Source organism: Pipistrellus hanaki (genome assembly GCF_964339955.1).
Source record: "Pipistrellus hanaki genome assembly, chromosome: 2".
In the NCBI taxonomy this organism is placed as follows: domain Eukaryota; kingdom Metazoa; phylum Chordata; class Mammalia; order Chiroptera; family Vespertilionidae; genus Pipistrellus; species Pipistrellus hanaki.
This window is the reverse complement of record NC_140504.1, coordinates 171,480,764-171,622,764: the sequence shown is the minus strand read 5'-3', so window position 1 is coordinate 171,622,764 and position 142,001 is coordinate 171,480,764. Positions and strand designations below refer to the sequence as shown.

Below are 142,001 nucleotides of genomic sequence, written 5' to 3'. Positions count from 1 at the left end.
GTTTGACATGCTTGTGCTAGATGAACACCCCCCCAAAAATAAACAAACAAACAAACAAACAAACAAAAACTAACACACACACAGCCCCAGTCTAGACTCCCCAACACTTCGGTAGGGCTGGGAAATTTCCCTATGACCCAGGTCTGACCAGATTAGAGTGTTACAAGGCAGGAGACCTGGGGGCAGCTCATCCCCATGTCCTCGGGGCCTGCAGTGATCCAGACACCGTGTCAAAGTCAGTAAATAAACTGATCCTCAACCCACGGTTCTTCATAAGAAATGGGAGCTTTAATCCAGGTTTAGAAATAAGCCGAGGCCTGCCCAGCAGCTGCCCCCCCAATAAGGAAGTGGCCGCTTGGCTGGACTCCCAAAAGGGGCCTGCAGGGCCAAGTCAAGGAACTCTGACCCTGGACAGGCCAGAGGAGGAAAAGGGAAGAGCTTCCCCAGATCTGTCAGTGGTACCTCTTCCCGCTCTGCCATCCCTCCCTCCCCAGTCCCATGGTGACAATGCGACCTGTGTAACAAGCCCCCAGCCTGGACAGCGGCTCTTTGACCCAGGTCTGATGCTCTCCAGGAACGATCTGAAAGCATCCTATGCTGCTCTGGGGGGAGAACAGCTCTCCAAGGACTACTTTGGCTTCGTGAGGGCAGGGACTCCTCTCTGGGCCACAGCCCCGCAGCCTCCCAGACTCTGCTGCTCTGGGTGTTACTGGGGGAGAAGCGAGGCTTTTAGGGTCCCACAGCCTCAGTAAGGAACTGCGTCTCTTTGAGTCTCCGTTTCTTCATTGGCAAAACAGGACTAGTGATACCTATCTTTCAAGACGATTGTATCTTAAGGGAAAGTGCTTCTCTAAAAGTGGCAGGCACACAGCGAGTGCCTGAATTCCTTCCTCTGAAGGGTTCTCAAGGCCTCAAGAGCCTCCCTTGTCTCCCGAGGGTGGCCGGGCTCTATGAAGAGGTTCTGTGGCATGTTGCACATGCGCGTTAGCCTAGCTCATGCACATTCATCTAGCTCCATGGTTGGCAAACTGCAGCTCGTGAGCCACATGCGGCTCTTTGGCCCCTTGAGTGTGACTCTTCCACAAAATACCATGGCCTGGGTGAGTCTATTTTGAAAAAGTGGCGTTAGAAGAAGTTTAAGTTTAAAATATTTGGCTCTCAAAAGAAATTTCAATTGTTGTACTGTTGATATTTGGCTCTGTTGACGAATGAGTTTGCCGACCACTGGGCTAGCTCATGCCCATTCGTCTAGCAGTGACTCTGTGGTGCAGAGTTTCTTGACTTGGTCCAGTAGGCACCCTGATTCTGACATGTCTTAGGGGTTGAGCCAAGAACAAAAGGGAGGAGAAATAAAACTCTCCTTACTGTCTAATGAAAGCCTGTGGAAACGTAGATTTTATAACAGAGTCAGTTCACTTCCTTCCTGTACAGCTTCCGAGGGGGAAAAAAAAAACTTTTGTCCATTTGCTCATTCATTTATGCATTACCCTACAAATATCTCCATGGCCCCAACCACCTACCAGATGTGGCAAGAGACACACAAACAGGCCCTCAGGGACCTGCCTCTAAAGGGCCCCCCATCCCACCAATAATTGTAATTCAGGATCCAAAAGTAAGAAGGGGCATGGGCAAGGCAAGGTGTTGGAGAGGGAGTCATCTTTTCCTGCAGGGTTTGTTGGAAAAGGCTCCATAAAGAAGGCAGCGCCAACGTGAGCCAGTCGTAGAGCAGAGCAGGAAAAGGCTCTCATCGCCAAAGAAATAGAAGCATAATGTATCCAAGAATAAGCTCAAGAGGGTATTGCGAACTGATCTATTAATCAAATGAAATCCCAACAAATTTTTCATAAAATAATTATAAAACACACCTTGAAAAAGAAACGGGGATGAATAGCCTAGAAAAACTCTGTGTTGGTGAAGGCATAAGCCCGTAGCCCAATGGACTTGAACAGAGCACCCAACTGGATGGGAGCGTGGCTATGGCGAAGGCTGCCAAGGCCTTTTTCTGGAGGACTCTGGAGGGCTGAGCTGTCTGGCCAGGAGCCACTGTGACCTCGGGATCGGGAGGCAGAGCCGACAGGGCTGCAGGACCGACATTAGCTGGGGTGTAGTTTCTGTGGCTTCTGAAAACCCCCACCCCAGTGGGAAAGACTAAGAAAGGTCCCATTCAGCTTCTCTTGGCATTTCCAAGGAAAAGGATGGGGTTTGGATTGGCTGGGCTGGGGACATCTCCTAAAATAGCCTCATGCATATTCAACTGCTCCCTGAAATAGCCGGATGGCTATTTTAAGCAGCTTCTACTCTGATGCCCACACATAATGGCATCTACCTTGAGCGTGTAAACCAGCAAGAGGCAAAGAAAGGGGACGGGAGGACAATGTGAGGAAGCCTTTGATGGATTCCTGCCACTCCTCCCCCACCCCTTGGTGTGCTTTCCTCTCAGGGACTCTCTTGCATGAAATTGAAAGTCCTGGTTACTATGACAACTCACTGGAGGAGTTTTCCCATCCAGTGACCTCACCTACCCGGATCTCGGGAAGCACAGCTGCACCAGGGCAGCCAGAACTTGATGCAGGATAACCAGTCTATAACGTAAGTCGGCTAGGCTGCACCCAGGGGCGTCCCTTGGGGCCCATTTCCTCCTGGTTTACACCCAATTCTAACAGGTTCCCAGCAGATTAGAAGTGGGGGCTGTGGGAAGGCTGTGAGCGGTGGGACCCTAACAGTCGGGGATTGAGGTTACAACAGACAATCCAGCTGTCAGGATAAAGAGAGAGCAGCTCTACAAAGGGAACTTTTATCAACAAATAAGAACTAAAACATCCGTATGTATCCTGCCATGCTGTCTGCTGGGGAAATAAAGATAAATAGACACAGGTCAGAAAATGACATGTAAATGAACAACCATGAGGGTATTTATCTAAGCTCTAGCTTTATTCCCCCCAAAAAAAGAGTAAAAAAAAAAAAAGAAGAAGAAGTTGGGCCCTAGCCGGTTTGGCTCAATGGATAGAACATTAGCTTGCAGACTGAAGGGTCTCAGATTCTATTCTGACCAAGGGCACATGATGCCCAGGTTGTGGGCTCAATCCCAGTAGGGGGTGTGCAGGAGGCAACTGATCAATGATTCTCATCACTGGTGTTTCTATCTCTCTCTCTCTCCCTCTCCCTTCCTCTCTGAAATCAATAAAAATATATTTTAAAAGAAGAAGTTGGAAAGGGAATGTAGTGTGTGCCACGTTGAGGCAAGGATGCAGGAATCACAGAGGAAGGAAATAGGTCTGTCTGAGGAGGTGGGGAGGTGGTACTGGTGGTGGCCTCTGTTGCAGGTGGCAGACGTGGCACATGCATAGGAACGGAGGTGGGAAACAGCAGGTCCCTTTGGGAAACTGCCGGGGTTGGGGGAGAGAGGGTGGAGCTGGAGCGCGATGTCCAGGAGGAGGCAGAATGAAGAGAGAAGAGGCTGAGAGGCCTCAGAGCCACGTCTCTAGGGCCTCAGAGGCTCCTCGATCAGGAGACCTCTCTGGGGCTATTTTGAGGTTTGCTTGTTGTTGTTGTTTGTTTTGTTTGTTTGTTTTTATTGCAAAGGCAGGAGTTTATTGAAGAACAAGTACAGTCTCCCACAGGGAGAGGGGAAAGAGTCCCTTATTTTGAGTTTTGGTAGAGATCCCTACCCACCCATCACACCTAAAGGTCTCCCTGTGTTAGAATATAGGACAGTTATTGGGGAAAACTGAGATTAGTCAAAAGCTTCACAGTGAGAGGGTGATTCTAAGAATGAGTTGAAAATGCATCCCAGCTTCTTAGTAGATATATCAGAAAAATAAAGTGACAAGGAGACTGGAAGCCTGAAGGACTGACAGGAGCCCTGGGCTTCCGCTGGCTCAGCTAGATGTCGTGAAAAACGGTTACTTGTATGTGCCTGAGTTTACATTCACACCGCTGCTCAGCAGTCACCCAGAGAAGGCTCTGCTTTGTTTAGCTCAGGGCACCCTGAGAAAGGCAGGAGAGTGCGTGAGACCTTTTATTTTATTTTTTAAATATATTTTTATTGATTTCAGAGAGGAAGGGAGAGGGAGAGAGATAGAAACATCAATGATGAGAGAGAATCATTGATTGGCTGCCTCCTGCATGCCCCCTACGGGGGATCAAGCCCACAACCTGAGTATGTGCCCTTGGCTGGAATCAAACCTGTGACCCTTCAGTCCACAGGCCGATGCTCTAACCACTGAGCCAAACCAGCTAGGGCCATGATACCTTTTAGAAAGATGGTCACTCAGAGAAATTGGACTAGATGAAGCTTAGGGGGCTGAGCTCCACCTCTCTGCAAGACATGTGTCAAACAAGACCTAACCACACCTTCCTCCTTAGTCTTAACGGCTTCTTTCAAGGCGTCATCAAGAATCCTAGTGCCTGGCCCAGCTGGTGTGGTTCAATGGTTGAACATCGACCTATGAACCAGAAGGTTACTGTTCGATTGCAGGTCAGGGCATATGCCTGGGTTGTGGGCTTGATCCACAGTGTAGGGCATGCAAGAGGCAGCCAATCAATGATTCTCTCTCATTATTGAGGTTTCTCTCTCTCCCTCTCTGAAATAAATAAAAATCTATTTTTTTAAAAAAAGAATCCTGGTGCCCAGAGGAGGCTGCATCTGTCTGTCCTGCTCACCCCTGCCATTCCTCCATCTTCATGCGACTTCATTATTCTTCGTATATTTCTTCATTCATTCATTGATTGATTCATTCATTCAGTTGGAGCTACAGATGGGGAAATCATTAGCATAGATGACCTTTCTTCACTGAGTTTTCAGGGATCTGTGAAGCCCCTGAAGTTACAAGAGAGGGAGTATATATCCTGTGTTCCTTTTCTGAAGAGATAGCACATAGCTTCCAGCAGATTCTCAAAGGGGCAGGTGACCCAAAAAAAGGTTAAGAAGTGCTGATAAGGATGGGAATTGTTTTATTTTAGAGCAGATGATTTCACCTTTTGGTAGACACGCAGAGTGAGGGAATGCAGAAGGAAATTCCCAGTTCTGCATGGAGCTGCCTCAGGTGATGCAGTAGCACCGGGGACTGTGTTAGTGTCGCCAGCATCACTGTGCAACTTGCACGTGCATATGTGTGTATATGTGTGTACATGTGTGTGCACTGAAGCTGAGCCAGGACCAGAGGTCTTCTGACCATCAAGAGAGGGCAATATCTCCACCCTAAGACTCTTGTGTTTCTCTCTCTTCCCAACCAGGCTCCACAAGGCGCCCTTCCAGCCTGCACTTGGCAGAAAGAGAGGAGCCCCCACCCGGCTGGGAGAGACTGAGAGAGCTGGAAGGAATATTAGCCAGGAGAAAGCATGTGAGCTGCAGTTGTAGAGGTCTGGGTACTGAATAAGCTTGGAAGGGAAGGGGCAGCTGAAGTTTACTGATCAGTTATGAAAGCCAGGTTGTGTCAGCCCATGTCCGGAAAGCTGCCAGGGGATCCTGTCTCTGAGTAAAAGCCAGAGGTCTTATAAGTGCCTCCACCGCCCTCATGATGTGGCCACAGATGACTTCTGACACCCCATATCCTCTATCTCTTTGGCCTCAGGGCCTTTGAACGTGCTGTTTCTTCTGCTGGCAAAAACATACATAGTTCACTTCCACTTCCTTCAGGTCTCTACTTGAATGTCCCCTTCTTGGTGACACCTTCTCTGGTCCCTATTTAAAATGGCTAAACATCCTCCTCCACCCTCCCCATTCCCTGCCTTGCTTCTCTTAATAGCACTCACCACCATCTAATACGCCATTGTCTGTGCATTGTTCCCACTGCCTGGAACAGGGCCTGGCCAATGGCAGATGCTAAGTTCGTTGCTGTGGAATGAATAGATTCTGACCATGCTCTGAGCTAGTCGTTTTAACATGCTATCATCTCACGCTGATCCTGTAGTAACTCTGCAGGGCGAGTGTTACTCTCCCTTTTCACAGATGAAAACCAGAGCCTCATAGCAGCTGGAACCACTTCCTGTGTTCTTGGGGCTCAGAAACTCCTGCTCTCTGTTCCCCACCCCCACTCCGGGAAGGCTTTGACGCTGCCTTCCCAGGGCTCCTTGGGCCAGATGAGAGGCTGGGTTTACACATGATCCAGTCAGCAGTTAGAAGTCACAGCAAACTCCCACGATCCAGCTGTGTCTAGGTCAGACGGCGTCTGCAGTGCCCTGGAAGTGGCCTGTCACATGCACTCATCAGAAACCATGTACAGGAGAAAAGAAGACAACTTTATGGGGCTTCTGATGGATTCCTACTCCTGATCACCACCCCATATTGTATCTTGAACGTCAGTTCACTTTTCTGGAAGAGATTATACCAATGAGGACTTTGCTCTTTGAAAAGATGGCCCAGAACCCAGAAGTGAGTAAAGAGTGCATCAAGGTAGCCATGTCAGGCAACTTCCATGTACGTGAGCCAGTTCACTCGGTTGTAGTAGGCTCCTCGGTGCCTATGTCCTTCACTGTTACGCACAATTCTGACACAAGCCCTGTGACAGGAGTGGGGCGGAAAGGCTATGAGATGGATGTGGGCTGCATAGACAAAGAACCAGACCTCAGATCCACCCAGGTGCCCTTGCTGGTTGTTGAGAATTACAGATGATGACACAGAATGTGTCTGTACAGAACTCACCGTCCAGCAAGAGATACTTAACTGTTCAATGGAAAACAGTTCAGTTCCAGTGTCTTAATTCAAACCCTCACCTTGTTCCAATAAGGGATCCAGGTAGAAATTGGAAATATGATAGAGTCGTATGCTGTAGTGAGGGGCTAACTCATGGTTATAAGGGAGGGGATGGTCTCTTCTCCCTGAGAGTCGGGGGCTCTCGAGGAGGCACTGCAGGAGCTGGGCGTGGGGAGGCAGCCTGGCTAGCTCTGGGACTCCACAGGAGGCCCATGACTGCCCATCCGTGGTGCTTGCTGTGAGCCAGTCCGGCCCCTTAAGGAACTTCTAGTCAATATGGAGCAAAGACTAACGTGTCTGCAGCCCCCCTCCTTGTCCCAAAGGCTGTGCTCAGCCATTGGAAAGCCCCTGCTAAAGGGGCCGGTGGCATTTCCTGTGGTGGCTGAGGCAGCCGCTCCTACAGGCCTGGATCTCCTGGATCCCCGGCTGCAGGCTGCACCTGGCCTTCAGGCAGCGCCGAGCAGCCCAGGGCTCCACCTCGCACATCATCTCAGTGGTTCCGCCGAGCAGAAGGCCGACGGGGCCAGTGTCGAGTGTATGGATAAGACCACAGCAGCTCAGAGACTCCAAGTCTCACTCCCAGGAAGTGGTAGAGCCAGGATAGGAATCGGGGAGAAGGGACAGAGACCCTGCCACAAAGCGTGCAGCTGGCAGGGCAAGCACCAGCACAGGCCCACCCCAGGTGCTGCTGGAGAACACGTGGAATCAGATCGAAGCAGGTTCACATCCTCTCTCCACCAGTTGTGAGCTGTGTGCCCTCACCTCCCCGAGTTTCAGGTGTCTCACCAGTTTAACGAGAATATCATGTCTTCTTCGCAGGCTTATGGTGAGAATTAAAGGAGATAATGCATGTATGTCTACCTAGCAAAGTCCTCAAAGACCAGAGCCAGAGTGTATGGCTTAGTTTGTGGCTGGCTTTACAGGTATTATGTCATCTAATCCTCCAACCAACCCAGAAAGTAGGTAGTATCCCCTCCTTTTACAGTAATCTACAAGGAAACCGAGTTAACCAGGGCACCCCTGGCCGGCAGATGATGGAACTGAGCACTGGCTGCCAAGCCGCAGTCACTAACTATGAGGCTGTAATTACACCTCATCTCATTTCACTTATAAACCTTTGGCCCCCATAGGCCCGGCCACTTGCCAAGGCTCTGGAGGTGACCCCCTGACCCCCGCAGGGGGGAAGCACCATGGGATTGTGCAGCAGAGAGTCCCTGGAGACCCCGGGGAGGCCAAGTGAGCTCGACCCTGGAGGAAACAGTCCACAGCTGTGGCCTTGGAAAGGAAGGGCTGCAAGGTCACGGGCACCAGACAGAGCCTCGGGCTGAGGTGGGTGGTGGCTTTGAACTAACCAAGTGGTGACCTGGAATCCAGCGGGCTGGGCTTTCCTTTCCCACTTCCTTCCTTTGCCGACTGTCTCTCTGAGTCACCTCCAGGAAGTCGGGGCGGTGAGGTGGAGAGTGAGGAGCGCTGGGTCCTCCCTCGTTCTTGCTCTGCCTCGCTGTGTGACCCTCAGGCAACCACTTCCCCTCGCCAGGCCAGTTTCCGCATCTGCCACACCAGAGCCTGACTAGATTGCCAGAGTCCGGCCACGGGGTCTTTCAGAGGTCAGTGCCTCCTGGGAGAGAGGCTGGAACACAGGGCTGGTCCGCTGGTAACCAGTGAGACCTTGCATGGTCGTTGGGCTCCAGAGAAGCAGCCCTGTGCTCCCACACTATCTGCTGGGCTATTCTGTGGGCCCCATCAGGTAGGGGGGGAGTCATGGGGGGAGGAGAGGCCAGACCCTCTAAGTGCTGGAATGGAGATGGCCACAGGCAGCTGCCTCCTCCTGCCTCCCTGTCCTAAGCCTCTTCTGACCCTGCTCCATCCTCTGCGGCCTCCTGTGGTTGAATTTTTACTAAGTCGTGGACCCTGAAGGGGGTCTGAGTAGATGCTCCAGGCTTCTCGGTGCAGATACAATCTCCTGGGAAAATGCTGAAACAACATGTACCTTCTCTCTCAGCTCCCAGCAGGGTCCATGGAATCACCCTTTCATTCATTCAGACCCAAAAAGAGCTGCTTTGGCCATACAAGGTTCCAGTTCTGTTTATAAGACTTATCCCAGGAATGCCACATTCTGAAGTCCACGTAAACTCATTTCTGCAAGATCAATTCTTAGCGTATTGCAGCTCCAGCTCCAAGATGCAAAGATGCCTGTGGCTAAGAGGAGTGCCTGTGAGTTGAGAAGAGCCTGTTCCAGGGTGTGGGGGATTATGGATAGATGACAGAGTGGGGTTATGGCGTCATCCGTGCTTCCTGCCACTCTGGAGGTGGTGGGAACACAAAGGAGGGGATTAGAAGCCTTTGGGCCCCACATAAAAGGTTCTTTGCCTACGAGCTGGAGTCCAGCTGGGTCAGTGTGGCTCTCGAGCCCCTCCTGATGTGGCCTCGCTCCCTGGGCCAACCTCAGAGCGCAGGTTCCCCTGTGCTTGGGGCTCCAATTTCACCACTTGGCTTGCACAGTTCCCCATCTTGTTGTATCGTTTCGTGTTTCTGTATCTCTGCACATTTCTCTTTAACTGCACCACCACTTCCTCTCCTCGCCCTTCTCCAACTCGGTCCTCCTCAGAAACTCTCATCAAGACCCAGTTTGGATATCACTTCTCCCAAGAGGTCTTTCCTGACACTTCCTATCTCCCTTGGTGGCACCTCTGTAGATGTTTTAGCTACTTTCTTCACCCCACTTCACAGCTCTTTAGGCCCATGTCTGCCCAGCTCCTTAAGCACCAGGACTGTGTCTTAATGGCATTTGTGTCCCAGGCTGGTGGGTTCATCTCTGAGGAATGAGTACCCCAGAACCTGTTGCCAAGATCCAGAGACAGTGTGATGCCAGGGAGAGGCCTGGGAGCTGGTGGTTAGGGGGGCGGGGGAGCACTTGGCTCTGCCACCAACAGGCGGTGCATCCTTCAGGGCGACCTTGGGATTCCACTCCGGAAAGTGGACAGATTCCTCAGGTCCGTCTAGAGCTGACATTCTGGGACGTCCATGAGGCTGCTTTTGCAGAGTGCCCAAGTCTGGCATTCTGTGGGATCCCTTCTTTCACTCACTGACCTCCCACTCAGTGTCTGGCCAATTTAGATGCTGGGGGCACGGGAAGGTATCAGACTGGGTCCCTTCCCTAGAGGAGTCATAGTCTAGTTAGCACACCCACAGCAGCACAGTGAGCACACAGTGCTGTGGCAGCCAGGAGAGGCCAGCCTTAAGGCGGCCCATGGTGGTGGCCAGAGAGGACTTCCTGGTAGGGCTGAGCCTGGAAGACCTGGGGCCACATACTTTACAGTGAGTGCAAGGTGTGTGAGCCCCTGGGTATGGCCAATGGCATGGACAGAGATGGGGCCTCGCTGCTGCAGTATGCTGGAGTATGTTCTGGGTGCCTGTGTGTGTGTGTGTGTGTGTGTGTGTGTGTGTGTGTGTATGAGAGAGACCGCAGAGGGGCTTGAGTGGTAGGAGGGCCTGGGCTGGCCCTTGGGAAAGGCTTTCCAATGAAAGGCCTGGCCAGTGGGGGCTGGGCTCCCTGGATTATGTAATAGCTGGGGAAATGTCCTCTGGGGGAGCATTTGAGGGAGGCCGGATGTGTCTAAGCAGGGCTCCACCATTCCCAGAGGTGAGCTGAGAGTGGATTGGCAAATGGACCGGATCCACAGATAGAAAGAACATGAATGCTGGGCAGGCAGCCCATGTTAGGAGGAGCGGACACATCAGTCGCAAGGTTGTGGCAATTAGATGTGCACGCAGGCAGACACCGGTCTCTCTCCTGCCTCCTCCCTCCTTCAGGTAGCACCAGGCAGCTGGAGCACCTGCCCATCCAGTTAGGATAGTCCCTGGGGACGGCTGGATGGGTGGAGACAGGCCAGCTCTGCACAGAGCTGGCCCAGGGGACGTTCTGGGTGGACTGTGCCCATGAAAGAATGCGGTACAAAGATGTGTTGTCTCCTGTGGCTCATAACCTGACCCCAAGGTCAGGGGCAGGAGGCCTGAAACCTTGTGAGCGCAGGCCAAGCACTTTCATATCGCTTGCCGGGGAGAGAGCACATCACATTTTCGTTCAACTGTTTTATCGCTCCTGAGCCCCCATGGAACAGCTCTCGAAGCCCATTGATAAAACACACAGATCAGTCTCAGCCTGGGGATGAGAGGGCTTTAGAGTAAGAAGGACTTGGAGTTCCATTTTTCTCATCTGTAAAGTAGGGGTTCTGTTAGTACCACCTCCTAGGATTGTTGTTGTGAGGATTAAATACCTGTGAAATGTTTAGCCTGGAGCTTGGCACATAGTAAACGTTCAATAATTGGTAGCTGTGATTATCTGCATAGAAGGCAAGCTTCCACAAGGGGTGTCCTTTTTGACTTACACTCCATACACCCTTGGAAAAGATTTGGGGTGTCCTCCAGTGGGTAAGTAAGTGGCAAGAGAATTGGGTGGCACAAAGCAGTTTCTGGGCAGAAGGGTGGGTGGTGCTGAGGTAGAAAAGATGACCCTTCCCCCCAGGCTAGGACTGAGACAGCCCTGTGGTCAGTTTAGGAAGGAGCAGGGTAGAACATGGCCTTGGGTCTATAGGCAGAGTCAGACCAAACTGTACTCTGGGGTGAGGCATGGAACCTGTAAATTACATGCCTGGGGGTAGCCTCATGCCCCAAATCCCTCCCACTGTTTGGGCACTCTGAGTGACACCCTCTGGGGCGGAAATTTGGGGAAAGAGAATGAGAGTGTATGGCCAAAGCCACAGGGACTCCTTTGTCAACACTGAGGGGAACTGGCAAGGGCCAGGGGCATGGGTCTCAGCAGCTCAGCCTGAGAGGATGGCCTGCTCCCCTCAGAGAAATGCCATTATCCCAGCTGTGGCTGCGTTCCCTTGTGTGTGCTCTGAGTGTAACAGCTAGTGTCTCTTGGAAGGGGACACAGCAGTCCTGGTCCGTCTCCCTTCATAGCAGGTTTGAGGCATGGTGGCCATGACCATGAAGCCCAGGGCCCCGCCCACAGAGGAAATGGCTGTGAAGTCAGGCAGATACCAGACTCAGCAAAATGAGCTGGGCCTGAAGTTCTGACGAGGGCATCAGGGCTGGCCTCAGGTCAGACCCACAGAGAAATGCCCTGCCCTAAAGGGAACTAGAACAAGACCATGGCAGGTGAGGAGAGGCAAGCCCAGGGCACCCACAAGACATGTGGCTTATGGTGAGAAAATTAATTCAAGCCCTCGATGGAACTGGGTTTCCCACATCCTCCCAGGCCTGGGCAGGATGAGCTCAGTGATGGGTGGGGCTGCCCCTTCAGCTGCTGAGCCCTGGGGCTGAGTGGAGTTGGGGAGGAGGGGTGGCACTCCTGGTTTGCACAGTGGCAGTAGAGCCAGAGCTGGACATCGCTACCAGCCCCCTTCCCAAATGCATGCAGCTTGGCTCTGGGCCACTCAGAGAGGGTGGGAGAGTGCAGCAGCTCCCAGTGCAGGCAGAGGCAAAAGAGAGTCCCAGCACCAGCTGGGGAGATAAGCTCTGTCCCTTCAACCTTCAACAGCAGCCATGGCACTGTGGAGTGAGTCTGGGGCTTGCGTCCCAACCAGTGAGTCCAAGTCCAGGCTCTGCTTCACTTTGCTCTGTGAGCTCGGCCTTTGGCAGCTTTAACTCGCCCATAAAATTGGATGAGATTCCAGAAGGTCACCTTGTGGTAACTCTAGAACCCACCAGAATTAGATGTATGTCAAAGGAGTTAAGGAGTGGCTTTAGGAAAATGAAAAAAAAAAGGAGAAATATTCACCCAACCTCAAGGTGTCTCCACAGCAAGTGTCTTTAACCTTCTAAATGCCCAGTCATGATGCGCTCCGCTACCCAGGATCCTTGCGGACTACCCCAGTAGAGCATCCTCTCCGTGGGCCATGGCTACCATACTGCAAGCACCTAACTCCATGCCTGGAAACATCACCCCCCCCCATTTTTGTTGCTTACCTGTCTTTATTGCCAGACCCTGATCCCAGGAACCTATCCCTGCCTGAAGATCTGGCCATGGCAGTGCAGAGTATGGAGCAGACCCTAGGATGAGCTGGCTCAGAGCATGCCTGCTGCCTCTCTTCTGTCACCTTCTCTTTGAGGTTAGGCTGGAGGGTTGTCCTGCTCTGAGCAGAGCCTTGGCAAGTCTAGGCTCCTGGCCTCAAGGGGTGGGGCAATAGTCACAGTCACCATAACCAGGAGGCCTGGGCCCCATGGGGTGGGGGTGGGGGATGGGAGACAGTGGTCTTGATCAGTCTGCACAGCCCTGTTGTGGCTCCGAGGAAGAGGCGAGTGGGTGGAGAGGCGCAGAGCAGGAGGCCACCCTGGGAAGAGGAAACGGACGAAGCCACATCTCTAGGCCCACAGGAATTCCAAGCCCTGGCCTAGAGCAGCTCAGCTAATTACAATTTCCCCCAAGTCGGTGGGAATGAGGCTCCTAGGAGAGCACAGCCTCAGCCAGGACTGCCTAAGGAGGGCAAGGTTGAGCTGAGGAGTGGGGCGTGCCTGGTAGCCATCTGCCTTGTATGTTGTCACAATCAGGCCCCATGGGGGGCCAGTGGCCTGGCCTCCCTCTGGACGGGAAGGTCCCAGTCCCAGCGGCCCAGGAGTGCAGCAGACACAGAGGCCTGCCGGGAACAGGCTGTGGGGATGACAGGGAGTAAACAACAGAGGAGAATGGCCCTGTAAACCACACTCAATGGAAATCTTCCCCACAGCCACATCGTAAAGAGCAGCCAAAATATTGATCCTGAGCAGCAGTCTGCAGAATTGCTCTTTGGAAGATGACACAGACTGTCCAATTTCCCAGACAGCACGGCACAGAGGGGCACACCCTGCCCTCACCCCAGTAAAGCCAGCGATCCATTAGATGGGGGTTGGGAGTCAAGTTCAGCCTTTGTGGAGTCCTGGCCCCTCCTTTCAACATTGTCCAGAGGAGACTAGAAGCAGCTTAGACTCATCTGGAGACTGGAAACAGGTTTGTTGCCTTCATGACCCATCAGCATTCAGCCAGAGCTGCCATCCCTGGGGACACATCTGACTGCCCAGCCTGTGGGGAAGTTGACCCATCAGCCAAACTGCAGAGTGGGCATCCAGTGGCCGATATCGGGTGTTAACTGGACATTGAACTCTAGCCGGGAAGTTCTCACACATTCCTCTTCGTTTTACCTGGGGCCAACACTAATCCTTAGAAACATGATGCAGAGAATTATTCTAGAAAGGACTTCTAGATTTGATAGGCTCAGCTAATGTTTATTAAGGCCCTCTTCGCCAGGAACACTGCCAAGCTCTTCTGTTGGTGTTGTCTCATCATTCCTCATGCCAGCCTTTGAGGTAGGCATCACTCCCTCATTTTATAGAGGAAGATAAGCCCAGAGAAGTTTAGAAACCAACTCAACATCACACAGCTAGTGTGTGGCAGAGCCAACATGAGAGCCCTGGTGTTTAACACCTTCTTCTAGTGTTCCTTATCTTCCATCACACCATTGCATTTCCCTGTTGTTGTGTGTGCTGGTCATGAGGATTAAGATAGTAGGACACATGTGGCACATGGTAGAATGGTATGGGGCTCTCCATGCACACTCATGTTCATTGCTACTGTCCTTCATTATTTAGAGCTTTGGGTTGACTTTGGACCTGAGGGTATTAGGCAGCATTCTTTCAAATATGATTCAAATATAATTTCATATTGGATCCTATCTGGCTTAGGAAAAGAGAGAGTGGGGAAGGGGAAGACAGAGATTGAGTTTTGTCTTGTGGTCTTATTTCACTGGGATGGATGAGTGAGTGAACATCAGGCATGGCTAGATCCAGAAAGTGACACAATGTCAACAGGTCATCAGACTTTTATTTGCCTCACGCTTCTCATCGTTACTCTTCTTTGTTTTGACCTCAGTTTCATATGTTGCCTTTGGGCTTCCCTTTCCACAGCAGGACAGATGCATTGGCCATAGGGAATGGAGAAGAGCCATAGGCCCCTGGTGGCTCCTGGCCTTCACCATCCCAGCTAGTGACTCCGGATAGCAAAGCCTTTTCCTCCCCGTTGTTATTGTGAGAAGTATCTCAGGGAGATACTCTGATGGAGCCCTGCTTGGGTCACATGACTACACCTGGCCCAGTGGACTGTAGTATTTGACCAAATGGGTAGCCTGCCCACTGCCATGGACGGGGTGGTGGGACTCAGCCAGGATCACAGTTGAGGGAAGACAGCTGCCTGAGTCACTCTTACCAGAAGAAAGGGAAGAGAGAATACTGGACAGACAAAAGCAATGCTGCCCATTACCCTAGGATTGGAAGAATGAGGTGAGTCAGTGATGTGGTATAAAAATGTAAGCCATTCCATCTTGGCACATCCGTTCAATCTTATAGATTAGGAAACTGAGGCTCAGACGCATTATGCGACCTTGTCATGCCCTCACGATGAAATTCTGAGACTCCCAAGGCTGAAGTCTGAGTCCCCTATTTCCTCCACCTCACCCACTCAGGGAGGAAAGTGAGGTCCCAGAGACCTTTTCTGACACCTTCAGTCTCACTCTGAGCCTCTCAGAGAGGGAAAACCAGTGGACCAGCAGCCAAGGTGGCAAGTTCTGGGGATTCAGTGGCGAGCAAAGCTTACATAGCACCCTGGTCATGGAGCCGGTGTTTCAGTGAGAGAGCTAGTCACCAGACCAGAATTTACACTCAATGAAAGAAGTTATCAGTGTTGAGCCTTGAGCTCTAAATACAAAGTATATGATGCTGAGAAAGTATACAGGTACACCCAGAGTATACGGAGAGTATATAGAGGTCCCACCGGGGGTCAGGGAGAGCTTTTTTGAGGAGGTGAGGTGCAAGGTGAAATTCAAGTTTGGAGGGAAGTTAAGTGGGTAAGGAAGAGCATTCAGGGCAAAGGACGCTACTCATACCAGAATTGCCAGAATTCTGTGTGCTTGGAAGTTGGGTACAGAGAATGGAACCATTTGTAGGGAGGAAAAGAGGCCGTTGTGCTTTTCCAATGAGTGTGGGTTAAAGATGAGCCATTTTCTTTCATCTGGGAGTGTCTGTTGGGAATCTCCAAGGCAGTAATCAGTGTTGTCACCATGTATTTGACCATGAGAAAGGCTGTTGAAAAGTGACTTGGTCTGATCCCTATATGAGGACACTATCTGGAGGCCTGGAATAAGACTGGACACAGGACACTCTGTTAATGGGCCATTACCAGAAGTCCATCAGTGATCGGATCTGCTTTCAGGTGAAGTCCTGGGTACAGACAGGAGAAAGCTCCAGAGCTGGTTTCACCCTCTGTCCCTACCCCCGTGCCTTTTTACCTTTTCTCCCTGGTTCCTGCCTGGAGAATTCCATGTCCTTGGAATATCTCACGCTCAAAATCAGCACCCTGAGAGCTCTGGACAGGGGCTGAGCATGCACGCCATGGAACAGGGCAGTGTCTCCAGGATAAAGACACCAGTGTGAAAGCCTTCACTTGTGTCCTCAAAACAATGGCACTAGTGAGGGACAGGAAAGAGAGAAGGGGAGGGAATGCCTGCTTCCCCTCCACCCATTGATTTAATTTAATGATCACTTAACAAATGTCAGACGTTGGACTAGACATAGGGAACCTGGCTGTGCAGGAAAGCCTCAGGGCTAGCCCTCCTGGTGCTGGGCTGGGTGTATTTCTGTGTGGCATTAACTCTCCTGAAGACTTGCTTCTGACTGACTGTGACCACCTTTGGGGAGGGTTGGCTCCAGCCAGCGGGTTTAGGAGAAGTACACTGGCCTGGTGTGGAGGGTCCCGGGTTAGAAAAGCAGCTGCGGGCTCTTGAGAAAGTGACTGAGGCTCTCTGCACCTGTGCTGCCTTCTCGATAGCAGGAAGGCAAGTCCACCTTCCGCATAGGCTGGGCTGAGTGTTCAGGGAGGTACCTCATTTCTGGCACCTAAAAGACACCTTCCCACCAGGACTTCGCATTTTTTTGGTCTAAGTTTTCCCACGCTGAGCATCATATACCCTCTCCCCCGGCTCAGCGATAGGTGCAATTTAGACTCCCAACCAAATCTGACATTTTTTTTTTGTATTTAGGGAGCCCTCAGAAACAGCCTGCCAGATAAGCCTTCAGCTTTGAGGAGCTAACAGTTGCTTTTTAATGCTCACAGTTAAACTGCACAAAGGCTCGTTTTCAGTGTGCTTCCAGCAGGGAGGGAGAGTAGGAGTGGCCCTGGGTGTGTTGACAAGGAAATCCAGGCTGTGGTCTGGTTCCTGGCCTGCTAGCTGAGCAGGGCTCCCAGCCCATGTGTGCCTCAGTTTCCCCCTCCTGTGAAGGTGAAGGTGGTAACCCTTTCCTCCCAGGTTGCTAGGAGCATTGAGTGAGGTACAGAAGCAATTATACATGGACGTTCCTGCACCTGAAAACATCTGGCCTCCCCTTGAAGCTACTCAACCTCGTCTCTGAAGACACAGACACTCTTAGGAAATGAGCATTCCCACCGACTTCTCCCACCTGCGACCACACATCTGGCCTCTGGGAGCCCCCAGCTGTTTGGCTCCAACTGTCCTGTGGTTAGAGCAGCTGGCTGGCTGTTCTGGGAAGTCTCTTTCTCAGGCTGGGTCCCCAGGGAGGGAGCTGAGCCCCATTTGGTGGGGAGAAGTCAGGGGGTGGAGTAGGGTGGGAGGGCCAGCCCTGGAGATGTCGGGTGAATGCTGTGTTTTCAAATAACTCCATGCTCACAAAGATTAAACTGTGGTCTGGCCATACATATTCCGTGTGTGTGTGTGTGTGTTCCCGGTACACTTCCTTTTAATTTTTATAACCATACGTAACGTCAGGGACATTTAATCCATATGGTTCTGATTCCTTAACACTGAAATCATCCAAATGTTGTTTTGGAGGATCTATTTGCAAATCTCTTTACATAAGCTTTTAACTCCTTCTTTCTCAAGAGCATCAAGGTAGGGTCTCCGGGAGAGGCCTCCTCATCTTCCAGTGTCTCCCCACCCGACTGGCCAGGGCTCTTGACCCCCTGTGCTCTGGGCAGGAGCTGCCCAGGCCCCGAACTCAGGTTGGGGGACTGGTGGGAGAGGAAGAGAGGCATACTGGGGTCCATACCCCAGCTTCGCCCCATCCTGACTGTGTGACCAGCCTCTAGTTCACCTTATCCAACCCTTTTCTCTCCCCTGTTAAAAGATATCAAGTGTCTTCCAGGGTTGTTAGAGGAATTAAACAAGGAGATGAAGCCTGTAGCCCAGAGAACAGCTTGCCTGCTGAGAATGGAGCCTTCCTATGAGCCAGAGGGCAGTGCTGAGAGATGGGAAGTGACAAAACACAAGGTCATTCTTGGGGAATCTGGAGACAGAGGCACCAGGTGGAAAATCCAAGTGCAGGGAAGCAAAGGGGACTCTGCCCATGGGATGCTGGATTGAGGCAAGGACAGAGCAGGGACCACAGTGGCCAGGGGGTTGGAGGTGAAGGCCTGCTGTCAGGAGATGCATGGTCCCACTCCCTGGTGAAACTCTGTGTGTGGTGTCCACCCCATGTGTGCAGGGGAGGTGGGGGAGGCCCAATAGGACCAGACAGGGCATGGAGGGGGGTACAGGAAGGCAGCCCTCCCGATTCCAGGGGCTGCTTGCACATCAGAAGCCACCCCGCACAGCCCAGCCTAACTCCTCAAGTCAGAACCCAGTGACACACTCTCTCTCCCTCCCTCCTTCTCTCTCTCTCTCTCTCTCTCTCTCTCTCTCTCTCACCCCATCTCTCTTAATTCCCACACCTCCTCCCTCTCTTCTCAGGCCATTCTCAAACAGTTAATGTTCCTTGAAGCTTTTGTTCTTCACCGGTTTCCCCCTTTCCCCTGTCAGGGTGATCTTTTCTTGCCTTCTCCATTAACAAACACCTTCCCACTCTTCAAAGTCCAACCCAGAAGTCACCTCCTCCGAGAATCTGAGAAGCCTTTCTGGGGAGATTTGTCAACAATGGGCCTTCCTGTGTGCTTCCTCGTCTTGGTCTTACTGGGCTGTACTGATCTGGGATGACTTCTTCAGGATTGCTGGGAGCCCGGGTGTGGGGGTGGAAAGAGGCAGACTTCCCATTGAGGCAGACCACCGCGCACCCCCCCTCCCCCCTCCCCCCCTTCTCCCCCCACTTTCTGGAAAGGCAGAATGAAATTTAAGGATGGCCCCGAGGGACTCCACGGCTGTAAATGTGAGATGGGAGGGTGGGGGGATTGGGGGGGGGGAGGCACAGGTGTCCTGTGTGGCACAGCTCCGGGGCCTCCCCATGACAGGCGCTCTCCTGGCCAGCTCTGATCCGGACATCACTGGCGTCTGTGCCCAGAGAACAGGATTTGTTTCCCTGGCGATTCCAGACGGAGCGAATCCCAGACAGAGCTGCATCTCTGGGACGGAAGAGCAGATGCTCAATCTAAAATTAGTCTGCTGACTGTGACTTCATCCAGGCTGCGGGAACTGATCTGCTTCTTGCATCTGTCACTGTGTAGTGGAGGAGCCCTGCCTCCCTGCGAGGCTGCATGGCAATAGCCAGCCAGCGGGTCCAGCACCCCACCGTCCACCTGCTGTGCTGCCAGCTCTCTGCCTGGTCCACTCCTCACAAATGCTCTGAGAGCCTCGTCCACCACCCCCCCTCAGGAGTGGGATCTACCTGACTTGGGCATTGAAGGCTTCCCTGGGTGGTTAAATGACCTATCCAGCACTGTCCCCACCTGTGAGGGTTCAAGGTCTGGGGTACAATTCTAGATTCAGGATTCAAGAAGATGGCCCATAGAATGGCGCAGGTAGGAGCTAGAGGGTGCCTGGCCGAGCTGAGGAGAATGGTAGTCAAGGAAAATATTTCCCCACCTCTTTTTTTGTCTGCTGCTCCCTCCTCCATTCAGGCTTTTCCTAACTCTCCCACTGCCTGCTTCAGTGACATTCTGCTCTTTGGGAAGAGTGGTACCCATTGGAGGCCTCCTGTGGGGGCCAAGGTTCCAGCCATGGCCTTCATTTATTTCTCCTAAAACTACATTTCTCACCATAGCCTAGCAGGCCCCACGTAATAGAGCTGACACACTCTCATCTGTGGGCCTTTGCATTGGCTCTTCTCTGAATGTCAAGATCTTTCTCAAACACCTTCTTTACTCAGTTCTTCACCTGCTTCAAGTCATTGCTCAAGTGCCACCTTCTCAATGAGGCTGGCTCCAGCTACCTTATTTAAATTCATAACCCACCTCCCACCCCCGCATCCCTTATCTTACTCTCTTCTGCCTTGTACTTTCTAGCATATATTCAATATATGTCCTTCTAACATGTTATATAATTCACTTATTTGTTGTTTCTCATTTATTATCTGTCTCTTCCCTCCAGAATGCAAGCTCCCACAAGGGCAGGGCAGTTTGCCCATTTTGTTCACTGGTGTCCTTACTCTAAGTCCCCAGAATGGGGCCTGCACTGGAGCAGGTGCTCACTGACGGTTTGTTAGAGAATGTCTGTGTGCAGGGGAGGCAGAGGCACCTTGACCCAGGGAAGCACCCTTTCTTGGCCTTTCCAGAAGACGGTGCCTGCTGTTGGGGCCACGTCTAGGTCCTCTTTGAGCCTCCATGTGTCCATCTGGTAACTGGGGCCAATGGTCCCTGTCCTGCCTCTCATAGAGCCTTGGAGCTAACATGAGGGCACATGTGTGATTGTGCACCAAGCCGTAAAGGGCTACCCAAATAGGTGTGAGGTATTGTTTGTTCAGGCAGCATCACTGAGCACCTACTGGGTGCTAGGCTCCATGCTGAGTGCTAGAGGTCCGTCGGCAAAGAGCCTCTCCCCAGCTGAGTGGGGCTGACGCTAGATGTGAGGAGGTAGGAAATTCCCACTGATTTTGTAGAGTTGTTGGACAAATGGGATTCTAAATAAGGAATATGGGCTCCTCCTGAGACCTGGGGAATTCATACCTTAGCCCTCTGTATTAGTCAGGATTCCCCAGAAAAACAGAACCAAAAGGATGGATAGATAGATAGATAGATATGGATGATAGATAGAAGGATCTATATGTATATATGTATGTGTGTGTGTGTGTGTGTGTGTGTGTGTGTGCATGCATATGTACAGAAAAGAGAAAGAGAGAGGGAGACTCATTTTCTTATCACAAGGAAATAGCTCACGTGACCCTGGAGGCTGAGAAGCCCCTAGATCTACAGCTGGCAGGCTCAGGCCCAGGGGAGTCGGAGGTGCAGTTCTGCTCTAAGTCCAGCTGCTGCGACCAGGAGCGCTGATGGTCCAAGTTCCAGGCTGAAAGCCAGCTTGAGATTCGGAAGGAGCTGATGTTTCTGTCTGAGAGCAAAGGCTGGAAACAACCCGGTGCCCCAGCCTAGCAGTGGGCTGAGCTCCTCTTGCTCTGCCTGGTTGTTGGCTCAGGTCCTCAGGAGCTGGGGAGGCCACCACAGTAGGGAGGGCATTCTGCTCTACGAGGTCTACTGATTTGAACACTGATCTGGTCCAGAAGCACCCTCTCAGACACACTCAGAATAGTGTCTGACGAAATACCCAGGCACCCTGTGACCCAGTCAATATGACACATAAAATTAGTCATCAGACCATCCTCCCCACCGAACTGCTATTGATCCTCAAAGCCCAGACCCAGCCACCAAATCCATGTGCCCGCATTTCCCACTCCAGGTCCCTGGCTCTTCCAGTCCGCTACCCTTAGGGACATTGCCTCTGCTCCCCGGCTCCTCTGACCCAGCCCTTTCTAAGTGGTACCCACTAGTTGCCCCAGGTAGCTCGCTGGGATTTTCATCCAATCAGAGTCAGGGGGAACTGAGGGGTGAGAGAAGGAGGTCAGCAGGAAGACTGGCGGGGGGTGGTGGACAGCCCTCTGAGGGCTGGTTTTCAGGGTGACTGTGTTAAGGGAGGGACCCTGAGCAGGGTGGAGCCAGACCATTTCTAGATTTTCTTGTTAGATTGAGGCTCTAAAGGATAGCCTTCAAACCAGGCCCCACTCTTTCCCATATCCATCCCCTTTTCGGTATCTTCTGCACCATTCATTTCTTTTATTCGCCGTTATCATAGTTATTTCCCAAGTGTGTAGGGCCTCCCCGGAACCAGACTGTCAGGTGCACAGGCCTCAAGATGCCTCATTGGTCTAGCTTCCAGACTCCTTCCCTTGCCCATCCCTGGCCTCTTGCCACAGGGATGGTAGCAATTACTGTTGGATAAAAGTCACACAAGGGGGAAAGGTTTAAAGGTCATCCCAGAATCTCCCTCTCCTTCTTGCTGCTCCCCAAACTCCCTTTTTATCATACCTATAACTGTTTCCCTTGTCTTAATGTTTATGGGCTATGATTGAATTCTCATTCCTCGCTTCCCGCACTCTGAGTTATTGTCAAGGACCACGTCTTATGCATCAGAGTCACCCACAAGAGCTTGAGTGGAGTTGGGGGACTTTCTTGATTGAGCATCTACTGCATGCCAGCTTTTGTTCGTGATACTTAAATGCATTTTCTCCTTTAATTTTATTAACTCTCACTTAATCTTCACAATCCTTTGCTGAGATGTGTTATCCTCCCCATTTTACAGCTGTAAAAACTGAGGCTCAGAGAAGTTAGGCAGCTAATAAGAGTCAGAGCCAGGACTTACACCCACACTGTGTCAGTACAAGCCTTGGAAGTTGACGCTGTCTGCCGCACCTCCCATTGGCAAGCACAAAGCCATGTGCAGAGTAAATATTTGTTGCTATTGATGATCTTGCAAGCCGGTCCCTTGGCTTGGAGGAAACCTGTTCTCACAGCTGCCAGGGCTTGATTAAGCTTCTGATTTTCTAGAACCAAGGGCCCCACCCTCCCCGCCTGGGGCCCACTGGACTCTGTGGGAGTCCCCAGAAACTCTGGCAAAAAGCCAGAATGAGGCAGACGCAGGGCTCAGACTGAGCCAAAGCCTCAGACTGAAGTGTAGGAATAGAGGATGCTTTTGCCATTTGGGGGAAACTAGTCACCGGGCTTGAGGCTGACTGGCGTCTTTTTTTAAAAAAATTATTTTTATTGATTATGGTATCACATAATTGTCCTCATCCCCCCAATCCCATCCCAAACCCCTCCCTACATATGCCCTCCCCCCCTCCCCCCCCCCACTCCCTGTTGTCCATGGCCACTGGCCAGGCCCATATGCATGCACACAAGTCCTTTGGTTGATCTCTTCCCCTTTACCCCCACCCTCCCCTACCTTCCCTCTGAAGTTTGAAAGTCTGTTCGCTGCTTCTCTTTCTCTAGGTCTGTTTTTGTTCATCAGTCTATGTTGTTCATCATTTCCTCTAGATGTGTGAGATCATGTGACCTAAGAAATACCCTTGTAAGAACCTAAACTGAGATAAGCCATAATGGTTATGCTGAGAGGCAAATGAATCAATCTGTAGTAACTTCCTTTCTGGGCCAACAGTTCTTTTGAGTCCCAATTTCAATGTCAAATAGTTCCTTATGTGTATATGTCAACCATGCTATTTCAGATCTGGTTGGTGGACAAACGGTGGTGATGCAGGCCCGACCTTCTCTGGTTTGGTCCTGGGCATCCTTCAGCAACACGCAGCTGCTGTCTGCTGGTATGGCGAGGTGTCATCAGCATCTTCCATCTCTGAATTGTTTCTCTTCTGTCTTCATGGCTGGAGCTGACTGGCCTCTTGTAGTTGTTTACTGCACAGAATGGCCCGAGAGGCAGAAGCCTCCTTACCATGCTCTGAATACCTGTGATGTCCCAGCACTGAGGATGGCCTGGTTGTGTGCAGAGCTACAGGATCTAAAGGGGCAACAGATATATGACTAAAATGACTACACACATTTGGGACACAAGCCAGGACAGTCTGCACCAGGGGCTGGAGGTCCATGAAGAAGGAAGGAAACCAGGGAGGCCTTCCTAAGGGAAGTGGCCTCGGAGCTGACATGGTAAGCTGAATGGAAGCCGGCCAAGCAGACAGGAGTTAAGGGAACAGTACAGGGAACTGCATGTGCAAAAATGCACGTGACAGGCTCAGAAACAGTGAGGTATTCTGTATGGTGGGAACATAGGGTGGGTAGGGCTGGTGCAGAAAGAGGGAGGCTCTGTGACAAGACTCTAATGGACAGGGCAGTTTAGTTGGGCAAGGAGTAAATTGAATTTGTCTTGGAGAGTTCTACCTTTTTAGACTAGATTAGAGGGGAAGGTGAACATGGGGACCAAGGAGAAAGCTTGTAACTGGCTTCAGTCTTGGGATGATGGGTGCTGCCATTAATAAAGACAAACAGTATGGGAAGAGCGGGATTCTGGGTCATAATAGGGAGCAACGTAACAATAGTTGTTGAGTACCTGCTATCAATAGATGCTGGACACTCTATCAAGGGCTCTATGGCAGTATCTTGTCAAATCCTCACAGAAGCCCTTTGAGATAAAGAAGTCAAGGTCAGTGACATCATGGAGTATACCCAAGGTCACACAGTGAGTGTGAGGCTGGGGTCTGAGCCCAGGTCCATGGGGCTCCTAGACACATACTGTTACCCACAGCATCAGGCTGAAATGAGTTAAAGGTTAAGTGAGGAAGTCAGGAAGCTGGGGAACACAGTCCTCAACCCGGGGAGAGAGGTTGGGGCTGAGTTTACTAGGACTTCCACCCAGAGGTGAGCTCCATTCACTGCAAGAATCCCAGGTCTCTGTCCCAGAAGCGAAATGGCTGCCTCTGTGAGAAGTGAGGACTCAAGGTGCATGTGTGCAACAGATGTATTGCGAGAGTACCCACCATACACACACACACACACACACGTACACACGTACACATATACACATGCACAACTGCATACACACAAATAGTAAAATGGCACAATGCATCTGAGTCCAGGAAATCATAGCCACGAGAGCCTGGGAGACAGGGTGGAGGTGGGCTGCTGGTGAGTAAGCACAAGATTTAAACAAGTAGTCTGGAGGGCCTACAGGGTGGGTTGTTCAGCCCCCTCCTGAAAGCTCTCCCAAGAACGCTGTGGCAGTCCCCAGTTCCTTCGGAATGCCAGTACGTTCCAAAACTAGATCTGTAATTTGGTTGTTAGGAGCTAGGAACAAATTTTTAGAATGATAACCTCTTAGATGATCAGATGCCAGCTCTGCCCTCTGCTCTAATCTTTATTAGGCTGTGCCATCTCCACTGTGGGATGTTGGCTTTAGAGCAAAACCAAGTCCTGTGTGTGTGTGTGTGTGTGTGTGTGTGTGTGTGTAGCACTTCCATGGAAACAAGCATTTAGCAATTACCCAATTAGCCTGGGACACCTGGGCCACAGTCTCCCTGAACTGGAGTGGCAGAAGTAGAATGGATCTTATCTCCCACCTGTGTACGTGCCCTGCGCCCTGCCCCGTGCCTGGTTAAGAGCAGTGTAGCAGTCAGCTAGTTGCCCTGGGATGGTCTATTTATCTACCAGTCTCTATCCATGGATGGAGTTCCCAAAGCACAGGTTTGTGTTTTGCATGTTCCCAGAATAGGGAAGGGGCCTGACTCATGAATGAGGAATGAAGGAATGTAGGAAGGCCCCCAGGGCTAAGTTCTGGGAATTTCTCAAGACCTGGCCCAGTTATATGCAGAGGATGGGCGGATAGGAAGAAACTGGCACCTGGCACCACCTGCTTTCTAACCTGGGGCCCATCCAGCTACTGGGTGGAAAAGGTGTCCTGAGCCCAGGGTGGGGGGGATGGCTCATGAAGCAGAGTCCGGCTCATACTGTTTGTCTTGAAGTAGAGCTGACTGCTTCCATGCTGCGTCTCTGAGCTCTGAGACTTTCTGGCATAATGTATGTGCTTGATAAATTTCACTTTATTTCATCCCTTCCACCTGGCTATGCCAGCTCTGGACTGTGTGTTTGGAAGTTGGAATAGGGATGTGCCAGGCTGCCAGGATGGGAATGCACATGACTTTGCTCAAAGAATAGGGAGACAATCCCAAGCCACAGAAAGCTGGGATAAAGGAATAATAGTCCAAGGAAAGGGCGTCAGCAGGGCAGCCACCCAGGGCGTGCGCCTTGACCCAGGTTCTTGCACTTTCACTAAATCCTGTCTATTGGAAATGCCACTGTCCAGCCCAACCCCTAGCCGGGCTTTGGGAACCTCAGCCCCAGCTCTGCGTTGGACCATTCTGTCCCTCCTGGGATTAGTATGTCTTCCTGCCCCGCAGGATCATTCATTCACTTACCAACATTTCTGAGCAGATCAGTCCTGGCAGAGAGAAGAACCAAGAAAGTTCCTTGAAACGCCCAATCTGAGGGATGGGAGGTCTCTCCCAGCTGATTGCAGTTTGGGCTAATAGATCCATCTCTAGAGGCAGGAACCACCTTCTGGCAACACCAGAAGGTGACTAAATCCACTGGGAAGTTCCATGACCACCTCGCAAAGCCCGGGGAGGAAACTCATCCTGAGCTGTCATCTGAACCTTTGTACAAATGACAAAAAGTCACCCCTCGGGGCATAGGAATTGTGACTCACCCACTTTCTCCTGCCCAGAGCTGCTCCCAGCCAGGCACAGTAAGTGGAGCAGTAGGGGGCAGGGCAGGAGTGGAATGAGGGGCAAGAACCTGTCCCAAGTTTCACTCTGTCCCACAAATCAAGGGAAGGGCCTGTATAAAGGGCAGGCCTCATTTGGGGTATGAAGGACAGCAGTAGAGAGGGCATTTTAAACCAAGGGAAAGTCTGTGCAGAGATCCCCACGAAGTAAAAGCTGGCGCAAGCTGTGTTGGGGGTCAAAGGGACTGGGTAGAAGGCACAGAGGGCTGAGCAGCAAGAGATGTAGCTCTCAGGGGGACCTTGCATGCCAGATGAGGGAGTGTGGCCCTTCTCCTCGGGGCTTTGTCAGAAAGAGGGTGACCCAATTGGATCTGAGATTGGCCTCCGGGAGCTGATGGGAGATGGGGGAGAGTGGGGTGGTGGTGACCAACAGAACTGGAGGATTGGCAACTGGTCAGAATGAGCACCTGGGCACATGAACCTGCAGCTCCCATCCAGCCACTCCTCCCTTATTCCTTGCAATCTCTGGAGCTCTGGCTTCCTCCCCCAGCACCTGAGAGTGCGGTGCCCCTTTGGAACGTGAGATTCCTTCCATCAAAGCTGTGAGGGCGTAGTTTGCTTTCACCTGGTTTTGGAAGGAGTGGGAGGCTCTGCTGGAAGCTGTTGTATGGGGAAGGCCCAGAAATCTCCAGGGTACCAGCCCTGTGCCCTGGGCCCTGGGGCCTCTGCTCAGAGGGAACCCAATTCCTGAGCCATGTAGGGCCATGAATTTGAATCCATCACTTTGGAGCCAGAGGAAACCTGGGGTCTCCAAGGAGCCTTCTTGGAAGCCCTGGTCAGCATAGGGGTCAGTCACCCTGTGGGTCTGGGCACTCAGGTTGCCTAAGTCTAGGCCTGCCTTTGGCCCTAGGCCCCATAATCTCCAGAGGCTGTTCCAGGCAGGCAGAGGCCGGGCCTGGATTCAGGGTCAGCCCTGGTTCTGCAGAGCTGACCTCAGACCAATCACCTGACATGCCTGAGCATCAGTGTCAAACTCACAACCCACGGGCTGCATGCCTTGCTTATATGGCCTGTGCTAGCTTTTGAGTTTGACACGCTTGATGTGCAGAATCTTTAAAATACAGCTCCTTGTGGGGTCTGGAGGCCTTGGAGGGCCATTCCTTTCTCTGAAGAGGCAGGCGATGGGGGGCCTGAGTGGGGGCTGGGCAAAGCATGTGACTCTGGTCCCAAGACCTGGGATCCAGCTGCTTCTGGTAAGGGCCATTTGGGAAGCTCCAGGCTGCCCCCCACCCCCACCCCGCCCCCAGGCTGGAACTTAGGGAGGCCCTGGCCAGGCCGCCCCGCCCAGGCAGGGCTCATGAAGGCGAATTCCCGCCTTGGGAGGTGCGGGCTTCCTGGAGGAGCAGAATTGGCACCCCAGAGCCAGGCGGGGAGCGCGCACTTTGGGGATGAGGATGGATGCCCGCCGGGCAGGGTGTGACCCAAGCGGGTACCCCAGAGGCAGGGCCCCCGGCGGCAGCAGCCACCAGGGCTTCCCTGACTGGCCTCCCCGAGGGCCGGGGAGGAAATGACAGCGCGGGAGCCAGGGCGGGCGCGCAGGGCGGGGCGGCGCTCGGAGTGACAGGGCCTGTCAAGGCGGAGGCCGCCGCGCAGAACCTCCCAGCTCCCCGGCCAGAGCGGGGATTCCCCAGACGCGGACCCTTCCCGGCTGCCGCCCGCCGCGCCCCGGCCCCTCGTGACCTCCCAGCGCGGCGCGAGGCGGGAGGGCAGAGGCCGAGCCAGAGGAGAAGCTCCGGGGGCGCGCGGGCGCGGGGACCCCGGGCCGGGCGACAGGAAACTCTGGGGTGTGAATGGAAAGAAGTGGGTGGTCCGGCCCCTGCGACTTCCCCTGACATCACTGCCCAAATAAGGAGCTTCCCAGCGGCTGCGGGGCGGCCCGGAGCCGCACGGCCACCGGCGCCAGCCCGCCAGCCCGCCCCGCGCCCACCCCGCGCCGCGTGGGCCGCCCGCGAGCGCTCGGGGCACCGCCGGGCGGAGCCGAGCCGGGCGGAGCCAAGCGGGGAGCGGGCGCAGGCGAGACGCGCAGAGGCTGGGCGCACAGCCCAGCGCAGCCCAGCGGAGCCCGGCGCAGCCCAGCCCGGAGCGCGGAGCCCGACCGCCCGCAGGTAAGCGGGGAGCCTGACAGCCCGGGAGCCGGGCACCGCCGAGCGGGTGGGCGGGCAGCCCCGGCCGGGGTGGCAGCGAAGGGATCGGCGGGAGCCAGGCGGGAGGGAACTGGCTGGCTAGGGGCGCGGGTGCGGGCACGGAGGTTCGCACCCCTGGGACCTCCGGGACTCCTCCGTGGCCTGGGGTTGCCTGGTGCACGCACTCTCCGCCTGCGTTTCCCCAGCGCTACTCGTGTCGCTGTCCTGGGTTGACACGAGCGTTCTTGGTGGTTCACACTTGTCTTGCACGCTCACGCCTGGCACAGCTCCACTCGCCATGGGTGTGCATGGCCTCTGATGCCTCTGCAGCAGACCCTCCCCAGCACGCCACTCAGGCCCCGCACTCTCAGAAGCGGTGGGGGAAGCACACGGTGGGTCGGAACTGCTGAATGGCTTTGGCAGCCCTGACCATGCTTCCCCCTGGAGGCAGTGGCAGTTTCAGACTGTCAGGGCCAGCAACCTCAGGCTCCTTGGGCTTCTTGGGAGGGAGTTACACTAGCATTGCTCTGGATCCACATCCCTCCTCTCCCACAGAATGGCACCTGGCACTGGGAGGGGGAGGGGGGGCGGCTGTACCTGGCTGCTGGCTGGCATGGCTGGGAGGGTGTGGTGACTGGCAGAGAGCTACTCCCAGCCTTACAGCCTGGGTGTTTCCAGAGTGGCTGTTACTCCATGGGCATTTCTCTGGGCACCCTCCCCTTCTCCTACCCAGTGCAGGGGGCCTCGCTCCCCGGGGTGGGGGGGGGGGGACTGGAGAGTGAGTGCAGGTGTTGTCAGCCTGGGCATCTTTCAGGGGCTCTCTGCACAGCGGCTAGGATTGCTTGTATCTATAAAACACTTGGTGTCTTCACTGATGATTTAATCAAGGCCACGGGAAACTGATAAAACCAAGTTATGCGCTCATCACTTAGTGGCTCTGGGCAGATCCCTTCATTTCTTCAGGCTGCGTTTTGTCATCTGAATGTGGGGATGAGGCTCTTCCAAGGAACGTTGTCAGGGAGACTTGCGATCCTATAAGTGAAACTGTTTTTGTAAACACAAAGCCCTGAGCACATGCCAGTTCCTGTGGTTGAGGAGCTTCTGGGCTGGTATTTTCCATGGCTCTGCTCTGTGACTTTGGGAGGCTGAACACCATTTCTGTCCAGTCATCTGCAAGAGAGGGGCCTTAGTGCGTCCTGTGTGCCCGCGAGCAGGGTCCCCGAAGTGAGTTCTGTGGAACATTCGTTCTGAGAGCTGTGCCTCGCGTTAAGGTCTCCCTACGTCTGGCAAATTCTGCAAGCTCACTATTGCGATCGATGTTGGCAAAGTAAAGGCTCTGAGAAGTACTGCAATCAAAGGACACGTTGGACTCTGTCAAACCCAACATTTCCCTGGTTAACTCTGCGCCCTTGTCAAGTTACACACACTTGCTCTCCCAGGAAACAGTGCTCCAGGGGCTACCAAGGATAGGGTGTTGTAGGGTTGCGATCAAACTTTGAGAGCTGTGTTGTAATTGCCTTCTTTAATGAAGAGCAAACAGAAGCCCCGAGAAGTGGAGTAGCCCACGTGACCCAAGGCCACCCAGTCGTTAGTAGTAAAACAGGGACCAGCACCCAGTCATCCACGGCTCTCACCACAGCCAGTTGCATCCAAAGGTTGAGAATTCTCTTCTAGGAACCAACCAGTGTTGCTGCTTTATGTGGACACTCTGCAGAATGAAGTTGATGAACGTAAGAATTTAGATGATTTCGTATTGAATGAATGAAATAAGCATTTAGTGAATGCGTGAATTAATTGAATGAATTAAACGCCACTTGTTGTGGGGACTTCAGCTTGTCAAGTTCAACCAGATGTAGAATCTGTAGTGAAAAGTAATAGTACTAGAGTCATCACAGACACATACATGCACAGGTGGACTCCTATATGCTCACGCATCCACCTCTTCACAGAAACCCCTCTCTCCCTACTCTCTCACACATGCCCACACAGTCGATCCTGTGTACTCATTCACACACATGCTCCTACATATGCACTCACACTCGCTCACCTGCTCCTATACACATCCACATCTCTCCTGTTCACGCCCTCTCACACACACATCTCTCCTGTCATGCTCTAGGCTGCAGCCAGGAGGCACTCCTAGCAAAGGGCATGTTCCCTTATCCCCAGGTCCACAGGGCTTGTGCCTGGCATCAACTCCAGAGATGAGTAGTGAGCATGTGAGAAACCCTTGCATTTCCTCAGGGTTTCCCCATTTCTCCCATTACATGCCATACTTACCCCCTGTCTTTTTCGGTCAGCTATTGTTTGGTCACACATGATGCTACAGCTCTGGCTTCTACTGTTTGTTTGAATCAACCATCGGAGCTCTGTCAGGGCAAGGCCTTGGTCTCATTTGCTTGTTTGGAATCCCCAGTGCCTAACAGAGTGCCTGGTACAGAGGAGGTTCAATAAGCATTGAGTGAGTGAGTGAGTGAGTGAGTGACTGCTGGTGTCTAGGATGGCTGTGACCCTGAAGATGTTTGCGGCGTATCTACTGGGTCCTGGGCTCCTTTCTGGGAATTCTAGAAATGAAAGCTATTTAATCCTCTGTTCGTGGAGCTTGCATTCCAATGGGAAGAGAGGGCATGAATCACAATGGACAAGATAATGCTAGTGTCACACGCTCTGAAGAAACTCAAGCAAGGCAGTGTGGACGTTAGAGAGGAATATGGGAGCTAAGCATGGGGCCTAGGGACTCCTCTCTGAGGAGATGGTATTTATCCTGAAGTCCAAATAACGGAAAAGTGCTAAAATTTGGCGAAAGATTATTCCAGCAAAAGAACAACAGGTACGAAAGGCCCTGGGCTGAGGGCACATGGAGAGGCAGACTTGCAGTTCACTGCTGATTCCCTTGCCAGTGCCCTTTGGGTGATGGGGGGAAGGCCCACACAATTGCTGATGTCTGATCTGGGACCTAATTATCTTTGCGGTTCAATCACTAAAGCCAAACTCAGTGCCTCTGGGCTTGGGGGGTGGGGCTGCCGTTGCTATCTCAGAAGGCTGCCCTCCCCATCTTGTCTCCCTCCTCCCCCCCCCCCTGCTGCCCCCTCTAAACAAGGAAAGGGTTGGACTCCTCAGGCCCCTCCCGATTCCACCACCCAGAATTGGATGCTCTGATTGCAGGCGTTTGCAACAATTCAGGTGGTCCATCTGGAGGGGTCGTGAATTAGTTGTGCTGCTTCCATTATTAATAACCATGATGTCATGCATCTGTGCAGTTCCTGGTCGGCTGCAGAGCACTTTCTCCTATTATCCAGTTCACTCTGTGGACTCATCTGCCAAGTGGGGGAGGGGGAGGGAAGAGGGGGATGGTGGAGGTGGAGAGAGCTCAGACACTGCCACACGTGGCTGCAGGCTCACCCGGGCTGCCTCTCCCGAATTCCTACTTCCTCTGCCGCAAAGCAGGGTTCCAGAGACCCGACCCCTGGGGCTGTGAGGTGAAGACCTGCACATCAGGGGCCTGGCATGTCCAGGCACTTAGTGGCTATTGGTTCACATTGACAGGTGAGAAACTCAGAGCTAGGAAGAGCATGGCTTTTACTTTTCTCTTTTCTTTTCTTTCTTTTCTTTCCTCTCCTCTCCTCTCCTCTCCTCTCCTCTCTTCTCCTCTCCTCTCCTCTCCTCTCCTTTTCTTTTCCTTTTTTTGTTTTGGTCCACTTTTGAATCTTCAGTGTTCCCAGCCCTGGGCTTGTGGGTACATAGTAGGCCTTGAATAACTATTTTGTTGAATTGACTTGCCTTAAGGTTGCAGTTAGTAAAGGGCAGATCTAAGACTCAAACCCAAGACATTGTGCTCCCAAGTCTTTTTCATAAACAGCGCACTATTTGGGAATAATTGTCATGGTTAATAAAGACAGAGCTTCAGACCTCATTTGTAGATAAACAGAGTTATTGTTGCTTTGTTGGGAATCCCAGAATTATAAGGTCTTGGGTTCTGATGCATGGTATTCTTTACAAACCAATGAATGAATTTCTTAAGAAACATTTTGGAACCTTCTAGAAGAGGGTGTAGATGTGAGAAAATGGCCTCCTGAGATTTGAAAGCAGTGATTCTTAACCAAGGGGTGTCCTTTCCTGTCACCTGAGGGCTTTTAATGGAAGAGTTATATTGTAAGTTCCACCCCAACTGTCTGATTCAGAGCCTCCGGGGATGGCATCTGGGCGTGTGGAAACACACCTGGTGCTAGAAGGTCAGCTGGAGAGGAGAAGCCAGCCAGCTGGATGCCCAGGAATTCTGGCAGCCCTCCATCTGCCTCCAGTTTCCATGCAGCCTTAGCTGTGCTACCCGCCTTGCCCCAGGCTCACACCAGCCACATGGTAGAAACACAAGTTATGGAGCCCCACAGACCTGAGTTTGCACCTCCTGCCTGGGACCCCATTTCTTTACCTCTCCTCAGCCTCAACTTTCTTGCCTGGACTACAGGATGGCTCTATGGATTACAGGTGGCTGTATCTATGTCAGATAGCTTATGAAATATCTGTGCCTCGAACATAGCAGGTGAACAGTAAACAACAGGTTCCGTTGTTATTGTGAAAAATGAATGATAGTAAAAACTACCGCAGCATTTCTGAGTTGGCTACTACACATAAAAGTGAACCAGTTTCCTCTAAACGCCAGACTTTTAAGAAGAGGAAACACTCTTGTTGTAAATGCTCATCCTTGGGCCAGAGAATAACAGCTCTGCCATTTTCCCACATCTCTTCATTACATTGCTCTGGCTCTCCTGGAGGGCAGAGGGCCGAATAGAGACCAGAGCCAACACCACTTTCCAAACCTCAGACAGACACGGGGGCTCTGAGAGGGGAGTGTGAGGTGTGGAGGCCAGGTTTGTGTTCACCTACATCAGCCTGGCCTCCCATTCTGAAGGCCAATGTACAGTATAGGACAGTTACAGGGGAAACAGCCGGCTTGTGGGAGTCACAGGAGGCTGCACGTCTAACCTACTCTGTCATTCATTCATTATTCACCAGCAGTGGATTAAGTCCCTCCCTGGGCTCAGCTCTGGGTCAAGCTCAGAGTCTAGCAGATCCAGCCACTCGGGAGCTACACGGTCATGGACAAGCTGCACTTCCTCTCCAGATCTCAGTTTTCTCACCTCTAGCGTGGATCGTTGTGGCTACTTCCCCAGATGAATATTTTGTGGTTTTAAGGACCCACTCATCTCTGGGTGCTGCCTAGGGGTGAGGGTTTCTCTGCCAGAGGGGTCAGGCAGAGAACAGGGGCCTTGGAGCCCAAAGGAGCTCCACTCGGCTGCTGACTCTGCCACAGACTTGCTGTGTGATTTGCTGCATCTCTTAACTTCTCTGTTTCCTTTTCCTCACTTCGATAATGTGGTTATGACACCTCCATTGCAGGGCCCTGTGAGTGTGAGGTGAGATGATAGAGAAGACCTGGCTCTCAACGAATGTGACCCCCATTTCCTTTCTGCCGGCCTCGTGGCCCTTCTGTCCTGTGTGCTGCTGCTTTTGGAGCAAAGTTTCTCAAGCACCTGGAATGGGCCAGGAGGGCAGACAGCCAGATTGGCGCTCAAAGGAGTAAGCACAGGCCCTGGCTGAAGGTGGGCCTGGGGAAGTGGCTCCAGCCCAAGAGCAGTCAGGACCAGGGTGCAGGGCCAGGAGCCCCAGGTTCTGTCCTGGGCCTGCCACCAGGTCACTGTGTGCATTTGCCAGTTCCCTCCCTCTCTGAATCTGTGTCCTCACTGAGGCCAGTGTGCAGGGTCCCTGGCTTTCTTCCTGCCCTGAGAAGCCTACAGGCCTTTGATGTGCAAGTGCTGAGTGGCCCCGATGGGGGAGAGGGCCAACTGGGCATGGAGATTTCTCCAGCTTCTCCCAGCCCAGGAATTGACTGTGGGGAGAGGCCAGCAGACAGACGGGACAAGGCAGAGACTGTAGTTTCTAATTGGCAGAGCCGCTCATTGGAGAAGAGGCAGGTGAAGGGATACTAATGGCAGGAAATTAAATTAAAAGAAGGGCACTTCTCCTGTGTTTCATTTTTCTTCAAGAAGACCAGAAGGCCCTTGCAGTTTGGCTCAGTGGATAGAGCGTCAGCCTGCAGACTGAAAGGTCCCAGGTTTGATTCCGGACAAGGACACGTACCTGGTTGCAGGCTCTCCTTCCTGGCCTGGGCCCTGTCAGGGTGTGTGCAGGAGGAAATCAATCGATGTGTTTCTCTCACATCGATGTTTCTCTCTGTCTTTCCCTCTTCCTTCCACTCTCCCTAAAAACCAATAGAAAAATATCCTCGGTGAGGATTTTAAAAAAGAAGACCAGATAGTTCAAAGCCACGTGTTTCTCAAATGGCTCCCCTCTTGTTTGAATGTAACAGTACATTTGGCTATGAAGGGTTTGTTTTTAGGTCATTGGAATGGAGGCAAGAGGTTGTGGAGTAAAACTCAGGGTCCAGTCATTCGTTTCCCGGATATCTGTGGAACACTCACCAAATGTCAGGCACTGTTCCTGGCAAAGGGATACAGCAGTGACCTAAACAGACAGCAGTCAGTCCTCTCCTGGAGCTTGTACGCTAGTGGGGGGGAGGGGCCGGGGAGCAGAGGACATGCTGTGAACAAGGGAGCGGGTGAGTGTGTGACATGTTAGATGAGGCAAGTGCCATGGGAGAGGCTGAAGCTGGGTAAGAAGTTGGAGGATTCTGGGAGGGGTTCAGGAGACTCTGTGGTAGGATGGTTGGAGAAAGTGAGGAAGTGACCGTTTGAGCAGAGACGTGAAGGAAGTATAGAACTGAGACTAATTAAAGCAGACATTTCTTCCTCTGTGGGGTCCATGGAGGTCTATGGGAAGGTCTCCTTTGAAACTGAAATGGACAGCTCACCAGACAGCTCAGACCCTGGTTTAGATACAGAAAAAGAGCCTAATTCATGATCGCCGTTACCACTACATGAATAACAATGAGAGCAAGCTCCAGAGGGCTCTCAGTGGATTTGGTTTTAAGCCTTCAAAATGCCTGTCCGTGCAGACTGTCTTATTTAGCCCTCTAACAAGGTAGACGGTGTCATCTCCATGTCACAAGTGTGGAATTTGAGAATCTGGTACATGGAATGGCAGCCCAGAACCGCATCCCAAGGGAGGAGCAGAGGAGACACTCAAACCCGGACTCTGCTGCCATCAGCTGCCGGGTTTCTCCTCACCGGGTAGCCAGGCACTCTGCATGCCATGTTGCAGCAGCCAAGGAAAAGATTTACTTACTGAGAACAAAAATAAATCCATAGACTATGGAGATATGATGTTGAAATGCAATATGGGATTCTGGATTAGATCTTGGATAAGAAAAAAAGTATCAGTGGGAAATCCAGTGAAATGCTAATAAAGTCTGTAGTTTAGTTAATGGGACATACCAGCTTCCATTTCTTAGTTTTGACAAACGTCTCTTAGTGATGTAAGATGTTAACACTAAAGGAAGCTGGGTGAAGGGTATCTGAGAACTCTTACTTATCTTTGCAACTTTCCTGTCAATATAAGATTATTTCAAAGTGAAAGGTTTATTTTAAAATAAATGAATGAATCCACATACACTCCGACTAGCTGGCCTCCTCAGGGTTACTTGGGAAAGCCATAAAGGGTCATTAAGTGATTGAATCCCTGCTGCTCCTAGCCATCCCAAGCTGGCGCCTGTGTGAGAAGGAACAAAATTAGCCCCAAAGTGAGTTTCCATAGAACCTATACTTTTGCTATTCCATGTGATGGAAGCTCACCAACTCATTTCTCTTGGTGCCCTGGCAGACAGATGTTTGGAATTAAGCTTTATCGGTAGAGCCACATCATGTGGCGTATGACTTGTAGTGACTAATGTCTGTGAAGGAATGGTACGAGGTGGTGAGAATAGAATAAGAGAACTGGGAAGGCATTAACAGTAATCTGGTTTTCTTTTATGGTAAGAAATATTGAGAACCAGGAAGGGGTATTTCCTGGAATGAAGGAAATAGGCCAAGGTCAAGGGATCCCTCCATGCAGTGATTCCCATTCACAAAACAAGGGAGCTAGCTTAGGTAAGCCTCCGGGGGCCCTCTGCTGGAAACCCCTGGGCCCAGAGCAAGAGATTGGCCCAGGTTCACCAGGAAGGAAGCTGCTGAGAGACACAGCTGAGTCTGTGTAGGTGATCTGGCCTCTAATGGTTTTCAAGGACTTAGCATATGGGCATTGGGTGTCCCCTTGAAATATGGGAGAGACAAAGATGCTCAGGTGGGCAAGAAACCACTATCATGGTCTATTAGAAACCTTTAATATTTTAGTGTAGGATAGCCACTCCAAGTTGGGCTCTTTATTTTTAGCAGGTTCTGTTCTTGCTAGTATTTCTCAGGGTGTGTTCCATAGAACACAAGTGCACAGGATGTAAAAATGTGTTATTATAGAGAGAAAATAGAAGTGCTACCACCAAGTAAATGTGAGAAAAGTTTAAAAGGCCCTAATACTGTAGGACTTCTGGATCTTTAATATATGAAAATGCATTGGAAGACTCCAAAAAGTGTGTGTGTGTGTGTGTGTGTGTGTGTGTGTGTAGATATGGATCATGTGTGCCACTTCTGATCTTGATTAGAGAATATATACACATATATAAATGAAAGAATATATACACGCTAACAATATATATGATTCACATATATGGGCATGATGTATATAAAAAGAATAGCTGGAGTGGAATTCTATAGAAAATCATTTTGGGAAACACTAAAGCTACCTGAGGTCAAAGCTGAAACAAACAAAATGAATGCTAAATTGTGACTCTAAAATTTATTTCTGCATGTCCATTTCAGCATGTCAGTTTCTCACATATTTCCTATTGTGTTCACTTAATTTCTTTTTTCTCAGAAGAGAAATGTCAAATGGCATGCAAATGATCCGTCCCCCACCCCCTACGCTGTGCTCATGGGAGACAGGAGTATTAGCAAGCTCATGTGACAACTCAGTGGTGGGTCTCCAACCCAGAAACCCACATGTGACATAGGTGTTTTCAGAGCTAAAAAAGAACCTCATTGAAAAATACCACTTAAGGCCAACGTTCTGCTTTGTCAAGTGTGGCTTCACATGAGGTCTCTCTCAGCATTTCCATCTGCACAGGTGTGCTCGTCACCCTGAAAGGTGAGCGTCTTTCCTGGTCTGGGTGCATGGTCAGGGCACATGCTCAGTTAGGTGAGAACACACTTGGATGACAATTTCTAAATAGGCTGGCCTTCGCCCCACTCCATGGTCCTGGCCTGTCCCCACCCCGCATTGTCCCTGGGGAGAGTCCTGTAAATCACCTGCCTGCCCTTGGAACCCCTTCACAGACTGGGTCACCTCAACCTCCATCAAACCCTGCTCCTCAATCCTGGAGGCATGTCCCCAAGCATGTGGCTGTCCCATCTAAGGTGCTGGGTCCATTCCGTTTTACGATTGCCACAGTCAGAGACTGAGCTTTGGTTCCCATATCTGGCACATGAGAACAATGTGTTCATGAAGACTCCACAAATAAAGAGGAAGAAACAGGAAGAGGGGAAACTTAAGAGGGATTTTCTTTCTCTTTGGGTTAGCTGGGGGGTGGGGGGGAGAAGGCAGGAAGCTTCACAAACATCTAGTTTGAGGATGACATGGTTGGCTCAGTTAGGCCCTCAGATTCTGGCCTGTCATCTGACCTATGTGACCTCAGGCAAGCTATTTGAAGTCTTCAAGTCTCCCTTTCCTCAGCCGTGAACATGGGCTGATGTCACCCTCTCAGGGTTTTGATTCAGTGCCATGAAGCGTGTGGGGAGCCTACCACTGTGCCTGGTGCTTCGTATTAGTTATTATTATGAGATAATAAAGCCTAACACAACAGCCAGGTTTTGGTTTTTGTTTTTAAGTGTGCAAAATATGTAAACAGGTAGTTCACAGAAGTGGAAAGGCCCGTAATCCTATGACCAATGCTCTTGCTACTAAGAAGCAAAGGATTATAAGTTAAAATGCTTATAGATGGCAAGAACGTAAAAAGATAGAGAAGATCTGGTGCTGGCGAGGGCCCAGAGGCCCAGTTGGTATCAATGGAAATTACAAATGCGCATGCCTCCTTTGAGCCAGCAATCCCCCAGCTCTGGAAAAACACAGGTACACAAAACTAAGTACGTAAAAGGGTGTTCCCTTGCAGCATTGTTTGCAGCAGAGAGAAATTAGAAATGACCTCAATGTCCAACCGTGGCAGGGCTTAAATAGCGCGCAGTGCCTGTCTGCCATGGAGTACTGCGCAGCCATTTAAAAAGAAAGAAGTGAATCAGCAGGGCCTGGCCTGGGAGGGCCTTTGTAACTTATTCTCAACTGGAAAAGGGTCTGTGTGTGATATGTTTTATACAGTCCCGGTTTTATGCAGAGCAAGACACAATGACATATGTGTGTGCACATGCAGATATGTTTCCGTGATCATGGCAACCGTGTGGGAACATGCAGGGAACTGTTAGCGTCGGCTTCCTCTGGGCGAGAAGGGGGTTTGTCCGCTTTTCACTTTACATACCTCCGTATTAAAAAAAAAAAATGTATTTTTTAAACAAAGGAAACAAAAAAGAATGCCCCAGACAATGAAAAGTAAAGACTTAGCTCTACAGTGCTGGGTTATTGGGAAGATTAAATGAGATAATGTTTGACAAACACCTAACCCAGTGCCTGGTGCCTAGTAAGCGCCCAAGAAATGCTTTCATCCTCTTCTTCCTCCCTCCTTAGACTCTGCCGCCCCCCGTCCCCACTCCCTTCCATGTCCACCTCAGTGTTCCTCCCCACCCCCACTCCCCAACTTCAGTCAACATGCCTTGGTGCTTACAGCCCTGCCAGCACACCAACTGCTTGCCCGGTGTGGAGAAGCCCCCCTGCCTCCTTTCCCTGCACTTCACTGGGTCCTTTCTTCTTGGTGCCCCTTTGTTTATTTTATTTTTTAATACATTTTTATTGATTTCAGAGAGGAAGGGAGAGGGAGAGAGAGAGATAGAAACATCAATGTTGAATCATTCATAGGCTGCCTCCTGCACGCCCCCTACTGGGGATGAAGCCTGCAACCTGGGCATGTGCCCTGACTAGGAATTGAACCAAGACCTCCTGGTTCATAGGTTGTCACTCAACCACTGAGCCACACCAGCCGGATGGTGCCCCTTTATATGCCTGCTGTCTTTCGCTGGTTGCTGTCAGCCGTGCCTCCTGTCTCCCCAAGGAGCCTCTCGCCACCTCTCAGTGTGGGGCCCGCTTTTTCACCAGCACATTCCCAGGGTGAACCGCATCCTTTGGGTCGGGTCTGCTCGCTGATTTGTTTCTCTTCCGCTTCAGCTCAGGAACACACTTTCCCACCCTCGGGCATGTGGGCTCTCCGGGCACCCCCTCCCCCCACCCGCCTCCACCTGGCCCTCATGAATTCCATCATGTCTGCTTAAAATCATTTTACTTCCAATTTGCTAATTTAATTCTAGTCTTACAGAATTTTGGCAACCCTGCCAAATGGGGTGCCAGATGCAGATTTAATGAGCATATTTTCAGCTCTTTCTTTCCTGTCTGCATGAAGACGCTGAAGAGAACAGGATCTGGAACTCGTTTCTAGGGAGCCCCCTGAACATCCCTCCCTACGTTTGATCCTGAGTCACTGGGCACGACCTCCCGCGGGTCTCTAAGTGACTAGCGGGAAGAGCTCAGGCTCTGCTCCTCGGGGGAGGGAGCTGTGATTGCATCACCCTCCCAGTCCTAGAAGCCCCAACCCAATTCCCATCACTTGGACTTCACAGGAAATGTATTTGGAGAAAATTACTTATTTCCTCTGGCCCGTGTCTTCCCGAGCCACGTGCAACTCAACAGATGTTCAGGGATTCGTCTGTTTAACAAACACACATTTAGCACTTTCTAGAGTGATTTCTTAAAGTGTGGTCCATTGACTGCCTGCCACGGAATTATGGTGAGGGGTGGGACCTCTGGGAGAATGCGGATTCTTGGGCCCTGCCCCTCGGCGGGACAGGGCGGAGCCTGGGATTCCACCGCTCCGGGAACGCGTGTGCCTGCAGAATTTCTATGGGTTCCCTCATGTCAGGTGCATGCCAACTCCTTCCGGAGACATTTTTATCTCAAAGAGTAAGACTCAGAGTCAGTCAGGTGGGTGGCTCGAGGCTCGGAGTGGGAGTGGTGAATCAAAGCCGGGACTTTGCTGGAGGCTTTTGATTTTAAGTGAAGGGCTCTTTCCATCTCTGCCGCAGCAGCTCAGGGTGAGCACTGCTCTCCGTGATCACCGCCCACCCTCGTGGCTGGCTCGCAGATGTCTGCTCCACGCACCCACACAGGCCCACTCTGCGGGCGAGGGAGCGGAGACTGGTGCTTGCCCTGCCAGGCTGGCCCAGAGGCCTCTCTGAGGAAGCAGCAGCAGCCAGGACCCACACCACACTGATTCCAAACCCTGTGCCAGGCAGCGCAGAGGGCGGAGTGGAGAATAAATGGAAGTTCCCTCGAGCAGCAGGGGAACAAGCGGAGTTCTCTGGCTCCAGCCCCTGCGGGTGAGGCACATCTGCATTTGAGCCTTGGGTTGTTATCGGTCTAGTGATTCCCAAACTTTTTAAATGGCAGAGTATCCCCCAACCCTCACTTTTCAGCCCAAATAAAATCTTCCACTGAATTGTGACATGTACAAAGAGACAAAAATGGAGACACCTTGCCCTAACTGATTTGGCTCAGTGGATAGAGATCCACCTGCAGACCAATAGGTCCCAGGTTCAATTCTGGTCAAGGGCATGTACCTGGGTTGCAGGCTCTGCCCTGGCATGGGTCCTGGTTGGGGTTCATGAAGAAAGCAACCAATCAATGTGCTTCTCTCACATCGATGTTTCTCTCTGTCTTTCCTTCTCTCTTCTACTCTCCCTAGAAATCAATGGAAAAATATCCTCGGGTGAGGATTTAAAAAAAATAAAAAAGAAGTGGAGACATCTAGCATGTCTCAGTACTTTCTAGGAGACACTTTGGAAACATGTCATTTAGCAAAGATCATCCTTCCATGTACCCCCTTCCTCTCCGGCCCCCCAACATGACACAGTGGCTATAGCCTCAGCTTTGGAGTCTGGCATATGGGGTGCAGTCTGGGTTCGACCACTTTCTGGCTGTGTGACCTTGAGCAAGATGTTTGCCTTCTCCGAGTCCCAGTTTTTGCTCTGTAAATGGGGATGGTTACGGTGAGGTGAGGGTTAAATAAACTAATGCATGTGAAATATTCAGCACGGTGCCCAGCGAGTGGAAGGTGCGGTACCTCTTGTTGTCCTTTGACAGGATAGGATATAACACGTGAGAAACTGTGGCCGAGATTTCCCAGGCCCTAAAGACGCCATGCCATCCGAGTGCGTGGTATGGACTGTGAGGCCCAGACATTTGCTGGTCTATACCTTTCAGCAAACGTTTGAGCCCCTACACGGGGCAAGATCTAGTTCTGTGAGGAAAACTCCCTGGTGGGCGGGGGGGCTTTGGGAAGGGGCAGGGTTTGGACCGAGCTTCCCTGCTGGGACTCCCAGGGCAGGAGCACAGAACAGGCTGGGAGGGCTCCAGCGGGGAAAAGGCAGGGCGGGGAGCAGCTGGGCTCCGGAGAGTGGGCCCTGGCCGCCTCCCTCTGTGGGCTCAGCTGACACAGGGCAGGGCCAGTCACATCCCGGAGGCCTGAGGAGGGGATGAGTGAGGACATTACGGCTTCCGGCCTAAGGGGGTGCCCTGTGGATCCCAGTGCTTGGTGGCAAGAGGTCAAAGAAGAAAGGATTAGGACACTGGAAGAGCCTGCAGCTCACGGTGGTGAGCCTAAGGGGAGAGGAGACTCCCAGCTCACTACCACGGAGGGTGGGAAGCAAGGGTGCCCAGCCCAGCCTGGCAGTCAGACCCCTGGGGGCAAACCCATGCAAATGTGCTCTCCCACCCGGAGCCAAGCTGCATCAGCGACCCCTGGAAGGCCGCCTGAGCCTCCCATACCCACAGCGCGTGGTGACGGGGATTGTGTGTGCGAGAGCAAGTGGGGCACCGAGGAAGCGACGTTTTCCATCTCAGCGGGGTTATTTCTGGCTCTGCTCCTGCAGTCACTGTGGAAACTGCACGTGCCCAGTGCAGTGTGGAAACATGACGAGTTTTCCAAGGGAGGGGTACAGTAAGCGGGCAGCCAGGAAGCTGCCAGCAGGGGGTGAGTGTGTCTGCCTGCCTCTCTCCCCACCTGCACCCACACCACCCACAACCCCGTCTCCTCTCTCTCTGCCTTTGTCCTGAAGCTGTCTGAGGGGGAGATGTGTTCCTTGCTGCATGGTAGACAGAACAGTGGCCTCCGAAAGGTGTCCCCACGTTTTCTCCCTAGAACCTGAGAACACATTACTGTGCCTGGCCAAGGAATCGAGGTGGCAGGTGGAATTATGGCTGCTCAGCAGCTGACTTTAGCATAGAGAGACCACCCTGGGTTACCATAGCCCAGCACTGGCACAAGGGCCGCTGGACGTGGAAGGGGACTTGGTGTCAGTGGCGCAGCGTGAGGATGGCTCCCGCCTGGCTGGCTTTGAAGGTGGAGGAGGGGGCCATGCACCAAGGGATGCGGGCAGCCGCTGGAAGCCGGGGAAGGCGAGGAAACAGGCTCTGCCTAGAGCTTCCAGAAGAAGCGGGGCCCGCCGCCACCTTGAGACCCATTTCAGACTTAGCGCATTTGTGTTGTTCTGAGCCACTAAGCTGGATGGGAATGTGTGAGGCAGCAGCAGGCAGTACGCTAATGGGGAGAGGTCCTCGGAGAGCAGAGTTGCAGGCGTGTCCTTATTTTCCTGAGATCTGATGGCTGCTGGTGCCTCACCCTGGGCACAGTCCCCCCTCCCCCCCCCCCCCCCACACACACACCCTGGCCAGCTCCCTGGCTGCAGGGAAAGGTGGCCTCCCCTCGGTGAGCACCCCGCTCTGCAGAGCCCTGAGCAGGGTCTCCTTGCAGATGCCATCTTCTCAGCCTGGAATGCTGCCCCCATCTCCCTCCATAAGCCCTTTGGAGCTTCCGGTCCCCTGCCCATCCGCCCTAAGTAAGAGCTTTTCCCCCTGAGACACTGTGCCCCTCCTGAGGCATTGGTGGCTCTGGGGACCCTGCATTGTCTGAGTTTTAACCACCAGCATGCTACTACCCCTCCCCTGCCCATCCACCCAGCAGCCCCCTGAGAAGAAGAATAGGACCACACAGCAGGCATTGCCAGAATCTCCATGAGGAATGAGTGGCTTCTGCCGGTTGGAACTAGTTGTGCCCCAGGCATGTTGGGAGCTGAAAGGCCTGGACTTGAGCACGGGGCCCAGGGTGGCACCCTGGCTGTGGCACCTGGTCACTCTGACCTTGGGCAGGTCACTTGGCTCCTCCCTCACATACAGGCCGGAGATAAAGAGGTTGATGTGAAAGCCCACTGAGCACACTGCTGTCCAGGCTGAGCGTCACTCTCAGTGTCACTCTTCTCTCCAGAGGCGCAGTTAGGAGTAACAACACTTCTCCTCCTGTGACTGTCACCCCCCTGCCGGGGAGTCCTTCTCCCCTTGCCTCACTGCCTCTGCCCATGGGCCTAGACCTGGGCGAAACCTAGAGGAAACGTGGACAGCCAGGCTCAGGACATGGGAGAGGTGAAGGAGGTGCCCAGGCTGCAAAATGTAAAGAGGTCCTCCCCCTCAGCATCATGCAGACGTGGTGCAGGAAATCTAACCCCGCGCTCCTCTGTACAGATAAGGAAACTGGGGCCTAGAGTGTGGTGGTGCCTTGACTCAGGGAGCTAGGGGTGAGCTGGGACCAGAACCCAGCTCTCTCACCTTCAGCCCTGGGGCTGGCCCACTTCCCTCCCAACTAAATGCACGAGTGAGTGGCTGAATGAGTTTATTTCTCCAAAACATGTTTATGATGCTATGTTAGTGGCTGGGCTACAGCTTGGTTACAAGACAGAAGGGCCTGGTCCTCTGCTGAGAATTCATAGAGAGAGAGACTAAGGGATGAGGTACTAGTTCTTTAACTGTATTGGCGACAGATGCTATGCAGGGCATGGTCAGAAGTCGTGGGCTGCGGATGGTGGTTCAGGTTGTACACTGCACCGGTGCCTGTGGAGGTCCTATTGCGGGGCCTCCGGTTAAGAGTTACATACAGTAGAACCTGGAAGACAGGACCGGTCCTCAAAGTAACAACACAAGACCACGGGTAAATAGCTGGGGAGAGCCAGGGTGGAGAGGCCCAGAACTGCAGCCATAGCTCCTCTCCTAGTGCTCTGGGACCTCCCTCTCTCCCTCCAGATCAGACATAGTCAGTCCTTATTGGGAGTCTCAGAGGAGGGGCCCTGAGGTCCGAATGGCCTGGGAGACCAGGAGGAGTGAGGCATGGCTCTGTCTCAGGAGGCAGAGCTTCTGTTGTTCCAGACAAGGAGGCCTGGGCGGCAGAGGGGCTGGAGCCTTCAGAAATAAGGAAGCTTGTCTGCCTGCACAGAGCCCAGCTCGCGGCATTGCCTCTCTCTGGAATGTTGGGCCTGGGAGGAACCTGGCTTCTAGGAACCAGGCATCTCCCTCCCACCAGCGCACCGTGTGGTTCTGTGCCTCCTACCTGTCTGGGTGCTTCCCTGTGCGAGAAGAAAGCACGTGGAAGGGCTCCGGGAGATGTGGTGCTGTTGTTTGACGAGCGTGTCCTGCCTGCCGGGTGAGGCCAGCTCCTGGGAGCTGGGGTGTGACCTCAGAGGGCCAGCGCCACTCTCCCACACACCAGCTGCGGACTTGAACAAGCTACTCACCTCCCTGAGTCTCACTTTGTCAAAAATGAAATGAGCCTAGCCAGTTTGGCTCAGTGGATAGAGCGTCAGCCTATGGATTGAAGGGACCCAGGTTCGATTCTGGTCAGGGGCATCTTGGTTGCAGGCACATCCCAAGGAGGAGTGTGCAGGAAGCAGCTGATCGATGTTTCTCTCTCATCGATGTTTCTAACTCTCTATCCCTCTTCCTTCCTTTCTGTAAAAAATCAATAATATATATATATATATATATATATATATATATATATATATATATATATATATTTAAAATGAGAATGAGAAAGGCCCAGTGTTAAAATCGACAGAAAGAAATGGGTGTGTAAGGGTGTTTTGAGTTCTTGGCTAATAGGATGTAGAAATTGCCACCAAATAAAGGCATTCCTTCAAGGATTGAAAGAGCATCTAATAAATTTCCAGAGCTAGAGAAATTAAATTTAATTAAATTTAATTTGTCAGCTCCTTCAGAGCTGGCTTTCTGAAGGAGCTGACAAAGACACATGGTTCTCTGTGTTTACTTTTCTTTAACTGGGAAGAATTATTCTGGCTGGTAAGTAAATCAACTCCTCAGCAGGGAGTTTGAACAGAAGGAGTCCCTAGAGATGGGCATATTCTGGTCTTCGGTTTGACAGAAAGGGGAACTGAGGCCTGTAAGGGAACATGATTTATTCTCAGTCACATGGCCAGAGCTGGGTCAGACCCCATGTCCTGCCCACCTCCTGCCATCCCACATCCTGCCTGCCCCATAGTTCTGGGAGGTTAGCTATTTAAAGGACAGTAGGCAGAGACAGCCTGGTAAGGAAGCAGGAGTGTGGCCCCGGCGAGGGTAAAAAGATAGGAAGGTGGACACAGTGTGGGCCAGGAGTGGGCAGAGTGCCCAGGAGGATGGCAACGGCATGAAATGCCCTCCTCTTGGATATGCCCCAAATCCTTGGCCGATCTCCTGATTCCCGGGCCACTCAGCATCAGGCTGTTCAGGGTCCTGGGACTGCAGCTCAGAGAGAGAAACACAGTTCCCCTGGGAAAACCCTTTGGTCTGGGCGGACTGGGGACCTGCCAGTTTGGCACATTCACCTGTTGCTTGTCCTGGAAAGTGAGTTCCTGAGTGTGGTGATGTCAGGGACCACACCCTGGCAGGCAGGCCCGTGGTGGTATGCTTATTCACTGTTGTTCATCACTCATTCCACATGCCAGGCGCTGTGCTAATAGGCACTGGAGGTACACAGACAGTACATGTTGTTCTTGCCCTGAAGCGCTCCGATCTGCAGGGAGGATGGACACGAGGAGGCTCCTGTCACAGTGCAGTGTGGTCGGTGTTCCAGCAAGGCTCTGGGTGGAGGGTCTGGGAGGAAGGAGTGTGATCCAGGTCCCTGAGTGACGGAGGAGCTGAGCGGGGAGGGGGGGGGGCGCGGAAAGGTGGGGCAGGAGAGATGGGTGGGACTTTGCGGGGCAGAAGGGAAGGAGGAACTTCCTGAGAATGGGGACAGGGTGAACAAGAATTTGGGGCCTGGGAGGAAGGCCACATGTTCAGAATCATCAGGCAGTGGAAGGGCAAGGGTGAGGGAGAGTGTCAGGAGCTGGGTGAGGCTGGAAGGTCACGTGGTCACATGGGCAGAGACTAAGGAGTCTGGGTTTCTGATGGCGGTCAGCGAGCATGGGAATTGGCGAAGGGCAGCACGCTAAGTGCTGCAGAAACACCACTCTGTGCAGCATGGAGAGAGGACCCCAAGACATGGAGGGGAGAGGGACTTAGTCTTGAGAGACACTGACAGAGCCAATTCACTGAGAACTTGGTGCCAAAAGGAACGTGGGGCTGAGGAGAAGGGAGGTCAGCGATGGCTTTGGACTTCTCAGGGTTCCTGGGATGACTTTCAGGGCCCTGTGCTGAGATGCAGAGTCTGCCCCTCTGCTGTGGGCTGCTCATCTGGGATTCAGCCGTGGATGGGACTGTGAGCCCATCGGCTGACACCCCGGCCTGCTGGTTCCACAAGAAGAACCAATCAGAGGGTATGGACGCTGCTGGGCTGTTGATTCATCTTCACCGACACGCCTACAGATATTTTCCCCTGTCACCCAGGGCTAGTGAATCGAGAGAACTCAGTGTTTACTCACTTATTGTCGCCAACTATGTTCGAGGCCCTGTGAGTGATGCAGAGATGAATCACACACATCCGTGTCCTGTCCTCAAAGATCGTGTGGTTTGCCTGTGATGCCAACAAGCACCCGCGTGTGTGATATTCCACACACGGGGGAAGAGCAGGTAGATGCCACAATAAAGAGACCAAATGCTGTAAAGTAAAGGAGAGATCATTTCTGGCCCGAGAACATAGGGCCCGGAGGGCTTTGTGGAGGAGGTGGCCGGTGAGCTGGCTCATGTGGCGGATGTGGTTGGGTTTGGCCACAGGGACGTGGAGACAAGTTTTCCAGGCAGCGCGGGCCGCAGGCGGCACCAAAACACTGAGCAGGAGCGTCCGACACACGCGGGCTTTGTAGGGGAGCACTGCCATCGGAAGCAGCCTGGCATATTGGTGAAGGACTTCCCAAGTGTGAGAGGACTTTCCAGGAGGAACCACTGAAGGATCTGGGACAGGGAGGGCCATGGTGGGAGCTGAGTACCAGGACAGGTTATCTGGCCTTATGGAGAGAGTGAGCACAGACTCTGTATGTACTGGTCCAGAGAAGGGATTGACCACGGAGGTCTTGGCAAAGGTGATAGAAAGAGAGGATTCCATCCATGTTGATCAACACTTACGGAGGCTTTAGGCCAGGCCCTGTTCCAAGCACCTTGTATGATTGAACTGATGGAGCGCCTCCCCCTCCACCCAGGCCGATGCTACTGTAATTCTCACTTTACAAATCAGTTCACCGAGGCCCAGAGATATTAGGGGAGCCACCTGCCCCTGGTTACACAGCTAAGAAGTGGAACAGTCAAAATTCGAACCCGGGAGCCCCTGCTCTTAAATCCCATTTAAAACAGGTGGCTCCTAACGGGACTGGGCGGATGAAAGGTGGCCCTGGCCGGCTGGGCCACTCCTCCCACCTGTGGGACAACCCAGAAGGTAGGACTGCCCGCCTGAGGCTGGCCAAGGTGCTCCTCACCCCTGCACGCCGTGAGGGGCCCCACAGGGCCCGTTTTGGTTCACTGGTTCCAAACAGCCTATGTATAGGTGGTGATAATGTAAATAACTGATGCAATGGAAACTTCCTATGGAAAAAGGTACCCGCTCGACAGCCACAAAGTCCAAAAAAAGGAACAGCAGAGCAGGCCCGGAGGGCTCGGCAGCGAGGAGTTTCCTCTGGCACAGCCCCTTCTGTCTCCCTGAGGCTGAGCTGGCTGGGGGAGGGGCGGCACTGGCCACAAGTGGGGCAGGCGGGAATCCAGACCAGAAGCCGCCCCTGGGCCACCAGCCTCCCCTGTGAGCTAAGGAAGCAGCCACGTTGGGGCCGAAAGCAAGTCTCCCTCCAAACACACACCCGGTTTCACAGTATCCTCAGAAGGACGGATCCCTGTGTCCATCCCCAAGGTGGGCCGTGGTGGAGGTTCGGCAGTCCTGGGGTACCCGGGTCTCGACCCACTTTCATTGGTGTCCTCCCTGTGAATCAGTTGTGACAGTCTTGTTATGGGTCTGGAATCTTCTTATTCTAGAAGACAAAATCATTGTACATAGAAGTAAAGCTAAAAGGTCCGAAGTAGCCAAAAGAGGGAGAAATCATTGTTTTTGGAAAGTTGACTCTATTATTAATTCTTGCACTGACCCGGGGTATGTATTGGACCACTGCAAGAATTAAATAACAGAGTCAACTTTTGTTTCCATTTCAGGGATGAGAAACGGAGACTTGAAGGGTTAAAGGACTTAGCTGAGCCGAAACCGGTTTGGCTCAGTGGTAGAGCGTCGGTCTGCAGACTGACGCTCGGTCCCAGGTTCGATTCCGGTCAAGGGCATGTACATTGGTTGCGGGCAGATGTGCAAGAGGCAGCTGGTCGATGTTTCTCTCTCATCGACGTTTCTAACTCTCTCTCCCTCTCCCTTCCTCTCTGTAAAAAATCAATAAAATGTATTTTTAAAAATAAATAAAGGACTTAGCTGAGGCCACACAGCAGCAGAAACTAGTAGTTTTGTCTAACGCCAAGGCCTGCGCTGTCCTGCTCGGCAACGCTGTCCGTATCTGTCCTCTAAGCCTGCATGGCCTCAGCTGTCACATGGTGAGGGGTCTGCTCACCTGCCCGTCCCAGCAGTGTGACCATGAGATGACAGGGCCAGCCCTGGCGAATGGTAGGCAGCAGCAAATGTTGATTTCCTTCCTTAGGCCTGCCTCTCCCTACAAACTGGGGAGATGTTATGAGCCCTCCCGGGGGGAAGTAGCACAGGTTTGGGGTTTCTAGGGAGAAAGGGCCATAACCAGGGATTTTCTGACCCATTTTTCCTTCTAGATCTGTAGCTCCCTGAGGCGGGAGCCAGGTCTACTTTGCCTTTGCACCCAGGGGTCTGGCCTGGGGCAGGGAGTGTCTTGTCCAAGGAGGCAGCTGGGCCTCAGGTGTGTTGCCAGAAAGACTTCCGGTGAGAGAGGGCCGCCGTGAGGCGTGGCCTGGTATAGCAGGAAACGACTCCTTCAGCCCTGTCTGAGCCCCAGCAGTTCTCAGCACCCCGACCTCTCACACAGTCCGTGGGGTTTGGTCTGCACCTCCTCTTCCTGCTGCTCTTCATTCTCTAGACTCCTGGGCTGGTGCCCTCCTCCCGCCGTTCAGTGCCTCTCTCGCCTTCCCTGCAGGGCCTGAAAACCAGGACTATGTTTTCTGCCCAATCCCAGTACAGAGTGGATGGGCTGGATATTTCTGCCTCTCACTAAATGGAACCCATTACCCTGCACTTGAAGTTCCTCTTTCTCAATTCTCAATACAAATGGAAATGCGTCACCAGCCTCTGTTTTTAAAACTCTGCTTTTCCTGGAAAACGTTTCCCGGGTATTCGCAGAGCATGTCCTGTCCACAGCGAGGCTCTGAGCTCCGTTGCCTTCTTCTCGCTCTGCTCACTTGCCTCGTTAAGACACCCTACTGCATGGGAGGGAGCGGATGCTAGTCTGGAGGACACTGCCAGGAACCAGGAAAGATCCAGAGGCAGCTTCCAGGCTGCCTGGCCTCTGTGCAGCATTCTCAGCCCTAAGTGCAGGGGTTTGATGAGAACACAAGCTCCCCAAGAAAGTGAGGCTCTGAGCCTGACCCCTGGGGAAGGAGGCAGGAAAACCCGCAGGGCCAACCCCAAAACAGGAGACAGACAGAGGAGAGACAGACGGAGGGAGCGTGACTTGGAAGGTCTCCCATCCTAACTGAAGAAGGCGTGGGCATGTACTGAGTGCCTCCGGTATGCTGGGTCCATGCAGGCTCTCTCACACACTTCGTCTCCTCCAGTCCACACGACAGACCCAGGGAGGGGTGGAATGCTTCACTTTCTACGCATGAGGAGGGAGAGGCTCAGAGAGGTGAAATAATGGAGCTGAGGCCACACAGCTATGAGTGGGTGAAACCGGCATCTGAACCCAAGTCCTCTGATGTCAGGGCTGACTCTGTGCTGTCCATGCTGCTTCCCTGGTGCAGGGTCCAGGAGGGATGCCAGTGATCCTCTGCACGACCCCTCCCACTGCTGGGTAGCCCAGCGTGACCCACGGAGATTACTCCATGTGATTCTGCCATATGTGTTTAGTGTCTCGGGTTGTTGTTTTTGTTTGTTTGTGTGTGTTTTTATTGATCCATAGGCCACAATAGCAGGAATAAAAATTAAAATAGAAAGACTCACCCCACAATTTCCTCCCCTAAGCAGATCGGATTCAGCTTCTCCGTGTGCTGGTCCATCTGCAGATGTCCCATTCACAGCCGAGGGGCAGGCTGCTGTCAGGAGAGCAGCCAGGGCCCCGGAGCCGGCCTCACCCACCTTCTCTCCATCAGGGTGTGAGGCCCACCGGCCTCCTTGGCAGCCCTGGGAAAGGCTGTGCTGTGACCCGGGGGAGGCGAGCCCCTGAGGGCATCTGGGTTTTTCTTTAAGCCTTCATCAGCTGAACTTCCCCTGCAGTGATGACAACCTAGTGCCTGGCAGGATGTGGGGCCCTGACCGGAGGCCAGCAGAGGACATGCTGGGATGCTTTGGTTTCATGGGGAGCTGGAGGGGGGAGTTGGGGGGGGGGAGGAGGAGGGCGGGAAGGGACGGGCCTCCCTGCTGTGGTTTTGGGTGGGGCTGGCAGAGGAGCTGGCCCTGGTGCTTCCTGCTCTGGGGGGGCCACCTTGGAGATGGGCCCCTCTAGCCCTAGTTCAGCTGTTTTCAAAACATAAGACATTTTTATATTGTTTTTTTATATAATAAAAGTGATGCATGCATATTGTAAAAGAGGCAATAGCAAACAGCACTATAGAAACGTGTAAGAAGAAAATGCAGGCTCCAAACCCCACCCACTCCGCAGCCCTGCCCCTGGGCGAGCTGACAGCTTGGTGTTTATCCTCCGGGTCCTTGGTAGCACTCACAGCTGCACAGAGATGTGTGTGCCTGTGGTGTTGCTTTCCCCTTTCTTCACACCATCCCATTGAGAGAAGCTGTGTGCAACCGCGAAACGTGCCTGCTCTGGAGTCAGACCCACGTTCTCCACCTGTCAGGTCTCTTAGCAGAATCTGGTGTGGGAAATGGGGCTGCCTTCACCCAGCAGGCTTTGAGGGGCCAGGGAGCTCACCCATGAGAAGCATTGAACCCCGTTTTCAACACATAAAGTCATAATGAACCTCTATTATTGATGGTCTATATTTATTCTTAATTCAGAAAAGTTACTATTCCATTTCTGTCCCATTTGGTGGATTTATCATAACTTACTTTTTAAACCTAATTCTTGCTGATGACTATCATGTTGTTTCCCTGTTCACTGTTTACAGTGACTGCAGTGGTCGTGTGTACTAGTATGTGCGCATCTGTGTGTAGGTTTGTCTAAAATGATGTGTGCGGGCACTTGTAAAGCTGCTGGGTCCACATAAATTTTGGCTACTCCTCTGGAACACTGGATGGTAGCAGTCATTTTTCCTCCTTGTCAACCAAATGAAGGAAGGGTGATATTGATTTTCAACATATGTCATTTCATTATTAATGAGGCCAAGCATCTTTGCATATTTATTATATATTTTCATTTCTTAAATACTGATCTGTTCATTTTCTTTCTTCATTTCATTAGCTGTGTGTCTTATTGTTTTATGGGTGCTTATTATATACTAGAGGCCCAGAGCACAGATTTGTGCACAGGCGGGGTCCCTTGGCCTGGATGGGGATCGGGGCTGATTAGGGCCGGCTGGTGGGGGACAAAGGAGGGGGCGAGGAGGACGGACCGTGGGAGGTTGGCCAGCTGTGGGGAGGGACTGCGGGAGGTTGGCTGTGAGAGTGCACTAACCATCAGTGGGCAGCTCCTGCGTTGGGCATCTGCCCCCTGGTGGTCAGTGTGCGTCATAGCTACCGACTGGTCATCAGGTTGTAAAAGTCGCTTAGGCTTTTATATATATAGATTATGGTTATTGACCCTATTTTATATATGTTGCAAATATCTTTATATGGTTTGTCATTTGTTTTGGAACTGTTGACGGGACCTTTTGATATATGTAGCGCTGAACATCTTAATGTAGTGAAATGTATTAGCCTTTTTCTGTAAGAACAGTGAGGTCCAGTTCAGGCTTTGAAAGTTACTTTCCAACATTAAATCTTAATAATATTCTAATAGTTCTGGCATTTTTGTGGATTTGCTTCTATGTCTTATTTATATCTTTAACCCAAATAAATTTCTGTTTGAATGTGGTGCTGTACTATATTTAAAATAGGGTCCTCCACCCTCTCACTGTGTATCCCATTTTGTCAAACCTGCTTGTTTGTCTGCTGCTCATCTCCCCTTGCTAGACCCTCCGCTCCACCAAGGCCCTTGGACCTTTTCTGTTCTGTTTACTGCTGTGCCCAGAACAATGTCTTATACATAGTAGGTACTTAACAAATATTTGTTGAATGAATAGACAGAGACTGGTCACAGCTCTCCTATTGAAATAATCCATTCTTTCTTTGGTAATTTGGAATTTCTTCTTTGGCAGCCCTTTTGTGTCTTCTATCATTATGGGTCTATTTAGGTTTTTTCCCTCTTCTTCAGTTTTTACGATTTACAATTTTCTAGAAAATCATCACATTTCAAATTCTTTGATATCGGGTATGTATCAAATTCTCTTAAATTAAAAAAAAATGTTCATAGGCATGTTTCCATTACCTTTGTTAATGGTTATTTGTGATTTTGCACTCTGCTGCTAATCAGATTAGCCAGAGGTTTGTTCATTGTGTTGGTCACAGAGAACTAGTTTGCAGCTTAATATTTCTATTAGTGCAGCTGCCAGACTTTCCTCATTATCGTGTGTTTTTGTTTTCAACTTTATTCATTTCTTCCTTCTAGGTCATTTTTGTTTAATTTATTCGTTTTCAACTTCTCGGTTTAGATGCTTAATTCACTGAGTTTCCACCGTATTTTATCATAAAAGCATTTAAGGTGTTGTTTTTTTTCCCCCTCCTTTAAATGAAGCTTTGGTTGTATTCCACAGATTTTTAAAAGTAGGGTTCTTACTGTTGGGCATTTACACATAATCTACAATCTCAGTCTTGCTGTCCTATTTGATGCAAGGGTTACTTGGAAAAACATTTTTAAGTTGTCATGGACACAGGTTACTTTTTAAAAAATTTTTACTACTTGGTCGTTCCTAATTCTACTGCACTGAGAACTGAGACTGTGGTGTATGTATAGGAATTTGAGATTTTCTTGGCATCCAGTACAAGGACGTTTGAGAAAAGGGTGTTTTCTCTGTTCTTGAGTGCATATGAAGTTAGGCTTCCTAATTACCTTAAATTCCTCCACAGTTCTCACTGGAGGTTACTTGTCCCATCAAATCTTGAGTAATATGGTCGGCCTGCACTGTTGTTTTGCCATCTTCTTGTTTTGAGAGGGTATTTTTTTCATATGTTTTTATGGGTCTGTTGTCCAGGGTGAAAGTAAAGGTTCATGATATTTGTATCTTCCTGGAAAAAATAGACCTAGCAATGTCAAATGCCCCCTTTTATTTTATCTGACATTTTTGCATTTTGGCTGGTATTGACTTTCCTGCCTTCTTATTGTCACCATTTTGCCAATTCTGCACTTTGCCATGTCTTTGCTTTGAATCTTCTTGTGTCAATTTGCTTTAACTGCGTCACTTCCAAACAGCATGTGGCTGGGGGTGTAGAGTGATTTAATTTATTCACATTCTTGGGTTTATTCATGTATGTGGACTTTCTTTATCTTATTTCATGTCTTCTTCTTCTTTTTTTAATGATACTCTCTTCATTCCTGTCTAGTTTTCCCTTTCCTAACTCTTGCTGAATTACTTGAATTTTCTTTGTTTCTCCCCTTCCTCCCGCACACACAGTAGTTGAAAAGGCCTGTAACTTACTTTTCTTCTAGAAATGGTTACTCTTAAATGAAAAATAAAAGCCCATGCATTTCTATTACTGTTAAGAATTAAATGGTGTCTATTTCCCAACAAGATGAGACCACTATCAACATTTGTTTAGATCTGACTGTACATGTTTCTGCTTTTATTGTTCATCATTGCTTCCTGTGTATCCTGTCTTGCCTTTTCTTGAATGACTTATTCTGATACAGCTTTTATTTGGTTGGAGTAATTCCTTGAGTAATCTTGTTCAGATAAGTGGGTGGCATACTATTTTTAGTTCTTCTCTCTTTGGCTTTGAGACTTGGCTGAGTAACGGATCTCGGGGTTTAACTCTTTCCTCAGAGCTCTGTAGTCTTTGCTCTGTTGCCCTCTAGCAGTAGGTGATACGATGTCAAGTCCAATGTCAATTTGATTCTCAAAGTTTCTGTAGAGACTGTCAGAGATGAAGCTAAGTTCATTGCTCTCCATGGAGCCGGAGCCTTATGTCTGGAGGAACAGGGTGAGGTGGGGATTTGCTGATTGGAAGTCCCTAAAATGGGGTACGTGGAAGCATTAGAAAAAAGGAGGAGGAATTTTTGAGGCAAAGCAAAGGAATTCAATCAATTCACGCTTTTAAAAAATCCTCACTGGAGGATATGTTTATTGATTCTTGGAGAGAGAGGAGGGAAAAGAGAGAGACATCAATGTGAGAAACACTGATTGGTTGCCTCCTGTACAAACCCTGAACGGGGATTAAACTCATAACCTCGGTAGGTGCCCTGACTTGTAATCGAACCCACAACCTCTGGTGTGCAGGACCATGCTCCAACCAGCTGAGCCACGTAGCTGAGGCAGGGCACAAACTACTGATTGAAGAGCTGATGGGTCTTCAGAAGGTTTCTGTAACCTACAATCAAGCCCTTTGCTGGGGCTAGTCTCCTGGAAGAGGAAAGGCATGCTAATGAAGGCAGTGTGAGGTCAGGTGATGACTGTTCTCCCTCCCCACCCCACTTTAGTTTCTTTGGAAACTTGAAGGATTCACTCATTATCCTTGGATTTCAGGGGTTCCATCAGCCTGCCCTGCCCTGGCTCCTGCTGCCTCTGAGGGAGCCTCCTGGGTACTTGCAGCTGGGCCTTGCCCTGCCCTTGTTGGGCGAGGCTGGCTCAGCTCTGATTAGATTTTCTGTCACTGCCACCCGTCTGCTTTTCCTCAGGCTTGCTGACCAGCTGGCGTTACGATGGGTCTGTTCTTATTCTACATTTCTGTCTATTTCAGCAGGGTTTGGAGGAAAAGTAAACAAACGGGCTCAGTTTCCCGGGTGGAGCCTCGGATGTGTGTAACTGTTCAGGGTGGTGGGGATACAGGCATGTCTACAACCTCTCCCACCGGCCATGGGAGGCCAGGCGTGGCATTCAGGTGATCGTGGCCTCCCTGGTGGATGGGAGAGCGGTAGCTCCCTCCCTCCACCTCATCCCATCTTCTCCGTGAGCCACGCCCCTGGTCTGTCTGCATTACCTCACTGACCAAAACAATTCAGTGACCTCACTGCAGTATAAGATCAAGTCCAGGCTATCTCATATATCAAGTTCTTCCCTGGCCCAACTCGCCCCTTGTGAGCTATCACTGCCCCTTACCTCCTGCCGGTGGACAGCAGGCAGTTCTTACACATTTGGCCAGTTTGGGGGTCTCCTGTCTCTTTACACGGCTCCCTTCGGTTGAAATAGCCTCTTCTCTTTCTGTCACATGCTCAGGCGCCATCTTAATGGACTACTCTTTTCTTTCTGTCTTTGCCATGGGGTAGCTTAGAGCCAGGGACACTGGCATGCACCTCGTGACCCCTGACCCCTAATGTGATCCCCTTGAAAGCAGAATCTTTGCTGTCTTGTCTTCTCAGCAGCTGTCGCCAGGCCTGACCCAAATAAGCTGTTACATGAATAACCGAATTAGTTTCTAGAGAGAAGTGCTCTACCCTGAATGTGTTTGAGGCCTCATACCAGGTTCTAGGGGTGGGGGGTGAGTCAGACTGACCCCACCAAGCTGTGTGCATCCACACGGGGTGCCAGACTCCTGGGGCCACTGTCCTTGATCTCGAAATGCACAGCAGCTGTGTTCTGGGTGCTCCGGGGAGGCGGGACCTGTGTCCAGTTTGGGGGAGCTGAGTGTGTCTTGAGGGAGGAAGGGCAGGATCTGACTGACTGGGTGGTTATAGACATGGCCGTGGGGGGAGGGAGTAGCATTTTATCAAAGCCTCGAAGGTGGGGAATTGTGGACGGACTGCTTATAGAGTGGCATGTTCTGAGAAGTCGGTGTTTCTCTCCCAGGAGGGATCGAGCATAGACATTTTTAGTAAGAATTGAGACTGAGTGGAGAGTGTGAGGTCGGATCTGGGGAGGGTGGGAGACCAGGGAGTGTGAAGAGCTTGGACAGCAGGATGAGGCGGTGACAGGAGCCGCTGAGCAAGTGCAGCCACACTCCATGGTGGCCCGCTGCTGCTATGGCGTGTGGGTGGGACGCGGCTGGCTGGGTGTGAGAGCAGCAAGTGTGGGGCGGGCGGCAAAGAACTTTGATTACCCATCCGTCCATAGCGATCTGGCGGCTGTGCCAGTGAGAAGTGTGGTGCCCTGGAGAAGGAAGGTGGCAATGCCGTGGCCTGGATGCAGGCTACTCCGGAAATAGATTGCCGGCCCACTCTGGGGCAGTGATAGTATCCATAGCAATTACACGGGCCAGTCCACAGGCCAGGCTTGGTCCTTGCCTTCTACAGCAAGCATGTCAAACTCGAGGCTGGGGGGCCGCATGACTCTTTTATTTGGCCCATGTTAGCCTCTGAGTTTGTCATGCTTGCTCTATAGGGGCTGAATCATTTAAACCTTGGAGGTACTTGCCATTCTTAGCCCCTCTTTTTCAGACACAGCAAAGCTATGCCATATCCCAGAACCGCAGAGGTAATGGATAGAAGGGCTAGGGCTTGAACCCATGTATTCTGGCCCCATAAGCCACATTGTCATCGTCACAACACTCTGCCTCCAGCAGGCAAACCAGAGTGCAGTCCCGCGTGAGCAATGTGGATGTGACACACCACCCCATACTCCACTGAGACAACCCAGGTTTCTCTCCAATTTCTTATTCAGTCTGACAACAACCTGGCAAGTTGATTACTGAAAACTGGTGCTCACTCATTCATCCATTCATCCAGTAACTGTCCAGCTCCTGCCCTGAACCTGCCTACTCTACCGGTGAAGAGGTGTGGCTCAGGGAGGTCAAGAGGAGCTGGCCGCCAGGCTACACCATCTTCCCTGGGGAACCGGGGGTCTAGCCCTGCACCAAGACAAGCAGCTTGGGACCAGGTAGAGATTGCTCTGTATCTAAAGACGTTGACCAAGCAAACTCCTTGACCCTGTGTTTCAACCGCCCCTGCAGGATTCGAAACACAAACCGGGCAGCCTCGAACTAGTTCATGGAGGAGCCACAAGAAACACTGTCCAGGCAAGCTCTCCCGTGGAGAGGGAAGGGCAGAGCGTGAGCGAGGGAGGCACAGGAGTGGACATGAATGCTGGTTTTCAACGAGAACGGCGTTTCAGTTTTGGTCATCGAAAGTGGTGCCTGCAGCACAGGTAAGAAACGGGCGGGTGCTGAAAACACCCGCTGGGGAGCCATTGGGTTTTTCTTGCATAAGCTTGCTAGGGTTCATCCGCTTTGAAATGTATTATTTTTGTTGTTGCTATTGCCTTCCTTCAGCCTCTATGATAGCCAGATGTTCTGGGGACTTCCTTGGCCAGGAGTAGAGACCTTGAGTGCAGGCACTCTTGCACTGCCTCATGCTGTGTCCTCCCAAGTGTAGTCCTGGGTCCCCAATTCCTCAGTTTCCATTCTGTCCCTGGCAACACTCCTCTCCTGGGGGAGCACAGCTTCCCCACCCGCCAGCCCCATTGTGTCCTGCTCTCCAGAGTTCCACCGCCTCTTTGCCTCTCCCCATCCCCATCCATGTCACCCACTCCCTGGTCAGAGGAGCCCAGTGGGTGCTGAAGACTGAGTACCCTCTCTTCAGGGCTCACCCCTTTGTTAAGAGTTGAAAGGATGTCAGGTCCAGGGCCGTGGCTGCATGTTAGAATCACCTGGAGAATTCCTTAAAGTTCCAGTAGCTGGGCCCCAGCTCCAAAGATACTGACTGAGCTGGCCTCAGAAGCACCCCAGCATTGGGATGTGTGTGTGAGTGTGATTTCCTTTTTGTTCTTCAGGTGTGTTATGGGTTCAGGTTAGAAGTTCCGGTTAGGTGTGCGCTGCAGAAGCTCACTGGGTTGGAAATATGTCTTGGATGTTTTGTCTGGCTGTGGGTGCATCAGAATTGCCAAAGATAGAGGAGTGTGTGTGTGTGTGTGTGTGTGTGTGTGTGTGTGTGTTGGGGGAGCGGGGAGAGGGGGAAGAATGCCTGGTTAAAAAAAAAAGTTGACTCCTGATCCACCAATGCTCTTTGAATCAGACTGTCTGAGGGGTGAGGGTACAGAGACCTGTGTTTTGATCCTGATACAGCCAAGATCTGGCCTCTGGGCCTCCTACGGGGTCTCTGGAATGCTAGTCCTGTGGGCATGGCTCTGAGCCGCAGGGGTTGCTTCCCAGCCCAGAACGTGGTCAATATCCCCTTCCCTCCAAGCGAAAGTTTTCTCGTGGAGAGGAGAGCAGGCTTAGGCAACGCTCAGAGATGGCATCACTGTAGCCTGAACTGCGGGTGCCAGGCCCAGGCCTCTGCCCACTGGATGAGGCCATGAGCAAGGTTCCCAGTGGAGGGGAAGGATCATCCCCTGGACTCAGAGGAAGGCCCGGGCATTGAGCCTCATTTTGAGAGGGCTGTATGACGTGGTGCTTAATAATTAAGGCTCTGGGTCTCCCCAAGCTCCAGTCCCAGCCCCAGCCGCTGCTCAGTCCCTCTGCCTCATCTTTCTCGCTTATAAAATAGGCAAGTTGTGGTGCCTACCTCACAGGGCTGCTGTGAAATACAGGTGAGAACAATGCAGGCATACAGCACGGGCTCCCCAGACATGAGCGGTCCCTCTGACTCACAGGCCACTGGGCTGCCACCCCATCCTGCCAGGAGCAGTGCTGTGAGGTGTCTGTCAGACTCTGGCCTTGGATCCCAGTGCCTGAGTTCCTGAGAGTCGGGGTGAAAGAAGGCCTGGCACAGCATGTGGGCCCTGACACTCTACATTTTACAGACAAGACTAGGTCCTGCAGAAAACCCAGCGCGGCTGGTCCCATTGCCCCTTTCGTGGGAATAAGGAAAAGCACGAGGAGGTGCAGTAACTTATAGATAGTCACACCGCTAACAAGGAACAGAGCCTCCAGTTACAAAAGACCCAGCGCTTCTTCTCCACCAAGATGTTTCCTGAGGGGCCGAACCAGCTTCAAGGATGCCCCCCACCCCCACAGGAATGTCTACATGTCATAGGCATCAGTAGAGCTGGAATGAATGGGTCCTGCTTCCTCGGCATCCTGGGATGACTTCTCCTGGGGTCCCAATTTAGCATTTATTTCCTCTGCACATATCACAGTTAGATCATGGGTCTCCCCTATGGGCAGTCTCAGGGCAGAGCTGGGCTTATCAGCTAGGGGTGCAGTGGGTACCTGAGAAACCGCTGAGTGACCAGGCAGAGCATGGGGCAGCTGTCCTGGGCAGTGCCAAGGAGGGATCCTCCCCAGACCTGGCATGTGCCCTCCCCACGTCACTCCCAAACTGTCCTTTTGTCCCCACACGGCTCTGCCAGCTGCAGGGAAGAGTCTGTGGAGGATGGGACTGGCTCAGAGGGAAGTGAGCTGTCAGTTCCAGCAAGAAGTCTGGTCCCCACCCCTTCCTGTGCTCTCCCGAGGGAATGAAAGCATCTGTGATTAATGGGATGCTGACTCAGTGCTTCTGGAGTGCCCGGCACGCATGGCCCACTGCTGGCCCAGCTTCCCTGGCCACCAGGAAGGGGCTGGAATCCACGGTGTCTGAGTGAGTGGAAGGCTCAGGCCGGGCAGGTGTGCCAGGCAGGTGTGCCAGGCAGGAGCCTGCCGCGTGCCAGCCTTCCGTGGCCTCGTGGACCCCCCTGTGCTGAGAGGCCCTTTGACACCATCTGAAATGTGGCTTCAGAGCCCCTCCTCTAGTAAGGACCTCGTTTCGGAATGAATGTGATTTCCGAAAAAGTGACTAGAGGGCGAACCTAATTTGAAAACGGACATGAAAGCATTTTCTCAGCAGCAAAGCTCCGTGCTAGTCGTTTGCAAACTTTTATAGTCTTAGGAGCCATTTTTTACACGTCCAATCCTGCATGGAATGCCAATGACACAAAACGGGCTAAAGTGGTCGTTTATTAATACACGTTTATTTATAAAGTAGAAATTTTAGCACCTGTTTATTACCACAATCCATCAATAGAACAATGACTCCGATGCATGAACGCATTGGAAGCGTGGGTCCAGATGGGGGTGGGCAAACTACAGCCCGATCATGGTAAATTAAATGTTATTGGAGCACAGCCATGCCACTCATTCACATATTGGCTGCTCTTCAGCAGAGCGGAGTGGTTGGGACAGACTGTCTCACAAAGACAGAAATACTATTTGGCCCTTTCTGGAAGTTTGCTGACCTGTGTTCTAAATGCTATAGCAGCTGTAACATCCAGGACCGCCTTTTCGTCTTTGTTCTGGCTGGGTTGCACAGGGCCGGGAAAACTCGATAAGTCCTATCAGCAAGAGGCGGTGAATGGCAGCTGGTTCTAACGACTCACCTGCAGCCCAAGACGGTCTTCAGTTCACAGCTGTGTGGACGTTCGGGAAGGAGAAGGGAATTCTGGTTTGCATCACTGACAGTTTCAGACAACTGCTTGAATTCCTTCTTATTACAACACTCAGACAGGAAGCACGCAGTCATTTATTGCATTTTTGTGATAATTCGTGTAATACGTTTGCATATTGCTGAGAGCCTTAGAGAGATCTTGTTTGTGTGGTTTGTGGAAGCATGTAGAGTCCCGAATTTAAACAACAACGGAAAGAAGCCCAGGAAAGAGCTCCAACTTTCCAGCTGAAGACGTATTTCAACACTGGAGTTCAAGATCTGCCCAGGCTTAGCCCGGAGCACACACCACGCTGAGCGGCACCCCTCGGCTGCGCTCAGCGGGCACCCTGTGCCATGGACCATGATTTCAGGTGCAGGTCCATTTTTCTTAGAGGCTTTACTAGGAGTCAAATGTATTTTGGAATAAAATCTCATGGGACACTTGAAGGGGACCCCTGACACGCGTCCATAGAACGCAACTTGAAAACTGCCCCTTTGGCAGATTTTGGTGGTTCTCGTTGCTGTGCTTAAGGATAACGGAGGAGCCACGGATCCGAAGGTGGGGAGGAGGCGGTCAAAGATGGAGGAGAGAAGTGAGGTGACCGGGAAGGGGGTGCGGGAAGCATGGAGAAGCCTCCTCATGAGCTTCTGCCAACGTCAAGGTGTCTCCTAACCATTGTTGATGACGTCAACGCAGCTCTCTGAGGCTCCTCTAATGAGTTCCAGCCGTCTGCTTGGAAGAAGAGTCCAGAAGGACGTGGGGGAAGTTTAAAATATTGGAAGAGGAGTAAGTGGGGTGGGATGAGCATGCAGCCAGCTTTTCATCAGTATGCAAAGGGCCTCTGCGCCCACTCAGCAGATCAAGGTGGGGGAAGGGGTAGGGGAGAGGAGAAGGAAGGCAGAGGTCAGCTGGGTCAGCATGCCAAGCCAGCTTGGGGCAGGAAGAGAGCACATGAGCATGGGCAACGCTTGTGTGTAACCCGGCAGGGCCCCGGGCAGGTGGTAACTGGGTTGGGCAATGGCTTTGGGCAATGGAGGCAAAGCCTACAGAGCCAGGAATAAAAGCCAGGAGTCCCTCCTCCAGGCCTCCTGCGTGCCCTCGGTGGGTGAAGGAGGGAAGGGCGAGCCCGCTGGCCTGGAGAGGCTGTGGGCTGGAGAAGGCCTCTTGGGGATAAAAAAGCACCAGTTCTCTCTGAGGTTTTGCTGCTCCCCCCATAGAAGAAGCACATTTTTAGATTTTAAAGGGATGACCTCATTTTTTTTTCTTATTTACATAGCCCTGTTTGTTTATCTAGTCCTTTAAAAATAGCAAGCGTATGCTAAGCTTAGTACTCGCTCCCACCACCACCAGCAGAGCCGCTGTGTGGGGAGAGACACGTTTTTTATCTAAGAGAGGGACAGCCTTGTTTCCCAGGACAGATGGGAGCAAAACGGGACAGGTAGGAAGTTTCGTGGTTTCTCATGTCGCTTTTCCAAAATAGCCACACGCCTGCCTCCCACTTCCTGCCTGACTCAACTCGGGGTAGATTTTTCTCCTGTGGACGACTGTGTTCTGTGAATTCTCAGGGAGTCTGGTAGGGATCCGCCAACAAGCAAAACATGCTTGACCCCAAAGACCTTGAGCTTGGCACTGGGTCTGCATCCCTGCTCGGCTGCATACCAGCTGCGTGACCTTGGGTAAGCTGCCTCACCTCTCTGTGCCTCCTCGCCTGTAAGATGGGGATAACAGCAGTACCTACAGTTGCGGCTCAGATTGAATGATGGAATATGTGCAAAGGGCTTCCTTAGCCCAGCGAGGGCACACAACAACTCTTAATACATCTCTTAATAAACAACTAATAGCCATACCCCACATGGACAGTATACCTGCCTCCCTACCACCTTCCCTTCCCACTGGCTTGTCTGCTCCAGCCCACCCCTACCTTGTCCCAGAGTGACAGGAAGATAAAACACAAATCTGACTTCCATCGCCCATGATAGGGATCAGCAGAACTTTTCCTCTCAATGGCCAGCAAGTAAGTATTTTAAGCATTGCTGGACGCACACCTCTGCTGTTGTTACATGAAAGCAGCCACGGACAGGGTGGGAGAGAATGGCGTGGCTGTGTTCCAGTAAAACTTTATGGACAAAAACAGGCAGCGGGCTGGATTGCCAACCCCTGACCTACAGGATGAGTCCAACTCCTTAGCTCAGCGTTCCCAATCCAGCCGTTCCCGTCTCCATCCCTCTTCCTCCTCCTCCCCCTGCTCCTGTGGAACTCCTCACACTTTCATTCTTCGCTCATGCTGTTCCTTCTTCTAGGATTTTCCTTCTCAGCCTCCCATGTGCCCCTCCCCCGTGGCTTTAGGAACCTTTGCTCTGGGATTCTGTGGTTCCATATCTTTGTTTCTCCTCTGGTCAGTTATGGGAGCACCCTCTGCCTTTGCCGTTAGAGAGGGCGCCCCTCCAGGCAGGAATTCTGCCTTCCTCCTTTGTGTACCCCTGGGGTAGGTGCTCCATAAGCCTTTGTTCTTGAACACAAGAGCTGCCTGAGGGATGGTGGCCCTCAGGGAGCTCTCAGTCTAGTTAGGAAGCTAGAAGGAGAGCCAGCAGGGACTCAGGTGGATACCACTGAGGTGCATGTGACTGGTGGGGACCAATGACAGGTGGCGCTTCTGACCTGTGTAGAGGAAGGAGAAGGCATTTGGATTGGATCTTGCTTGGTGGGAAAGGAACTTTCAGAGAGAGGAGGGAGGTCAGGAAGGCCTTCTGTGCTGGGGAACTAACTGGAGGGCAGAATTGGTTCTGAGGTTCAGGGCGGTGAGTGGACAGACCAGCCTGGTGAGCGCTGAGGGCCCTCCTGAGGGACCCACGAGTGGAAAGCAGGCTAAGGTCTGACCAGGGACTGGGGAGTATTGAGGGAATTTGGACTTTATCCTGTGAGCCAGAATTTCTCGAAGTGTGGTACACACACACACACACACACACACACACAGAATTGTCTAGGGTGTTTCTTTAAAACGCAGATTCTGGGGCCCTGTCTCTGCCTGGAGGTTAGGGGGCTGCGGGCTAGAGCCATGGTCCGTACGGATAAAGAAGGCTGCAGCAGGGTTGAGGATGATGAGCATACGCATGCTTCAGATTAACATCCCCTATGGGCAGCACAGCCAGGCTGGGCAGAGGTGGGGCAGGGATGAATAACCTTCTCAAAGAGCAGAGGAGGACGAGGCGATAGACTTGCCCGGGGCCACAGGTGGGTTTCCCGCAGATGCGGAACTGCCTGGTTTGGAACCGGCTTCCTCACAGCCCCAGGGCCTGGGTTGTCCTGGGGGTCCCGCCCAGGGAAGAGGCCCAGAGCCCAGCACAGCCTGGTACCCAGGGTGCTTGGTCAATAAGTGTGTAAAGGAGGAGATGGGTGGCATGGATGGACAAATGGGTGATATGGGGGCAGAAGAGCAGGGTTCCCAGGTGGTTCTGATGTTGCTGTCCTGGGGGTGAGGAGAATAGTGGTACCAGAGGCATAGGAGGAGAAAAGATGAGTTTGATGCCAGGCGTATTGAATTTGAGAGGCCGTGGGACCACCGGGCCAAGATGCTGGCAGCTGGAGATGCAGGACTGGGAGCCCCGGGGCTGGGCAGGTGATGCATGCAGCTATGGAAGCTGCTAATAAGACAAGGTGAGAAATGCAGAGAGAGACAAGAAGGGGATTAGGAACCAAAGCCTGAGGAATGAGCGCAGGCACGAGGAAGGAAGGGCTCAGGTGAGAGAGAGGATGCGCAGAGACACGAGCAGAGTCAGGATGGGCCGGAGCAGAACAGGAAAAGAGAAATGTGAACAGTCAGTCACCCGGGAACTCAGTCGGGCCCCTCTTTAGAACAAACCCAACCAACCTCAAAGAAAGTGTGCCCGGGATAAAGAAAAATGTCAATCCCGATGACAAACAGAATCACACGTTTCTGTTTGATTGAGATCTGTGCTCCCGCCAGCGCCAGCGCAGCTGCAGGTGTGGGAGAGCCAGAGAGACCTGGATCCTCCCGCCCGCCTGCCAGGACAAGCCCTGCCATTCTGGGTGTGCTTGTGCTGGTTGGCAGGCGTCCTGGGATCCTTTGGTTGCTCAGAACCTTCCTCTTCCTCTCATGTGACTATCTTTTTGCTCCTTCCCCCTTCCCACCCATCTCTCTTTCATCATTCAACAGATATGCATTATTGGGGCTAAAGTTCCGTGCAGAGGACTTGACTGAGGTCCCCAAGCCCAGCAGGGCCTACCAGTCACCCACTGAGAGCTTTTAAATATATGCACATCCCAGGGCCTGCAGACTCAAGGTGCAGGGAGGGGCCAGCCAGGCCTCGGTTCTGGGAGCCCCATCAGAGAGCCTCTGTGGCCGCCTTTGTGAATTTGCTATTGTGGCGCAGCTCCGCCTGGGCTGGACCGTTTCCCCCATAAGGGCCCTAAAAATACAGATCTGGGCAGCCTCCTAGTGGCCTCCCTGGAGCCTTCAGAGCCCATCCTTCCACTGGTCCTGCATGTGCTACCGAACAAGTCCCCTTCCACACACACGCACTGTGCCACTCTCGTCACCATCATTTGTCCTCAAAGAGGTGGGTCCCTAAAGTCAGCCTAAACCCAGGCACCAGGCACCATCGTTGGAGACAAAGCGCAAGAAGCCCTGCCTCCTGGAGGTGCATTCTATTAGAAAAAACAACACACATACGGGGTGGGGCAAAAGTAGGTCTGCAGTTGTGAGTCTGTGGAACACAGAGTGTATTCTTGCGTCGTTATTTATTACTTATTGTAGTATTTATTTGTATGACAACTGTAAAGCTGCTTTTGCTCACTCCTGTCACCTACTGTATACTTTGGGAGAGAGTAAAGATATGTCTATATTATCAGTGAAAGGCATATGAAGATGTTACCTTTTGTTATGTAAAATGTATAGTATGTGTCTAGATGACAGTCAGGAGGACCTGATTGAGAAGGTGGCATCTAAGCAGACCTGGGGTGAAGCACTGTGCTATCTGGGGAAGTGTGGGTAAGAGGTAGGATCATGCCAGCGGGAGGGCTGGGGGGAGTTAGGAGGCTGGAGAAGTGACAGGCAGAGGGTACACAGACAATTGAGAAGCCACTGGAGGTCTGAGCACAGTCCTGCCAAGGGCCTCTGTCTCAGGAAGGCATGTGTGTGACTGGGGTGGAGCTGAAGATAAGAACTCTGAGCCCCGCCTCCTTGGATTTCTCCTGCGGCACCACTGACATCAGAATAGATTCTGCATGTGTTCTTAAAGGGCCCCCTGGCTGTGTGGAGACCGCTCTGTGGGAGGCCAAAACAGCTCTGAGACCAGCTGGAGGCTGTGCCATCCTAAGGGGGGAAGCGGGGGGCGGGGGTAGTGTTGCACACCAGGCTGGAGGCTGTGCAGGTGGTGGGAGATGGTTGGATTCTGGGTACATTAACAGCAAAGCTGATCTGACCCCCTGATGGATGGGATCCTGGTGTCAGAGAGCAGTTTAAGAGGAGAGCCTACTGATACAATTACTCACTCTGCTCTCAGCCCAGTCAACCTGTCTCAGCCTCAGTTTTTTCATCTGGAAAATGGGGCAGTCGGATAGATCATTTCCAAGATTTCTTTTGCCTTGAAAACTCATTACTTCAGCTTGGTCACTGGTGGCTGTGGGGGAAAGCTTTGAGGATGTCAGGCGGGACTTGTGCTTAAGAAAGGGGTGCCTTAGACTAGGCACACTGACAGAGGAAGGGGGCGGGAGGAATGTTCCAGGCAGAGGGGATGGCAGAGCACAGGGTGGGAGGCAGGACTGAGAGGCTTGTGAGTGTGATACCCAAGGAGCAATGGGCAGACACCATGGCTGGGGCCCAGGGCCTCATAGGAGGGTGCCAGGAGCTGCAGGGATGGGCACGCTGCGCCCTTTGGAATAAACCAGCAGGTTCGAGGCCAGAGCATTTTTTTTGCAAACACTGAGGCCCTCAATTTTGAGCATTTTCAGATGGACATGCTCAGGCAGGAAGGAACAAGGCTTGGCTCCTGTCTGAGGAGAGTTAACCTCCTGGCCCGGTATTGCATAACCACAGAGTCTGCCGAGCGCAAGGAGGCTCTTCTGTGTGGCAGCCAGAGTGGCAAGCCTGGTGGCTCCGGGCTCTGGCACTGACCCGCAGCAGAACAAACAGCCTTCCCTTCCTAGATAATGGCCCTCATTGAGCATTGTGTCCATGGCCAGTGCCCAGCACAGGGCAGCTCAGCCTGGGTAAGTTTCCTCTCTTGGCTGCTTAGCAAAATATTTACACTATGCCTTTCTAGTAAGACAGTTTCTAGGAACCAGCAGGCAGAGGGAACCGGAGGAGAGCATCCCTCCCTCCTGTGACCCTACTCTGAGCTCACATAAATGCTGCCCATGCCCGGTGCATGAGTGGGGTTAGTTGTTGAGCTAGAAGATGCGTGAAGACCTGAATGGTTCCCAAACCCTGGGCATCCTCTCTCAGGGAATAATGTGTTTCGTTTTATTGTGTGAGAGTAGAATTTGGTTAGTCTTTACTATCCTGCCAAGCACCTCCATCTCAGGAAGGCATGTGTGTGATTAGGGTGGAGTTGAAGATAAGAACGCTGAGCCTCACCTGCTTGGGTCTCTCCTGCTGCACCACTGACATCTGCATAGAAACTGCCCCTCTCTGCACGTGTCTTTCAGCGGGGAGGTCACACTAGAGCTTTATGAGGTGTCTGGACCAGCTATTGGGAACACCCAACCATGTTGTCAGAGGACCATTTGAAGAAACTGGAAAAGAAAACACTGTCCCCAACAGAGGTTGGTCTGGAGAAGAGGGGTCAGAGGTCAGAGGTATTTCCCAGGACAGAAGCAAAACTAGTGCATGAAAACCACATGACCCATCCTTAGGAAGATGCCACAAACAATGTCTTTGCTTTCCCTTGCAAAACATTCTAGTCTTCAGCCCAAAACACACACACCCTTTGACCCATGGTCACACTTCTGATCATCTGACCTATAGAACAATAGCACATCCTGTAAAGATGCATCTTTACAGCCTGGTGCTATTCTAGCAATAATAATAATAATAATAATAATAATAATATCCGAGAATTTAACAGTAGGGAACATTTGTAAGTGTTATATCTATACCAGAGTCCCATCATTCAGTTTCAAAAAGAATAAGACAGCCCTGTCGCTGTTCAGAAAGGCAGTAAGATGCAGTGATTAGGAACACAGGAGGTGAGGACAGACTGCGGGTTTCAATCTGGATCCCAGTACTTACAAGCTGTGTTATGAGCATTTTCTGACTATCAGTCTTTTTTTTTTTTTTAAGTAGGGATTATAATAGTCCCTGCCCTATAGCATTGGTGTATGTGAGGTGCTTATAACTGTGCCTGGTGTATCCAAATTGCTCAAAAAATGTTGACCTTTGACTTAGAAAGACTTTCCATGAGAAAAGCAAGGTGTAGAGGAATGTACAGGGTTGGTTCCATTTTTATAAAAACAAAGAATGCTGCCCCACCTTCTTGCAAACTAAGAAGAGTGGTTGCTACTGCCCCGGACATGAGTGGCTCCTGGGAGCAGCCCCTAGGCAGACCTGAGGCACGTGTAGGAATGTGTGACAGTGACCACAGAGGTCCCTTCCATACCTGGGACTGTGTGACTTTGTGGATCCGTCCTGGCAATCTCAAAGTGCACCCTAGGCTGGCATTTGATCCAACAAGATAGTATGTTGTTTACAAAATCTATATGCCAAGACTAGACTGTTCTGCAGGTGGGGGCAAAGACATTGGTTGGTGGTGTGGTTTTACAGAAATACTCACTGCCCTGACGTGGTGCTCTGCCCACTCGGGTCCAGCTGGGCTTCTCCACGTGTCTTCTCTCAGACCAGGTGGGTTTGAGTGAGCCACCCCAGCAATGTCACGGCCTGGTTTGAGATGGACTCTGCCTCGGTTGGCCCCAGTTATGTTCAGATTCACCACCTAAGTGCCATAGGCGTTGGGAGTAGAGGAGAGGTGAGGAGCTGAGAAGACCCCATGGGGTATACCTGCCATGGAAACCAGAGCCATTTCTCCCATGTCACTTAGAGCTACTAGTACTTGAAATGGGGCACAGGTGCTATATTGGCAGAGAGAAAATACACTTGTTTGTGATACTAGATTTATCCATGTATTTAACAAATATGTTTACCTTTTATAAAATATTTCAAACAGCAACATCAAAATAGACAATAATATAACAAACAGCAGTAAACCCACCACCTCACTTAAAGAAGATTTCAACACATAGAGATGTAAATTACAGCACAGGGAATATAGTAAATACTATTGCAATCACTATGTATGGTGCTAGGCGGGTACTAGACTTTCTGGGGGATCACTTTGTAAATTATAATAATGTCTAATCACTATGCTGTATACCTGACACCAATATAAAATAATATTGAATGTCAATGGTCATTGACAAATTTTAAAAAGACTTCAACAAATACAATGGAAACCTGCATAGCCCTCCACAATCAAAAGCCCCTCCCCCACTTCTAGAGGAGACCATCATCCTGAACTTGGTGTCAACATTCTACAGTTATCTGAGCACCTGCTATGTGTCAGACAGAGCTATATTTACCTGGGTGAGCAAACCAGACGAGGTTCCTGCCCTCACAGAGCTTACTGCGGAGTTAGGTGAGAAGCAGCCCCTCTCTTACACTCCTTCAGTGAGTTCCAGTCTTTGGTTATAGAGATCCTCACAGTCCATCTGGGGCAGTGATGAAGGCAGTGGGAGAACTCTTGACAGCTGCCTTGTCATTAGCCTTGTGATTTGGGGTGAGTTCCTTCTGCTCCCTGAGTTCTAGCCTGTTTGTCTGTCACAAGAGGGCTTTGAACTGAATGCTGCTCAAGGGCCCCTCCAGCTCCACGAGCAAGGGGAGTGATGGGGAGCCTTAACCAGAGTCACCCAGGTCGCCACCATCACTCCCTCAGGAGAAAGTGAGGTGGAGCTTTGCCTTTCTAGGGGAGGCGTGCCCCAGTGCATGGGGTGAGGGGTGGGGCTTATGTCAAGTGTTGGGACACAAATCACTAGTGAAACGTGAGGTGATTTTAGATTAAAATATAGGTGAAATTCTTCCTTTTATTAGTAATTTATTTAATTCAATAAAACCTTGGAGTGGGCAGTTACTCCGGTGATCTTTATTGCTTAGGATGAGATGACCTTTTAACAAGCCAATGCAAATGAAAACACTCCATAAATAACAGTACAGATGGTATGTGTTTCTGGCAAAACTTGGCATGGTGGTCACCAAATGGCACAGTGTTTCCCAAACAAGAGCTAATGATGGAAAGGGTGGGGCCCACCTGGCATCTGAGAAGCCAGCAGAGCCAGCCCAGGGCTGGCACGCTAGAGGCCAAGACGCACTGGAGGAATAATGAATGGCTCCCTATTGAAAACAGCACGGGAGAAATTCCTTTCAGATCTTAGTGCCAAGGAGAGCTTTGCTCTTCCTGAGAACAGGTGTGTTTATCATCAGGACCCTGAGAATGTGCGATTAACTACGTTCCCCTTCTTTCTTTGGCTGCCAGGAAGCTGCACCCTGATCCCAGGGCCCAGAGTCACATGTAGGACCCCCTAAACTACCCACCCTTGCTCATCTAGCCTTCTGGTCTGCACTTCTGTCTTCCATCTCTCCTGGGTTGACTTGTCATTTTTTAACTTGTGTGCTTATTTTGTTTTTATAAACCATATCAGATCCTCCACGGAATAAAGCAAGTTAAAATTGTTAAAAATCAAAACAGGAATTAACTAATTAATGACGTAATCAGTTCATGCACACACTGCCCAAGACCAAAGCGTCTTTTCTTGGCTCAGCTCAGCCTGTGGGACTTCCTGCAGCTTCCCAGCTAGAAGGATGCCTGGGTTAAATGGAGAGGAGGGCAAAGAGGTTGGGTGGCTGTTGCTGCTCTGCACCCCCAGATCTGATCCAGTCCAGCCCTGGGGACCTGTACCTTCTGTTGAGGCCACCTCAGAAATGGGATTGTTCCCTCAGACTCAGAATGGCAGGCCCAGCTGGTGACTTTGGCACTCACTCCTCTTTCCCACCAGAGAATCAGGTTTGAGATCTCTCTTCCCCCGAGGACCATGCAAGTGCAGTCCCCATGTGTGACTGGTTCCACCTCTAGTTTTGTGACTGGCCTCTGATGGTCCTTGCTGTGACCAGGCTTTCGCATCTGACTCCCACACTGCCAGACCCCATGCTGTCCTGACGGCTCCTGGCTGCCCATGACCTACTGGCAATGCAGCCTCAGATCCCCTGGGGCCAGGGTGCTTGAGATACTTCCTGAAATGCTGATTTTCTCAAAGCAAATGACTAAAGACATTACACCAAGTGAAAGAAGCCAGACACACAAAAAAACACATATTGTATGATTCCATTTATATAAAACTAGAGGCCTAGTGCATGGATTCATGCACAGGTGGGGTCCCTTGGCCTGGCCTGAGGAGACTGGGCCAAAACTGGCTCTCCAACATCCCCCAAGGAGTCCCAGATTGCGAGAGGGCAGTTCTCGGGTGATGCACCCCGTAATCAGGCTCCCTCCTCTCTGGTTCCATGTGCGTTACCGGAGAACTACAGCTGCCAAGTCACCACAGCTTGGCAGCTCCTGTGTTGATCATCTGCCCCCTGGTTGTCATTGTGTGTCATAGTTACTGGTCAGACGGTTGAATGGTTGGACAGTCTCTTAGGCTTTTATATATATAGATGTCCAGAATAGGCAAATCCATAGAGACAGAAAATACATAAGTTTGTTGTTGCCAGGGGCTGGGGACAGGGAATCTGCATGTCTGCTAATGGACACTGGGTTTCTTTTCAGAGTGATGAAATATTCTGGAATCAGAGGATGATGATGGTTGCACAACTTTGCCAAAATTCTGAAATCCACTCCATTTAGAGGAGTAAATTTTATGGTCTGTGAATTATACTAGACACCATCTAATATAGCAGGTTCCATAAGTTAGGCTTATGAGAGAGACACTCAAATTTTAGAAAATCCTATTCATTTACAGATTCTCTAGTTTTGGAAATTAATATGTCCCCTTTCCCAGGAAGGAATTTAAGTGGCTTTTGTAAACTGTCCACTAACTAAGGTTTTTCATAATTAAAACTTCATTCATTCACTCACAAACACTGATGATGCTACAGTGGGGCAAGCACAGAAAATGTGAAATGATAAATGCCTCTGCTGTCTAACATCTGAGGTGGAGAAGTGGTGGGCGAAACCATCAGTACAGCGTCTGGAGCCCAGCCCTGAGCACACAGTAAGCAGCCAAGAACTGGCAGCTGTCATTGCCACCGAGAGGGGGGCTCTGAGTGACCTGGGCAGGAAAGCTGGGGTGTGATCCCACTGGGAAAGAGAGATCATTCACTTGAGCTGGGGAACCCATTGGGAGAGGATTTAGAAGGTTAGACGGATTTAGAATTCTCAGGAAGGGAGTGGGAGTCTCGGGGTGAGTGAGCAGAGCTGTGCCTGGCCCGCCATCCAGGAAGGGGACTCAGCCAGCACCTGGCTGCCCTCCACCTCTCCCTCCACAGGACAGCCTGTATTCCCCACTTCTCTTCTCACTGCCCCAGAGCCTCCAGGGACTGTATCCTGGGAGGAGGGGTTGGATTTACTCTGCTGGGTTGGCAAGGACAACTAGCAGAGGCTGCCCCTGTCTTCAGGACAAAGAAAAAAATGCCATTGGGTTTTCTGAGGTTCTGGGAGAAGGAAAAAGGCACCAGGATTTCAGGCTCTCAAGATCCCACCTCGGCCCATCTTCTTGAAGGCAAAGACGGAGGTGGGGGTGGGAGCAGGCATCGCATTCCCTGGAGGGAGGTGCTATAGGAGGGTGATTCTAGGCCTTGGCAAATTCTCTTTGTTATGTCAACATATCCCTCATGAGTTCAGGACATCATATTTGCCCGGGCTAAGAATGGGGCATGAAGACAGAAATTACTCTGATCCTGGGTGTAAACTCAGGAAGCAAGGTCTCCTGGAGAAGGACGCCTGGGTCATGGAATCAGCCCCTGGTGAATCAGCCCCACACCTCTCTGACCATCTGTCTCCTCTTCTGCAAAATTAGATGATAAGGCCCTTCCCCGAGGACTGTGGTGAGGAACTGTTCAATGGTGAAGCGCTGTTCAGACATTGTGTTTACTGTCTGAGCGGGGAGATGGAGCATGAACAGTAGGTCCTCTCTGCAGGGAAGAACCTGGTCAATTAGATGAAAAGGTGACTGCGAAGGCCTTTAGTGAGCTGTAATCACGCACCCATGCCAGGTGCCATTAAGAGTATTAGTATTATCTGCATAAAGGTTTAACCAAATCCCAGGGTAAAGGTTCTATCTGGGTCCTTGGATGCCCCTGGAGAAGTTGGCAGGGTGATAAGTAGGATTTGACTAGACAAAGAAGAGAAGGGGGACCAGGCATCAGGACCAAGGGAGGGGCTTGATCCATGGCTAAGAGGCAGGAAGGGAGGGGAGGGAATTTGGGGCACAGGTGGGAGTGAGTGGGAAGAAGCAGGTTGGGAGGTTAGAGAGGGGGGTCACAGGGTGGGATATCCAGTCAGGCAGAAGGGTGAGGTTAGGTCAGTCCCCAAGAAAAAGCTCGGAATGTCAAGAAGCAGGAGTCATAGCTACTCAGTCCTAGTAGGAAGGTTCAGTGAGGCCCAGCATCAAGTGTGGGGTGAGGGGGCCTGGGGCAGCTGGTGGACTCAGGTTGGGTAGCAAAGCTTCCAGAATATCAGGGTGGATAAGGTTTTCAGAGCCCAACTGTGGTCAACGCCCTTTTTCAAATGTGGGAGCAGGTAGCAGACTGGGGTTGCAAAGTGGGTGTAAATGCTAAGTCTCCAGATTCCTACACCTGAAGCAAAGTTCCAGTGTTTCCTTGATCAATTATGCAGGTGCCACCCATGAAGGTCACATGGGGAGGTGGTTAGGAGCATACCCTCTGGACCACATGCCTGCCCTGACTCCCAGCCCCCCTTATTGAATGTGTGTCCCTGGGCAAGCCACGTGCTCTTTCTTCATTTGTCAATTGTGCCCTTAGTCACAATGCAGTGACTTCCTCACGCAGAGCACTAGTGCCCACCACCACGTCTTCCCTGGGAATTCTTAGATGACAGAGAAAGCCTTTTGGAAGGATGACATCATAATCTTGGAAAACAAGACAGAATGCCATCTGTGGACCGAAAATGCTAGGAAGTCTTAGGAAGCAAGGAAGCCCGTGAAATCGCAGCAGCAGAGAAGTCAGAGAAGACCTCACTGCAGCCCAGTGTCTGACCCCAGAGGCCTAAGTGATTTCTATCCCAGAAATGCCAAGCATAGTTCAAGTGGAGAGCCAACAAAACAAAGGACAGGAAGGGGATGCTAGGGTTACCGCCTCTCTTAAAGAACTTTTCCGAAGAGCAAGTACAGTTCAACCCCTCTCACTTTCTATAGGCAGGCAGCCAACGGCAGGCCAAATACCAGGAAACACTAAGGAAAGGAATGAGCCAGCGTCTGAGAGAGGAGCCCAGCTGAGGGAGATCCAGGCCTCCCAGCGACTTGGCATGGTGGCAGGGAGCCAGCAGGGAGACACGGGCAGTTCTGCCTCCTGTGAAGTCTACCACTACAACCACCAAGGAGGAAAGCCCTTCTTTTGGCAGTTGCAGGAGTCCCCTGGCCAGCTCCCTCTCCACAGCCTGGCAGGGAGCTCATAATGCTTTACCCTCATGCACAGAACTCTCCCACAGGATGGGCTCATGATTTCACCATCAATCTAAGGGCAAACCTTTCAGAAAAATAGACCAAAGACTTCACAGAAAGCCCTATCCAGTTCATTGCTTCATGAGTATCTTTTTTCTCTTCTGTAGTGATGGATGTTAACTGAGTACCACCCAGCTCAGTACATCATGAGATCAGGGTGCAGCTTCCTGGGCTTCCTATCAGCTAGGTGTGGTCTGTGGCTGGTGTGAACCCAAATCATATATACAACTCCAAGTCTTGCCCTCCCCTGTCTCTTTCCTGTTGATCAGGATGTGGGTGTGATGGTGGGAGATGGAAGCCAAATGCTGTGGATGACAGAAGAGTAAGATCAAAGATACCCATGCTGTGAAGCCACCATATCAGCCCATGGCCACTTACGCTCAGACTGTTACACAAGACAAATAAACGCTGTCTCGTCTAAGCCACTCTTGCAGTCGGGTCCTTGTTACAGGAGATAGAACCTGCATCCTAACGTATATACTAATTCCACAACATAGTCCTTCGCCTTTAAATATGTATGGGCAACCAAACATTAGCAGAAAACCAACAGCAGAAAGAGAAGGACTAAGATGAGAACAAAGAAAGAGTTTACAAAAGGAAACAGTTCAAATATGAGAAAACCCTAAAATAAATTATCATTAGTATCTTCAATAATAATTGATATTGTTTCATTTAATAGAGTGCAGTTCCTATGAAGAGAGAATAATCAGAGAAAAGAAAATAATTATTGAAATTAAAAAATATGACTCCTGAAAAAAAAATTAGTGGAGGAACCGAGTGATACAATGGATATGGATGAAGACAGATTGGTGATCTGGACATTAAAACTAAGAAAACATCCCAGAATATAGAGTAAAACCTCAAAGAGAAAAAAAATAATGCCCATGGAGGATAGGTCCAGTAGCTTCAGTATCCATCAAATAGACATCTAGAAGCAGAGACCAGACAATGACCAAGGGAGAGGGAGGGGTAGACATAGGCAAAAGAAATTCTGCCTCAGTTAAAGAAAAACACATGGATTGTAGAATTGAAAGAGCACACTAAATTAGGACAGAATTAGTGAAAAGGAAATTTAGACCCATTTTGTTAAAATTCCGGAACCTCAAAGATAAAAAATGAAAAGCTTCCAGAGAGAATCAAAACTTACATCAGAATTTCTTATCAGTAACATAAGAAGCCCAGGATCATGGAGTGGTGCCTTCAAACATCTGGAGGACAATGATTTTGAAATTAGAATTCTAACCCCTCAAACTTTGAAAGCAAAATAAAGACTTTTTTATGTAAGAGTTCATAAAGTTTTTCACTCAGTCATCTATATTTTCTGGAAGAAAAAAACACACAAGAAAACTCAGAATTCTTTGTGTCAATCAAAAAAAAAAAAAAAAAAGATGATGACATGGGATTCAAAAAAAGAAGTAAAAGAAGCCATAAATTCTTTGTAGAAAAGTTGATTGGTTTACTTTTTCCTTGTAATAAAATTTTAGTCCTGTGGAATTCCTACTAAGTAGTTTCCCAGGGAATATTATCTTCACAAACATGTTGTTTATTAGTTTTAATTTTTAGAATTAAATTATAGACTATATGATTACAATATAGCAGAGAATATAGATGTTATGAAACCTGACATTGTAAGAGTAATAATATATAAGTAACAAACTTTTGAAGATGGATGGGGAAAGGAGGTGGAAAGAAGGAAATGCACACAAATTTATTCTTGTTCATAGCAGGAAGTGAACAGTTGACAGATCAGGGAAGAGCGATTTAAGTATTATTTGAAGATGCTAAAGGCAACTACCAGAATAACAAAAAAACATGTCATTTATCAAAGATGGTGAGTCTGAGTGGAAGGAAGTAGGGGGAGATGGTAAATACAAAAAAAAAAAAAAAAAAAAAATCCCTCAGCTTTATGGCAGAATCAGTACTGGAAAGAAATGAGGATGGTTTCAAATTCTGGGACCTGGAAGACAGTAGACTTTGAGGAAATGAATAATTTTAAATGAAACGGACTCCATGACCCCACCACTCCTGTATCTCATCAGGGGTGGTTGCCATGCAAATACACCTGTCTTGTGACTCCAGGCATCAGATGCCTCATGACTGAGGGAAGGCTCATTCATTCACTGACACATGTTTACGGGGAACTCATTTAAATAAGCAAATCTGAAGCCTGATTTGATTCATGACCTCAGCTTCTGACCACTGTGCTGTAACACCCGACTCTCTAACCACAATGAATTACCTGCCTTCTTCCATATTCAGTGTCTCCCTCAGCATCGTCATGCCTTTGCCACATTAGTCCCTTTTCTGCTCGGTGAAATGCCGTTTGTCCTTAGGAGCCCAGTGCGCCATCGCTGAAGCCTTCCCCCTGAGCATTCTCTTCCCTCTCCCAACCTGTATTCGGAACCTGTTTCCATCATGGCGTCTACGACATCTTATTACCTGTTTTTGTTTGTGTCTCTCTCCTTATAGTCTTTGTATTTTTCAAAAGAAAACTTCGTGTCTTTTTTTAAATGGGACATAACACACATACAATTATGTACACATATCATATGTATACACATAGTATGAAGTGCATACAACTCAAATACTTTTGACTTGTACACACCCATATAATATGTATGTAACTAGATCAAGATGTAGAACATTTCTAGCACCCCAGAAAGCTCTTGCCTGCCCCTTCCTAGTCAATAGCCACCTGCCCCACCACAGCAAACCACGATTCTGATTTCTCTTACCATTATTAGTGTTACCATTATTAGTGTTCTCTTACCAAATTAGTGTTGCCTGTTCTTATACTTCTATTCAGTGGAATCGTAGTGAACAGTCTATAGTGTCTGAGTTCTATTATTTATTATGTCTGTGAGAGCCATCCATATTTTGTTTGTAGCAGTACTTTGTTCTCTTTTATTACTATGTCATAATTCTTGTGTGAACGTCCCACAGTTTATTTATCTATTCTATTTGTTTTAGCATTTGGGCTGCTTCCAGGTTTTTTTGCTGTCATGAATGAAGCTACTGTGAACATTCTTGTTTGTGCTTTTTAGAAGACATGTATGTGCATTTTTGTAGAACGTGTTCTTAGGAGTGGAATTTTTGGGGTCATAGGGTAGATGAGTGTTTAGCTTTGAAAATTTTTGCCAATCAAATGTCCAAATGGCTCAGTCTACTGTCCCACTAACAATGGACAGGAAGTGTTCCAGTTGATCCACTCCTGTGCCAGCATTTGGTATAATCTTTTTTGGTTCATGTTGGCCATTCTAGTGAAAGTGTGATGGACTTAATTTATATTTTCCCAATAAGCAACAGTGTTGAGCACCTTTTCATATGCTTGTTGACCATTTAGATAACATCTTTTTTAAAGTAATTATTCAAATTTTTTGCCATTTAAAAAAATCTGATAAAATATACATAACATAAAATTTGCATCCTAACCATTTTTTAGTTCAATGGTGTTAAGTATTTTCACACTACTGTGCAATGTGAATGAATCTCCAAAACTATTTTCATGTGCATTAAATAACTCTTTATTTCCCTTTCTCTTCTCCTAGCCCCTGGAACCACCATTCTTTCAGTCTCATGAATTTGACTATCATGTAATTGGAATCATATAGTATTTGTTTTTATGCAACTTGCTTATTTCACTTGGTATAATGCCCTCAATGTTAACCCATGTTGTAGAATGTGTGTGAATATTTTTTTCCTTTTAAGGCTGGATAACATTCCATTGCATGTGTATACCACATTTTGTTTATGCATCCATCTATCTATGAACATTTGGGTTGCTTTCACCATTTGGCTATTGTGAATAATACTGCTATGATCATGGGTGTACAAATATCTCTTTGAGATTCTGATTTTAATTCTTTATCAGAGTATATACCCAGGAATGAAATTTCTGTATCATATGGTAATTCTATGATTAATTTTTTTGAGAAATCACCATACCGTTTTCTGTAGAGGCTGCACCATTTTGCATTCCCACCAGCAATATACAATAATTCCAATATCTCCAAATTCTCATCAACACTTATTTTCTGGGGTATTTGTTTGTTTGTTTTGTAGTAGCCATCCTATTACATATGAGGTGGTATCTCATGGTTTTGATTTTTATTTCCCTATTGAATAACAATGTTGAGCATCTTTTCATGTGCTTGTTGGCCATTTGTATATCTTCTCTGGAGAAATGTCTATTCAATTCCTTTGCTTGTTTTTAACCTGGTTGTTTGGTTTTTGTTTTAGAGTTGTAGGAGTTCTTTATATATTCTGGCTATTAACCTATTCTGGAGGTTGCCTTTTCCCTCTTCTGATTATATCATTTGAAGCACAATAGTTTTAAATTTTTATGAAATTCAGTTTATCTGTTTTTACTGTGGTTGCCTGCTTTATTGTCATATCTAAGAAATCACTGCTGAATCCAATATCATGAAGCTTTTCTTCTATGTTTTCTTCTAAGTTTTATAGTTTTAGCTCTTATCCATTTTGAGTTAAGTATATCTAAAAGTTAATTGGGTTGTCTCCCTTTTTAAAATTCATTTTTAAGAATATTTATATTCTTGATGAGTCCTTTGTCAAATATGTATTGCAAATATCTTCTCCCAGTCTGTGGTTTGTTCTTGGATTCTATTATTGGTACCTTCTGATAAGCAGACTTTTATTTTAATGAAACCCAATTTATTCTTTCTTTTATGAGTATATGGTTATGCTTTTTGTGAACTGTGTAAAAGATCTTCACTGGATCCAAGTTCATGAAGCTATGATGTTTCTGTATTTTCTTCTACAAGTTTTATCATTTAACTTTTTGTGTTCAGGTCAAACATCCATTTCACATTAATATTTGTGTATGATGTGAGGTAGGGGCCTCATTCATTTTTTTCATATATATATTACTTCAGCACTGTTTATTGAAAAGATCATTGTTTCCCCATCAAATGAAATAACACCTTAATTATAAATCAGGTGACAATATATGTGGGAGTTTGTTTCCTTACTCTCTTGCTTCCATTGTTGATTCTTATTTCTCCTTGTTTTGCTACCACACAATCAACTTTGTAGTAAGGTCTATAATTTGTGTCTGTTTTCCTGTTATTGACATGACATTGAGAAGGTCCATGTAACGCTTGAAGACTAAGTGAATAAGTGGGATGAACTTCAAAGTGGTCATTATAGCTGCTGTACCATTGCTACTACAGTTACAGCCACCCTACTTTGTGGGCAAGAGAGGTGGAGACCAAGAGGTGGAGACATGTAATCCTTACTTTTGTCACTGTTTACTTTTGGGATATATTGTATATCTCACCTAATCTCCCTGGTCATTTGTCCTTATATAATTTATTCTATAGTGTGTGTGTGTGTGTGTGTGTGTGTGTGTGTGTGTGTTTTATAGTGTATTCTGTGTATTGCCCTTCACAGGAAACTGAAGAACCTTAACTACCTAGGAAGCTTATAGGCAGGTGTGTCTTTTGTACCATGGTCATTTGTGTAGAAAAAATGCCATCAAAGGCACAGCAAGAGACCTGCTGGAAACTGGGCACGGCAACAAATGTGGAGTGCAGGTCTTTCATGGACAACATTGATGAGAGACTGGCAGAATGTAAATGGCCAGAAAACAAGTGGCCTGACCCTGCCCAACTCTCATTTCAGGCATTGTTCTTTCTTTCTTTCTTAAGCTTTTTTACCCACAGGTACTTCCTGCACACCTAAGATAAGCCTGTGGAGTTAAGTTCAAACATTTGCCATGTTCTCAGGGGTGTCCAGGAGCTTCTTTGAATCTTTACTGGGACCAGGTGGATATAAATAAATGATGAGATAGGTAGATGTATAGGTAACTAGATTTATAACAATAGATAACAGTAGATCAATGAACTACAAGTATCTGGGTTTCACCATATCTTTGTTGAGTCAAGACTATAGTCCCTGATCTCAGTTCATTTTCAGACTCAATGAGAATAAGACTTACACACTGTTGAAACATTTCTAGATGAAAGGGGGCGGGGGGAAAAAAAGTTCTTAACAAAACCAGCCACCTGATGGGAAGGAAGGCTGCTAGTCCTGTCCAAGAGGTTGGTGTTACCCCCAGCTGCCTTGAGGGTATCTACTGCAGAGGTCATCTGATGGCCACAGCTCTGCCATTGCAGGCTTGGTGATTTTGTGCTTCCGTTTTCTCATCTGTAAAATGAGTATGATAATAGTCCCTGCCCGATAGTTAGTGTGTTAACACTAACAACAGCCCAATACATATTGAGTTCAGCTGTCCAGACTAGACACATGCATTGGTTTGGACCATCTTTGCCTGAGTTATCACAACCACAAATAATCAGGGCTGCATCTGGGCTTCCAACGGTCTAGCAGAGTGGAGTTCTGGCTGTATTGTTGCTTGGTTTTGACTGTGAAACTTGGTCCTGCTTTCCTCAGAAATGTTGTTGGAAGCTTTGTCTTCCCGAGGGATCTCAAGTCCATCGTGGCCCCTGGGCTGTCTAACAGGAAGACAAAAACCAATCTCTTAAAACTTGCCTAAGACAGCCTAGCTTTCTCTTCGCTATGAATAGAATTTACTTTTCAACTAGTATGTAGAAATTCCAAGCCCTGGCTGGGTCTTAGGATTGAGAGGGAGGGGAAGGGGGGAAAGTAGGAATTAAGAAACCACAGTCACCCCAGAGAAGTGATTTGGGAGCCTCCCAAACAGTGAATAATCCACCACTCATTATTGGTGGGGAAAACATTTATCAGGAAACCCAGTTCTAAGCAGGGTCACGCCGAGTGATTTGCACATGGGAGGAGGCTTTGGTGTGAGTGCAGATGGATGTAGTTAACTGGGAAAACTTCCTGGAGGAGCTGGGGTGCTGGGAAGAAAGGCAGAATCCATCTGGGCCATTCTGACCAAGGCCAGCACTCTTGGGGGTTTTCTAGGCAGTGGCCTGCGCTCCGGATTTGCATCATACCTCTGCCCTCTCTTGTATTATCTGAAGCAATTAGCCTCACCTCTTTGAGCCTCAGTCTTCTCATCTGCTTAAAGGGGATTGTGTGAGGGTTAATATGTGAATGTTTAGTATAGATTGGGCACATGGTAGATGGTCATTTAGGTATTTTTAAAATATTTTCAGTATTAGACTCAGTGCCAGGCACTGAAAATACAAAGATGAATTTGTATTCTCTGCCCAGTCGAGAGGGAGACAAGTTTCCCGGGAAGATGCTGATGATGATTAACCCGCAGACCTGACCCACAGCAGATATCTCAGGCTGGTCAGGGAAGCAGCACTATTTGATCTATGGCTTTAGTGGACAACTTATTCCCAACACAGGCAATCCATCAGACCCTAGGTAGTGCCTATTTTCCATGAGTGAATCCAGGCCAGAGGATGTGAGGCGCTGGTCACCTCAGAAGTCTGATCCAGCCCCACAGCACACTGCTGGCCACCCCAGGGGAGCAGACTGTGCCTTCCACTATATAGACTGAACCAAAAGTAGGTTTACAGTTCATATAGAAAACAATGCAATAATTAATAAATAATCCTATATAATAAAAGCCCAATATGCAAATCGACCGAACTGCAGAACTACCGGTGGAATGACTGGTCACTAAGCTGCACACTGACCACCAGAGGGCAGATGCTCAACACAGGAGCTTCCCCCAGCCCACAGGCCCCAGGCAAGTCAAGGCAGGTGCCAGTCGGGGGCCCCCTGATCACCCCGTTGGTCGCCCCGCAGAGGGAGATGACTGGCGTTGATGGCAGCAGGGGGCAGGGTCAGCCAGCTAATGGGAAATGCCACCACCCCCCAATCGCCCCACTGGCCACCTCCCTCTGTGGGAGACAACTGGCAGCAGTGGGAGGGAGGGGGCGGGGTCAGCGAGTGGGCAGTGCCAATCCAGCTAAGGCGGGTGCCAGGGCACATCCTTCCCCCTCCTCCCTCCCCCCCCCCCCCCCGGTTGCCCCACTGGTTGCCCCACAGATCAGCCCTGATCGCCGGCCAGGCCGAGGGACCTTACTCATGCACAAATTTCATGCACTAGGCCTCTAGTAATTCAAGAATTAACTCTTTCAGGTATTCATAACTCTAAACCTACTTTTGCCTCACCCTATATAAAGGATAAATACCGCCAATATAAAAAAAGTTTACATAAACAGATAAGAAAAATATAATTCATTAGAAACATAAACAAATTCTTATTATAAAATAATTCCCTGAAGGAAATAGTTAATAAATTTATGCAAAGTTCTAAGCCTCCCTGGAGATCAAGAAATACAAATTTTTTTTAAACATAAGAGGCCATTGTGGTCGGCAGAAAATGACCCTCAAAGAGGTCCACATTCTAATCCCTGAAATCTGTAAATATATCTTGCCTTTCATGGCAAAGGTGACTCTGTAGGAGTGATTAAATTAAGGATCTGGAGATGGGGAGATCATCCTGGATTATCCAGGAGGGCCCCACATAATCACAAGAGTTTTTACAAGTGAAAGAAGGAGGCAGGGCAGTCCAAGTTAGTGTCATTCATTGAGGGAAGAATGCAGCAAGCCATTGTTGGCTTTAAAGCTGGGGAGGGCCACGAGCCAAGGAATGCAGGTGACCCCTAGAAGTTGGAAAAGGTGAGGAAATGGATTTCCCCCTAGAGCCTCCAGAAAGAAAAATGGTCATGCCTTGTTTTTAGTCCAGTGAGACCCATTTCAGACTTCTGGCCTCTAGAACTGTGTGATAAATTGTATTGTTTTAGCCACTAAGTCTATGGCAATTTGTTCCAGCAGCAATAGGAAACGAGTTCAATGATTGCATATTAGTAAATATTAAAGACATTGGTTGTATTCCCGGTAGAAAAAATTCAGAGAAACAGTCCTCATGCACAATTGGCATGTAAACTGGTGCTTTGCGGGGAGCTATTTGTCAGTACCTATCAAAAGTTTAAGATGCATTCCCTTCTTGGAATTTATCCTTGCGTGAGTATGCAGAGGATATTCTTTGTAGTGTTTCTTGGAATAGAAAAAGCTGAAAACAACCATCATGGGCTTCAATACAGGACTGGCTGAATTTTAATACAGCCCCAAGTAGAATACTAGCTGCCCCCAGAAAGAATAAGGTGAACCTCCATATCCTTGTGTACACTATTTATTTTCTTCATTTACATAAAATCCAGCGTATGCACATATTTATATATATATATGCCTTAGGATGTTGGAAAGAGCATATTAAATTAACTATAGGTTCTCTGAAGAAGGACATGTGAGGAACAAGGGGCTGCTACCCACCTTAGCTTGCATAATCAAGGCCTGGGATAATGCCACCAGGATGGACTCCCCAACATTAGCCGGGCTCCCCATTTCTCCTGTCCAGCAGCCAGAGCGAGGTTAGGACATACGTTAAAAGGCTGTTAAGCCCCTAGATACCTGAAGATACAGCCATATCCCTGGGCCAAGCCAGTGCTCCTGTAGAACAGAGAGCCACCTACGGCAGTGCCCACAGACTAGACTGTCCTGTGTCATAGTGGGCATTGATTCCTTGGGGCAGGAGTTGAACCCCGGCGAGAGGTTGAGAGACACAGGACAGTCTAGCTCTGCCACCATCACTGTGCAAATTTTAGGAAAAATCACATCATCCTTCTGGGCCTCTGTTTTCTCATCTGTCAAGTAAGCAGATTGGCCTAGATCACCGATCTCTAAAAATCCATTAGGAAGCAGTGTGATTTAAGTCCTCCTAACAAAGATGGAAAGTGTATATCAGATACCCCAAGTCAGCACTTGTGCCTGGTTTGATTCTCAAAGTAAAACCTGATTGTAAGGGTAACCATTTGTCCCAGCTAGCCTGGGACAGGCCTGGCTTATTCCTGTTGTTCCTCCCCAATCATTAGTAATGCCTCTTTCACTCTCAAATGTGCTCTTTCACTCATCCAAATGTGTTCGGATGACATCTTACATGGCCCCTCTGCTGAAGTGAGGTTTCCCTGCCATACCCCAGTGGCCCTGCGACCAGAGGCTGCCTTCCCTGCCTGAGTCAGGTGAGAACTTTGACTACTCAGAGAATAGCTTCCAACAGACGAAAGTCAATCACTGCATCTGTAGGAGGGACATCAATTGAAGACTCAGGTGATTTCATACATTCACTGCCCCTGTACCAAGAGGCAGTGAATGTATGATGTCCCTCCTACAAAATAACCAAAGGGTTATTTTCAAGCAACACTTTTCTTCCTGCAAGGAACTGAGATAGTTCTTCATCTCTGGCTTATAAGAACTCCATAATGGATCCCATCTCTCCTTTCTCCTTGGCTGCCGGGAAGCTCATATATTTGTATGGCTCAACTCTAGAAACACTGTGAACCCTTAGGATCGGTATATCAGTCTTCTTTCCATCCTCCAATCCAAACTTCCTGCCTTATTTATATGTTCCTTTGTTCTGATCTGTTATTTTATGTAAAGTTGTTTTTCTATTTCTAGTTTGTCATTCTTTTATACATTTTTATAAAATTTTGCTATAGTTCTCTTGAATTCTTTGTAAACCCAAGATGGAAAGGACACACAAAAGGGGTAAATTTATAGTGTGCATTTTTTAGCTAATAGATCAAGCCATCTGCTCCTCCATGTCACTGTGTCTGAGGTCCTGCCATCTGACAATTATTGGAGTCTCTCAGACTTGTTGACTTTCTGAGTGCCCCATGAAAGTGCAAAGAGTGAACTCTTCAAGTCTTCCCCAGAAAACACTGGTGAAAAACAGGGCAAGGATGTGAAAGGAGCCCGAGGTCAGGATGCTGGGGGCAGAGCATGCTTACAGGAGAAGGAGGAAGGCCAGGGAGACACTGGTCACTCCCCCAGGCCCTCACCCAGGGGATGGACCAGGAGATGGACACCTGTGGGTGTGTGGGAAATGGACTCCAACCACCGGGAATCCGGTTCAAGTGCCAGCCCTGCCTCTTAGGAACATGGGACCTGAGCAGGCCACCTCCCCTCTGTGGTCCCCAGTTCCTCCCACCGAAAAGAAAGGTGGGCTGAGTGGGAGTCCACAGTGACGTCCAGCTTTGAAATGCTGACCGTGCTGCTTGGAAGAAGGGCCTGAGATGCACTTGGAGCCCAAGAAGCCTAGACTGCCCGATTTTCGGCTAGCCCTGGGAGGGTGCACCCACTCAGAATAACTTTGCCCCTTGGCTTGGCAAGCACTGCCCTCTGGGGCACTTCCTTTAAAAGCTGCAAAGCTGGAGGAATCTGCCAGGGTGATCCTCCAGCTGTTGCTGGGCAGCTCAGGTAGCTGTGCTGTGTCAGACGATGAGCACCCACAGCGAGGGCAGTGGCTTTAGCTTCTCCATGAAATGCAGGCTGCAGAGGTGGGTTAGCAGAGGAGCAAAAGCCATGACTGATGCCCCTCCTGGACACCTTCAGAATCCAGAGCCAGAGAGAATAAAACCTGAGGACCATCTGCCCCTTGGAAAGCTCATCCCTGAATATCCACCAGCACTTCTTCCCGCACCAACCAGCCTTTGTCCTGTGGCATCCACGTCCGTTACCGTGTTGGACCCTCTGCAGGCCCGAGGCATCGCTGAGGCATGAACTGTTATCCATTTCCTAAGTTAGACAATTGATGCTTAGGGAATTAAAACCCTCTAGGAGGCACTCACAAAGCAGACTAGAGCCCAGGCCTCTTGATCCTCGAAGGCCTGAACACCAGCCCCAGAAGCACAGCTGACATTCGACTCAACCAACAACAGTGTGAATGGGGGTGAGGGATGGATGGGGAGGGCCTGGCCATTCAGAGCCAGGGGGCGTGGGTTCTGCTTGAATCTCCCTGGTTAACCTTCTAGGGATCTCACTGGGCTTCACAGGCGGAGATGCCCAGGCTGTGGACGAGTCGCAGTAACCCTCTCTTCTCTTGTGTGTGTCCTGTGTGTGTGTTTGTCATGTAGAAGCGCGTGAATCCCCTCCACGGCTCTGGATCTCCCACCCGGGACTCAAGGAGAAGAGGCTGGACGGAGCCACCCACGGCATCCAGCGCAGCTCTTCTCCGCCGGGACCAGGGATGACTGGGCCATGCACACCGCCGTCGCCGGCCTTCGGCACTTCACATAGCACACAGGGGACTCCTGGGGGGCCCCTCGCCACTGCCAACTGAGACGACACAATGGCAGCGCTGACGCCCCTCATGACATTTCCACGACAGACATTCAGGCGGAAGGTGCTGGCGCATTTTCTGTCTGCAAAGTAGAGGGCCATGCCTCACCCACGTGAATAGCTCGAGCCCCCATGACTTGCTCTGAGTCCGCTCACAGCCAGTGACACTTGCAAAAAAAAAATAAAAAACCCGACACCGTCCTGGGCTTGGCTTCCTCCGCTCTTGACCAATGTGGCCGAAGCCAGACGTCTCCCCGGGACACTTGGATTCTCCATAAATGCAGCCTGCCCTGCCCCTCCCTGAGTAGCACCGGAAGTCTCTGTGGAGGTCATGGATCCTGAACAAAGTGTCAAGGGCACCAAGAAGGCTGAGGGAAGTCCCCGGAAGCGGCTGACTAAAGGAGAGGCTGTTCAGGCCAGTGTTTCGGCCAGTGCCCCGTTCCCAGGGGGCGGCACAGGCGCTACCCCCGAGGGTTCCCTCCAAGATCGCCCAGCCCCGCAGCCCTTCCCGGGCCCCTCGCCGGTTCTTAGGGAAGGCTCTCAGGAGAAACCGGGCCAGCAGCAGAAGCCCCTGCCCACGAGGCCCTCCATCGAAGCCTCCGTCCACGTCTCCCAGCTTCCACAGCACCCTCTGACACCAGCATTCATGTCGCCTGGCAAACCTGAGCACCTCTTGGAGGGGACCACGTGGCAGCTGGTGGACCCCATGAGACCTGGACCCTCGAGCGCCTTCATAAGCACCGTGCTCCCTCCTCAGAGCCAGCTCCTCCCTCCCCATGCTTCCATCATCCCCGCCGAAGACCTGTCCGGCATCCCCAAAATCTTATTGCCCCGTGCCTCCCAGGTCCCCTTGAAGCTCACAGAAGAGGCCCCCAAGAAGGAGAGGAAACCCCAGAAACCAGGCAAGTACATCTGCCAGTACTGCAGCCGGCCCTGCGCCAAGCCCAGCGTGCTCCAGAAGCACATCCGCTCACACACCGGCGAGAGGCCCTACCCCTGCGGCCCCTGCGGCTTCTCCTTCAAGACCAAGAGCAACCTCTACAAGCACAGGAAGTCTCATGCCCACCGCATCAAGGCCGGCCTGGCCTCGGGAGCGGGCGGCGAGCTGTACCCCCCAGGGCTGGAGATGGAGAGGATCCCGGGGGAAGAGTTCGAGGAGCCCACCGAGGGAGAGAGCACCGACTCGGAAGAGGAAACAGCGGGCACCGGTTCGGCTCCCCCCACAGAACTGTCCCCCAGGCCCAAGCACCCGCTCCTGTCCAGAGGCCTGTACAGCTCTGGGAGCCAGGGCTCCAGCCACGAGCGCAGCTCCTTGTCCCAGTCCAGCTCGGCCCCGTCGCTCGAGGACCCTGCTCCCTTCGCAGAACCTTCCTCCGAGCACCCCCTGAGCCATAAGCCCGAAGACACCCACACCATCAAGCAGAAGCTGGCCCTCCGGCTGAGCGAGAGGAAGAAGGTGATAGATGAGCAGGCGTTCCTGAGCCCGGGCAGCAAGGGCAGCACCGAGTCCGGGTACTTCTCCCGCTCGGAGAGCGCCGAGCAGCAGGCCAGCCCGCCCAACACCAACGCCAGGTCCTACGCCGAGATCATCCTGGGCAAGTGCGGGCGCATTGGGCAGCGGCCCGCCATGCTGACGGCCACCTCCACCCAGCAGCTCCTGCCCCTGGCCTCCGAGGACAAGCCCAGCCTGGCGCCTCTGTCTGTGCCCCGGACGCAGGTCATCGAGCACATCACCAAGCTCATCACCATCAACGAGGCCGTGGTGGACACCAGCGAGATAGACAGCGTGAAGCCCCGGAGGAGCTCGCTGTCCCGGCGCAGCAGCATGGAGTCGCCCAAGTCCAGCCTCTACCGGGAGCCCCCGCCGGCCCACGGCAGCGAGAAAGCGAAGCCCGAACCTTCGTCGCTGATGAGCCTCCAGCACCCGCCCAGCACCGCCCCCCCTGTGCCTCTGCTGAGAAGCCACTCAATGCCTTCGGCCGCCTGCACCCTCGGGACCCCCCACCACCCCTTCCGCGGTAGCTACTCCTTCGATGACCACGTCGCCGACTCCGAAGCCCCGAGCCGCAGCAGCCACACGTTGACCTCCCACCCCCGGATGCTCAAGCGCCAGCCGGCCATCGAGCTACCGTTGGGAGGGGAGTATTCCGAGGAGGCTGGGCCAAGCAGCAAGGACACAGCAGCCCCCAAACCGGCGGATGAGCCAGAACCCAAGGAGAGCGAACTCACCAAAAAGACCAAGAAGGGCTTGAAAACGAAAGGGGTGACCTACGAGTGTAACGTATGCGGTGCTCGGTACAAGAAGAGGGACAACTACGAGGCCCACAAGAAGTACTACTGCTCAGAGCTTCAGATCCCTAAGCCGGCGGTCTCCGCAGGTGCTTATCACGCGTCTCTGGAAGCCGAGAAGGGTCCGGCCGAGCAGGAGCCCTGGTCCCAGGTGATGCATTATAAACTGGGGGCCACCTTGGAGCTCACACCACTGAGGAAGAGGAGGAAAGAGAAGAGCCTTGGGGACGAGGAGGAGCCGCCTGCCTTTGAGGCGACCAAAGGTCAGTTTGGCAGCCCCAGGCCATCCGATGCGGCTCGGAGCCTTCCCCTGGAGGCCACCAAGCCACCAGCAGAACCAAGTAAGTCAGCGCCCTCCCTGGAGGGAGCCTCGGGCTTCCAGCCGAGGACTCCCAAGCCAGCGTCTGGTTCCGAATCGGGAAAGGAGAGGAGGACGACGTCCAAAGAAATTTCTGTCATCCAGCACACCAGCTCCTTTGAGAAGTCAGACTCCCTGGAGCAGCCCGGTGGCTCAGAAGGGGAAGACAAGCCTACGGCCCCAGCCCCGTTCTCCTCACCCCCGCCCACCCCGCACGGACGCCCAGCTCACTCCCTGCAGCCCAGGCTGGTCCGCCAGCCCAACATTCAGGTTCCTGAGATCCTGGTGACCGAAGAGCCCGACCGGCAGGACACAGAGCCCGAGCCGCCCCCGAAGGAGCCCGAGAAGACGGAGGAGTTCCAGTGGCCCCAGCGCAGCCAGACCCTCGCCCAGCTCCCCGCAGAGAAGCTGCCACCCAAGAAGAAGAGACTGCGCCTGGCGCAGATGGCCCAGTCCTCGGGGGAATCCAGCTTCGAGTCCTCCTTGCCTCTGTCCCGCAGCCCAAGCCAGGAGAGCAGTGTCTCTGTGAGTGGGTCTAGCCGCTCTGCCTCCTTCGAGAGGGACGACCAGGGAAAAGCCGAGGCCCCCAGGCCATCGTCCGACACACGCTCCAAACCCTTGGGCACGCACATGCTGACCGTCCCCAGCCACCACGCACACACCCGAGAGATGCGGAGGTCGGCCTCAGAGCAGAGTCCCGACGTTTCCCATTCGGCCCACATGACCGAGAGGCGCAGCAAATCGTTTGACTGTGGCAGCTTGTCCTTGGCAGGCCCTTCTGCCCCGGCCCCGGTGGCTCCAGCTGCCCCCACAGCCCCCACAGCCCCAGCGGCCCCTCCAGAGAGAAGGAAATGCTTTTTGGTGAGACAGGCCTCCCTGACCAGGTTTCCAGAAACAGAGCTGGAGGCCACCCCCATGGGAAGACAGGAGAGTGAGGAGCCAAAGCCCTCATCCAGTAAAACTGTGGCCAAAAGCTCACTGCCCCAGGTTTCCTCAGCGGCCATCTCACACTCCGGGCACCCGGGAGGCAAAGGCCAGGTGCAGGACAGACCCCCACTGGGGTCCACTCCGCCCTTCACAGAAGCACTGCAGGTGCTCCACCACCCCATTGCCCAGCTGCCCCTGCATGAGAAACCATGTCTGCCCCCGCCCGTCTCCCTTTTCTCCTTCCAGCACCTCTTGCAGCACGAGCCAGGACAGTCTTCAGAATTCTTCTCCTCCCAGTCCATGTCCAGCCTCCTCTCCTCACCGTACTCCATGCCCCCAATTCCTCCCTCCTTATTTCAAGCCCCGCCATTTCCTCTCCAACCTACTGTTTTGCATCCAAGCCAACTTCACCTCCCCCAGCTCATGCCTCACCCTACCAGCATCCCCTTCCGGCAGCCCCCTTCATTTCTCCCCATGCCATACCCGTCCTCCTCAGCACTCTCTTCTGGGTTTTTCCTGCCTCTCCAATCTCAGTTTGCCCTTCATCTCCCTGGCGATGTGGAAAGTCATCTGCCACAGATTAAAACCAGCCTGGCCCCGCTGGCAACAGGAACAGCTGGCCTCTCCTCCAGCACAGAGTATGGCAGTAACATCCAGCTGCCCCCCTTGCCTCCCCCATCCAGCTCCTCAGTGCCCATATCGGCCCCTCCATTGGCCCTGCCCGCCTGTCCCAATAACATGGTGTCCCTGGTTGTACCCGTCCGAATTCAGACCAACATGCCATCCTATGGGAGTGCCATGTACACCACCCTCTCCCAGATCCTGGTCACCCAGTCCCAAGGCAGTTCATCAAGTATAGCTCTTCCTAAGTTCGAGGAGCCCTCATGTAAAAGGACGACAGTGTGTGGGGCAGATGTGTACGAGGTCGGGCCTGGGTCAGCTGGGATAAGTGAAGAGCAGAGCAGAGGTTTCCAGACTCCATACCTGAGAGTGCCTGTGACATTACCTGAAAGAAAAGGCACTTCCCTGGCATCAGAGAGTGTCTTGAGCCTGGAGGGGAGTTCATCGACAGTGGGGGGAAGCAAACGTGTCCTTTCCCCAGCTGGCAGCCTTGAACTTACCATGGAAACCCAGCAGCAAAAACGGGTGAAGGAAGAGGAGGCTTCCAAGGCAGATGAAAAACTGGAACTGCTAAAACCATGCAGTGTGGTGCTTACCAGCACTGAGGATGGCAAGAGGCCAGAGAAATCCCCCATGGGCAGCCAGGGCCAGGTCAGGAGGGAGCTAGAATTGCTGTCCAGCTTGCCCACAGATCCATCTGACCCAAAGGAAATTACTCCCCTTCCTCACCCTACACTGCCCCATGTGACAGCTCCAGGCTCAGAGGCTTTGAAGGAATATGTGCAACCATCTGGTAAACACCACCGAAGAGGGTTGCCCACCCTGAGTGTGAAGAAAGAAGATTCCAAGGATCAACCTGACCTCCCTTCACTGGCACCTCCCAGCTCACTTCCTCTGTCAGAAACATCCCCCAGACCAGCCAAGTCTCAAGAAGGTACGGACTCAAAGAAGGTACTGCAGTACCCCAGCCTCCACACAACCACTAATGTCAGTTGGTGCTATTTAAACTACATTAAGCCAAATCACATCCAGCATGCAGATAGGAGGTCCTCTGTTTACGCTGGTTGGTGCATAAGTTTGTACAACCCCAATCTACCAGGGGTTTCCACTAAAGCTGCTTTGTCCCTCCTGAGGTCTAAGCAGAAGGTGAGCAAAGAGACATACACCATGGCCATAGCTCCGCATCCTGAGACAGGAAGGCTCGTGCCATCCAGCTCCCACAAGCCCCGCATGACAGAGGTAAGTTCAATCTTATCTTTTTTCTCCCCACTGATTTTTAAAGTCTTTGATGAGCTTTTAAAGCCACATTTTCCTCAGGTCCCATTTGCAAAGCTAGTGACAGATGAGTGGGTAGATTTTGTCTCTGTCAGCTGGGTCTGGTCAACTTACCAGGAAACATTTATTGGGTTCCTTTGTCAGTGTGTCCCTCATGCAATCAGAATAGATACATTTCAGTGAAGTAAACTTTAAAGTGATACTGCTTTCCCATTAGCTGCTATTGTAAAATCACAAACACAATCTCAGCCAGGAAAAAAACAATTCTCCAAAAGACTGTTTGGAAAACTTGACTGATGGAAATGCCTACAATAATTATAGAACTTTATGTCAATCCATCGTATGTTTTTCCTGTCCTGTTAGTCTTCTCCTGCTTTTCTTATACTCTATATCTACTGTTTCTGTTCTCTGACACAACTTGAAATATTCTTATTTCCAGAGAGTCTAGAATTTGACACAACTCCTAATATAGTCTTTTCTCTAGGATAGCAGCTAAACCTGGGATGCAATGTCCCTCTTTACCAATAGTTGGCAATGTCACTTAGAGCTTGACCCATCTACGCTGTGTGGTAGCACCTAGCCCCACTAAGGGTGCATATTTACTTTCATTGCCTCTGACCTGATGTTGCATCCATCAGGAAATATATAAAATGAATGAATCCCTGCAAGCTCAGTAAGTTTGACATTTGATAGATGGTACCTTCAGACCCTGACAAGGCTGCCTAAGGACTCAGGCCATGATGTCTTATGATGACTTGGCATTTGTGAAATAATAATTGGTCTGTTGATTGAGCAGCCTCACTGTGCCAGGCACTGTGCTTGCCCTTGAATCTACTCAATGCTCATCTCCACTTCTGAGATAGCAGGATCATCTCCATTCTACAGATGAGAATCAGAGGGTAATAGAGGGCAAGGTCACATTGCAAATATTTGGCAAGCCTAGAATTTGAACTCAGATCCGTCTGACTCCAGAAAGTCTACTTTACTTTTTTCAACTATTTGAGGAAAGAAAACCTTAAAGTGTGTCCTCAGGTCAGGTGCTTTAGCCAAATCAGGCAGAAATCTACTAAACTAAATTCATATTATAGACAAATGAACATAATCATGTTCTATATCTTTCCTATATTCATACTCTCCTCTTTATCCTTGAGTGAATTTTGTGCATTGAATTTGTTTTTAGATCAGCTGGATATTCTCACAAGACTGTTTCCCAAATTTATTCTCTAAATGCCCATGTCAGTCTAAGACATCCCTAAATGAGATTTCTACTTTTGCAATAAACATCATTACTGACTTGCTCTCCAATGTCTTTTAATAGCTACATGTACTCCCCAGACACTGTTGTAATTATGTTTATACTTATAACTACTTGTGCACTCAGGTACTGTGCTAAACTTTACTTTTATCCCCACAACCACCTTGTAAGTTAGGGTACTCTATGGCCATGTTATGGATGAGGAGGCAAAGCACAGATAAGTTAGGCAACTTTCACAAGGCCACAGAGTGAATGGCAGAGCCTGGATTCAAAACTGGATCTCATTCCAAAGCCCTCTCAGATGATCTGGACTGCCTCTCTGTTTTAATGACCGATATTAAAAGACCATTCAATAAAAAAGAAGAGTTAATTTGGCTTAATTGGATTGGGCAGTCATCAGATTGAAATTTTAAATTCTTAAAATGAGATGAATCCTGCAAAAAAAATTTGGAATATTTCACTTGGGTCGCTGCATGTTTCCTGCCAGCATGCAGGGGCACTCAGATTCCCTGGTTCTTAGCCAACTGCCTTTCTGCTCAGCCCCATCACATGCTGTTGGGACAGGTGTGGTAGCTGCCATGGGGACTGCAATTCTTATATTTTTCCAGCACCAGGACATACAGTTGCTTCTCCCACTGGCTGTAAGCAGTGCAATTTCTTTATGACAGTGGCATGAAGCAGCATGATAATCTCATTCTCGACACTGCAGGCTCCAGCTGCCAGCCCAGCATCAGTGCTCCCTATTCAAGGGTGGGCCCACCCCCTGCTGCTATCCGGGGGGTCTAAACAATATATTCTCTTTTGACAAGGGCTTGGAAAGCCTGACTGTCTGTGAAATAAGCCACAGGGTCCCATGAAACACATTTTCACCATATACCACATTACTACAAAAATTGAGTTCATTTCATCAATAACAACATTTATCAGAATACAAATGCTTCCCCCTTTGCAGAAATCAACAATTTAATATGAAATAATAATAGCATTTAACTCAGAAACAAATGACAGGCACACCTGCTTCAGGTGGCTCACCTGAGTTTCGTAAGCAAAACTAGGGTGCTCTGAGTCAGTCCCAGGTCAGATATAAACTGAGGAAACCCAGATGTCAAAGGCAGTATGTGTAAGCAGGAGAGAGTGTCCATGTTGGTCATGAGGTCCTGAACCAATCGATTGTGCCTTGGGCACTGGAGTAAAACAGCTCTTTCCTAATGGAATTGCCGGGTCTCACCTATCTAATAAAAGTGTTGCATCAGATAAAAATACAAATAAAAATATGTCCTCATCCAGCCAGCTCTCGCCACTAAGGCCTGTGGAAGAGAAAAGCTTCCCTCGATGAACAGCACAGAGCCTGCCCACCCTCGGGTGCATGCCCATCAGGGCTCACACAGCCTCTCTAGCCCAGCTCTGGGAGGCCCTGTTGGTCAGGGCCTTCAGGAAACCTGCGTTCTGCTCCCAGCAGTGCCCTTCATCTGCTGGATGACCTTGACTGTCTGATCTGTAAAAGAGAATTAAACTAGTTCAGTGGTTGGCAAACCGCAGCTCGAAAGCCACTTGCAGCTCTTTGGCCTCTTGAGTGTGGCTCTTCCACAAAATACCACGGCCTGGGCGAGTCTATTTTGAAAAAGTGGCCTTAGAAGAAGTTTAAGTTTAAAAAAAAAAAATGGCTCTCAAAAGAAATTTCAATCGTTGTACTGTTGATATTTGGCTCTGTTGACTAATGAGTTTGCCAACCACTAGACTAGTTCATCTCCACAAGCAGAGTCTTCATTTATTAGTTCAGCATTCCTTATGTGCCCTCACTGAGAGGCAGGCCCTGTTTTGGGTGCTGGCCTGACTGAGGGGGCCAAGGTGAGCACCTGTCCCCAGCGCCTCCCTTGCCAGTGTACAAGAAAGAGCGAACTGGTCTTCCCGTGGAAAAGACCTGGCCAGAGTCCTCGTTGTGACACCGACTGACCCCATGGCCTTGAATAAGGGACGCCACCTCTCTGGGGTCAGCTTCCTTCTTTCTGAAAAGTGGGCTTACAGCGCCTCTTCACGGGGCAGAGTGGAGATTAAGCCAGCCCCGATTGAGTGTAAGCACGCAATGCCATTGAAGACATCGTTCCCTTATTACCCATGTAACCGGCAATGGTTTTGTCCCTCCTGCGGTGGACCAGGTTCGCCTCCCTTCGCTGGTTTCCCTGGAAGGCCAGAAAGATGTAGCTAGAGTGGAGAAGGAAGAGGAGACACGAGGGAAGCCCGAGGAGGATGCTCCCGCCTCCAAGAGAGGGGAGCCAGCGAGGGTCAAAATCTTCGAAGGAGGGTAAGAAGCACGTTTGGCTTGCAATGTCTGCTCCCTATGGAGTCAGAGGTCGCGCCCAGCTGGCCGGAGGGCTGGGGTGGACCCACCTGCATTCCGTCCGAGATGGTGAATGTCTCAGACGCAGGGCCGTGCCTCCCAGCAGATGCCACCCCTGTGGGATGTGCAGGCCACCTCTGTTTGGGGACATCAGCTGCTCGGTGGGGGGTGGGCACACTGGGTGTTGCAGGCTGGTGGGCCTGAGTCTTCCTCCAGCCCCTCGGTGTGTCAGTGCCGGCGGGTTCCCAGTCCTGCACTGGGGTTGATAGTGTGTCTCCCGGGTCTGCTCAGACTGCCTTTTTGGTATGTGTTCTCAAAAAGTCACCTGTCTGTCCAAGCAGCCATCCTGGTACGCCTGTGTCCCACAGGGCACTCACGCTCTGCCAACCAGGCAGTTTGCAGCACCTTGCATGTGCCACATGTTTACACCAGCCTCTGTGCCAAGTGGCCAGGGTGTAAATAGTGGATGAGGGCTCATCGGTTGGTAAATATTTAGTATCTCATCCCTGGATTTCACCTTGGGAACCTAACGATGCAAACATCTCAGAACTCACAGTGGGCTCTGAAGGTGTGCCTTGTCTCAGATTGGCTTTGTGGTCGTTCTGTGCGAGCTGTGTTCTGTGTGGCCACATGTTTGCTCCCTGGGATGTGGGTGTCTGTAAGCGGGTCCCGTGGTGTCTGTCTTCAGGGTCCTGTGTCTGTGTCCCCAGTGTTCTCAATACAGCTCTCGTCCCTCCCAGTCCTGAAGGACAACGGCATGAGGAAAACTACCTCCCAAGGGCGGCAGCCCCCACCAGCACACGGTCACCGGGGCTGCAGGTCTCCAGCACCTGTAGGTGCCTAACTCACAAAGTCAGAGTGGGAGGTGCGGGTCCCCATGGGGCACCCTCCCGCGGCCCTGACCAGCAGGGAGTGTCCAGAGAAGGGGTGTTTGGAAAAGAGACTTGGGGAGTTGGGTTGTCCCAGTGGCAGGGAGGGGGTCAGGGATGGCAAACACCCTGAAGTGGCAGGGGCACCTCCCACTGGGGAGAAATGTCCTGGAGTTCTAACAGCAGCTCCATTGAGAGCCACTAGTCCAAATGGCTCTAAACTCTGACTGGTCCTCTTTCCAAGGGAGGACCAGTGTCCTCCCTGCTATTTGGTTAGAGCGCCCTCGTGTGGCTCTGTGTCCTCACAGCATTGGGTCCTTGGAAGGCCATGTATCTATAGGAATTCATCCGATGGTACCTCTGGACTTGCCTCCTTCCCTCTGTCCGTGGGGCCCAGGGCGGCTGGTGAGCGTGAAGAGCTGAGAGACAACAGCCTTTAAAATCCTGGTTCCCAGGGGGCTCCCTGCTGCCTTGTCCCTCAGGGAGCCTGAGCTCTGGGAGGGCAGCTGGCAGGAGCCTCTCCCACCGCAGTTGGTTCATAGTTCCAGCTACTGGCTGAAGTCTCGGCCACAAAGTCTGCCTTCGGACAAAAGGTGAAAGGTTACACCTGAGTGTCCTCTCCTCTTCCTGCAGCCCGGGCATCCGTCCGCACTCCTCCCACCCACTCTAGCCCCACCGTCCCGTCCAGGCTGTCAGTCCCAGCTGCTCCGTTTCAGAGTCTGTCTCTCTTTCCAGGTCATCCGTGCCCCAGAGCAGCTCTCCCACTTACCTGTGTCCCACCCGTCAGTCCCCTTCTCCTCCCGCCGTTTCCTCCTCCGCAGAAGGGGGTAGTCACATACTTTGCAGATGGTCAGAGGATGCTATGCGACCCGTGTATAGGCCTCATTTCTGGGCTCGGGGGATTTTTTACTATTACGTCCATCTCTCCTGTCTCCCTCCAGGTTAATCTCTCTGTTCTGTCACCTGTGAAAAATATCCTTATGCTCTCAACGGGTCACATCCAATTTTGCACTTTGGGGGATTAGGTGGTGTCACCGGTCAAACCCTCCTGCAACCCAGCTAGCTGTCCTCTCCGAGTCCCGCTGTGCCTCCCACCCCCACTGCATTCATGGTTCTCTTGGGGCTGGTATGACCCCAGGAGTGTTGGGGATGTGGGGTGAGCGTCTTTGGGGTTATCACATAACGGGAGCACTTCTGGTATCTCATGAACAACCATCCATATAGCCAACCACAGAACCACTGTCCCATCCCAATGTCTCAGGTGTCTCCCTCCCAAAACACCGAGTGAATCCTTCAGGCACACCCGTCCGAGCTCCCAAGGTTTTGCCTCAGACTCATTTATTCCTTTTTTCTTTCTTTCTTTTCTTTTTATTTTTTAACACAGCAAGCATTGCGTTGCATTCCAGCACATTTGACAAGAGTGTGCAGGGGGTTCTGCTCCTAGGAATCACTGAGTGATCTAGGCAGGGGCGTGGGAGGGGAGCGCCTGAGAGAGGAAGAGGGGGATGGCGACTTGTGTGCTGGCTCCTCAAGCTTCCCTCCCTCAGCTTCTGCTCCAGGCCAGGGGCCAGAGCAGCCCAGGGCCCCTCCTGCCTCGGACGCAGCGGGCAGTGCAGGCCTGCCGTGTGCTGGGGAACCAGGCAGACGTGAGAGACAGCGCTGACAACTCTAGTGGGTTTAACATAGAGCTGCAACTTCTTTTTACTCAACAGTGTTCCTGAGATGTATCCCTGTTGATCCATAGAGATGTATGATGTCGATCCATGGAGATATAATTCATAGCGATGAGATACAAAAGTGGACGCTGCATGAGCCCAACGTTGACGAGTCTTTTTATCGCTAGTCAGCTACTCACTAGTCACCTTATTCTTCTCCTTGACCTCCAACCCAGGAATTGATAGTTAGTTAACCCACCCATCAATGAGGAGCTATTTATTCAGTGCTTTATGGGTGCTCTGTGCCAGAAGATATAGCCAGGCGGTAAGATGCGATTCTGCCCTCCTGGTGCAGAGGACAGTACAAGTCTCGGTGCTGAGGTGTGGACTGCCAGTGTTGGGATGCTTACAGCAGGAAGGGACCCACCTGGGGCAGAAATAATCAGAGAGAGCTAGGCCTGGGAGGCTGGGTGAGATGGGGACAGGTAGGGAGGAAAGGTAGGTTGGTTGGCAGTCTGAATGTAATGAGGACTCATGTACCTGGTCAGTTGGACTGATTTCTGCTGGCCTTGAGTGTTCTCTCTTGTCAATGTCATTCATCTCCTTGATTTTAAACCTCATCACTGTCCCAAGGACACTAAATCTGGGTCTCCAGCTAGGACCTCACTCCTGAACCATAGACCCTTGCTTCTTCTGCCTCCTGGGCACCTTTGCCTGGGAGATTCAGGGCACCAAACTCAGCATGTGCCAACCTCACCCTCCCGTTGTCACCAACAGCATCTTCTTCCACATCTAGATCTCAGACGATGCACCCCGCTCCTCATACTCAAAACCTAGTGTCATCTTGGATGCTTTCTTCTCCCCTGTCCTTCCTCTTCCTATTAGTCCCCAAATTCTGGTGTCTACACAAGGTGGTCTATGATTTGGATGTGGTTTCTCTTCATCCCCTGTGCTATGGCTCTGGTCTCCCTCTCTCCGGAGAGAGGTTGGTGCCCCTGAGTGTCTTTGATTGTGGTTCTGCCTGTGCCGTGCCTCTGCTCCAGGGTCTCTGTGGCCGCCTCACCTACAGCATCTAGTGAGAGCTCAGCCTGCTCTTTCAGGCCCACCTCTGACCCGCCCCTGTGTGCTTCACCTCTGTACCTGCTGGGGCTGCCCATTGCCAAACCCTATTCAGCCTTCAAAGGGCAGTACTCAACCCTCTTTCCTAGCTAACCTCCTAGGTCCCTTCATACCCCTAGTTTTAATAATATTGGTGCTAGAATCCATTCCTGTCTTCCCCCGATCCCCTCCTGACTTGGATCCAAGGGCCATGCTTCGTGCACACCGTGTATGATTTCTATTTATTGCCTTGATTTCCCGGTGTACACACCCGTCTCGTTCCCCATCGCTTCCACACCTGGACAAAGCCTCTGTTTCCCAGGCAGCCTCTGGGAGGCCCCATCAGGAATGTGCTGGCTCTCTCGCCTTTGCCTTGGTCATTATAGAAGGGCTCCTTTGTCAGGGAATGTTGTTTTCACGTAGACAAAGTTATATTGTTCATTGAGGGCGGTGCCTATATTGTCCTAACTCAAGTTCACTTGTTGCAAGGAAAGATGGGAGGTCAGCCGAAAGGGCTGGTGTGGAAGAGGAACTTGATGGAAACTACCTGGATTCCAACAGTAGTCATCCAGACCCAGTTGGGGGTGGGAGAAGGGGTGGGAGACATAGACCGGGCCAGCAGGGAGTGGGGGAGGATACTCATAAAGGAGGCCATGGACAGGGGCAGGGAAGGACTGCGTTTAGAGTGGCAGCCCAGCCTCAACTTAGAATTGGAAAGCATAGCCGAAACCGGTTTGGCTCAGCGGTAGAGCGTCGGTCTGCGGACTGAAAGGTCCCAGGTTCGATTCCGGTCAAGGGCATGTACGTTGGTTGCGGGCACATCCCCCATAGGGGGTGTGCAAGAGGCAGCTGGTCGATGTTTCTCTCTCATCGACGTTTCTAGCTATCTCTCTCCCTCCTCTCTGTAAGAAATCAATAAAGTATATTAAAGAAAAAAAGAATTGGAAAGCAGGGCAATAGAACAGAAACACAACAGTGGGCTGGGCCAGGAAGTGTGGGATAGGGTGACTCCTGGGCATGGGTTGCCTAGGACTGCCCCCAAGCCCTTCAGGCCTTTAGCAGAAAGATTCCATGCCAGACCCTGCCAACTTCATGACTCAGGTGCTGAGCTGAGGGAGGACCATCCTGTCAGAGGGCATGGATGCCATCCCTTCTCATGCATCCCAGCACACCCCAACACCTCACTCCAGCCACTGCCTCCCTGCTGACCATTCCACTCTGCATGTTCAGACTTTAGACTATCCCCAAATAAAAATGTCCGATGTTAAATAGTCTAGTTAGGTTGACACTGCTGACCTAGCATCTTTCTCCTGGGTGCTCAAAGGACTTTCCCGGGAACACCCGCTCCAGACGTTAGAGGAAGCTGGTTGTGTCACTAAGAAACCCAAGTCACTGACGGGGGGGGGGGGGAGGGGGGGGGGCGGGAAGAGGGGGGGGGAGACAATGTCAAAAGCGAAATGGGAAAGAAAGAAGACATATTGATTGCGGGGCAGACTGAGTGTCTGAGTAGCTGAGACCAGAGTCCCGGGAGCCTGAGGACTGTCAGGGAAGACCTAAATGCATCCCATTAAAATTTAAAGGAGGATCCATTCCTTCACCAGGCACTGCCTCCCCTTCCTGTAGGGGGTCTCAGGCAGCAGGGGCTCAAAGCTGAGAGGAGGGAGTGCAGGAAGTGGAATCCCCACCGCACACGTGGTGGCCCAGAGGGCGGAGCTCAGTGGCAGCCAGTGTGTCCTCTGGGCTTGGACAGTGTGTGCCTGAGTCCCGCCTTCCATCTGCCCTGGAGTCAAATGGCAGCAGGAGGAAGCTGGCTTCTCCCCGTCTCTCCTGTAGGAGAAGCAGCCTCCTCTCTCTCTCTCTCTCTCTCTCTCTCTCTCTCTCTCTCTCTCTCTCTCTCTAAAAATTACACATATGCAGAGTTTGAGGATGCAAATCTTTCCACAACCTTTCCTTCGTTATGGAAAGATCTGCATCCTCAGCACCCTTTCTCTTCCCTGAATTTCCTCCTCCCCACGTCAGAAACCACCCCTTTCATCTCTTCTGGGCTCATCTTACCACCTCCACTTCTCTAAGTGATGTGCCTGGATCTCGGCTTTTCAGCTTTAGGCATTGAAAAGCCACACAAGAGTCTTTCTGCCCTCCACACCCCCTGCCCCATCTTCTCGCCCTCTCATTAGAGTGGTACCCTGTGCAAGTCACAGCTAAGCCACATCATGAACTCCGGTCACTTTTTCTATCCCGTACAACTTTTCTGTTTCCACTCGGGATACTAATTGTGTGTGTGTTCTGGGAAAACTTAGTTCTTTGTAAAGATTATCGCTCAAATAGAAATATCAGTTGTTAACAGTCTAGTTAGATGGACTCTCTGAACTGGCCTAGCATCTTTCTCCGAGTACTCAAAGGACTTCCCAAATCTAAGTGAAGTTAGGACACTTCAGTGAAGCTACTAGTTTTCTTTGCTTCACTCAGTTTTCTAGCATCTATTACTGATTTGGTCTCCAAGTCCTCACCTCACCAGCACCTCCCTCAGGCATTCAGAAGCATCGGCTGCTCTGTGAATCCCATCTTGCTGACCCACAGTCCCTCCCTGGTCAGCGGCTCCAGGCTGCACGGGCCTTGGCCTGGCACACAGCTACCCTCGCGGTCTCCCTGCACCTCACCCTGGAAATGCCCTTGCCTTGTCTGTTGGGTCTCCTTTTTCTGGAAAGGATGTCCTCCCCTCCCTCAGTTTATTCCTCATTTTCACAAAGATTCCATGCCCCCCGCCCCTCCACAGTGTGGTCTTTCTGAAAAAGGTCCAGGAGAGGTTAGTTTTCTGGCATTTCCCGTGACTGACAATGCCGGGAAGTTCTTCACTGTTACCATGGATTGAAGTGTAGGATTCACGTTGGGAATGACTTTTCATAGGTTTTGAAGGCATTGTGCCCTTGACATTGATCCATTCTCATTCCCATTTGATTGCAGGCTCGGGTGGAGGCTGTAAGCCAGGGGGGTCTTTGATGGCCATGTGGACAGTAGTTCAGAAGGGAGAGAGGTGGACGTTAGTTCCAATTCCATAATGGGAGAAACAAGATCAAAGAAGAAAAATGGCACATGGGTTGTTGGGCAGATGGAGGGTCCGACTGAGGTTGAGCATGAGCCCATTGGAGTTCATTAGCTGCAGATCACAGCAAATGTACCTTTGCCATCTTTGGGCATTGTTTGAAGTAGGGCTGCCTCCAGGGAGGCACGGGGTGTGAGCACGGAGCTGGAGACGTGGGCAAGCAGCGTTTCCTCGTTCGCTTGGAGGAGGTGGGAAGGAGTTGGCTTTGGAGTTGGAGGCCTGACTCTGCCATTACTACGCCTGAGACCTGGGGCTCTTCCCGAACCTCGGTTTCTCATCCGCCGTGGGGTTTGGGTGAACCCTCTCTGACGTGACCTGTGGGATCCTTTCTGCTCCCGTCATCAATGAGTTTCGTCAGCTCCGCGCTCAGCACTGGAGATGTTCTCGGAGACCGGAGACCGTCGGCAGGAAGGCCAGGGCGAGGCGGCCGTGGGGCTGCTACATGCCCCAGTCTCTCCCTGAGGAGAAGCTGGCCTTTCCTAAGGATCAGAGAACCCAGCCCAAGCTCACGGGCAGGGGCCCACCTTGGGCAGGGGCCTTTGACGGGGTGCCCAGCCCAGAAGAGACATCTCGGGGGAGAGCTGGGGAGGATTTCCTTTTGGAGCGCAGGGTTGGGTATTGGGTATTGACTGGTCTGAACACACAGGTGAGGGGGTGAGATGCACAATTTATTCTAAAGTGGCCTCACAACTTAGAATAAGGATCAAATGGCTCTCTCCCAAAGGTTTGGAGAAGGGGTCCCAGTGGGGGTCTGTTCCCTCCAAGCATCAGCAGCTCCTTGCTGCCCAAGGCTGAAGGCCCAGCCCCAAGTGACCTTCCAGCGACCGCATCTTGCGGCCTGGCATTTGCCAGGCCTGGCGCCTTGCATCATGCTCTTTGGGACCTCTGGGTGCCATTCTTCCCTCTGGAGGTGCAGGTGCCTCTCAGGACCATGGTGAATGCCCAATAGTACCAGGCACGTGGAAACACTTGCCCAGAGCTTGGCACATCCATCCCACCCACTGCCGGTCGGCAGGAATGAGTGGCATTGCTCACTGCCTGCCCTCCACAGGGAGCACCTCGCTCAGGTCAGCAGGAGAGCCAGACCTGGGCTCAAATCCTGTCATCTAAGCTCTCTGTGGCTCAGTCGTCTGATCTGGACAATGAGAATAACAGTACCTAGGTGTCGAAGTTGTTGAGAATGAAAGAAAGCCAGGTTCGTGTGTAAGTACCTGGCACAGTGCCTGGCTCCTAGTAAGGCGACCTCTTATTCAGTCGTGAATGATCATATTTACCTGTATGATCGCCTCTGCAAGGGAAGGGAACACTCCTGGCTCCTCCCTTCAGTGAGTGCTCTGCAGACGGGCACTGGCTCTGAAGTCAGGCCTCTGTGGGAGTCCTGGGTCTGCCAGAGTGGCCGGCTGCTCTTAGGTAGATCATGTAACTGCTGTGTGCCTCCGTTTCCTCATCTGTAAGATGGGGACAATAACAGTAATTATATCTCAAAGGGTTTTCATGAGGACAACCTGAGATGCTACGTGTAAAAAACGTACAGTGCTTGGCACATACTAATCACTCCGTAAAAGTCTAGAGTGGCTGTTACTATGATAGAATCCCTAAAAATTGTTTGATCCAAATGCCTCACTTTGCTAATGAGGGAACTGGTCCAGAGAGGTATTAGCACACCGCTTTACACCTACATAAAACATGCCAACAGGGGGAAGGGAGGAAGGGCTGTGTATGTGTGTGTGTGGAGGGGGGGGGCGCGCATGCGTGTGGTCAGCCCCAGGGGAGTCCTTTGGCTCAAGAGGTAACACAGCGTGGACGGGTTGGGTGCCTGGGGTTGAGGAGGGCCGTCTCACACACACGGTGGACTAGGCGTGAGGAGTTGAGCTTGACCAGGCAGGGGAGCTTGGCCGTGGCCTGGGCTGGAAGAAACGCATTGAGGAGTTCAGGGGGGGTGGGATGTGGCATTGACCACTTGCTCTTAAACAGTTTCAGGGGGAAAAAATAATTGTTTTCCTATATGTTCAGCTTTGCTGTGTCTGTGATCATTGCAAAATAAAAACTAAAAAAAACAGAGAGAACTAGTTTGTCTCGGAAGAAAGGAGACCTGGGAGGCCAGGAACCAAGGGAGGAGTTTAACAGGCAGAGATGCTGTCAGGGCCAAGAGAGGGAGCTAAGGGCGTCAGACCAAGGAAGGAGCGGGGCCGGAACTCGAAGCAGGATTTGGGGCCTGTGCAGTGGACCGGTGTCAGCTGTCACCAGGGGTGGCCTGCAGACCACAGGATGGGCCAGCTGCCGGGAGAGTTGGGGGAGGTGTGTCCTGGGAAGAGCAGCCAGCAGAGGACAGATTGGGCTGGAGCAGGGCAGCAGGGCTGGTGTGCCAGGCAGGCAGGCTCCCAGGAACAGGGTGGCAGCAGACAGCACCCAGAACAGGAGCCAAAATGAGCCTCAGGCGGCCCGGGAGAAGCCAGGCTGTGAACGAGGCCTCATGACCTGCTGGTGCGCATGGCTGGCAGACGGAGGCCGGAAGGCGGCCAGCCAGGGACTGAGCAGGTCTCCTGGGAACTGGAGCCAGGAGCAGGCAGGGCATCTCCCCGGGGAAGGTGGCAAGGAGTGGAGGCAGCTGGCAGGGGCCGGAAGGGCCAAAGAGGCTTGTCCACGGGCTGTGCTGTTCAGCCGGGGCCAGGGAGGAAAGTGCGGTGGCCCAGTGGGGGCCAGGTGGGGTGCAGGCTGGCTCAGAAAGAAGGGGTCACCCCCTAGCAAAGAGGCGGAGGCCAGTTCCCATGGACTCTCAGGGCGTCAGCATATCCAGCAGCTGGACTGCCTCAGATCCGTCTCTCGGAAGCTTCTGTGATTGCTTAGCTTGCAAGCTGGGGACCAGGCTCAGAGCCATGACTTCCTGCGGTTTGTAACCTGCTGGTGGTGGCGCTCTGTGGACTCTGGGTTTTCACCATCACCGTGAGTGGTGAAGCCCTCCAAGGGGGAGGGCTGGGGGCGTGCCTCCTCCTCCTGGCCAGTGGTGGGGAGGGGGGCTCTGTGGGGCTGAGGGGGGGGGGGGCTTGAATAAGTCTGGGCCACAGGTTGAGCAGAAGCCCAGAAGCTCCCACTGGGGCTGGAAGGGACAGCAGTGGCATGGACTGGGGCCACCTGTCAGCCCACCAGCAGGAGGCCATTCCCTGCTCCGACTCTCCCAGGGTGTTTTCGGGGTCTGGTGCTGAAAAGAGCGATCATGGATGTCCCCATACTGGTCCAGGCTCTCTTCCTTCCCCCGTTTAGGGGCTAATGCCTTTCATCTGCCCCATCCTCCTGGAGGACCCAAAGGTTAAGGTCGGGGCAGGGGCTGTTGTGAAGGTAGTGGGGCTCTGTCTGGGGTCCAGCAGAACAGGACAGCTTGCTCGCTCACCGAAGGGGGCGCCTCCCCTCTCTTCCTCAGACTTCCTGCCCACAAACCAGGGAGGCCCTCCCAGCTGGGGAGGCACACGGAGGCAGCAAGCTGGGCTGCCCGGGCTCCCTGGGTTCGGGGGGGCTCTGGCAGGAGAAGCCCAGCCTCCTCATCTTTCTCTCCGGTCTGACAATGAGACAGATGTTGGGATGGGCCTCCAGCGCTGGGTCTCCACGGGAGGCCCTGAGTGAGGAGATAGAGGGTTCAGCAGGCTCCCAGGGACCGGGGCAGGCTCTCAACACACCTGTTAACCGAGGGTTGGGGGACAGGCTCTCTCCTCTTGAAAAGTCATCGTGTGCAGACACTCAGCATCTCACCGTGTTTCCTATGCTGAGTCATCCTTCCGGGAATTCCTCACGTCTCCCTCCCTCCGTCCCTGGATTCCCGGGCACTTGGCTGTTAACCCCCGGCCTACCTCACAGGTTCTCTGTGTCTGCAGCTCTCTGGGTGACAGCCTCCCACAGGCTGGGACGCAAATCATCGGGGTGATTTCAGTGGCGCCCGGACAAATGCTCCTTATTTCAATGTCATGTTCCATTTTAATGTGTTAGAATAATGTAGCCTCCATGGGAGCTTTGACTTTCTGACTGTGAGTCCTCAGGAGGAGGCTGCGTTAGGGCAGGAACCCAGGCGCACTCTCCGCCGCCCTGCCTCTGCGCTCAGGCCCTGTTCCCTGAGCCCCCCCCCCCCCCCAACACACACACACCCAACACACACACACCCAACACACACACACACACACACACACACACACACACACACACACACCTACTGCGCACCCTCCAGCCCACCTGTAGTAACTGCAGCCATATCCTACAGAGGGTCAGCTGTGCCCAGGTACAGACTAGAAGCTAAGCAGCTCTTAGCCACTGGCCCCCAGGCATGGATCGGCACCTGGTTTATACACACATTTCATCGGCTGTGATGGTAGACAGCTCTGGTCAGCATCCCCTCTGGCTTCTGCACACACAGCACCAGAAGGCGCTCCCGAGCCCAGCTCTAACTGGGCACCTTCCTCTTCCCCCTCCACTGCCGGCAGGACACCCGCTAGGCTTTTGTGCCCGCGTCTGAGGCATGCTTTTCTAAGTCACCTCAACCTGGCCTTCAGCCTCAGCTCCTGCTACTTGTCATAGAGAATTGTGCCAAGGCTCCCACAACTACTTCCTGGGAAAAGGTTAAGGCAGGCGCCACAGGGAAGGCACCGGACAACTGGCGGCGGTTTCTGTTTCCACAACAAAAGAGGGCACCTCGGACCCTCTGGCTTTCTTCTTAGTGGTTTTTAGTGAAGAAGACATGGATTCCCTCTCCAGGATCTGGTCCCTTTCCCCTCCTGGGTCTGGTTCCTGTCTGGGGAACAAGGAAGTGAGGCTGGAGAGAGGAGGCCGTAGTCCTGCTTCAAGCTGGGCTGCCTCCAGCCCCACCCGAGAGCCTCTGGCAGCTGTGGGCCCTTTGTCTTGAGAAAGACAACCTGGAGGGGTGTGAGACAGGCTGGGGAGGAGTCTGGGTCCATCCCTGTGGAATTGTTCGAGGACATGGAAGGGTAAGGCCTGGAGGAAGGAGTCTGGAGTAGCGTGGCATCCTTCGCAGAGGTCACGTGGAAGAGGACTTGCATGGGCCAGAGCTCAGACTGCGCTGGGAACACAGGTGGACAACTTCAGCTTAATTGTCAGAGGGCCGTCTCGAGGTGGCAGGAGCTCCCTGGGACCCTCTGAGACCCCAGATCCAGGTCTGCCTAAAAATGACCAAATCGGAGGATGCACGGGGACCCTCCCACTCTGGAAATAAGAGGTTGTAGAAGCTCCCAAGAGCGACTGTTCTTTAGCAATAGTTTTCAGATTGTCTTTAAATTCACAGAACGCTCTTTTACGAAGTTCCGTTTCCATCAACGCCTACTCTGAAAAGACAGCTCAGTGAGGGGGTGGGGTCGCGGAGGGGCCTCCCGCCTCTGCATCCTGAGCCCAGTGTGAACATTATTGTTGGAGAACCCTACAGGCCAGGGCCTGCTGAAGGCTGGAGCAGCTCCAGGCACTGAGCACATGTAAGGAGTCCACTCCTCTTTGGCAGTTTCCCTTCTCTGAACACAAGAGGCCCAGTCCCTCCCAGGTCGCCCTGTCTGGTCCTAAGCCAGGCTTTGACTGCACTCTTTTCTCCTGGGCTGGCTCCTTGGTGCCTGACTGGTGGTTCTCAGGCCTTGCACTTGGTCGTTCACCCCACAGCATCTCCCCTTGTCGAACCCTTTTCTTTCAAGTAAAAGGCACCTCCTATTCTTAGAGCTGTGCTGGGCATCGGACCACGGAGCCATGCCATTCTCCTGTGGTAAAAAAAAATCACAGCAGGAAAGGCAAGGAAATGGCACGAACGCGAGCCTGGAAAGTGGACAAGGGCTTGCCTTGGTGGTGGGTGGTGGGAATGGAGAGAAGGCTCCTTACCCGCTTTTTCCTCCTGCCCCAGCCTCGTGAATCTGGGTCCTCTTTCCTCCAGCCCGGCTCTGCCCGCTTGGCTTCACGCAGTTGTAACAGCTCTCTGACCCCAGGCCTCGGGGCCCACACCAGCCCCCATGCTTGGCCAGAGGGGTCTCCCAAAATAGGAGTCTCACAAGTCAGATCCAACTCTGCCACAAAGAACTGCCTGAGAGAATTTATTCTGCAAAGGCCAGTTCAGACCCCCACTGGGCCTTTCTGGTCACCCACAGCACTCAGCATATTGTCTCTTCTCTCTCTCTCTCTCTCTCTCTCTCTCTCTCTCTCTCTCTCTCTCTCTCTCTCTCTCTCTCTCAGTACCTGTCACTCACCCTAGAGACCAAGGTGAGCACATTTGTTTTGTATTTCTGACCTTGGCCCAGCCCACTGTCCATGGTATAGAGGCTTCCCCTTCTACCACCACCCCCCCCACCAAGTTGGGGCACCGCCAGCGTCTCTCTGAGTCCTTTCTCTGTGTGTGCGTCTCCACCTGGGAGGACACTGTGATATCAGCCTGCTCTGGAGGAAGAAATGACAGCTGCAGTCGCTGGCCTGCCTTGAGTTGGGCTTGAGCCTAAAGCAAAGCCCAAATATGGCAGAAGTCAGGGTGGCTGTGGCCAGTGTGGGAGGGACCTCATGGTGCCCGCTACGGCACTGCAGTGAAATGAAAGGGGGACGCGAGGACGCGATCGTGGCTGGATGTTGGAGGGGGGGGGTGTGTCATGGACCCGCCGAGCAGGGCCAATGGGGTTGTCCAGGGGGCTGAACCTACAGTGCAAAGAGGAGACCAAGCAGGGCTCCCGTTTCCACATGGTGAGGACAGAGAAATGATGGCCGTCCCTCATTCTCCCTCACCGAGCATCTGGTGGCTTCCTGGCAGACGTAGCACCGCCGCCTCGGGGAGGTGGACGGCAGGTCAGATCCCAGTTCCTCTCTCTCTGGCTGTGGAGCCTCGGCTCTGAGGGGTTCTTCCTGGTGATTGTGGTACAATTCCCGCCAAGTGCCCGGCACAGACTGAGCGATCGGACGTGGTAGCTGCTAGAGCCGTGGCTGTCACCTTATTTTTTTACTTCCTTGGTGTCGCTGGTGGCCCAGAGTGGCCGTTCGTGGTGGGCAGAAGCTGGTGCCCAGCTGGTTCTGGAACAGAGGTCCCTGTGCGGACCTGTGGCCTCACCTCCCGGCAGGAAGCGCCAGGGTTTGCTGCCTCTGGGAGGGGAGGAGGGGCCGCCCCCAGTCTGAGGGGCAGGGCAGGTGCAGGGGTCCATGCTGGATCCCCAGGGTGCCTTGTCCCCATCGCCCGGATGTTCCCCCGGGCTCTGCATCCTCCTCTCCGGCATCGGCGCCCAGACTGGGTGCAGCGCATCCTCTGAGGTGGGGACCGCCTCTGCTCCTCCTTTTGTTCCTTTTACCATGACGCCTGTTGCTCATAGGTACAAATCAAACGAAGAGTATGTATATGTGCGAGGCCGCGGCCGAGGGAAATATGTTTGTGAGGAGTGTGGAATTCGCTGCAAGAAGCCCAGCATGCTGAAGAAACACATCCGCACCCACACTGACGTCCGGCCCTATGTGTGCAAGCACTGTCACTTTGCTTTTAAAACCAAAGGTAAGCGACAGTCAGTTGGGGCGTCACAGCACAGAGCTCAGGGGCCCAGGCCTCTCTGCCTTGGCCTAGGGGCACCCCCACTTCCTGGGTTCCCCAATGGCAGAGCAGCTGGCTCCAGATCGCCCCCCCCCCCCCCCCGCCCCAGCCTGTCCTCTTGGATCCCACACACCCTGCACCTGGCACTCCCCACCACCCGGCGGCCCTCCAGCACCCCCCTGGTTTGGGTTGGCTCTCATCACCTACCCCTTCCTCTGCATGTGTCCTCAGCCCTTTGTCCACCCACCTGACAAACCCCAGCATCCACACCCGTCACGGCCACGCTTGCATTTGCAAATTCATTCCACTCCGAGCCACTGAATACACTCGAGGTCACTTCTAATGCCGGATTCTGCCCCTGCCTCCACCCGCCTCAGCACCCAGACCAAGCCCCCGCTCCGCCCAGCTTCTCTGCAGTTCCCGGCACAGGGCCCGGCCTCCCCCATCCAGACTGGCAGCCCTGCCACACTCCACAGCAGAGCCAAGCAGGCCCGGGCAGGCACCTGTGAAAGGAAGCAGGGCTGGCTGTTGAGGGCAGGCATCCCACCGCGGTGAGGGCAGGTGGCGGCGGTGGCCGCTGCGGCCGCAGGCCCCGGTGCCGATGAGAGGGCTGTGTCCCTGACCCCGCTCTCTGCTCACCGCCCCGTTGGCTGTTCCTGCGGGACAGGAGGGACGCTGCGCTTGCTCACGGCTCCCCAGGGGCCGAGCGGGCAGGGGGGACTGGGAGAAAGGCCTGGACCCTCGCCTCCCTGGCGGCTTCAGCCTCTTGTGCAGGTCTGGGGTCAGAGTTTAGGCACAGGGACCACGCTTTCCCCTTCCCGCCAGCCCACTGGAGCCACCCACTGTTCAGTGGCGGAGACTCCAGAGCAAGTTGTCCTTTGCTTCTCCAGTTGTTGACCTTCCTTCTGTTGGTAAAGCAAGAGCTCTGTAACCTCCCTCACCTCCTCTTCCTCATGCAGCCTGTGCTAGTCGGGAGGCGGGGGGCAGTTTATCTCAACATGGACACAGGGCTGAGGACACATGCAGAGGAAGGGCTGGTCAGGGCCTCCTCTCAGCCCCCTCACAGAAGCAGGAAACCTCTGTGCCCGTCTCTGGTCTCTAACCCATGAACCGAGCCCCTCCTCTGTCCTCTCGCCCTCGCCCTCAGCCCTGGTCCCCTCCCGCAGCCTGTTCTGGGAGGAAAGGCCAGGGCTGGGACAGGCCTGGGTCCCTGCAGGAGCCTCCTTTTCTGAGCAGCGCCCACACTGGAAGCCACGGAGCCCAGCTGAAGCGTCCGGGTCCCTGGGAGCCGGGCAAAGCCCCGGCCGGTCCCGAGCGCCCCTGGCGTGCCCTGGGGGTGGGTGTCAGGGTGCAGGCTGTGTTCCAAGTTGCAGTGAAGGCCCGGCCCAGGGGGCTTTGCTCTAACCAGTGACCAGGGACCGTGCTAGCGTGCCTCGATGCTCACAGAGGCTTCCAGAAGGCAGCACCTGCCAGAGCCAAAGCGGCAAGAGGGTCGGAAATGGAGGCTTCTGGGGCTCTGAGGGCAGGGCGGGCTGGCGGGGAGTGGGTTGAAGCAGAGAACCTCACCCTTGGCTCTGCACACAGGGAAGGGAGGGGCAGGACATTCCTCCCTGGGCTGTCACTCAGAAACCACCCCCCCTCTCCCAGCTGCAGCCCCACCAGCGGCCTCCGTCTCTCCCTCCTCCCCCCGCTGGGGCTTTGGCCCAGCCAGGCCGTGGGAGAGCTGAGGCTGGTCCTGGTGGTCCTCAGGGCCCTCCTGTCCGTCTCTGTCTGCCTGTCCGTGTCTCCGTCTCTGTGTTAGATGTTGTGGCGGCAGTTCTGGCCCCCGGGGATGCCTCGGCAGGTGGGGTGGGGGAGGGCCCCCAGGATGTCCCTATGGAGGCTTGGGGGTCCCTTTCCTCTTCTCAGATGGCTCCCAGCGGCCAAGGGGGTGGCTTGCACCGATCGCCTCAGGGGACAGAGGTGACGGGGTGGGCGGGCCTCATGGCCCACGGGCTGCAGGGGCGGAGGGAGGACGGTGGTCAAAGCCGAACAGGGCAGACGGCCATCGGCTATCGCTCTCAGTGGAGGTTCTGCCTCTCGTCCAGACGCCACCATTTCCATCCACCTGCCTTTCCTCCCTCATTCCAGGCCTGTGGGCTGTCTGGAGGGGGTGGGGTGGGGGTGAGGTGGGGCTGGGGTGGGGATGGGGTGGGGATGGAGTGGGGTGGGGGTGGGGGATGGAATGGGGGTGGGATGGAGTGGTGGTGGCTGGGATGACTTGAAGGAGCTGAGGATTCCGCATGGCATCCCCCGCTCTGCCCATGGACAGAGCAACGATGCCCAGGCCACTGGGGGCCCCTCCGCAGTTCACGGAGGATAAAGACCAGGAGGGCAGCCAGGGAGGCTCTGCTAGCACTCAGGGCCGCCCATCCAGATTCCCTCCCACACAGCCTGTCCAGGCATGGTCATCTCGGCAGCCCTGCCTCCTCCCTGCAGGCTCCAGGGCAGGGGAGGGGAAAGCAGGCCCCTGGGGCTGTCTGGTACCTTCTCCTAAGAGCATCCGAGCCCAGACTCCAGGGCAAAGCCATTTGCACCACCAGCGTCATCGCAGCCTCTCTCTCCCCCACACCGAGGGGCACATGGTGGAGTCCCCTGGTGCTCAATGAGAGTGATTGTCTTGGGCTGGAGGTGGTACAAGGGACGGAAGGAAGAAGGTCCCACATGGTAGGTGTCTGCCCTCTGCCAGGCACTCTGCTACCACTCTACTGGCTCTCTCAGCAGCAGAGCAGCGGCCCTGAGGGGAGGGTATTACTTTAGAGTTGCAGAAACTGAGGCTCAGATTAAGAAACTTGCCCAGGACCACAGAGCTAACAAGTGGCAGAGCCCAAACTCAAAGCCAAGGCCGCCAAGCTCCTAGACCACCTGGGCTCTATGCAGCCACGTGGAGAGGCAAGGCCCCTGGAGTTTTGAGACTCGGGTCTAGACAGGGCTCTGTGCTGACTGGCAGCCTGGCCTTGGCTGGCTGGGTCACTGTGCTGTTGGCAGGGCCCTCCCGTGGCAATCCCAGAGGCAGAGATAGTCAGTGGCGTCATCAGCACTGAGTCCAGAGCTAGGGCACAAGCAGGAAGCCTCCGGGCCCGGTGGGGGTGGGGTTACATGGTCTGTGAGGTTCCTTCCAAGACTTTGCTTCTGTGATGAAAGAGCGTGTCCCGCACATGGCTGGTGTGCACCATTGTGTGCTCAGCATCTCACTCGGTTGAAAAGGGACCCAGTCCTTCCAGGCAGAACGTGTACCACAGATGATGTCATAGCCAGAATGATCAGCGTCCACGGTGCTCTGTGGTCTGGGAAAGTCTGGGGCCGGGGGGTCCCAGAACCTCAGGAGACAGTTTGTGTCTCTGGCCCGTGGAAGACCCCAGCTGCCTTTACCACCCCTGACGTCCCGTCCCATTCAGGGTCTGCCATTCACGACAGTGAGGGGAGCCCCTGACGCTGGGGCGGGGCCGTGGGAAACCCTTTGGCCCCCGGGTTGGTTCTCTAGAAGCTCTGACTCTGCTCCCAATTGGGCAGCAGGAAGGGATCTGGGTTTCTGCCCAATTATAGGAGGAAAATCGGAGGTGAGAAAGGCAGTCAGTCATGAACGACAATGGAGGGGAGGGAAGAAACGAAACAGCTCCTCTTCCTCCCAGCTGCCCTTAACCTCCACACTTCAAGAAACCCCAGCCTGAGGTTCCCATTACCCTCCCAGCAAAACCCTAAAGGCTCCTCCACAACATTCTCAGTGTGATTAGAGGCCACCCTTTGGTTCACCCACGGGCTCTCTCCCTATTCACCTCCCCATCCATCGTTTACCCTCTCATTTATCCATTTCTCCCATCCTCACATATAATAGTTTGCCTTCCTACCCACATCTCCTCACTGGTTTTTCTCATCCTATATGTTCCTCCCCTTCTCACATTTGTCCTCCCACCAATCCATCCTTTCACACATTTCTGTATCCTCCTGCCTGTCTGGCCTCCCGTGCGTGTAAATATTCATGTATCCACTCACCCATTCATTCATGTCTGTCCTCTATCCAGTTCTCCGTCCTCCCATCTGTTTATTGACCCACTTTGTATCTACTCTCTCATTCATGTTTTTCATCTAATATTTTATCCCCCATCTATCTATCCATCTGCTCAGCTCATCATCCATCTGTCCGTCTTCTTCCAGTCCTTCCTTTGCTCTGTATTTTCTCTTATCTGTCCATCCATCCACCCATCCATCCATCCATCCACCAGTCTCCCTTATGCATCTGTTAAATAGCCATTCTCCTTTCTTCCACTCATCCACCAGACTTACCAATTGTTAAGATCAGTGGGACAGAGCACCCAACTCAGGGAACGTATGGTTTATAGCATGAAGGACCATGTGGAAATACAGCAATCCACAGAGCAGCAATGCCATGTCACCATGCGGAGGTGGCTTCTGGGCCCAAAGGAGCATTGTGAGGCATCTGGCCTGCATCCTGTGGGGCAGGCTGGCGGTGCCCTGCCTCTGCTTCTCAGAGCACTCCTGCCGCCCAGCCCTGGGGCCTACATATATGAGCACACTTGTGTGTGTGTGTGTGTGTGTGTGTGTGTGTGTGTGTGTGTGTGTAGGCGGGGGAGGGGCGGTTGGGGGGGTGAAGGTATTCTATCTTTGTCTTGATTTCGCAGAGCAGCTGCCCTGCTCATCAGTTGGGGGGGGGGGGGGTTGTGATCTGACCACTTCGGGCAGAGTTAGCCACCCCAAGGACTCCGTGGGCATGGAGTGGGCAGGGCCTTTGCCCAGCCTTTCCTCCACTGCACAGTGACCTGGGGGAAACTGAGGCCCAGGGCATGCCCTCTCTAAGGCAGCCAGGGCTCAGGCCCCAGCCTTGTGGCTCCCTGTGGGCTGCCCTGAAAGTGTCCTCAGCTGGAAGGGCATCCTCGTACCCAAACCGCCATGCTGGTGGGCGGGAGCCCTGCTGCCGCCGGGCGTGGGAGATGGCCAAGCCAGCAATCTGCGTGATGTGAGGAGGTCACCAGCTCCTGGGCCCAGAGTCCAATCGAAAGCAGGAAAAGCCTAGGCACAAGACGTCTTTGAATTTCTTTTTTGTTTGTTTTCCTTAACCAGCATCTCACTTTCTCATTATACCCTGTGTCCCCTCCCAGCCCTCCCCACACCCCAGCTCCTGGATGCTGCCGTGAAGGGTGGCTGTGGTTTACATCCCAGCTTGAGTGCAGGCCCCTGTCCAGCCCCTGAAGCTGGCAGGGCCGCAGCCGGTCTGTGAGCCATAGCCTGCCAGCCGGGGGCTGCCTCTGCGTGCCCTGGGCCTGCCCTGGCCCCTGCCCTCCAGCCAAGCCTGAGTCTGTTCTCGTTCCTTTCCAGGGAATCTGACTAAGCACATGAAGTCGAAGGCCCACAGCAAAAAGTGCCAAGAGACGGGGGTGCTGGAGGAGCTGGAAGCCGAAGAAGGTAACAAATCGCCAACTTCCTTTCCCTCCTCTCTATCTCCCCCGCCTCCTCCTCCTCCTCCTCCTCCTCCTCCTCCTCCTGTCCCCCTCACCGTCCCCATCCCCTTCCTTTTTGTCCTCCTCTTCCCTGACCCCCTCCTCTGCCTCTCCTCCCTCTCTTCCAATTTTCCCAACTACTGGGAGACGGGGGTTAAATTCCCAGAGTGACCGCCTTCCTCCCATACACTGAGAGCCGTGCTGTGCAGCTAAAACTATTGTGCCTTATAGTCTACCACGCAGGGGGCGTGTCTTGCGCTTGAGGTGCTCGGTGAACGTGTGTTGAATAAATTAACACATGAGTAACCCCAGTCAACATTGACAGCACCCACTACCTGTCGGGTCTGTTCTAAACACATGCCAGTGTATCAGCAACGTATCCCAGCAAATCCTCACCTTGCCACTATAAGGCGCCCTCTCCTACACTCACACCTACATGCTCTGGGCAGGGGGCAGACCCCTGGGCCTTGTAGAGCTGGAGTCTTCAAGAGAGCCAAAGCCAGACCTGTCGCTCCCCTCCCATCTCACATGCCAGCACCATATCCGGTTGTAGTCCTTCCTCAGCAAGAGGCATAGTGTCAGGACCAGCTTCTGAGGACACACGCAGAGGAGAAGGTGACTCTAAGGCAGTGAGTCAGCCGGGACACTGCCCAGCCTCAGCATCCAAGGAGGAGGCCACAGGGGCTTTGGCAGGTAGACAGGCTGTGTGTGTGTGTGTGTGTGTGTGTGTGTGTGTGTGTGTGTGTATGTGTGTATTTCTGCTTTTGTTGCTTTTGTTTTTCTGATTTGGGGATGTATTTGCAGTCTTACAAGAGCGTTAGTCATATTTTCTTTCGGGTGAAATATCTCACCTTTATTGAATAGAACGCAAAGAACTTAGAGCTGTTCCCCCAAAACAGTGGTCAGCAAACTCATTAGTCAACAGAGCGGCAAACCACAGCTCGAGAGCTGCATGTGGCTAGTGAGCCGTAGTTTGCCGACCAATGCCCCAAAACAAGGAATGGGGTTATCATTGCTTATCAAGAATGCATGTCAGGCCGGGACCGGTTTGGCTCAGTGGATAGAGCATTGGCCTGCGGACTGAAAGGTCCCGGGTTCGATTCCGGTCAAGGGCATGTACCTTGGTTGCGGGCACATCCCCAGTAGGGGGTGTACAAGAGGCAGCTGATCGATGATTCTCTCTCATCGATGTTTCTAACTCTCTATCTCTCTCTCTTCCTCTCTGTGAAAAATGAACAAAATATATTTTAAAAAAAAAAAGAATGCATGTCAGGTCATTTATGGATGTCTCACTGAGCCCTCGTGACCAGTGGTGAAAACCTGTGTGTCCCATTTTAAGCTGAGGAAGGGAAAGCTCAGACAGGCAAAAGCAATGCTCAAGGCCACAAATAAATGTTGACTCTACATCACCCCAATGCCTGATGGGCTGGGTGGGAGCCTGAGCCCTCCCTGACTGGCACGACACCAGGGGTCAGCTGCAGGGCCCTGGGCTGGTCCCTGCCTCTCTCCCAGCCTCATTTTCCCAGGGAGGCCACAGGGACCTCTGTGCCCACCTTATCGGGGATGAAATCAATGCATTCATTACGGAAATAGCATCTGAGCACCAGCCCTGTCCCAGGCCCTCTTGTAGGCACTGGTGGTCAGTTCTGCAGTGGACAGAGCATGGTTCCTGTCCTCAACAAGCTTACATTCTTGAAGAAGGAGGGGAGCTGGCAATGAACGTGTATACTGGGCAGGGCCAGTGAGGGGCTGGGAAGTGTGGGGAGGGGCCTCTCTGTTAGGATGGTGTGGAGCCCTGTGGTGTCTGGAAAGGGCTCTCCCTGCAGAGGGATCAGCAGGTGCAGAGCCCCTGAGGACCAGAGCTGGGGGTGATGAGGTCAGAAAGAGCTGGGGTAGTGAAGGTCAAAGGACAGACATGGCTATCGGGTGAGGTGAGGAAGTGATGTCCTCTGACTTCCTGTGACTGGCTGTGTGCAGGGAGCAGCTAGTAGGTGGCCCGGCTGGAGGCAGTGATCCCCGCTGAGCACACATAGGCTAGAACAGGGTGGGGAGAGGTGGGGAGAGGTGGTCGGATTCCCCATGCATTCTGCAGGTAGTCGACAGATTTTGTTAACACGGTGGAGGTGAGAGGTATGGGGATTTGGGGGAAAATGAGCCAAGGGTGAGTCTAAGATCTGTAACCTAAGACACTGGAAGGATGGAGTTGCTGCTTCCCAGGATGAGGAAGATTCTGGGAGGAGCATGTCTGTTGGACATTGAGTGGCCATCAACAGGCCTAGGAACCACTGCCCCCTGGTGGCGGGGCTCCGCAGCTCCGCCCCTGGTGGTGAGGAGGTTGAACACCAGCGCCACCGCGTGGCCACAGCCCGTGATCGCACCTCATCCCATCTCTGTGAAGCCTTGGCGGTGATCCCAGCAGTAACCCTGGCTTCCTGAGGGGCGCTAGGAGTGGGCCCCCAGGATAGGAGCATGCCATAGAGCCCTGCAGGAGCCCAGATGTGAGGGCCTGCCGAACCCTGTCCTGGGCAGAGGACCCCTGGCTTCCATCTCCCTGCAACAGGTGAATAGGGCAGGCCACCAGCCTGCTCTGGGCCTCAACCTCCTCTTCCCCTGAGAGGGTCTCAGGAGCCTTCCCTGCTGGGTATCCGAACACCCTGTCCTGACTCTCCCTCTGACCTCGGCTGTGAGGTGCTCGCAGTGCTGGCTGTCTGCTGAGGTCCTGGGCACCTGAGATAATCGCCAAGGTTTGTTAGGATCTTACTATCTGTTAGATCCGTTTACTCCTCCCAGCAGCTTCATGTGGTGGCTTTGATTACTCTCCCCCCACTTGACAGAGGAGAAAACTGAACACAGAGCGAAAGTGATTTATCCAACATCACACAGCAAGGAAGAGGCGGAGCTGAGATTCAGACCCAGACCATTTTCTGCTACTTGATGCATAAAACCATTTTTGAACTGGCAGTATAATATGCAAGAGTTATGAACCTTAGTTCCGACTTAGCCACCCCTTGGGTGGTCCTGGGCAGCCCCTCTTGCCCCCTGTAGGCCTGTATTTTCCCATATGTAAATGAGGGGGGGGCCTGCCCGGGAACTTCTGGGATTGAAGCCTGCCTCCTCTGAAGTTTGGCCTGGAGCAAAAATGCGAAGTGTATTTTGTACCCCCCCCTCCCTTCCATATCCCTGCTCCCTTCCACACCCCTCCCTTCCACACCCCTCCCTTCCACACCCCTCCCTTCCATACCCCTCCCTTCCACAGTCCTCCCTTCCACAGTCCTCCCTTCCACACTCCTCCCTTCCACAGTCCCTCCCTTCCATACCCCTCCCTTCCACAGTCCTGCTCCCTTCCACACCCCTCCCTTCCACACCCCTCCCTTCCACACCCCTCCCTTCCATACCCCTCCCTTCCACAGTCCTCCCTTCCACAGTCCTCCCTTCCACACTCCTCCCTTCCACAGTCCCTCCCTTCCATACCCCTTCCTTCCACAGTCCTGCTCCCTTCCACACCCCTCCCTTCCATACCCCTCCCTTCCACAGTCCTCCCTTCTACACCCCTCCCTTCCACAGTCCTCCCTTCCATACCCCTCCCTTCCACAGTCCTCCCTTCCACAGTCCTCCCTTCCACACCCCTCCCTTCCACACCCCTCCCTTCCACAGTCCTCCCTTCCATACCCCTCCCTTCCACAGTCCTCCCTTCCATACCCCTCCCTTCCACAGTCCTCCCTTCCACACCCCTCCCTTCCACAGTCCTGCTCCCTTCCACACCCCTACATTTCCACCCCCTCCTTCCCACCCCCTCCCTTCCACCCCCTTCCCTTCAATATCCAGGTCCCTTCCCTTCTCTCATCTTCAGCTCCCAGCTCCCAGGAGACCCCGTCCTTGACTCCTAGGCCCTGCTTTCACCTGCCAGCACCAGCCCACCCCCCAGCTTTTTACCTACATCTTCCTAGAGGCCACTGTCTTTCACTTCATGCATCTTACTGCTGTGTGTTAGCTATTTGGAAGCATGCATGCTGTGCTTTCTGGCCCCTGGGCATCTTGGCATGGCAGTTCAGAAGCCTGCTTGCACCAGTGGCCTGGGTCAGCGTGTGTGTCCAGTTCTCTTGGTCCGTAGCGGAATGGGTGCTGGTGTGTCTGAGTGAGGCAGTGGGACTGGCGATGAGCCTGGAGATGCGTGAGCAGGACCCAAACCCTCAGGAGCCGCCAGCTGGGCCAGATGTTAGCGGAGCTCTCCCCAGTCCTGATCGCTGCCCGTTTCAGAGATGCCCACATGAGACTGTCATGTTAGAGGTGACTCCGCTGGTGGGGGCTGCCCTGCCAGAAGCCAGACCAGGAGGCTGCTGTCTCAGAGCTCAGCTCTTCCCACCCCCTCTGGGAGCAGCTCCTTGGACAGGAGCTGCTAGGACGGAGCCCTGCCCAACCCCCACACCTCTACCTCCCAGACTGGGCCTGCCCTGCCCCATGGCACTGCAGCAGCCTCGCCATGGTGGCAGGTGTGTGCTCAGACCAGTGGTTCCCAACCTTTCTTTGGCCATGCCCCACCTAAGCATCTCTAAAATCCTGATGCTCCTTGTGACATATAATTCGTATCAGTCAAAAAATAAACTCCTATTCATGTAGAGGAAGCCTAAAAGGCCATTAACTTGGTCTAAACAAGCTTCCAAAGAACATGGCATTCACGAAAGAGAGAAATAAAAGAACCAAATGACAGCTGAAGTACTGAGGAAGAAATCACTAAGAAATTGTTTAAAATAATAATATGAAGTGATATGAAAAGTAGCAAATAAAGTTTCAAAACATACAATAGAGAACTGTTATACATAAATATGTCACAGTATATATTATATTTATACACTGTATAGGAGGCTCCTAGAACCATAAGAAATGCAAAAATTTCACTGTTAATAATTCATTCTCCAATTTCCCCCTCCCCCCCTTAGAAATGTAAGTGGTTCCACGTTGGGAACCACTGGTTTAGACTAAATGGGGCTCCATGCTGCTAGACTGGGAGCATGGCTGCTATGTCCCAGAATCATTGATTTCTTCTTAACTGTATTAAGGGGACTATCATTATGTGCTATGTGGTACATTTACTATCAAGCCCTGTGAGGTGCTCTGGCCGGTTTGGCTCAGAGGATAGAGCATCCGCTGTGGACTGAGGGATCCCAGGTTCGGTTCCAGTCAAGGACATATGCCAGGGTTGCAGGCTTGATCCCAGTAGGGGGCGTGCAGGAGGCAGTCAATCAATGATTCTCATCATTGATGTTTCTATCTCTTTCTCCCTCTCCCTTCCTCTCTGAAATCAATAAAAACACAAATAAATAAATAAATAAATAAATAAATAAATAAATAAGAAAGAAACCATGTGAGGTGAGACTATCACACTCATTTGACAAAAGGGGAGACTGAGGCACGGCAAGGTGACAACTTGCTCATAGTGGAGCCAGCACTAAAATACTAATGAAAACATCAAAACAACAAAGAGAGGGCTGTCTCATTTGCTGCGGGTTCAGCCCCAGCCCTACTATGTGCCTTCCTTGGGCAAGTTACTAAATCTCCCTTACATCGGTTTCCTCATCTGTCACATGCAGATGAGCCTGTGCTGACCCCACCGGATGAGTGGGAACTAAATGAATTAATGCACATGAAGCCCTTAGCACTGGACCCAGAACAAGGCAGATGCGAGGTGATTTGGTTCGTTGGTTACTCACTAAGTGTTCCCGTGTTTGTCACGTCCTCGTCCTCCCAATGATCTTGTGCCGTTGCCATGACTACCAGGCTCAGTTTGCTGACGAGGACGCTGGGGCTCAGAGAGGCCCAGCTGTGCCCAGCTGTGACCGGGTCTGCTGTGTTCGCCCGCAGGAACCAGTGACGACCCGCTCCAGGACTCGGAAGGGCGAGAGGGCTCGGAGGCTGCGGCGGAGCACCAGTTTTCGGACCTGGAGGACTCAGACTCAGACTCAGACCTGGATGAGGACGAGGATGAGGATGAGGACGAGAGCCAGGATGAGCAGTTAGGACCGTCCCCGGAGGTGCCCCTGCCCCGCCCGCCAGCCACGCTGCCAGCAGACTCCTCACCCAGTCATGGCCCGCAGCCCCCAGATGCCACCTCTGGCGACCAGGCCACGTGGGGCAGCTCAGTCTCGGAAGCAGGCAGTTGCTCCAGGTCCAGCCAAAGCATCCTGTGCCTCCCCCGGCTGGGGCCGGCCCTTCCGGGCCCCGTGGAGAAGGACACCAGCTCAGCCCTGAGCTCCAAGGCCTCGTCCCCGAGACGGCCATGGTCCCCCAGCAAGGAAGCAGGCAGCCGCTCACCCCTTGCCCACAAACACCCACTAACCAAAAGCGACTCTCCCCGGCGACATTCACCGGCCCGAGAGCCACCGGCGTCGGCCCTGCGCCTGCCTGGCTCCCAGATTGGCCCTCTCCCTTGTGGGTCTCCAAGACTTGAGCTGTCTCCTCTCACCCTCTGCCCCCTGGGAAGGGAACTGCCCCCTCGAGTACATCTGTCCCCCGAACAAGAGGGTGCCAAAGACCCAGGCCCCCCCAGAGACTCGCCCACCAGGAGCCGGTCGCCAGGCCAGGCCGCGTCACCGCCTCGGTCAGTGCTGCCAGGGAAGTGGGCCTTGGCTGGGCCGGACAGCCCCTCAGTGGGCGAGTGCGGCCCACGCTCAGGGCTGGCCCCGTGGGCTCTCTACAGGCCCACGCCTCTACCTCACAAGCTTCTCGGCAGAAGCCCCGAGCCCTGCGCCTCCACATGGGTGAGTTCCTGCCCCGAGTGGCTGGGCTGCTCCTCCTTGATGGGTGGGGGCTGCAAGGTCACGCCTCCCTGAGGCACCAGGCCTGGAGCCAAACAGCTCTGCCAGTCCCATGGTCACTGATAACTTAGCAAACGTTCATGGGCACCTTCTGTGAATGAAGCCTCAGAAGCAGCAGAGCACAGGCTGTAACTGGCCTTGTGCCATTCTCTCCCACCCGCCCCATCCCCATCCCCGTGTTTTTTGAGCAGATGGCAGAGCTTAACCAAAGTCATCAGCATCATTGTCACCAGCACCTCAGAGATATCACAGCCAGCACCATCCCTCTCACACCCTCAGCACCATCACTGGCACCATTGCCCACAGTCTCCACATTATTACTCTGCAGCACACCATTACCACCACTGCGCCAGCCTGGTCAGTGTTGTCACATCATCGTCAGCACAGTCACCACTGTGGTCACCACCATCCATCCCTGCCACCACCATCACCACCCTATACCGTCACTGTCACCACCATCACCATCCTATACCATCACTGTCACCACATCACCACCCTACACCATCACTGTCACCACCATCAATACCCTACGGCTACGCCATCACTGTCACCACATCACCATCCTACACCATCACTGTCACCACCATCACCACCCTACACCATCACTGTCACCACCATCACCACCCTACAGCATCACTGTCACCACATCACCATCCTACACCAACACTGTCACCACCATCACCACCCTACACCATCACTGTCACCACATCACCATCCTACACCATCACTGTCACCACATCACCATCCTTCACATCACTGTCACCAAATCACCACCCTACACCATCACTGTCACCACCATCACCACCCTACACCATCACTGTCACCACCATCACCACCCTACACCATCACTGTCACCACCATCACCATCCTTCACCGTCACTGACACCACATCACCATCCTTCACCGTCACTGTCACCACCATCACCATTCTTCACCGTCACTGTCACCACCATCACCACCTACACCATCACTGTCACCACATCACCATCCTACACCATCACTGTCACCACATCACCATCCTTCACCATCTCTGACACCACATCACCATCCTTCACCATCACTGTCACCAAATAACTATCCTTCACCATCATTGTCACCATTCTTTACCATCACTGTCACCATATCACCATCCTTCACCACCACTGTCACCACATCACCATCCTATACCACCACCATCATCCTACACCATCACTGTCACCAAATCACCACCCTACACCATCACTGTCACCAAATCACCATCCTACACCACCATCACCATCCTACACCGTCACTGTCACCACCATCACCACCCTACACTGTCACTGTCACCACATCACCATCCTACACCATCACTGTCACCACATCACTATCCTACACCATCACTATCACCATTATCACCACCCTACACCATCACTGTCACCACATCACCATCCTACACCATCACTGTCACCACATCACCACCCTACACCATCACTGTCACCACATCACTATCCTACACCATCACTATCACCATTATCACCACCCTACACCATCACTGTCACCACCATCAACCATCCTACACCATCACTGTCACCACCATTACCATCCTACACCATCAGTGTCACCACATCATCATCCTAAACCATCACTGTCACCAATGCTGCCATGATCCCCAGCACTGACAACACCTTCCTGTTAACCTGCCTTTACCTTCCAGCATCTTTTCTGTCACAATATTGTCATGACCCAACACCACCCTCCACCACCAGCAGCATCAACACCATCACTCAGAGATTCCGCTTCTGGAGGACCATGATATAGGAGTTTCTCCTTGGTTTTTAATTTTGGGGTCACGTTAAAATTCCTGGTGGTGGGTGAAGGTCAAGAGCCTTAAGTGGGAACTCATGTCCAGGGTAAAGTTGGGTCAAGACCATTTTAGGAACAGAAGGTTCAGCAGAACCAAGATCGAGGACTAAGCACAGGGGGTCAGTGGCACTCGTCTTGAGCACCCCTTTCCCCTACAGACAAGCGTGCTGGCCAGAGGCATGACGGGCGAGGGCCTGAGCATGCTCCTGGTCAGTGTCTGAGACAGCACTGAGGGCCCGGCACAGGCCATGTTGTGGGCAGGGCTGGAGTGTTCAGGCCCCAGCTCAGTGGGGGCTTGCTCTGTAAGCTCAGGCATGCCCCCACCTCTTCTAGGCCTTTGGGTGTCCATGTGCCTCGCATGTAACCTGGCCTTACCTTGTCCTGTTTTCTCACCCCAGCAGAAGGCTGAGTCCCGAAGTCCCTCCTGCTCACCTGGCCCTGCTCATCCGGTCTCCTCCCGACCCTTCTCCGCCCCCCATGACTTCCACAGCCACACGCCGGCCCGGACAGAGAACATCTTCAGCCACCTCCCTCTGCACTCACAGCACTTGGCTCGCCCCCCGTGCCCCCTGATTCCCATCGGTGGGATCCAGATGGTGCAGGCCCGGCCCGGGGCCCACCCCACCCTGCTGCCAGGGCCCACCAAGGCCTGGGTCAGCGGCTTCTCCTGGGGCGGCAGCGACCTGACGGGGGCCCGGGAGGCCCAGGAGCGAGGCCGCTGGAGTCCTACTGGGAGCTCCTCAGCCTCCGTGTCCCCCGTGGCCAAGGTCTCCAAGTTCACACTGTCCTCGGAGCTGGAGGGCAGGGACTGCCCCAAGGAGACGGAGAGGACGAGCGGAGGAGGTCTGGGCAGACCTCCCGACTGGGAGTCCCGTGTGGCTGGGTCTGCAGAGTCCGCGCCCACGCACAGCCCCCGCCCCCCGCCCGAGGCCTCGCCCCGGCCCCCCCAGCACACGCCGGCCAACCCCCCGGCCTCTGCCCCTTCGCCACTGGACTGCAGCGGCTCCGCGGGCTGCCCAGCAGAGGCCTCCACCCGCTTCCCAGCCCGGAGGAGGAACTTGTCTGGGGAACCCAGGACCCGTCAGGGCTCCCCCGAGCCCTCAGGAAGTGGGGGCCCCGGGGCACCTCCACAGCAGCCCGCCGACAGGGGTCCTCCGAGCACTTAGCCTCTCTCCGACAGCTTCAGCCTCTGGCCTTCGGTTGGGCAACAGACGCTTCCAGCAGCTTCCTCCAATCATCTTGCTCAGCTGGGCTCCCTCCCCCACCTGTCCGTGTGTCCGTGCAGCTCCGGCTCGGCCCCCTCGGTTGTATCTTCCCACGTGTGCAGTGACCTGTGCCTTTTTCTATTCCTTTTGTTGTTGCTTGAAAAGAAACAAACAAAACATACACACACATACATAAACCACACGAGGAGTCTGAGGCTGTGAATACTTTGTGCTTTTTTGAGAAAGGGGTCAGCAGCCACCTCCCAAGGCTGGCAAGAGGCAGCCATTTGCCGAGGTATAGGGGATGCACTGAGGGAGGGGGGGAAAAAAACTTTAAAAAATATATAATTAAATGTAAAAGCAAGCACTCCTATGTACAGATGTGTATGTCCTATTTATTGCCACTTTACCCCACCCCAGCCAGTGGCCCCAGGCAGCGGGGCACAGACACGGGCTGGGAGACCCCAAGCAGCCTCCACGGCCACGCCCAGAAAACACCCACTTTCTTGTCCTGGGATTTCAACCCAAAATAACTGCAGGTAGAAGGTAGGAAGAGGCTGGCTGGTTCCCCCAGGGCTCCCAGATGCCCACATGGTCTGACCAGGCCCTGGGTGGGAAGGAGCTCCATCCATTCCTGGTCCCCAGCACCTGACCTAGGCCTTGCTCTCTCTCATGGCCCCGCCACGGGCTGCTTTCCTTGTTCTAGAAAGCACCAGCAAGGCTGGAGTGGCAGGGCCCAGCCCCTCGGGGTCAAGATCCAAGGTGCGGAGCCTTGCCATTCCAGAGTCTGGGGCTTGGGTTTCCTTTCACATTTGGTCCCTGGAATACAAAGGGCCCTTTTCCTCCCTGGCTGGCTTTACGGGCAGGCGCTGGGGACTGGAAGTTTGTAGGACTGGTTCCCCACCCAGTCCCCCCCCCATCCCCCTCACCCCCCCGCCACACACACACACACACACACACACACACTCACACACACACACACACACACACACTCACACACACACACTCTGTCAGACTCCACTCCCCTCAGGAAGTACACAAACCAAGGCTGGTGGGAACTGCCCAGTCCTGTTTTGTTGGCTTAAATCGCTTTTTTGAAAAATGCTATAAAAATGAACATCTAGAAAGAGAGGCTGCTGTTGGATATTTACCCCAGATCCCCAGATTCTCCTGATCTGGGTGGGGAAGGGGGTCCGTTGCCCTAAGTCGTTTGAATTCTTCTCCAAAACCATGGGTTCTAGCCAGCGCCTCCATCCCCATCCCCAGCTCCCCCTGCCAGAAGCTGCCCTGCATCTGCTGGGGCAGAAACCTGCTTTGTAAGGAAAAGAACATGACCGGAAGTTAAATCCCAGGTTGAAATATGGAATTGGAACTCTAACATGCTTACCCCACTCTGGGAGAGGTGACTTTCCCCCAAAACCCTCCAAAATTACCCCCTTGTTTCTACAAGGGGGAGAGCACGTGGCCCCGGGCTGGATGCTGGGGGCCTCCCTGCCAGTCCCATCTGCAGCCAGGCGGTAGGAGTTCTGCGCCCCCCGCCCCCCTCCCCTCATAGAGGCTCCTGGGCTGTTCAGGGGAACACCATGCTATGGGGAGGGTCCAGGCTCCTCTGTGAGCTCCCCAAACTCAGCCGTAACTCCTCAACCTCTGGTTCAGGGCCCTTCCTTGCTGGGCCCCTGCTGAGTGGACAGGCCAGTCACTGGCCCAGCTGCCACCCACAGCAACCAGGTCATTTTCCTTTGACCTCACTTGGAGCAAAGACAAATAGGGGCACAGAGGGAAAGGGTCTCTTGAGGGGCTGCTGGGCTCCCAGGGCCTGGGGGTAGGTGAGCAAGCAGTTCTCAGCTGCCTGACCCCCAGTTCGGGACTCTCACCCACCCTGGGAGAAGCCAGCAAGCTGGGCTCTGACCACATTGGCACTGGTATATGCCGGCAGGAAGTGGGAAGGAACCCAGGCCCAACCCAGGCCAGGGCTTTCCTCACCCTCGCCTTCTAGTCCTCTCCCTGGGGCTGCCCAGAGACTAGAGACCTCGAGTGCAGAGGCCTGGGAGCTGGGTAACAGGCACTGCTTCAGCCCAGACGGAAAGCTCCCTGGGCACGGTCTTCCAGCCTCAGCCCCACAGAGCAGCAGACTGGGTGCTCTGCAGGACTCACCCCTCACCTTGGGGCTGGCCACACTCCTCCACCCGCTCTGCTCGCCCAGCTCTCCTGGTCATCATTCCTCCCTGTCCTCCACCCACCGAGGTTTTCCTCCCAGGAGGTACAGTGCAGGCAGGGACGGTGTGGCCAGCAGGAGAGGGTCCTCATGGTCACTTGGGCCACAGACACAGGCAGGGGGACAAAGACCAGGAGTCACTGGAGGCCCGTTTCTCAATGCCAGGGACACAGTAGCACAAACAAAGTCTGGCCAAGGGGCTGCTGCTCCACACGGGTGCTCCGAGGAGCGGTATCGATGCCACCTGAAGGGGTCCGGTGTCTGGACAGAGCTCTGAGCCCTCTGCCTGACTCCACTTCCCGAGCACAGAGCCCCAGCCCACACGCATACCTTCATCATTCGGTGAAAGACTCGCTCCGTGCCATTCCCAGCCCCCGGCCCTGCTTCCAACCACTTCTGAGTCTCCTGTTCCCCTGTGACACCACTGCCCAGGGTGAGAAGGCGGTGGAGAAAGCAGTGCTGACTGGTCGGCACGGACGCCCATTGTGTGCTCTGTTAAATGTGCCCCTCCTTGGCCCAGGCCTGCTCCAGTCCCGAGGGGTTGGCAGGAAAGAGGAACAGCCTGCTGAGTTTCAGAGACAACCTGTGCTCCCAGGCCCGCCCTTCAGGACACCCTTCACCCTCAGCAAGCTCCAGGCCATTCTGGAGCTAACCCTGTTCCTCTCGGAGCAACCTTCCCCAGGTGCCCCACCTGCTGCTGGCACTCTGGCCCCACCCACTGAGGCCCTCCTGGAGCCCGATGGTGGTGGACTGCCCACTCTCCACCTCCCTCACCCCCAGCTTCCAGACCCACAAGTCCCCCTGCCTCCCTCTGTGGGAAAAAGAACGAGAGAACTCAATTCAGATCCCTCGTGCCCCTACTCCATTCCCACCTGACCCTTTGGAAGGGGAATCAGCAATATATCTGAGCCGAGTTGCTCTCTAGTCCCTTCTTCAGACAAATCCTTCTTTAGTGAAAGTCCTGCCTGGGCGGCCATCCTTGGGGACCGATCTGCAGCCTTGTCCGAGGGGAGAGAGGGAGTTCCCTGGGGCCCGTGCCACAAATCTGCTTCTGTGTCGTGAATCCCGTCCGCTTTCCATTAGAAAACTGCTTGGGCACTTACGATCACTTTACTAAACTTAGTGTTAAAAAAAAAAAAAAAAAAGAAAGAAAGAAAGAAAAGAAACAGAAAAAGGAAACGTAGGCAAATGTAAGATACACACTCTCTGTAAGATAAATATTTGCCTTTTTTTCCCCCCTAAAAGGTGTGTGTATTCTGTCTGTGAAATTGTCTGTAGAGAATTTCTATGTTCTTAAATGGCAATACATTCCAAAAATCGTACTGTAGATATGTACAGCGGCCACACCGGGATGGGGTAGTTTTGCCTGTAATTTTATTTAATCTCCAGTTTCTACACTTGCATCTTGCAATGTTGGTATGGTATATATCAGTGCAAAAGAAAAGAAAAAACTCAACAAAACAAAACAAAAAAATCCACGCAGGTCTAAAGCACAGAGTCTGATGTACAAAAGGAAGAAAAAAATGCTCAGTATTGATGTGTGTGACCTTTGTTGTAAATTACATCTGTACTGTGAATGAAAAGTTTTTACAAGTATAATATAATTGCCTTTATTACAGCTCTGGCTGGGTGTTCAGCCTGAGGATATTTTTTACAAAAAACACACAGCATGTTGGAATAAATTTGAAAATCCCAACATAGCCCTGCTTGCCTGGCTCCTGGTTTTTCTCGAGAGCTGTGGAATGCCGGAGTGGGAGGGACATGAATGTTTCCAGTGCTTGATATACTGTAGAGCAATCAGGCCCAGAGAAGGGAAGTGGCCAGGCCACGGTCACACAGCTGGGGACTCTGGGGACCCCTGGCTTCCAGACCTGGCGAGCAGGCACCAGACCAGTGGCCACATGGTCTGGGATCTATATTTGTTTCCTAGATCTGCCAAAGCAAATTGCCATAAACTAGGTGGCCTCACACAACCAAAATTCATTCCCACAGGGTCCCAGAGGCCGGAAGTCTGAAGTCAGGTGCGGGCAGGGCTGGTTCCAGCGGGAGGCGGAGGGAGAATCCGCCCCATGCCTCCCTCCTAGTGGCTGGGGGCTGCGACCAGTCCTTGATGCTCTCTGGTCTGTCGCTGCATCACTCAGATCTCAGCCTCAGCCTTCACAACTCTGCCTTCTCCGTGTGGCTCTTCTCCCCTCTCTTCCAAGAACGCTCCTCATAGGATTGCAGCCACGCTAATCCACGATGACCTGATTTTGAGATCCTTGATTACATCTGCAAAGACCCTTTTCCCCAATAAATTCTCACTCATATGGTCTGGGGATATGGACATGGAACCAGATGATGGCATGGCCACTCTGCCTGTGTGATCTTGGGCGAGTTAAACGAGCTCTGTGGGCCTCAGTTTCCTCATCTGTAAAGTGGAGGGTAATCGTGAGGATTAAATGAGACTGTGTATATAGGATCTAAAGAACCTTGAACATAGTAGTAAGCCTTCAGCACATGTCCTCTGAGCAGGCCTTGCATTTGGTCCTGGGTGACAGGATGAAAAAGATAGGTGTGGGTCCTTTGGCACTCACAGTGATTTTCTGAACACCAGTGAGGGGCCATCCAGTGACTACAACAGATGGTCCCGCCCTCAAAGAGCCTACATTCTAACAGGAGAGGCCGTCCTTAAGCAAATAATGACATCATTAATTACTCAATCACAGGGACCAGAATTGCTGTGGCAGCGAGAACAAAAGCTGTCCACCAGAGAGTGAGTCACCCCAGAAACCTTCCCTGGAAAACTCCTGAATATGGGTGGAGGAGGGGAAGGCAAGAGCCACTGAAAAGGTTGATGAGCCACCAGGAGGGGTCCTCCAAAGCCTATTTATTTCCCACACCCCCAAGCAATTAATTCCGTTTTGACACTCCCTAGGATAGCACCAGATCCCACAGGTTAATGCCAACTGTAAACCCAAGTTGCCACCTGTGCTTCTGCTGGATCAGAGGCTCCCACCAACCCCTCCTTGAGTTCAACTAATTTGCTAGAATGGCTCACAGAACTCAGAGAAACCTTTGCTTACATTTGCCAGTTTGCTGTGTAAGGATAGAAGGATTTCTTGCTTTCTCTGAGCATACCACTCTCCCAGCCCTCCACACGTTCACCAGCCCAGAAGCTCTCAGAACCCTGTCCTTTGGGTTCTTACAAAGACTTCATTTCACAGGTATGATTGGCTAAATTGTTGGCCATGGGTGACCATTCCACCTAGAGAAAGTCAGGAGGGTGGGACTAGTTCCCTTTTTAATTACGCAACCTGTAATGGGCGCGTACTCTTTCACTAGGACGTGTCAGTACGTCACACCCGGAGGACATAATTTCATATTATTTTTTTTTAATTTATACTTAATTAAAATAAATGATATATATATTTTTTCATTCATTTATATATAAAGCACAAAGGAAAATACAAAATTACAAAAAAAAATAGAAAAGAATACCAACAAAAAAAATGGAAACATTGAATTAAAAAATTATAAATTTTACAAACAATTATAAAGATTACAAAAAATATATACCGTCCCTCTCAGGCGCAACATATATTTCCAGGACGTATTCATACGTCCTACCCTTTCCTGATATTGTTTACGTTTGACGTATTTATACGTCCCGCTCAGAACAGGTTAACCTTCTAACCACGTGCTTGGTTCTTCTGGCAGCCAGACCCCTTCTCAGGTTACCTAGGGCCAAGGTTGGCAAACTGCGGCTCATGAGCCACATGCGGCTCTTTGGCCCCTTGAGTGTGGCTCTTCAACAAAATACCACGGCCTGGATGAGTCAATTTTGAAGAAATGGTGTTAGAAGAAATTTAAGTTTAAAAAATTTGGCTCTCAAAAGAAATTTCAATAGTCGTACTGTGATATTTGGCTCTGTTGACTCATGAGTTTGCTGACCACTGATCCTAGGGGCTTTCCAAAAGCCACATTATTAACATAACAAAAGATATATTTATAGCTTGGGTGATTCCAGGGTTTTTAGGATCTGCCCTGTGCCAGAAACAGGGAAGAAGACTACATATATATTTCTTATTATTAATCACAATATCACAGGCCTTCTGTTAATGGTGAATGGCACCAGATATTACTGGCAAAGTTAGACCTCAGTCCTTGAGTTTAGCTAAGCGAGAACTCTAATTATAAGACAAAGTTTCTTTAGAAAGTTGCAGAGGTAGAAGTGAGCCAGCTGGGCTGTGTGGACTCAGGAAAAAGTTACAGAGGAAATAAAATTAAAAAAAAAAGGGGGCGGGGGGCTTGGAGCTTAGGAGGAAGGAAGCAAGGTTATGCATCTTGAGGGAAGAAAGGAGGAAGGAAAGGCATTCGTGTGTGTGTGTGTGTGTGTGTGTGTGTGTGTGTGTGTATGTGTGTGTGTGTGTGTGTGTGTGTGTGAGAGAGAGAGAGAGAGAGAGAGAGAGAGAGAGAGAGAGAGAGAGAGAAAGGGAGAGGAAGAGAGAGGAGAGAGGTGGGGACATGAGAGAGGGGAAGGGAGAGAGAGAGGAAGAGATAGAGCATTGAGTCCTTCATCTTGAGGGTTTTTATCTGGTTTCCAAATGTAGGGATTTTAGGGGGGTCTCAGGGGAAGATCTCAACAGAACATTCATCAGCTTTTTCAGGTGTGTCCTCTCAGGTCATGGTCTCTACTGATCGGTTAGCATTGTGAAAGAAAAAAGCCACATGCTAACCTGACAAGCTCAGGGAAGGCCTGCGTGGCAGTCTTGCAAACCCAGAGACCTAAGATAACCACAAAAGATGGTTTGAAAATTAAATATCTAACAGGTTATAGTAGGTAGTCATGTCCCAGATATTTTCCCAGACAAAGATCAACTTTGATCTTTTTACTGAGCCCATTTGCCTTTTTGCCTCTAAGATAACATATCTGTGAGATGTCTGGGTAACTTGTAACTTCCCTTTTTCCGGAGCCCCTGGGGAACAACCAAATGTGGTGGGCACCAGGACAGATGCCTCAAATTCCTTCTTTATCATATTAATTGTTCCTGCACTCACCTGAGTACACCTCCATCATTCTACTTTTTATCCAATCCCAGGGGTTTCCCACCGCTTTGCTTTCTCCCGCCTCCTTAATCTAACACCAATGAATTTCATGTAACCCACCTATGTGCCTCCTTTGATTTCGGTGTATAAATAGAGAAATGTAACCCGCCATTCTTCGGAGCATTATCTCAATCCCTTGAGGTTCTGCTTCCCGGCATATGTCAACAGTTTTGGCTCAAATAAACTCATAAAAAAATTCTTTACAGGTTTCAATGGTGTTTTTCGTTAGCAGCATCCATGCAGTTGGTCCTGTTCGCCATGGTTCCCTTTGTCTAGTTTTGCTGCTTCGCTGGACCAGGAACTGAAAAACAACGGAGGCCTAAACATTATCTGTAGTTTGATCAAACCTCTGACTGTGGTCAACAGACCTGAGGCTGGCTTTGTTGCTGGCATTATTTGATGTTTGCCAGAATACCATTGTCCTGGGGGCTTAATGCTTAAGGAAATGCTATTTAGTTCAAGGGCTTGTATGGGAGCTCTATGAGGTTATTCTTTGGTCCCTTGCTCCTCCTCTAAAGGGGTCTACCACATGACAGGGGAGGAAAGGCCAGGGAAGGCTCCAAACTGCATACCATTTATATGTTAGGGGAGGAAAGGTAACCCTGGGGCCGAGGTCCCACCCTACAATACTTGTTTTTCTCAGTTTTGGCCGTTGCTAGGCACCTGGGGCTTTCCACCCTGGCGACCTTCTATACCTGGCCTATCTTTCCTACTCTGCTCACGTCTGCCTGCTGTATCACTTAGGATAAAACACTGGCATGGCCACTCGATACCCGTGAGATATAGAGTGAGCACTAAGAACCTGTGAGGGCCTGTTTGTTTCAGCATCAAGAGGATCATTACTGACTAAGAGAAAAGGGGGCCTAGCACAGTGCCCGGCTCCAGGGCAGGCCCTTCGCAGATACTGCTGCGAGTTGAGTAGAGTTGAGTAAACGGTGGAGGCCGGTGGTGGTGGTTGAGGACTGAAGGAATGGTGAGGAAGTGAGATAGCAGATCCTGACACCTGCCCAGGGGCCTGGGGTGGAGAGCAGGAGAGAGCTGTGTGGCAGCTGGAGGCAGGCATGGGGTCCAGGGAAGAAGGACTTGAATGTGTTTAGGGTCTGGCGTGAAGGAGATGGTGAGATTCAAGCCTGCTTGATTATGAGGAAATGCAGACACTTCTCCCATCATGGCCAGTGACCCCAGAAGAGGAGTAGGGGAGGGAAGAGGGGAATAAAGGGGAGAGGAGAGAGCAGGGGAGGGAAGAAGGGAGGAGAGAGAAGAAGGGAGGGGAGGGAAGAGGGCAGGGGAAGTCAGTGAGTCTGCTGCTTGGTGGCAGGGACTGAGGGCCTTCCTGCAGAGGAATTTTTCTTTGAAATGGAGTGAAGCCACCTGCGGGCAGGAAGGCGGAAGTTACTGGGGAAAGACTGGAGGCCTGAGGAGCTGGGAATGACCTTTGCAGGGAGCAGGAGAAAGCCACGGAGAGACACCAAGGCTCCCTGTGGTGCTGATGGCCAGCAGACACTTCTCTCAGCCTGTGGCTTCTCCCGCAGTGCTCAGCAGCCGTGCCCGGGGCAGGGAGGGGCTGGCAGGTTCACCCAGGGTGGGGGCTTTGCCAGGCCCTGAGACAGACGGACCGTGGGTACCACTGTATGGGGGGGAGAGTACTGACAAGTGGAGAGGTGCGGTCACGGAGCACTGAATTTGTGGGCTCAGAAGGAGGCAAACAGAAACAGGCCGATGTGGAAAAGGCCAGTGTCATGTGGCAGATTCTGATAAAAACAGTGAAGGAAGGCTGTGGGTTATCCTAGCTTATTTTTCTAGAGATGGGACAGCTGTGATGGAGCCGGTGTTGACCACGGGGGAGGGTATAGAGAGGGAAAGAGACGCCACGGTAGAGGAAGAGGCCAGATGTGCTTGTGCAGTGTGGTGACTGTGTCCCTTAGGTGCAGAGTGAGGTCATAGACGCCAGGGCTTGGGCGGAGACCTGGGCTCTGAGCCAAGGTGTATCAGTCAGGACAGATGCCGTCTCGCTGGAGAAACAAGCAGCCCCGTCTTTGTGCCAGGCCCTGCGCCCAGCATCTTACTCACCCCACAGAGTTCCCATACTCGTGAGCATGAACGGTGCGCGTGAGTTCTCTGAAGGACCAGCCACCTGCCCCGTGCCACCTGCCACAGGCCTCCCACAGCTGCTCTCTCTGGAATTCACAAAGCACTTTCACTCTGGAAGGCGGGATGGGCCACACACCCCATTTTAAAGGTGAAGGATAGAGACCGAGACCACAGACTGGCAAGTGGCAGGGCCTCCGACCCCAGCCACCCTGACCCAGAGCCTTGGAAGCCTGTGCTGCCGTCTGGCACCGAGGCCCGAGCCCAGCTTTGCCCGGCTCCCACTCCGGGGTTGGGCTGGGCCTGCAGCACTCAAGCATCCAGCCTCACCCCTAGACCTGGGCCCTCTCTGAGCTCAGGACCCGAGTCCACGCTCTGTCCTGCAAACTCCCAGGTCCAGCAACAGCAGGCAGGACAGCCTCGGAGGCAGGTGAGCCTGAGATGGCATGAGCGAGAGAAGCAGGAGGAAGGAGGAGTCCGGGGAGGCAGAGAGGGCTGAGGGAGCACATGGGGAGGAGGGGGGGGTTTGCACTGCATGGGGTCTTCTTGGGCTCCTGAGATCCTGGGCGGAGTGGGGGATGGGGTGGAGCACCAATCACCTCACCGCCTTTGTAGAGGAAGAAGATAGTTCAGACAGGGAGGCTGCTTCCCAGTCATAGCGGTAAGTCGGGGGGGGGGGGGGGGAGAGCTGGGACGTAAAACTGAGCCCTGCATTTGGTGGCTGGCTTCCTATGGAGAGAGAATTGGGCCGCTTTGCTACCCAGCAGCCCTCCAACCTGGCCTGGGGGTGCGGTACCCCAAGGTTCACATCCTCCGATCCCAATCAAATCCACTTGAGGGAGACACAGCTGCCAATCACCTCCTTTTATAAACGGGAGAACTGTCGTCCAGAGCCGGGAAGAGTCTGGCCCGAGGCCAGGGCTAAGATTCCCAAACCCTGGGCAGAGCCACCTGTGCCACCCCACCCACGGCTTCTCTACCCCAGGCCCAAGTTCACCTGCCCAGCTCTCCTGTCCGGCTCTGCCTTTTTAGGAAAGGAAAAGAGCAGGCGGACGGGCAGGTTGCCATGCTAATCCACCGGCTCCTGGCAGCTCTGGTTACCGTGGTTTGGGGCCCGGGGAGCTAGGCTTGGGAGTGCCAGCCCAGCCAATGGGTGTTGCCAGCCGAGCTCCCCTGCCAGAGCCATACAAGGCCTTGCTGCGGCCCAGTCCTGAGCACGGCACAGGGCAGCCCCGGGGCCGGCACCTGCCCCGCCCGGGAGCCTGCCAGCCCTGCACGTCTTCGGACTCTGCCTAATCCAGCCTGGGAGCAGGGAGGGCTGTGCTGCACGTGCACAGGGGCCAGGGCTCCCCAAGGTCAGGAAGGTGGCAGTGCCAGGGCAGTACCAGGGCAGAGACCGGAATCCGGGCAGGGGCCTAACCAGCAGTGGGGATCCAGCTTGGGGCAGGAAGCGACAGAGCCGAGGCCTGGTCCAGGCTGAGCCATCTCTTGACAAGCTGGCCACCTGTCCTGCCCCCTCCACTGCTGGGAATAGTCTCAGCCAAGTTAGTATCTGATCCCTTCTGGGATCTTCCCAGGGTCCAAATTCCAATTCCTCCAACGCGTCCTGGGTCTACAGCTGCATGCACCTCGCAGAATTAGGGTGCCCAAGAGAGTGTGCCTTTTGTGGGCCCATCATCACTGCCGTGGGTGAGGCCCTGGGATGATAGAAGCACGTGGGGACAGGCAGACCTCCCTCCCCTCCCCGACCCCCAGCAGAGCCCATAAGGCCTCTAACTCTGTGGTCGGCAAACTGCTGCTCATGAGCCACATGTGGCTCTTTGGCCCCTTGAGTGTGGCTCTTCCACAAAATACCACAGCCTGGGTGAGTCTATTCTGAAGAAGTGGCATTAGAAGAAGTTTAAGTTTTAAAAATTTGGCTCTCAAAAGAAACTTCAATCGTTGATATTTGGCTCTGTTGACTCATGAGTTTGCCGACCACTGCTCTCACTTAATGCTCCTGAGATCCCTGGGAAGTAGGATGTCTTGGCCCCTTTGAAAAGCAAGGAAACTGAGTCACAGAGAGGTTATCTGCCTGAGGTCAGGATGCCAAAATTCAACCCCAGAGCGGTGTGACTCTAGACCACTGCACCATGCAGACCCTCTCCCCTGGGAATCTCCGATCCTAGGGAGATGGGGGCTGCCATTTTGACCAAAGCATGAATGGAGGAATGAGAGTCAGTGTAGGAGATAAGAGGACCCTTTGCTGCTGAGTGAGGCAGGGCTTCCCTTGGTGCCCAGGCCGTGGCCACAGCTACCATTGTGCACCGCAGCCCGCCGCCTGGCGCTCCCTGGTCCCCGCCGGCAGTGAGATTTGTCTCAGAAGTCACACAGGGTGCGAGCAGACGTGTGTGTCCTACGTGGGCCAGGCTAAACTTGGGGCCAAGACTGCAGTTCTCTCCGGGGCCACCCGGCAGGTGAGGGAAAGGTGGCAGTGGTTGGGGGGGCGGGGGGGCACGGGTGACGGGCTGGGCTGGCAGCCGGCTCTGTTTGCTCACCCAAGAAGAGAGGAGATAAATATAGATGCAGGATTACTCAGACACAGCCTGGGAAAACCTGCTCCGAGCCTCCGCTTCAGCCCTGGCCCAATCTCACCTCTGCTGGCCTGCCCACTCCATGCCCGCTGCCAGGCCTGCCCGCCTCCTTCCTGGACTCCCCAATGGGAAGCTTTGGGACAGCCCTTCCTACTCGCTCTCCCGGGGCGGGGCAGAAACTGAGGTGCAGAGAGAGCAGGGTGCTTGCTCCAAGTCCCACAGCAAGCCAGGAGTGGGGAAAGCGGGGGCGGCCTCGCGCGGGAGTCATCTTTGCAGGCCCAGGCACTACACCACCCAGACTCAGTTTCCCCTTTTATGGGGTAAGGGGGTGAACCCAGCCTTCACCTTCCTTGGGCCTGCATGGAGGATGGAGTGGGTGGCCCTCCCGCAGAGAGGAGCTGAGGCCGGGGTCTCACGCACGAGATGTCGCCCCAGCAGCACGCGTCCAACTCAGGCGCTCCAGGGTGCGTGAGCCAAGTTTCAGCCGTGGGGCTTCGGGGAAGTGGCTGAACATACTGGTGCCTCAGTTTCCTCATCTCGAAAGTGAGGATAATAATGATTATTATTCTATGTTCTGATAGGATAGAAACATTACATACTTGTACATATCTATAAAATAAAAGGGTAATATGCTAATTAGGCCGGAGGTCATTTCAGACGTCCTTCCTGAGGAAGCCAGGGCCGGAGGGAAGCCATTGCTAGCAGCTGGGGAAAGGAAGGCCTACTTTTGCACGAATTTTCGTGCATCAGGCCTCTAGTAGCATAATAATAATAATAATAATAATGCCTAATAATGGCGCCAGCCTCCTAGAGAGTTAGGAGGATTGGATGAGTTACTACATGCAAAGCTCTTCCGCAAGCACCTGGCACAGAGCAACTGCTCCACGCATGTTTATTATGGTGATCCAGCGGAAGCAGGTGGGGGCTGGGATACCAGGGGCTTGGGGGCCTGGCTCCACGGCTCCGATCCTCCGAGAAAATGGCCTGGCCTGGGCTCTATGGAGCACAGGTTTCCGCTGTGCTGTGGCCCCTGCGGCCCCTCCCTCCCTTCCCTGGCCCTCCTGACAGCTTCTAGAGTCAGGCAGTCACCGCTTTGAATGCTGGCTCCTCCACATGCAGGCTGTGTGACCTTAGGCACGTAACTGGCCCTCTCCAAGCCTCAGATCTCACTTTTATCCCTCCTGGGGTTGGTATTTGGGTTGAGCAAGGGAGTTTCTGGGAAACATCCCGCTCAGCCAGGTAAATGGGCTCTCCACACTCCATCTCACGCTGACCTCCTTCTCTTGCTTTCTCCAGTGGCAGTGAATTTGGCCCAAACAAGGCCACGCTTAGTGCATCACCTTCACACATGCAAGGGCTCTTGGCTGTGGGAAACACGCACTACCTCCTCTTGTGTGAGAATGCAGGTCTCCAGGCCTGTAGGAACGTAAGGATTCTTAGTTCCCTCGCACACAATAGCTCCTTGCTCCTCTCATGGACTCATGCGTGTCCTCACAACATCGGTTCCCCTCATGCATACAAGAACACATAGAGCACAGGTGTGCGTGGACACAGAGAGACATGTGATGCCAGGTGAGCCCCTGCACATCCTCACCAGCACACGCGCTCCCACACTCAGGGGTGTCCTAGCCAGGCCTGGCCCTGAGGTGGCTGTCTTCACAGCAGAGGAATGCAAACAGCTGGGGACGCGACGTGAGGGAGAGGCTCAAGGGAAACCACACAGGCAGGAATCCGGGCAGGCGTGCCAGGCTGAGGCGGGGCGCTCAGGTACCAGGAATTGTGCGGGGGGTTCGGGGGGGGGGGGGGGATGAGTACAAACACTTGCCCTCAGTCTCTCCCATCACCCTGTGTCCTCAGAGTCCCAGGACTTGGAGGCCAAAAGGTCTCACAGATCATGGACCTCTCCCCCGGCAGCAAGCAGGTTCTCCCTTGCTGGGTGGCAGGTCCTATCTCTCTGAGCAGCAGCAGCCTGGTCTGAGTGGCGAGGGGCCATACCAGGTGGCCTTCCTCACGGGAGACAGAAGAATCTATAAGCATGTTGTGAGGAGGAGGTTATCATTGACTCGCATCAAGGGAGAGGATGGAGAAAATGTGGAAGCCACTAAGACTCTTGGATAGCACTCGTGCTGACCCAACAACCATGGTGTCCTGAGGCGCTTGTGTCTAGAAACCACCTCCCTGACTGCTCACGAAGGGGACATTGCTCCCCATTTATAGACACAGAATCTGAGGTGCAGAGGTGGATAGCCTACCCAGGTCCACAGCCCAGTGTCTTACCACCGTGTGGTGTGGCCTCTGCCACTGGGGAGGCGTTTGTGCCTGAGGCCTAAGCCCGGCGGTTAGCATGACAGGCACTGTCCCACATGCATGGATCTCTGGCCCCAGGTGGCAGAGTGACCTTCCGGGGCCCCTGCATCCTCAACCTTCGCCAGGTCACAGCTGGGCTACCTATGGGTACAACACTACACGGGGAGGGCCCGGGCTCAGAGCCATCTGAGGACTTTGATCTCTCCCACCCGTGCCCATCGCTGGGGACCAATTGAGACTGGATAGGTGTCATGTTGGGGTACCAAGAGAGGGCAGTCCTAAGGTGGGAGCGGGGCCTCTCCCAGGTCAGCCCTGGGGTGTGGTGAGGTCATCGCTGTCTCTCCTGCATAGAACATATGGCCGAAGAAGGACAGAAGCCAAAGCCTGAACAGTGGTGGCTGGTGAGGACCCCAGTGAAGACCTGCCAATGGCAGAGCCCCTGAGACCAGAATTGCACCCGTGGCCTCCATCCCCAGCTGTTTTCCGGAAGGGGCTGGGCTGGTGTTGGAGGCACTATGCCCTGGTGTTCGGGACCTTATGGATGAGGGGAGGGAGAATGGAGAGAGTGTGCGAAAATACCCCCACCCAGAGGACCCTCCCTACACCCCATTGGTCACGCTGCCGTGCCCCCTACAGGTTCTACCCATAGCCTTGGGGAAGCTAACCTGGGAACATGATGGGATAGTCATGGGAGGTCCTAGCAGGCAAGCCACATGCCCAAGGCCACCCAGGGGAGGAAGAATTCAGACTCCAGCCACCACTGCTCCTTCTGAGGACACCCCGAAGTGGACCCTCAAAACTTCCCGTGGCACGAGCCAGGGCTGGCCGCGTCAGAACCAGCCAGCCTGTTTCCATGCCCAGCCTTCCCCACGGCCCAGGAGGAGGGTCCACACCCTTCAGGGAGCAGGGGGACCCAGTCCCATGGCCCCAGCTCCCACCCGCTCTGAACCAGTGCTAGACCGTGGCCTGAGCCACGTGACTTCGCCTCTCTGAGCCTCAGTTTCCGCCAGCAGCAAAGCCACCACTGAGGGCCACTCTGACCATCAGGTGGCAGCGCCTTTAGAAAGACCCAGGCACCGCCATGTGGAGTTTCCAAAGACTTCCCGAGCTCCCGTACTTTCCCAAGTGCTTCTAGGCTAGGGATTTGCTACCCGACACGGGGTTCTGGGGAGGAAGAGCAGGCCAGCCTGTTGTCAGCGGGCCGGACCCGGACCCAGACCCAGGAGTGACAGAGGGAAACGCACAGTAAGCGGGACGCAGGGCTTGGAGGACTCATACTCTGCTTCCTTCTCCCACACCAATGGTGTCCCTGGGCAGCCTTAGGGTCTTGCAGTGGCCTTTGGACCTGTGTGCCACCCACTGGCCCTCCCAGAGCGGCTGCCTTCCTCCATCCGCGCCCCCCCGCCCCCCCCCCCCCCCCCCCACACACACACACACACGCACAAAACACCGGCAGACCTTCCCCAGGTTGCCTCCCTGTGACCCCGGCAGGGTGCTGGGGCAGCTGGGAACGGGCCATTCAGAGCAGAGAGAGCCCTGCGGCTGGGGCGGGCGGGGCCTCCGGTCCCCGGAGTCCCCGGGGCAGGAGCGGAGGGGGCGGGGCGCACGTGGCCTCGCTGCCCGCGGTGATGTCAGGCCCGCCGCGCCCCGCTCCCAGCACGTTCGTTCACAGATTGGGGAACACATTCCTCCGCGCTGACTCACGGCTGTCAGGCTGTCACGTAGCACGCTGCCGCATGCAGCTTTGCCCAAAATTGGTCGTGAGGCGGGCCCAGCAGGCAGCTGCAGGTCGGCCGTTTGTTCCCGCTCCATGCTCCTCAGCAGCCGCTCTGAGCCCGCAGCCTTTGGACTTCCCTAGCAGGCAGGAGAGGGAGA

At 52.4% G+C, this 142,001-nt stretch overlaps 1 protein-coding gene and 1 long non-coding RNA gene across 4 annotated transcripts; one reads left to right on the top strand and one right to left on the bottom strand.

Annotated features, from left to right (window-relative positions):
• The first annotated feature begins 27,919 nt into the window (after positions 1-27,919).
• On the top strand, positions 27,920-126,798 carry HIVEP3 (HIVEP zinc finger 3). 3 transcript variants are annotated; one of them, XM_084874456.1, is made up of 9 exons: positions 27,920-28,325; positions 57,705-57,817; positions 57,994-58,187; positions 86,999-92,637; positions 96,085-96,230; positions 110,308-110,483; positions 115,893-115,979; positions 121,874-122,769; positions 125,049-126,797. In XM_084874456.1, the coding sequence occupies exons 4-9, from the start codon at positions 87,535-87,537 to the stop codon at positions 125,814-125,816; spliced, it is 7,176 nt and encodes a 2,391-aa protein (XP_084730582.1). In that variant the 5' UTR covers positions 27,920-28,325; positions 57,705-57,817; positions 57,994-58,187; positions 86,999-87,534; the 3' UTR covers positions 125,817-126,797. The 3 variants fall into 3 exon arrangements, with proteins under 3 accessions (XP_084730582.1, XP_084730583.1, XP_084730581.1); XM_084874457.1 differs by lacking the exon at positions 57,705-57,817 and having other exon boundaries at positions 125,052-126,798; XM_084874455.1 differs by lacking the exon at positions 57,705-57,817.
• LOC311618268 lies at positions 45,602-51,185 on the bottom strand. Its single transcript, XR_014794283.1, has 3 exons — positions 50,908-51,185; positions 47,228-48,757; positions 45,602-46,457 (listed from the first exon to the last, which is right to left on the bottom strand). It is a non-coding gene; the product is annotated as an uncharacterized lncRNA (long non-coding RNA).
• Positions 126,799-142,001: the final 15,203 nt, after the last annotated feature.

Coding starts and splice junctions, on each gene's coding strand:
- HIVEP3 (XM_084874455.1), top strand. CDS start 87,535: ATGGATCCTGAACAAAGTGTCAAGGGCACCAAGAAGGCTGAGGGAAGT. Junction 96,231..110,307: donor GTCAAAATCTTCGAAGGAGG/GTAAGAAGCACG, acceptor TGTTGCTCATAG/GTACAAATCAAACGAAGAGT. Junction 122,770..125,048: donor AGCCCTGCGCCTCCACATGG/GTGAGTTCCTGC, acceptor TTCTCACCCCAG/CAGAAGGCTGAGTCCCGAAG.